This window comes from Desmodus rotundus, chromosome 4, assembly GCF_022682495.2.
Source record: "Desmodus rotundus isolate HL8 chromosome 4, HLdesRot8A.1, whole genome shotgun sequence".
NCBI classification, from domain to species: domain Eukaryota; kingdom Metazoa; phylum Chordata; class Mammalia; order Chiroptera; family Phyllostomidae; genus Desmodus; species Desmodus rotundus.
The window spans coordinates 96,796,391-96,940,569 of record NC_071390.1 but is presented as its reverse complement, the minus strand read 5'-3'; the positions used below and the strand labels follow the sequence as shown (position 1 = coordinate 96,940,569).

Below are 144,179 nucleotides of genomic sequence, written 5' to 3'. Positions count from 1 at the left end.
ACAATTTATCCCTGAGCAATAGTCTAGTCTCTTCCAGGACTGAACGCTTAGCATTTGGCTCTATAAACACAAAATAAATATGTATGGATAAATATGTATGTTCTTTTGTGTGTTCACAAAAAGAACACTTCTTTCTATTGGAAGCCAAAGGTTTTAATCTACAAAAAAGATATTTGCCAATTTATTTTTTATTTTACTTCAAATAATTCCAAAATAATTAAATTATTAAGTAATTAAACAACTAGTTAATTTAGACAACAAAAAGCTATGCATAAAACTTTTACTAAATTTAAGTATCTCAATTTTCTCTATTTCAAAGATAAGGTAAATGCCCCGAAACCATGAGCTCAATGCCTCCATTTCAGCACCCCATTTATGAATACATCACACTGCTCACGCACATCTAAAAACGCCACTGGAAGTTCACTGACAATGTCCAAGGTGCCTCACCCCATGTTTAGTATGACCATCTACTCTCTTCTCTTCACGACTGCCAAGCTTTACTGAGTTAGAAGTAAGTCCTGTGTCCCTTACAGTTTCTACATATATGTCACAACGCTTTCTCCATATTATTATACTATGTGAATTTCTGGGCTCAGACCAAGTGGACATCTGCATGTCTGTTTCCAAGATGTTTATTAAACAGATGATAAATGAAGGACCTACAATTATTTATTCACATCTGGAAGATACAAATAAAGATGAATTATGATTCAATATTGTAGGGGCTACAGTGCAAATAAAGGGTGTTACATTACCTGACTCCACAAAAGTAGAAAAGTATAAGCTTGAGTGTTTCACAAGCCGGCCAGGTTGTGTAAACAAGATGATGGTAAAATGTGGCGAGAAAATATTAAAAAAGTAGAAAGACAGGCTAGAATCTTTCCCAACGTAGCAAGACATTTGTATTTTAGTCAATTTACAAGGGAAGAGGGAACATTTTTACTCAGCAGGTGGGTGTAATTTTATTGCATTTTAAAGAAGATAACCGTAGTAGAAAACATGGATTTAGCTTCAAAAGATATAAAATACATCTTGTTCTATTGCCACATAGCTACCCAGACTTGTACCTAGATATCCATTCAAAATAAAGTTCTTCATCACGTAATAACATAAATTCAGTAAAAAGATATGAAAACCTACAGGTAATCAGTTGGTTTCTATGATCTATAGAACTTCAAAAAAGAAACACACCTTTTCTAGCAATAAAAAAGCTCTACCCACGGGTTGACAGATACACTGCAATGAGTGATTTTCTTTTACGGGGAATGACATGGAGGCAACTGAACGACTCAGATGCGCGTGGCTGGGGAGCGTATTTAGAAAGTTCAAGCACTGGAACTGGTGACTGGTTGACGAGAAGCCCAAGGAAGCTCCCATTACATCTAGTGAACTAGGTCATCGTGGGCGTACGAATCACTGAAACAGAAAACTCAGGATGTTTGTTTAGGAATGTGGGAGGTCATGTTGGAACGTGCTCGGTGTACTTGCTTGTAAGATACTCCTGTGTGGAAGAGAGCGCAGACACCAATCTGGAACTGAGGAGCAAGTTCAGGGCCGGGTTTGTCATGGCATAGCCAAAAGATGGACAGAGAACCTCAGCACGAGCAAATGAGGGCGTCAAAACTTAGAAGGTCAAAGAGAGAACAAAGGTACGCCGATTTTATGAAAGGGAAAAACGAAACAGAACAAAAAGAGAAGCCCACAAAGGACACAACACATGGCTATAGACGAGGATATGACCAATGTCCCGCAAAGGTAAGATAAGATGGTGGCCTTACTGTTCTTACTGGATCAGACTAAACAAACAGGAAAGTACCAAGACACCGTGAATGTCTTCCTAGAGATTTGGCAGTAGAGGAAAGGGAGAGATTTAGTTTCGTGGTAGCAGGCCCAGTTCTGCTCCTAATGTTGATGTTTGAGTTTGTTTTTCATTACTGGGCAATTCTCCTGCACTAACTTGGCATCCTACAATTTAACTCAATTCTGACACTGCCCACCTGGAGACAGCATTGGGTTTCAGGGGTAAGGGCCCCCACAAGACTCCCCACCTCAGCTGCCAGCAGCAAGGCCAGGTTGATAACCTGTGCTTCTGACTCACTGGCTATAAATCACAACCTCCTCTTCAGGTGCAATCAATTTGCTAGAAAGGCTCACAGAACCCAGAGAAACTTTTTATTTACTATATTGTTGTTATAAAAGGACATACTCAAAAACAGCCAGACAGAATCATGCCTAGCAAGTTACTGGGAAGGAGTGTTGAGCTTCCATGCTTGCTGAGTATGCCATTCTTTCTGAGTCTCCAAATGTGCAAAGAACCCAGCCTTTTGGGGGTTCTGTGGAAATCTCATTACATAGGTACAATAGATTAATCTTTAGTAAAATGAACCTATAAGTTTACTGGAATTCTACATTTCAAGTAGAGTGGTAATAAATAAATAAGTAGTGTGAAAATTTAAGTATGTATAATGTAATTTTTAGAGCAACCATTAAAAATTCAAAGAATAATAAAATGTAATAGACAAGTTAAAATGTAAGTCTGAAAATACATTAAAATAATATTAAAGAAAGCAAGAAAGGAAGAAGAGTTGGACAAAAAGCCAAGGGGACAAGCAGAAGCAATTTCATATAACGGTAGGCTTAAATCCAACAATTGACAAATTCATAAAACATTAATGCACAAACTACTCCAATTTAACGTTGGATATTTCTTTACATCACTGTTCAGTGAGCCAGAGCTTATCGCCAAAGTGGGAAGCACGGAGGTGAAGACGATATGTCATTTGAGTCGCAGGGCAAGGAGGGTGTGATGTGCAGAGCAAGTGTCAGGGTTCCTCACGAGGCTGGGACTTCAGATTATCTGCAGTCATGATGTCAACACCTTTTGTTGACACAAAATTACAAAATTGGGAAGTTTCAGAGATCTTGTGAATGACAAATCACATGAAGATTTGTGAGATTTAATAAAAAGTCCTTATATGAGCTAAAAATACATAGTTTTAAGATATTTTTATTAATTTGGTAGTCATTAACTATATATTATATAAAAGTTGAAGTTCAATTTCCCAAGTAAGTATGTTTTTCTACATCTCACATTCTCTCTCCTTCCTCTCTATTATATAACCATCTAACTATCCATCCATCTATTTATCAATCTGCTCAGGCTGCATAACTGAATATCACATTCTTGGCGATATAAAAAACAGAAATTTTTTTCTCAGAGTTCTGGAGGCAAAAAGTCCAAGATCAAGGTGCTCTCAGAGTTGATCTCTGGTGAGGTGTCTCCTCACCAGAGGAGACCAACTTACAGGTGGTCACCCTCTCACTGCGTGATCACACGGCTTTACCTCTGGACACACTCGTACGGAGTGAGAGCGCTGTCCAGTGTCACTCCTATTGAATGAAGACCCCACCCTTTTCATGTCACTTAACAGTGAGGGTTAGGGCTTCAACATATGAATGTGGGGGATACAATTCAGTCCCTAACATACATAGGCACAAATCGGACACAAATACACACACACTCATGTATAATGTTCCCTCTTTGATGTAGATAAATTCATAAAATTATTGATAATTATACACATTTAATGCAAGTTGGAGAAAACTGTCAGCATTAGAAAAGGTAATTTTAAAAGACACTCATAAATTAATAATAAAATTAAAATAAAATATAAACTTTTACTCTTATATTACTTTCACATTGTTTTGGTCCAAGCTTTACAAGATATTTTAAAAATCACCTTTGAAGGTGAACCAAGATGGCGGCGTAGGTAGACACACTGCGCCTCCTCGCACAGCCAGAACTGACAGAGAATCGAACAGCAAGGGGGACTGACACCAAGGAAACAGAAAATAATCATTCATCCAGACTGGTAGGAGGGGCGGAGACGGGCACCGGGGTGGAGAGGACTCGCGTGGCTGTGGCGGGACTGAGACTGGCGGAGTGTGGGACAAATGGCGCAGGCAGTCCGAGCACTGGCAGACCCTGCGGCCCCACATTTGCACAGATAAACCCAGAGGGCCAGACTCAGAGTGGCGGAGAGTGGGGCAGGCAGAGTGGCGGGTAGCACCCTGCGGCACCACATTCGCCCACAGATAAACCGGATGAACGGCGGGCAGCGAAGCAGACCACTGCGCAACCCAGGGCTCCAGCTCAGGGAAATAAAGCCTCAAACCTCTGATTGAAAGCGCCCCTGGGGGGTGGGGCGGCAGCAGGAGAGACTCCCAGCCTCACAGGAGAGGTTGTTGGAGAGACCCACAGGGGCCTAGAGTGTGCACAGGCCCACCCACTCAGGAATCAGCACCAGAGTGGCCCAGTTTGATTGTGGGTATCGGAGTGGAAGATTGAAATCCGGAGGAGAGTGAGGCGGGCGCCATTGCTCCCACTCGGCCCCTCCCCCACGTACAGCGTCACAGTGCAGCGACCAGCATTACCCCGCCCCGGTGAACACTTAAGGCTCCACCCCTTAAAGTAACAGACGCGCCAAGACAAACAAAAAAAATGGCCCAAATGACAGAACACTTCAAAGCTCCTGAAAAAATACAACTAAGCGACGAAGAGATAGCCAACCTATCGGATGCACAGTTCAAAGCACTGGTTATCAATATGCTCACAGACTTGGTTGAATCTATTCGAAAAACAGATGAAAAAATGAAGCCTATGCTAAGAGAAACAAAGGAAAATGTACAGGGAACCAATAGTGATGAGAAGGAAACTGGGACTCAAATCAATGGTGTGGACCAGAAGGAAGAAACAAACATCCAACCAGAAAAGAATGAAGAAACAAGAACTTGGAAAAATGAGGAGAGGCTTAGGAACCTCCAGGACACCTTGAAACGTTCCAACATCCGAATTATAGGGGTGCCAGAAGGAGAAGAGGAAGAACAAAAAATTGAAAACTTATTTGAAAAAATAATGAAGAACTTCCCTGATCTGGCAAAGGAAATAGACTTCCGGGAAGTCCAGGAAGCTCAGAGAGTCCCAAAGAAGCTGGACCCAAGGAGGAACACAACAAGGCACATCATAATTACATTACTCAAGATTAAACGCAAGGACCTACATCCAAGATTACTGTATCCAGCAAAGCTATCATTTAGAATGGAAGGGAAGATAAAGTGCTTCTCAGATAAGGTCAAGTTAAAGAAACTCATCATCACCAAGCCCTTATTATATGAAATGATAAAGGGAGTTACCTAAGAAAAAGAAGATAAAAAATTGGAACAGTAAAAATGACAGCAAACTCACAGTTATTAACAGCCACACGTAAAACAAAAATGAGAGCAAACTAGGCAGACAACTAGAACATGAGGGTTGTCAATAAGGGAGTGGGAGGGGGAGAGGGGGGTAAAGGTACAGAGAATAAGTAGCATAGATGATAGGTGGAAAATAGGGGGAGGGTAAAAATAGTGTAGGAAATGTAGAAGCCAAAGAACTTTTAAGTATGACCCATGGACATGAACTATGGGGGTGGAATGTGGGAGGGAGGGGGGTGGGCAGGATGGAGTGGATTGGGGGGGGAAATGGGACAACTGTAATAGCATAATCAATAAATATATTAAAAAAATAAAAAAAATTTAAAAAAAGAAAAAAAAAATCACCTTTGAAAAAAGTAGGCTTTGTAAAAAAATTTACATCATAAGTTTACATGGAATGTAAATTGACCTGATAATAGGCAACTAAAATAAAATAAGAAAGACAAAAAAAGAAACTGAGGAATCAATTATTGAACAATCAGTATACACTTGATATTTGTTAGGCTTCATAGATTAAAATTATTTAGAAACAAAACTTAAGAAAGACAAAAAAAGAAACTGAGGAATCAATTATTGAACAGTCAGTATACACTTGATATGTGTTGGGCTTTGTAGATTAAAAATTATTTAGAAACAAAACTTGACTTCTCCCTCTCTCCCCCTTGTTATTTGTTTTTGTTGTTTATTTCTCTCTCTCTCTCTCTCTCTCTCTCTGTAGGTATTAGTAGATTACCTACAAAAATTTCCAAACTTCCTTACTTACCTCTGATGACTATATTTACATTTACAAATAAGAAAGAACACTGTCAAAATATATAGTAATAACTTGTTTCAGAAAAACATCATGACAAGTTCTTTTGTATATTGACAAAATCAGGTACTGAAATGTCATAATATAAAATTTACATTTTGATAATAATTCAGTTGCCACAATAGTTTCATTCAGTGGTTATGCCTTTTTTATGGGTATAGTGAGTTACAAAGTATTTTGTGTATTATAGAATTAGGTAAATTAGAAAGTTTTTTAAATGTTTCTTGGGAACTAGATTTCTCACTCTGGGAAATAAATGCAAAATAAAATGGAAGAATACAAAGAAGAATCATTTGAAATTGGACTGCATTGGAAATATTAATATACGTGAATATATACATATATATTTATTCATATGTGACCATCTATCTGCTATCTATGTATCCATCATCATCATCCTCAGTTCAGTAAAAGAGTCAGGATGTAATGATCACCCTGTAGCAATGAGAACACCCAGTGTCTAGATCTTGATTTCTAAATACAATTCACCACCCAAAATAACATAAGCTCCATGGGGTCATAGGTGATTAAAATACTGGATAAGGAAAAATGTCAAATCAACCGGAAGCATCTTGTTGTGCCAGAAATGGTATAATAGACTCTTATAGGCCATGATAGAAAACACCATGGGGACTTTCAGTTCAGCAAGTAAGGAACCTGGAAGTTGGCGTTCTCGCCAAACTTTAAATAAAAAGCTGAACAGACTTAAAATTGTCAAGCATTCTTGGATCAATAGGAGAAGGGAGGACACAGGGCAAAGCAGTGCCTGCCACACTGGAAAGACAAGTGAATACAGGGACTGGAACAGAGAGAATCATGGGAATAAAATACCACGGGAACCAGCGCCAGGATAGGAGACCCAAACTTTAATTGACAGATCACTGGAGGCTCAATGCAGACACCTCAGAGTTGAAAAATAAAAAAAACCCAGGGCCACCAGTGGTAGGGGGAGCCCAACTATACAGTGAGGTTTACTTTCAGAAGTCCGACAAAATTCCTATAGTAACAATTGGAGAACAATATTGGACTTCCAGCAGGATGAAATCTCTTTGAAATACATGGGAGTACACTGTTTTTTAAAGGCCTGCCTTCAGGGGAAACTGTTTAACCAGAGCCTAACCTGTCAGGATGTTACCAGAGCCAAACTGACCTGGTGAGGGAGAATGAACAACTCCAGCGAACTCTAGCCTTCCTATCCCACTTCGAAGGAGAGAAAAAATTGGAACACTTGTGACGTTTGCCATTTGGAGGCATAAGCTCATGCTAAGAATGAACTCTAATCATAGGAACACTAAACATTTCCACTCTCCCACACATCACTACCACAACATTCAAGGCCTATTACAGCATTTGCCATTACCAAGTACATTATGTCCAGCTATCAAAAAAAAAAAAATTACAAAACACGCCAAGAGACAAAAACACATTTTAAAGAGACAGAGCAAGCATCAGAGCCAGACATGGCATGGACGTTGAATTACCAAAATAAGACTTTATATTAAATTATGTGATCAATATACTAAGGGCTTTAGAACAAATATAGACAACATGCAAGAACAGATGGGTGATATAATCAAAGATATTGCAATACTAAGAAAAAACAAAAAGAAATCTTACAAATCAAAAAAACTGTCAAAAATGAAGAATGTCTTTGATAGGTTTTTTTAAATATACTGGACACAGCTGATGAGAAAGAATCTCTAAACTAGAGGACTTATCAATTGAATCTTGAAAAGCAAAGAGAACAAATACTGAAAAAATGGCCCTGACTGGTGTGGCTCAGTGGATTGAATGCTGGCCTGTGAACCAAAGGCTAGTGCAGTTCGATTCCCAGTCAGGGCACATGCCTGGGTTGCAGGCCAGGTCTCCAGTAGGGGGCGTGCAAGAGGCAACCACACATTGATGTTTCTCTCCCTCTCTTTCTCCCTCCCTTCCCTTTTCTAAAAATATATAAATAAAATTTTTTAAAAAAAAAACAAAAAGTGCAGAATATCTAAGGACTCTGAGACAACTGAAAAAGTTGTTACATAAATAATATAAATATTGAAAAGGAGAAAGAAAGAAACAGCATTATTTGAAACAATAATGACTGAGAATTTCCTCAAATTAATGTCACACAACAAGTCACAGATCCAGGAAGCTCAGAGAACATAAAGCAGGATGAATTTTTTAAAACACCTACACCTCAGTATATCATTTTAAAATTACATAAAATCAAAGATAAAGAAAAAGATCCTAAAACAGTGGAGGAAAAACTTACATATATCTTACATATAGAGGAACACAAATAAGAATTAGATCTGACTTCACTTCAGAAACAATGGAAGCAAGAAGAGAGTGGAGTGAAATATTTAAAGTGCTGAGACAAAATCCACCAGCTTAGGATACTGTATTCTGAAAAATTATCCTTCAAAAGTAAAGGAGAAGTATGACTGTCAAACACAATTTGTGGAGATTTGTTGCCAGTACACCTGCATTGCAAGGAATATTTTATAAAGTCCTTTGGAGAGAAGGAAAGTAGCATAGGTCAGAAACTGAAATCTACATACAGAAAGGAAGAGCATAAAGCAAGGATTAAGTAAAAGTAAACTAAACACTTTCGGTTATTCTTAATTGATCTAACACATAACAGTTTTTTCAAAATAATAATGGTAAAATACATGTATACATATGACGGTATGTGGTCATATAAGGGAAATGGAGGAGAGAAAGAATACAAGACACAGGAAGGAGACATTAGGATTCTTTGTCATTAAAGGTACTCATACTACTTGTACAGTGGTATAGTGCTATTTGAGTAAGAGCGTGAATTAGCTATAAATGTGCATTGCAAACCCTAGATAAATGACTAAAAAAGATTTTTTAAACATAGTATACCTAATATGCTAGAAAGAAGAGAAAACAGAATATAAAATGCTCAATTAAATCACAAAAAGTAAAAAATAAAGTGGAAGACAAAAACAGGAACAAAGAATAAGAGCAACAAATAAGACACAGGAATGAATTGGTAGATATTAATTCAACAACATCAATAGCCACTTTGAATGTCAATGCTGTAAGTGTATCAATTAAAACACAGAGATTGTCAGAATAGATCAAAACCAAGATCTAATTATATGTTTTCTGTAAGAAATGAGAAAATCGACTTTAAATATAGAGGCACATATAGAGTAAACATAAATGTATGGAGGGAAAAGTAAATAAATGAAGAAAACAGAAAGTTAAACTATGTAAGGTAAAAATTGATTGAACTGAAGGAAAGATAGATGAATCCACTGTCATAGTCGGTTACTTCCATATCCCTCTCTCAAAAATGAACACATTTAGCACACAGAAAGTCAGAAATGGCATGCTTGAACTCAACAACATCCATTAACTGGATATAATTGACATCTGTAGACCTGTTCGTTCATCAGTAGCAGAATACCTATTTTTCTCAAGCCCACACACCACATTCACCAAGGTAGCTCACATTCTGGGCCATGAAGTACACCATAGCAAATTTAAGAGTAGAAACACAGTATTTGCTCTCAGACCAAAATAGAACTAAACTAGAAATCAATAACAGAAAGGGAACCAGGAAATACCAAAACACAGAGATTTAACAACACACTCAGAAATAATAATGGAGTAAAAATAAAAGGAAATCTCAAGAATTTTAAAATACTTTGAACTAAGTCAAAATGAAAACACACAACTTATCAAAATACTTGGGATAAAGTGAAAGCAGTGCTCAGAAGAGACATTTATAGCACTGAATGGATGTATTAGAGAAGTAAAATCTAAAATCAGTCATCGGGGGTTCTACCCTAGGGAACCAGAAAAAGAGGAGTAAATTAAATCCATAAGTAGAAGAAAAGGAAATACAATAACGAGAGCAGAAATCAAAGAAATTGAAAAAAGAAATCAATAGATAAACCAATGACTATTTTTTTGAAATGATCAGTAAAATGAATAAGCTTCTTGACAGCCTAAGATAGAGGACACAAATTACTAATATTAATGAAGAGAGGACATCACTACAGATGCTATAAACATTAAAACAAGTCCCTGGGCCTCCTGGAGCTTTACAGACTAAAACTACATGGTTACATGTAGTATGCTGTATGACCCATGCTGTATGGTTACATTTTTCTTCAAAAACAAACCAATGTAATGATGTTAGAAGTTAGCATAGTGGTTATCCTTGAAGGGTGTCATTACTGGAGAGTGGTAACAGGGGTGTGACTTCTGGGGTACAAATAATGTTTTTTATTATTATTCTGGATCCCGATTTTTTAAAAAATTAATCAACCTGTATACTTATGTGCACTTTCTGTGTGTGTTATATTTCAGTAAACCTTTTTTCAAGTAACAAATGAATCAGTTATTTAGTTGACTTCTATTGATTTTTTTTTTAATTTCTAGAGCATGCATATAACAGTAAAATCAAATCACATTTTAAAAGCTTATATTCCAAAGAAAGAGCCCCTCACAATTCAAAAGCCAGAAATAAATTTTTTTGCCTCCTTTTTTCGCCTGTCATTTACTTTTGGGGGGGTCTATATGAAATAATTCTAGTCAAAATTGTTAAGAACCATTTATTACCATTGCTATATTTCATCCAATTTTGTGAGTATATCACAATTATTTATTCACTATAAATTGATGAAATTTGGCTATTAATATTTCTGCCTTGAAGTATATAGTACATTTCTTCTGACAAACACATGTATATATTTTTGTTAGTATATATCTATTAAATCTTATAATATTTAATGTGTCATCAATCTCACTAATTCTAGAAAAGTATTTTTTAAGAAATGAATACAACTTTTTAAAAAAATGAACTCTGAATGCAAAATTCTACTGAATTTTTACATATCCACTTAGGGTCCCCAAAACCTCCTCAAACTCTCCATGTGTAGAAGCTAACTCATCATTTTTCCTCCTCTTTTAAAACTGAGTTCTTTTCCATGCACCATTGTTCAGGGAACAATACCAACATTTCTACAATGGTCAAAATAAGAAATTTAAGCATTGGCCATTGATGCTTCCCTTTCCTTCCTCTCACATGCAAGCCATTACCAATTCCAGTTGATTTTACATCATAAATATTTCTAAAAATTTTTCCCTCCTCTTAATCACCTCTAACACCTCTTAACAAAAAAGCACTTTTACTACATTTTTTACTAAATAATATACTCTTCTTTTTTTTTCTAGCTCCAGTCTATTCATCCAACAGAAGATAATGGAGGCAAGGAGAATCATTTGAAATACAAATATGACCATATTTACATACAAATACATACACTTTAAATGCCTTCCTCTCCTTCTTTTACATAAAAAATCTTAACAGTCAACAAAAGCTGCATAATTTGACCTCTTCTTTCTCCTTTTTTCAAAAGACTCCTCTCCCACCTCTTTCTTTTCCCCAACACACTTTGAGCTTCTTTCATTCCATCATGACCACCTTGCTTCCTTCGGTGAGAGGAGTAATTGTTTTTTCTCATTCCTGGAAGATACTCTTCTAGTTTACTCCTAAAGTTGATGGTTGCTTACCCCTAAATTTCAACTCAGGAGCATCTACACTGCAATATTTTCCTGACAATACGCCATGTCGTAGTGTAACAGGGTACAGACTATGGGTCCCCTGATAATAGGGGAACAACCCCCACAATCTTGCCTTCAGGGAGGGGTGCCCACAGAGTGGAAGGTATGGTGTTTAAGATGCATTGCATAGCAAAGGCAACTTAATAGCCATGCCTCCCTGAAGGGAAGAAGGCTGCCACCCAAGGCAAATTGTGTAAGTGACTGTGAGAATGGCAGATGCCTACCCCAATTCCCGTGTCACTGGGGACTCCTGCCCTGACTGAAGGTGGCATACAGGAGAGGGTAACAGACGCTGGGAAACTGACAATAATGGCAGACACTAGCCCACCATAGGAAGGGTGGGTATAAGATCACATAGGAAATTCTAGGCCAAGCATTTAAATTAAGGCCTACTGAAGATCAAGGGAAGCCACAAGTTCTGCCAAAGAAAAAGAAGAAAAAGAAAAAGCCACAAGGTCTGCAGAGAAATAAAGAGTGAGAGAGAGAGAAAGAACACGCTCCACAAGGTCTTCAGGGAGAAAAAGAGAGAAAGAAAGGAAGTCACGGGTCTGCACTGAGAGAGAAGGTCTGCCTGGAGAAGATGGCAGCAAAGTTATTGCAGCTGTGGGGACCTGCAGAGCCACCCACACTTATGAGACACTTGGAGCTGAACTGTGACTGGAAATGCTGAATTGCAGGCTTCTGTTTCCTTGAAGTAGCAGGGGTGTCCAACCCATGGCTCATGGGCTGCATGCGTGCCAGGATGGCTATGAATGTGGCTGAACACAAAATCATAAATTTACTTAAAACTTTTTTTGCTCATCGGTTTTCATGTTTGTGTATTTCATGTGTGGCCTAGGACAACTTTTCTTCTTCCAGTGTGGCCGAGAGACACCAAAAGTTTGGACACCCCTGACATAGGGAGAAGCCACTCACTTAGGATGTGTGCCTCCCCAGACTCCCCCATGATCCACTGTAATGCGGCACGTTTTCCTGAATCACTACATGGAGCCTGAGAAGAGCACACCCCAGATCCTGAAGGAGAGAGCTGCAGTGAGAGGATGGCGACTCTGAAACCCACCACTGCACTGTCCAAAAAGGATGGAAATCTGTCTGCATGACCAGCTGACAAACAGATAAGGAGATGTTGAACTTCCTGGCCTGGTTTTGGCTTGCAGCCTTTTGGGAAGCAAGGGAAGCTCTGGTGGGCGAGGAGGGCTCTGAGAAAAAGTGCTCTCAGCCCTCCCAAGGTTGAGACGCTCTTAATAAAAACCTGTTTCCTTGAACACTGTTGTTGGGTCAAGGCACCCTATTGTATGTAAACACTACAACACTACCATACGCAAAGGCACCACGTGGCCAAGCCTTGGTTTGCTCGGTAACAATAAGTAAGAGGTATTCAATAATGATTCAGAAGACTTTATTTCAGAACTATCTGTTCAGTGCTTACTATATGACAGATGCTGATTTGACTTTTCAGGTACAGATTATTTTAATCTTCATGACAGTCCTGTAAAGTAATCAGTTTTCCTCCACCACCACCCCCAACACAAAATGAAAAGTGTTCGTATGTCCCACTACACTCTTGTTTTAACAATGTGCTTTTGAGTACAAAATAACTTGTTGAAATGAATATTGCCTGTTAGCTGGTTGGTCATAGCTTGTGCTGAAGTCAAATATATTTATTTGCACATTGAAAATCACTAAGTAAACCACAAGACAATAGTTTTGGAGTTTCTTCCCAGACATATTTGCAATTCAAATAACTCAAAAGTAGAAGAAAATTGCAAGTACTATAATATTGTGTGCTAAAGTTGTAAAGAACTTTGTACTGAATTCAAAATTTCACTAAGAGAATACAAAAAAAATTCACTCAGAGTTGCTAATAAAGAAGAATGTATTTAGTTTTGTTATGCTAATGTAATCTGTGTCTTAATAGTGGGTGGAGAAGGAGAAAAGAAGTCACTGGTGATAGCTAATTAAATCCCCGTGGCCTTTGTTGTTTAGTTGAATCTCATTTCTGCTGCATATGAATCATGGATTTGAGAGAAAAAGATTTACTGGGAGTCCTATATCCCAAAGGATTGTCCCGAAGAAAGAAGAAACCTTCAATTCATTAAAGTAAGCAATTAAACAATCCAAAAAAATACAGTTGACCTGGTATTTGGGATATTTTTCTTTAATTACTGCTTCAGTGGAAATTGAAGTAAAATTTGTTAACGAGTTTAAATAGTTAGAATTGTCAATGTAAGAAATGCCTAAACCTTTACATGTTTTGGAGATCAAACCCTTGTCCGAGGTATCATTGACAAATATGTTTTCCCATATGGTTCATTCCCTTTCCATTTGGTTGATGTTTTCTTTAGCCATGCAAAAGCTTTTTAGTTTGATGCAGTCCCATTTGTTTATTCTTTCCTTTATATCCCTTACCCTAGGAGCTATATCAGTGAAAATATTGCTGCGTGGGATATATGAGATTTTCTTGCCTATGTTCTCCTCTAGGACTTTTATGGTATCACGACTTATATTTAATTCTTTTATCCATCTTGAGTATTCTGGTGTATGGTGTAAATTGATGGTCTAACTTCATTTTTGTTGCATGTACTTGTCCAGATCTCCCAATACCATTTACTGAAGAGGCTATTTTTACTCCACTTTATGTTCCTGCTCCCTTTGTCAAATATTAACTGACAGCATTGACATGAGTTTATTTCTGAGCTCTCTATTCTTTTCCACCAATTTATGTGTCTGTTCTTATGCCACTGCCAAACTGTTTTGATTACAGGGGCCTTGTAATACAGTTTGATATCAGGTATTGTGATCCTTCCTACTTTGTTCTTCTTTCTCAAAATTGCTGAGACTATTTGGGGTCATTTATGGTCCCATATAAAGTTTTGAAATGTTTGTTCTATATCTGTGAAACATATCATTGGTATTTCAATAGGGATTGCATTGAATCTATAGATGGTTTTGGGTAATATGTACAATTTAATGATGTTAATTCTTCCAATTCATGAACACCACATATGCGACCATTTATTTTTGTCTTCCTTAATTTCTTTCTACAAAATATATAAAGAACTCACATGACTCTACACCAGGAAGACAAACAATCCAATTAAAAAATGGTCAAAGAACCTGAACAGACACTTTACCAAGGAGAACATATGGAGGGCCCATAGACACATGAAAAAAAATGCTCAAAATCACTAGCCATTAGAGAAATGCAAATTAAAATCACAATGAGATACCACTTCATACCGTTCAGAATGGCCATGATTAATAAATCAACAAAAAAACAGGTGCTGACGAGGTTGTGGAGAAAAGGGAACCTTAGTACACTGTTGGTGGGGATGCAGACTGGTGCAACCACTATGGAAAACAGTTTGGAATTTCCTCAAAAAACTAAAGATGGAACTGCCTTTTGATCTAGAGATTCCACTGCTTGGATGGCTCCCTAAGAACCCTGAAACACCAAATCAAAAAACCTATGCACCCCAATGTTCATAGCAGCACAAGTTACAATAGCCAAGTGCTGGAAGCAAGCTAGGTGCCCATCAGTAAATGAGTGGACCAAAAAACTGTGGTACATTTACATGGTGGAATACTACTCAACAGAAAGAAAGAAGGAGCTCCTACCCTTCACAACAGCATGGACGGAACTGGAGAGCATTATGCCAAGTGAAATAAGCCAGGTGGTGAAAGACATATACCATATGATCTCACTTTTAAGTGGAACCTAATCAACAAAACAAGCAAGCAAGCAAAATATTACCAGAGACACTGAAATAAAGAACAAACTGACAGTAACAAAATGGGGAAGGGAAGGGGGATAATAGGGGAAAGAAGGGGAAGGGTCATCAAGGAACATGTATAAAGGGTCCATAGACAAAGCAAAAGATGGAGTAGGATTGAAGGTGGGAGGTAGGGATGGCTGGGGCGGGGGAGAGTGGTGGGGGAAAATGGAGGCAACTGTGCTTGAACAACAATAGAAAGAAAAGGAAGAAAGGAAGGAAGGGAGGGAGGGAGGGAGGGAAGAAGGAAGGGGGAAAGAAAGAAGAAAGAAAGAAAGAAAGCCAACCTTAAAAAAACTTTTTTAAAAAGTATTCTCTTTTTAAGTATATAGACATCAGAATGCCCTGCTGAAATTTCTCCATTAGGATTCTGGCTTATTTATCTAAAGCTACCCTTACTCATTGAAACCGTATACAAAAACTATATAAGTTTACAAATAAATAGTATTATTCATGATAGAGACTAGGTTGCTATAACAATCTCAAACACAGAATACCCTTTAAAGTAGGAGGGTTGTTTGTCTGTTTGTTTATTTGTTCTGTAACGATAAGGGCATAAGTAGTCCAGGCTGCTTTGCTAACTCCCTGAGATCAGACACTCAAGCTTTCTCTATCATGTTCCCATCAGCCCTTGGTGTGGTTCCTATCTGCATTTTTTAAGATGGCTTATAACCATAGGCACATTTCAGCCAATGCAAAAAAAAAAAAATGCTCGGAGAAGGGAACATGCCCACCTTCTCTGCAAGGGCACAAGTCTTACATGTATCACCTGTGTTCACACCTCACTGGCCTCATGACCGTTATATCAGCACACCTAGCAGCAAAGGAAGACTGAAAAATCTAGCTTTTAGTTTTACAGTCATGTACTCAGCTAGAAATTTGATTACTAAGGAAAAAAAGAAGAGTATGTATTAGTGGGCAAGTAGTAGTCTCTACCACCCTTCAAGAATAGGATAGCTAAATGATGCGGGAAGAAAATTAATCCTTTCCTTTATAGGCTCATAAAAAAGAGAACCATTAGCTTCTACTATGATGTTGATGTGGCAACTGATATTTGTTTTATTAAAATGAAAAAGCACTATCCTATTACATCTACAAGCATTGTGCTAGATGCTAAAATGTTCACAAGATATATAAGGTACAGTTACACCTCTTGGGAATTTATAATAATGGCAAATGTGGCTTGAAAGGCAGAAAACAGATACTAGTATTGACATAATTAAGTCAGAAGGTTGAATAAGGTAAGCGCCATCAAGAATGAGCAGCAATGCCAGGGGGTGGGAAGTGTCAGAGAAATCAAAATTTGCATTTAGTTTAGAATTCAACAATGGTTAAAATAACACTTGAAGAATGGGTTGCGCATCTTAAGGCAGTGGTGTGAAGCAATACCTATATATAAAGTGGCTCAGCTGGTTAGAGCATCATCTCCACATATCAAGATTCCAGGTTCAATCCCCAGTCAGGGCACATACAAGAATCAACCAACGAATGCATAAAGAGGTGGAACAACAAATCAGTGTTTCTCTCTCTGTAAAAAAATAAACAAATAAAATATTTTTAAAGGGTGGGAAAGATTTAAGATCCTTTAGTTACAATATGTAACTCAATTTGACTGTCTCAGAGGAATAGTGGTAAAACATGAGGTCAAATTGCCAGTTAATATGTATATAGAGGATAACTTTAAATATGAGAGTTTTAAAATTATTTTCAAAGACAATTAGGGGTTAGTAAAACTTTTTAAAATGAGAGACAGGTTGTAAGCCACTGAACAGAACACTACCTTATTTATCTCTCTGCTCCCAGCATCTGGAGCAATGGCTCATATGAATGCCTGTGAGGTAAAACGTTTCTGAAGCAGTGAATGTGGGTCAAGACATGGACTTCAGGAAAATGAATCTATGAGTAGTGGGTTGGACAAATGTGAAAATTATAATATTACTTGCATCTTCATATTATTGTTAACAAAACATGCTGTTAGTTAACACTTCATAAGAACTTTATTCTGTGCCCAGTTCTTGTTAAGAACTTTACAAGCCTATCTTAACTAATATTCATATTAATTCTATGAGGTAAAATACAATTTTAATCCCATTTCATAGAAATAGAAACTAAAATTAAAAGCATTAGTAATGTATCTACTAGGAGCCTAGAAATGGGGGAAATTGATGTGAAATCAAATTTTCAGAGAGAGAAGGTTTTAAAAAGTCTTGATTTGATTCTGTGAGAATTCAACAAAAGCAAATTAAAAACTGTTGTACATTTGTTCCAAATGATGAAAAAGAGTGTAGATCTTAATGGTCATCGTGCAGTTATTTAAACTTTTAACATCTACATTTTCTAAAGAAACTGAAAGAAGGAGCTTATATCCTTTACAACAGCATGGATGGAACTGGAGAGCATTATGCTAAGTGAAATAAGCCAGGTGGTGAGGGACAAATACTATATGATCTCACCTTTAACTGGAACATAATCAACAAAAGAAAAAAGCAAACAAAATATAACCAGAGCTTTCAGTCCACAGGCCGGAGCTCAAGCCACTGAGCCACACCAGCCAGGGCTAAGGAAATATTTTTAATGTTCAATCTAATTTAAGTCATTAAGTCTAATAATTTTAATATTCCCTTTAGGTATTAGTCAGTATAATTTAAAAATGCTTAGTCTCTCCTCTATCCTGTCCTTCCCCTTGTTTATTTCTGTCTGATATTTTGCAGGTGGGAGTTGTGGGGTAGGGAATGGTAAAGAGGTGCAAGTGACCTACATAAACTTAGGGCACTTGGTAAAGGAGAAAGTCCTCAAGCATACTGTCTCTTTTTAGGGTGATTTCTCATGTCCATTTGGGTGTTGCTGCCCTTTCACCTGAATATTATATGTTGCGGCTAACTTTATATCTTTTAACTTAGACAAAGAATAGTAACATCTTTTTGATGTTACTGCTAAATCTTCCTGATGTTAATTGTACAGGGAACAATCAAATATGTCTTCTATTTGGCCCAGCCAGATTGTTCTATAAGACTGTTACCCTATTACCTTATATATTAGGCCCCAAATATGGAGACGACTTTAAAAAAAATCTCTTCGGTGCTGTGTCTATACCTTGTGGAAACCAAGATGCCTGAGGAAGACAACTTCACCCTCTCCCTTTTTCTGCTCAACTCATGCTGTTCCACCCAATTTACTTTGATGTAACTGCATGTCTGTTGGGGCAGGACAGCCAGTGGGAAGCCCCACAGCCCAAATGGGAACTATAAGTGAGATGGGTCTGCTCCAACCCTCAATTACTCTCACTTACACAACATACTCCACAGTTCGGGCAAGGCTCAGGGAAGGGCGAGCCAGGACACAATTCGGAAACTGTTTCTCTTCTTCCTGTTTATTCCATTCTCACATTTTCCTTACAAATTGAAAAAATAATAATTTCTTCATTTATCATCCCATCTGGATTTCTGTACATAATGTCATTTACCCAGAAACATTAAAAGAAGTTATTTAGAGAGAAACAAAATAATACAGGTGAGAAACTGGGATCTACATAAGGAAAAGAAAAAGAATAAAAATGAATTAAGTAAAGGTAAAATAAAAGTTTTTATTTTATTATTCTTAAGTAACATAAAAGAGAATGGTTTATTCAAAATAATAATACCAACAAAGTAACTGATTTGTGTGCACGTATGCTGAATAACAGCAAGGATACAAGGTACCACACAGAGGACATAGAAATATTTTGTTATTGTAAGGTACTCAAGTTACTTGTGAAATGTCATAGTGTTGTTTGGAAGTGAACATAAATTAGCTGTAAATTTATATTGCAAACTCAAAAGCAATCACAAAAAGTAGGAAAAAATGTAGTGTTAACAATGTGCTAAGCAAGAAGAGAACTTAATTACTTAATTAAAATTGCATAAATATATCTGATTAAATACTTAATTAAAACAACAAAAGGCAGAAAAGAAGTGGAAGACAGAAATAAGACCAAAGAACAAGGGCAACAAATACAAAACAGGAACAAATACAACAGATATTAATCCAAATGTATCAATAATATATTTGGATTTGAACATCAATAATCTAAACCAATTAAAAGACAGAGAGTTTCAGGATAAAGTAAAAACAACACCCAACTATTTCTTGTCTACAAGAAACCTACTTTAAATATAAAGACACACAGATCTCAAGTAAATAGATGGAGGGAAATATGTCATGCTAACACTAATCAAAAGGAAGAGGTGGAACTGTATTAATTTCAGACACAGCAGCATCCAAAGGAAGCAGAGTTATTATGAATGAAGAAGGGCATTACCATAATGATTGAAGGGCCTACTCTGTAGGAAGACATAGCAATCAACATGTGTGCACCTAACAGTCAGTGTCAAACTATGTGAGGCAAACACTAATAAAAGTGCAAAGAGAAGTAGAATATACACAATCATAGTTGGAGACTTTAACACCTCTCTTTCTGAAGTGGACAGACCAGCAGGCAGAAAATCAGTAAAGACATATAGTTGAACTCAACAACATCATCAATCAACTGAATACAATGGAAACCTAAAGGCTACGTCATCCAACAACAGCAGAATACACATAAGCAATATCAAGAGAACCAGAAGACAATACCCAGACTGTGAGAAAACAATTGCAAAAGTTACAACGGATAAAGGAATGTTATCTTAAATATATAAAAAAGGATTAAAACCCAGCATTAAGAAACAACCCAATTAAATTACATGCCAAGACATTAACAGACACCTCACCAATGATGATATATAAATGCCAGCTAAGCATATGAAAAGCTGTCCCACATCATATGTCACCAGGGAAATGCAAATTAAACAAGGAGATACCACCACATAGGTATTGGAATGACAAAATTTAGAACACTGACAACACCAAATGCTGGTCAGGATTTGGAGCAACAAGAACTCTCTTCCATTGCTGGCAGGAACTCAAAATAGTATAGCTACCTCGAAAGATAGTTTGGCTATTTATTACAAAACTACACACATTCCTACAGTATGCTCCAGAAATTGTCCTCCTTAGGATTTACCCAAAGGAGCTGAAAACTTATATCCATACAAACACCTGCCCATGGCTGTTTACCATAGCTTTAGTCATAATTGACAAAACTCGGAAGTAGCCAGGATGCCCTTCGGTAGGTGAACAGATAAACTATGGTGCATCCAGACAATGCAGTGTTATTCAGTGCTAAAAAATGCGCTATCAAGTCATGAAAAGACACGAATGAATGTTAAGTGCATATTGCTAAGCAAAAGAAGCTAAATATGAAAAAGGATACATATTCTGATTCCAACTGTATGATATGATATTCTGAAAAAGGCAAAACAATGCAAACTTGAAAAAGAATAGTGGTTGATGCGGGTGGTGGGGAGGGAGGGGTGGGCAGAGCACAGGATTTTGAGGGCAGTGAAAGTATTCTGTAGGATACAATAATGATGAATATATGTTGTTATACGTGTCCAAACCATAGACTGTACCACACCACAGTGAACCCTAAGGTAAACTGTGGACTTAGGATGAGTATGTGTTACTACAGCTTCATCAGCTGTACCAAATGTGCCAGTCTCGAGGGGATGTTGATAACTGAGCCAGCTATACAAGTATGGAGGTTAGGGGTCCAGGGGAAATCTCCACACCTTTCCCTCGATTCTGCTGTGACCCTAAAACCGCTCTAAAAATAGTCAATATAAAACAATTATTCTCAAATAAAATATAATCCTCCCAGATTGCCAAAGGGGTCCATAGCACAAGAAAAGTTCCAAAATACCTGACATAAAATTTTTAATTGTTACAAAAAATAATTTTCCTGGCAAAAAAATAAAAACTTCCTTTCAGAAGCAATAATTTGAAGATAAATAAAAATATAAAGTATTACCAAGGAGGTAGGAATCTAAAGAGAAGTGTGGACAAATCTAATTTTCAGGACCACAAGGAGCCAGGACAGCGTGTTTTTGTAGGAGTAACAAGGATGAAAGATTGTTTTAACAGTGACAGGTTAGGCGGGACTGGGAGGTGTGGTGATCTCGGGGAGGTTTAGGAAAAACAGGATTGGCCGAAGATTACGGGAAAAGAAAAGTGTCTTTTTTGGCTTAGTTTTCAGTTCTGACATCAATTGTGTTTCTTTGTAAAGCTTAGTTCACGTAATGGTGTTATTTATTTTTGAAGAGTCGCCACAAAAAATTTCTCTGTTTTAAAAGAATATTGAAATTAAAATGTTATAGTGCTTGGAATACCAGTAACTTTTTCAAAAGATCTAAGATACAGAAAAAAGTTCCTAACTGCCAGTTTGTTAGTTCCAGAGGGCAGGGGGAGGGGGATAAAGGGGGAAAGAAGGGGAAGGATCAAGTCAAGGAACATGTATAAAGGACCCAAGGACAAAGACAACAGCGGGGTGGGGGGTGATATTGAGCGAGGGAGGTGGGGGTGGGTAGGGTAGGGGAGAGTAATGGAGGGAAAATAGGGACAACTGTAACTGAACAACAATAACATTTTTAAATAAATAACAGTACGCAAAGTGTAACACTAGTAAATTTTAGCTGTCTTCTAAAGCTTACAATGAGAGCTGACCCTGCCAGCACCTTTGTGTGTCTATTTACACTCTCCTGTGTGCAACTAACCAGAATTTTAACTTCCAATCCATTCGCAATCCTAACTCTACCATTGAAGAAGCTTAAATAAAAGGCTTTACAAAAAAACAAAGAAAAAGAAAAAAATTGTCCCTAACCGCATACTCCCTAGGCATTTAATGTTTTAGCCTCTCTAATCCTTGCTTTTATTAGTCCACATTCTTACCATGGAAATAACAGTCAGTGTCTCATTATTGATGGAGCACATGGAACCCCGTGGCTAATTGTTTTACAAAGTTTGCCTGAATAGTACCTATGTCTTAGTGTTCACTGAAAGAGCGTTCTCCTGGTGCTGCTAATTTAACTGCTAAATTATGTATATTAGTATTTGTTATATTTCTTGAGTAAAAGTAATCTAAAAGGAAGTTATTGTTTCACAAGTAGAAGTTTAATAACGAAGAGCATTTAATAAACAATAAGGAGTAGGATTGGAACTCACTTTTTTAAAGCTATGATATCTCTGAGGATAGAATATGAGTGACTTAGTCTACTTCTATGGGCAAATGTCCTTCCAAAGTAATTGAGTCCTAAATGTCAAGCCAAAACAGTTTGCCATAGCCTCACTGAAAACGTTCTGTTCCAAAGGATATTCTGACTGATAGTGAATTTAATAAAGTTTAGAAATGTCAAGTTGAGTATAAAATAAGATTTGTAGGTAGCATATACTTGGGTCTTGATTTTTCATCCTGACAGTTTATACCTTTGAATTGTGTTGCTTAATGTTCAACATAATTATTGACATTGTTGGGTTAAATTTGCAATGTTGTTATTTTATTTTTATCTCATGTTTACTTTATACTTTTTTCCTGCCCACTTTTGAAATTTAGTATTTTATTCATTTTTATCTCTTGTATTGACTCAGTTATAACTGCATTTTGTTATTTTGATGGTTGAAATACAGATTATAGTATGCACCTTTAAATAATCTAAATAATATTGTATGTGATATCATTTAAGGGCCCCAAACCAAAATAGTGTATTTTTTTGTCTCCTCCAGGCTTTATGCTATTCTTAACATTCACTTTACTTTTTCATATTTTTTTTCTGGAGCATTGATATAGACAATTGTGAAAAGTCTTTTTTCTACAGCAAAAAGACTTTTATTCCTAAAGAAAAAGAAATAACCTTACAACACAATTATCTTAAATAGAAATTACCCAATTGTTAAATACGGTTTTGAGCTTAGCCAAATTTTAATATACTTTCTCTTATTAGTTACCTTTGTGATGGAAAGGAAGTATACTTCTTATAGTAAGAAGTGCTTATTTGACTTTCCTGGCTCTTTTCCTACCAGGAAAATTTTTGTCTCTCTGCTGGAGGCTCCCAGTTAAATGTCAGTTTTTGCAGCATTGGCTTTTCCTTGGGATATAAGTGTAGAAGCTCTTGAACTCTATACTATGTATCATTTTTTTCACTTTCTGATGAAGTCTTCTTTTTGCAAATGGAGGAATGCTACCTTGAATTGTCTATACCAACATAAAAGAAAATTATATTTTGAGTCAGTCGGTTCATTCAAATGCCTATTTTAGTGGAGAAAAAAAGCTATGTGATATTCATTGGATATGTGTTTTATATAAGAATATTCACAAAAGTATAAATTTCTGCCTTGACAAAACAAACTTTTGATTACCATTTTGATATGATTCCTTTCCTTAAATTCTCCTGAAAAATATTTAATATATATTACAAACTTGAATTACAAGATATCAGAAAACAGTATAATTTCCTGTGAAATTATTAATTCTTTGAATAGAAATTCTTAAGTGTAATGAAACTTATTAAACTCAGCCCATGAGGAAGGATACTGCTTTCTCCCTCCAAGATTAATTATGCTAATGTCTCCATAATCCATTGGGAATAAGTTTTTATTAAATTCTCTACTTTCTACAGGAAGGAAAAATTGTTCTTGATTTCTTATAGATACTAAAACAGAGGTTGTCTCATTCATTTAAGGGTACTTTTCCTTCCAAGTTGAGCTATTCCAGAGCTCTAGAAAGCGTGAATGCATTTTCAAGTGCACAGACGCAAATGGCAGAACTGAAATTCACATGAAATGTGTTCGAATCCAAAGTCTCATGCATTTGCCATTAGTACATGTTTCCATATTTTATAGAATGTTTTATATACATATAACTATTAAAATAATAAAAACAGGTTTCTATCAAAATGTATATTTCTTCATTTAAAATCACCCATATCTCACTAATAAGACATTATGGAGGAAATGTAACTAAATAAAAAAAGGCAAATGCCATAACCATTTATAGTTTACCTTTTGTTTTCAAAAGGAGATAAAATAATGAACACAGTATATTACTATAAAAAGTAAATAAATTCTTACATATCTCATTTAATAGGAATCATTATGGTTTTTTCTACATACCTATTTGGTAGATCTGAGACCTTACATATGCTTGGCCTTGAGCCACAGAACAAAGCGAGAGGGCCAGACGAGAATGCTGGCCGGTCCATTTTAATGTCTTGATCTCAAATCTCCAAAGGACTTTTAATATTGCCTAATAAATGGTTCTCAGGTCCACCTACTCTCCCACTCTTCTGAACTAATGTTTAATTCTCTCTTTCCTCACAACTAAAACATCTACTCCAGTCTTCTCTCTAATCCAATGATTGTAATTTTAACAAGAAAATTGAAACAATCAGAAGAGAACTTCTACCAGCTCCCACTTCTGCAACTACCCACCTGCCAGTAGTTGTTAACTATACTATAATTGACTTCTCTCCTGTTATTATAGTTCTAGCAAAGGCCAACCTCTCACTTATGAACTAGATTATATTCCTATTTTCCAAATCAAAGGCACTTTGCCAGCATCTCTACATTCTGTCTCTTGTCTGTCTAAAATTTACTTATTGGATCATACACATTAACGTGTAATCATGCTCATATTTACTCACAGTAAAAAATTTCTTGCCCCATTTCCCCTCCCACCATCACTACACTTCTTTGATCCCCTTGGAAGGGTAACATTCTTTGTGAGAATTGCCTGTATTCCATCACCAATTCCACTTCTCCACATAAATTTAAGTTTAATTAATATTTTGCTCACATCATTACATTGAGTTTCTTATGAAGTACAGTGTATTTGTACTGTGTCAAATTAGTTAAAGTGAAATTACCTACCTGCACGTTTCTGAGTTATGGGTCATGCTAAACAGCTTATTCAAGATTTTGAAAATTCAAACGAAAGAGCAGACGAATTTGTTTTATATAGTAGAAAGGCCAGAACAAGGCATGAGGCACTGTGGTAATTAAAATACATGTTGTCAATTTCCTGCTGGTTCAGTTTGTTAGCTTTCTTTTTTTTAAAAGATTTTATTTATGCGTTTTTAGACAGAGGGGCAGGGAGGGAGGTAGAAAGTGAGGGAAAGAAACATCAATGTGTGGTTGCCTCTCGCACTCCCTCTATTGGGCACCTGGTCTGCAACCCAGGCATGTGCCCTGACTGGGAATCGAACTGGTGACTCTTTGGTTCGCAGGCCAGCACTCAATCCACTGAACCATGCCAACCAGGGCATGTTAATTTTCTTTAAGCAACTCCAGTTCCCTCTGAATCTTCCTTCAGTCTCCCTGATTCCATGGTGAAGTACTTGCTTAATGCTGTGAGATGCCTGCTTTTCTCATAGTACACCTATAGCATTAAAGTTGGCGGCTAGAAGCAAGAAAGGCAGCATGAGGTTTAGTGGACCTTAATGAGTTCTGTTTAGATTTGTAGTTTCTAGTTTGCATTTTTTTTCTCAGATTCACATTCATCCTCTCCCAACTGCCCGCCCACTCAGCTACCATAAGGATAAATTCCTATATAAAGCTATTCATTTACGTGCTATCTACCTGTATACCTATCTTTTATCTATCTATATTTATATATGGTCTATTTTATACATCTATCTATATATCTATCATCTATCTATGTTTTTTCCTGTGTTTTATTCTTTAATTTTCTCTTTTATTGTTAGCTTTAGTCATTTATTTGCATTGAACTTACAGGGGTGACTGTGGTTATAAAATCACACAGGGTTCAGTGTACAATTCTATACCACCTCATCATCTGTATATTGGTGACTCAGTTGATTATTTTTCATCCTTTATACACATTACATGGCATCTGGAAAACTGCAGTATTTATGATTTTTTATTGCTTACTCTCAGTTTCATTTGATAATTTCCCTTTTCTCCTTCATATCTTAATGTTAGAATGCCTCAAAATACAGGTCTGGCATGGTTTCTATGTACAGTCACTCCCTTTGTCATACTCAATCCCAAAATCTTAAATATAATCTACATATGCTTAAAACCCTCAAATGTATAGGTCTAAACTTTTTTCTCTCCTTTACCTCAGACTCCAATACTCAAAGGCGTACTTGTGATCTACACTTAGATGTCTAGAATGCACTTCAAAAGCAATTCTCCTGAAACTAAACTGCTGATCTAAGCTCCTCAAGCCCACTCCCCTGCGGGTTCCCCCATCACTTAATGATGATTTGATAACTTTGATTGCTCTGACCCAAAACTTGAAGTCATCTTTCACTTCTCTTACTATAACACTGCACATGTATTCAAATAGGAAATCCTGTTGCTCTACCTGTTGTGTCTAGAGTTTAACCACTCACCACCACCCTCCTCCTCTGCTGCATTCTGGTTGAAGCCACTACTATGTTTTGCCTGGATTGTTGGCAAACAATCTGACTACCCCTCCTGATCCCGTCCTTGTCATCCTTTAGTCTATTAACAACACAGCAGCCAGAGTGGTGGAGAAATGTGGCAGATCACGTGGTCTGCCTGATGCAATCCCTTATCCATCCAAATTCCAGAAAATGGAAAATGAGTTAATTTTATTCCTAATAGTCCATAAAAGATACAAATTGGACTTATAGAAATCACAAAATTTCCACCTAATTTTATATAAAATATAATTTTTGTTTTTTATAAAATAGAAAAAATAAATAGGTATAAGAGAAGCAATTTTAACATGTTACATACTTATATACTTCTTAGTTCACTTGTTACACCTGTACCTTCTTCCAAAATTGTTTATGGTTTTAAAGATGCAATATTCCAAAAATAGCATCTATTAAGGTTTAAATAATTAAAAAAGTGAGCAAAGGAAGAGGCATAAGTATCCCCAAATGAGATATAGAACTGTATAACATAAAGATTTAGGTAAATCTTTTAAATAAGTGGTTCACAGATTTGTCTCTTAGTCTTTTGAAAGTTACAAGAAATGAGAAAGTTGATCACAACTCACAGAGTCCAAAACATAGGCTATGAAAAGAAAAAAAGAGGAAGAGTAAAAGGAGGAGGAGAAGGAGCAAGAATAGGAACAGTAGAAGCATTAAGTGACAATGAACAGTGATCCCTGAGAGATGGAAAACAAAGGAGATGAGCTTTAATATTGACCCCTCTCCCTGCCTGGAAGAAGTTTATAAGCCACAGTGCAAGAAGGGGCACGGCAGGCAATGTTTAGCAGTCTCCCTAGGCTGAAGAGACAAAACTAAAGCACGGGAAGCCAAAGTGGCCAGACTTTCCAGATACAAGAGGGGAGAGAAACACATAGAGATAAAATTGTAGCAATCTGCAAAGTGTCACCATAAATTTATCAGTTGAGTACTGATTGATACATGTGTGTAAAGAAGTGGAAAAATTACCCCTAGAATAAACATACTTTTAGTTCTGCCTAATAATACTTATAATGAAGAGTCAAAAGAATCAAATTATTTTTAAGTAACATTGCTATATACCAGAACAAAGCTCTAACAATATTTACAAAATTTGAAGACATTCAGCACCCAAGAAAGTAAAGTTCAGAATGTGTAGCCTCCAATAAAAATTACCAGGGACATAAAAAAGAAGAGCTGGTTATGTTTTGCTTGCTTGTTTGTTCTATTGATTAGGTTCCACTTATAGGTGAGATCATATAGTATTTATCTTTCACCACCTGGCTTATTTCACTTACCATAATGCTCTCCAGTTCCATCCACGATGATGGGAAGGGTATAAGCTCCTTCTTCCTTTCTGCTGCATAGTATTCCATTGTGTAAATGTACCATGGTTTTTAGACCCACTCATTTACTGATGGGCTTCCAGCACTTGACTATTGTGAATTATACTGCCATGAACATTGGAGTTCATAGGTTCTTTTGAATTGGTGTTTCAGGATTCTTAAGGTATAATCCCAGCAGTGGAATTGCCAGGGCAAAAGGCAGTTCTATTTTTAGGGATTTTTTTCACATTTTTTTATTATTGTTCAAGTACAGTTGTCTCTATTTCCCTTCCACCACTCCCCTTCACCCCAGCTATCCCCACCTCCCACCCTCAATCCTAACCCCCTTTGGTTTTGTCCATTTGTCCATGTGTCCTTTGTACATGTTCCTGACAACCCTTCCCCCTTTTCCTCCCATTATCCCCTCCTACCTCCCTCTGGTTACTGTCAGTTTGTTCTTAATTTCAATGTCTCTGGTTATATTTTTCTTCCTTGTTTGTTCTGTTGATTTGGTTCCACTTATAGGCGAGATCATATGGTATTTATCTAAATTCCATACTGTTTTCCACAGTGGCTGCACAGTCTACATTCCCACCAACAATGCACTATGGTTCCACTTTCTCCACAATCTCACCAGCACTTACTGTTTGTTGACTTGTTTATGATGGCCATTCTTGTCGGTGTGAGATGGTATCTCACTGTGCTTTTAATTTGCATCTCTCTGATGGCTAGCGATGCTGAGCATCCTTTCAACATGTTTTAACTCAACCAGCAACTTACACCACACACAAAAATAAACTCAATGTAGATAAAAGACTTAAATATGAGTTGTGACACCATAGAAGTCCTAGAAGAGAACATAGGCAGGAAAATCTCAGATATTCTACACAGCAATGTTTTCACTGATATGTCCCCTAGAGCAAGGGATATAAAGGAAATATTAAACAAATAAGACTTCATAAAATTAAAAAGCTTCTGCATGGCTAAAGAAAACATCAGCAAAATGAAAAGGGAACCAACCCTATGGGAACATACATTTGCCAGTGATACCATGGACAAGGATTTGATCTCCAAAATATAAAGAACACACATGACTCCACACCAGGAAGACAGACAATCCAATTAAAAAATGGGCAAAGTACTTGAATAGACACTTCTCCAAGGAGTGCATATTAATATTTTATATAGAAGTAACAGATATGTTTAATAGTCTAGTTCAGAGAATTACTATTATAAATATTATTATAATGAACATTATTACATACTCCTGTTTTTTATGAAATTTGTGATAATTTCCTTGTAATAAACTCCTAAAACTACAATTATTGGATTAATAAAACTGCCATTTCAGGCTCTTTCTGTGATGCCCACATGAACACTCTCAGGGTCACAGTGAGAGGCCCAATGTTCACTCTCTATGACAAGAGCATCTTCCTTTCCCCCCATTGTGCAAGTAGTAAATAAGTGTCATCACCGTTTCACTTTACATTTACCAGATTACTAGTGATAAAGTTTTAACATAGAAGAAAAACTGACATTTGTTTAAATTGATTACAATTTTGCTTATTCTTTCTACATGCCAAAGAGTCAATCCCACATAGGGCCCTCGTTGCATCCACAATTCTATCTGTGTTCACGTTGAAAAGAACTAATGATAAGCCCCCAACTTTATAAGGTTTGTAGTCTCACTGTGAATCACAAACTTGTTGTTATTTAATAAACCACTTATAGGTCCTATAATGAAATAATTTTATATGTATTTTTTCATTGAAACCTTATAGCAATTTTATGAAGTTATTATCTGTTTTATAAATGACAAAATCAAGATTTACAGAGCTTAGAAGTAAGACTTACACCATTTGGCTGATATGTACAGTACTGTGTTAGGGACAGAAAACACTTAATGGGGTAAAATATAAATAAACTTCAGTATAATGTGAACTTATCATTGATTGGTAGTGTAGGGAATGTAATAAACTTGTGTTTAGGCTTATTTGACTAATATTTGATCTTTTCCTAATTCTATATCATTGTCTAAGTCATCTTATTTCCTGTCTCATTTTTTCTTTTTTTTTTTTAATAAAAGGGAGAAGTAATAATATATTACAATTTGGCCTTGATTATATATTATGCATATAAATTTCTAAAACAGAGCTACTCCTTTATTCATATTCTGAACAATAAACTACAAGAGAGTAGGCATTATGTTTATATTGCTGGAGATTTTATTCACTCTGCCCAGGATACTGCCTGTCAAATAGAAGACACCCCGGATATTTGTTCAAATTCCCCTTGTTTTCGTTATTGCTTAGCATTAGAAGAGTTTCATCAATATCCACTAAAATCTACTTATGTATGTGCTTTTTATTTTATCCTTCATATGATTCTTAGTATTCTTAATAGATAGAAATATTTCCCGGCTTCAATGGTGAATCATAACTGAGAGGAACAAACTATGGAAATTGTGTACTAATATGTGGTTCATGATGGCCCATGCTGCTTCCACATTTAGAAATATGTTTTTAAATAAACATATGATCCTTTCTGTGATCCTTTGCAAAATGTCATAAAGCTCTCTGTGTGTAGTTGCTTGACCTACGAAGAATACAGGTATATTTAAAATAATGAAAATAAATATCATTTGTGATAATAAACCATAAGTCAATGCCCATTTATTTTAGCTCATTTCCTTTCAGGTTTGTTTGGCTGGAAATGTGGAGTGGTTGAACCAAAAAATAGGGGTGGTGGGGCAAAAGTAAGTTTACAGTTGTGAATATGCAAAACACAGAGTTTATCTTTGTATTATTATTAATTAATTCTTGTGTTATTTTCCATACAAACTACTGTAAAACTACTTTGGCCTGACCCTGAGTTTTAAAACTCCTTAACCCCCTTTATTCTTCCCTGTCTCTTTTATAAGGTTAACAGAGCTAAAACTCATTTCTCAGTCTTTTTTCAAACCTAAGATTCTCTTTGCACAAGGAAGATTCCAAAGAGAAGGTTATTACTTTCACGATAAAAAATATACAGACACTGTGGGAAGTGCCCCTGATTTTGTTTTATTTCCTACCTTCCTTCCTTCCTTCCTTCCTTCCGTTCTTTCTTTACTTCTTTCTTTCTTTCTTCTCTCTCTCTCTCTCTCTCTCTTCTGTTTTTTTGGTGGTGGCACTATTTTTGCTTTCAATGAGAATAAGAATCAATAAGCTACAGCAATAACCTTGCTACTGAATAGAGATAATCAACAGTGGCAGAGCGTAACAATGGAGATAATCAAGGTCTCCCTTGGAGTTAATAAGCAGAGCAACTAACATTAGCAAGTGTCCACCTCTAAGTTCCTCTCATGTAAAAATGTAACAGGAACTATTGTTCGGGGTTTCCTGTTAGTTGAAGCTATATTCCTAACTTATAAACTTGACTTTCCTGCAAGCAGAGTACAACACTTACTGTTTATTTTTAGAGTTAACATAATATTTAGAATTTTTAGATGTGTAGGTAGTATTATAAATATAGGAAATGAAACCAGAAATAGTTAATAGTCAGATAGAAACTGTCAAATGTAGAGAAGTTTGGACAAAGTTGGCTTAGTCCTTATCTTCAAACTCTCAAAGTAATATAAGCTTATATTGGTCTAATTCCTCAGGTAGGTGAAGTGCTTCGTATGTCAATATATCAACTCACATAGTCATTAAACACTCCTGTTAGGGTAAATATTTTCATTCTATTTTTAATAGAAGAAAAAATAATAGGCTTTTAAATTCAAGCTAATCACATAAAGAAGAAAGTTTTCTTTTAGCTTTTCTGATTCCACAAACCTAAAATTACAAAAATGCAAGGAATAGACTTACCAAAAATGTTAAGGTCAAATAACATTCAAAAAACAATACTATAATGTTTCTTTTTTCTTTTTTTCTTTTTGTTCAAGTACAGTTGTCTCCATTTTCCCCTCACCACCACCCCCACCCCAGCCATCCCCACCTCCCACCCTTGATCTTACCCTCCCTTGGCTTTGTCCATGTGTCCTTTATACATGTTCTTTGATGATCCTTCCCCTTTCCCCCCATTATCCCCTCCTTAAGACATAACAAGAGTTACAAATAAATGTAGAGATTTCTTATATTTTTCTATGGACAAATTTAATATTTTAATTATATTATGCCCTCCAAAAACAGTCTATGAATTCAAAGTAATCCCAAACAAAACCTGAAAGGATTCCTCATGAAATTTGAAAAATAACTCTAAAGTAATTTTAGGGAAAAAATTTCAAAAAGAGCTAATTTAAAAATTAAGCATAACAAGGCAGTGAAAAAACTAAGAGGTTATTAAAAACATATACATGTGGTTTTTATATAGAACTACAAACAGCATTAGTGGATCAGAATGATGAACACAGATACAAATTTTTGTTAATGAGAGAATTTAATATAAGATAAATGGGGTATTTATTTCAACATGGGTAAAAATCGACACTATTTCACAGACGATTATGGGACAAATGGTTGTTCACTTAGGAAAACAATATTAGGTTTCTACCTTAAACTATTTATTGTATGTCAGGCTACAAATGCACATTAAACACAGACACACGAGTATAACAGCATTCAAGAAAAAAGCCTTAAAGCAGAAATATTTTTCTAAGGACAAAATTCAACATCATTGAAATATAGACTGTCAAATTTGGCTAACATTAAAATTGCTTTTTTAACAAATAGAGCACAAAGTTAAAGGACAAATGAGCACTTGGGAAAACATTTGTAGCAGAAATTAATATTTATATTTTAGAAATTCTCATATGTATAAATTAAATTATAAATGCCTAAATACATAAATTTATAAACATCTATAGATAAATACATAAAGATTATGAATCAGGTAATTGATAGTAGAAGAGATACAAATGGCTAATAAAAGATAAGAGTTCAACTTCACTATTTATCAAGAAGACACAAATTTAAGACCACTACAAAGACACTACAAAGAAAGAAAATTATAGGGCAATATCCCTAATGAACACAGATACAAAAATTCTCAACAAATACTGGCAAACTGGCTCCAGCAATAAATTAATAAGGTTATACACTATGATTAACTGTGATTTATTCCTGTGATGCAAGGTTGGTACACTATCCACAAATAAATTAGCATGATACAAACAGAAACAAAATGAAGGATAAAAACCACATGACCACATCAATAGATGCAGAAAACACATTTGATAAAATCTCACACTCATGTATGATTTATAAAACTCTCAGCAAAGTAGGAATAGAAGAAACGTATCTCACTGTAATAAAGGCCATGTATGACAAACCCATAGCTAACATTTTGCTCAATGGGGAAAAACAAGAAGCTTTCCCCTTAATACCAGGAACAAGACAAGGACGCCCACCCTCACCACTCTGATTCAACGTAGTACTGAAAGTCCCAGCCCAGCGACAGCTATCAGAACAAGAGGAAGAAATAAGAGGCATCCAAATTGGAAAGAAAAAAATTAAGCTTTTACTATTTGTATATAACATAACACTGTATATAGAGAACCTTGAGGACTTCCACAAAACACTACTAGAACTAATAAATAAATTCAGTAAAGTAGCAGGATACAAAATTTATATTCAGAAATTGGTGACATTTTTATATACCAATAATGAACTATCAAAAAGAGAAACTAAGAAAACAATCCCATTTGCAATAGCACCAAATAAATAAATAAATAAATAAATAAATAAATAAATAAAATTCCTAGGAATAAATTTAACCAAAGAGGTAAAAGGCCTGTAGTAAGAAAACTATAAGGCACTAAAGAGAGGAATCAAAGAAGATGTAAATAAATGGAAGCACATGCTGTGTTCATGGATAGGAAGAATTAACATCACTAACACACCCACACTTAACAAAGCAATCCACAGATTCAATGCAATCTCTGTCACAATACCCATGGAATATGTTGCAGAAGTAGAACAAATAACCCCAAAATTTATATGGAACCACAAAAAGAGCCTAAATAGCTTCAGCAATATTGAAAAAGAAAAACAAAGTTGGGGTAAAATGCTATCTGATACCAAACTATTCTAACAAGGCCATAGTAATCAAATGGCGTGGTAGTGGCATAAAAACACACGTGGATCCACGGAACAGAATAGAGAGCCCAGAAATACCCCCATGTCTATCTGGTCAGTTAATGTTTGACAAATGAGGCAAGAACATACAGTGGGGTAAAGACAGTCTTTTCAATAAATGGTGCTGAGAATATTGGACAGATACATTCAAAATAATAAAACAAGACCTCCTTACACCCCATATAAGAAAAAAACTCAAAATGGTTAGACTTAAGTGTAAAACTCAAAACCATGAAAATCCTAGAAGAGAACATAGGCAGCAAAATCTCTGACACTTCTCTTGGCAATATTTTTCTGATATATCTCTTCAAGAAGGGAAACAAAAAAAATTAAAAAATGACATCACATCAAACTAAATGTTTTTTGCGCAACAAAGGAAGCCATCCAAAAAACAAAGAGACAGCCTACTAAATGGGAGAACAAATTCACTAGTGATACATTAGCTAGGGGGTTAATGTCTAAAATTTACAAAGGACTTATATCGTACCACTGAGCACCAAAAATAAATAAACAAACAAAATAAAAAAAATAAGTGGAGAACCTGAGTAGACAATTCTCCAAACACACAGATGGCCAATAAACATATTAGAAAATGTTCAACGACACTAATTGTCAGAGAAAAGCAAATTAAAACCACAATGAGGTAACACCTCACACTTGTCAGAAAGGCTGTCATCAGTAAATCCACAAACGACAAGTGTTGGCGAGGATGTGGAGAAAAAAGGAAACCTTTGTGCACTGTTGGGAATGTAGTCTTTGCAACCACAATTGGAAATAGTGTGAAGATTCCTCAAAATTTAAAATTGGAGCTGCCTTATGACCCAGTGATTCCACTTCTGGGGATTTATTTAAAGAATTTCAAAACACTGCCGTATTTTGCCATGTATAATGCGCAACCATGTTTTTGGCCCAAACTTTCAGGAAAACAATCTTTCATTTTAATTTTTTAATTTACTTTTTTTTACTTATTTATATTTAGACACTTGTTTTTTTTATATTATAAAGGAATTTTAGCATTTATTTTAACATATTATGGTACAAGAGATTTTATGTAACAAATAATTACAGAACACAAGAAACAAGGTTTTACAAGTACTATTGATGTATAACACACATCCTTATTGTACCCTCAAAAATTTCAGCAAAAAAGGGTGTACTATACATGGCAAAATATGGTAATTCAAAAGAACATATGCACACCTATGTTCATTGAAGCATTATTCATAATAGCCAAGTTACAGAATCAACCCAAGTGTTCATCAACAGACAAGGGGATAAAAAAAACCCTGGTGCATATATACAATGGAATATTACTTGGTCATAAAAAGAATGAAATCCAAATATTTGTGACAGCACGGATGGACTATGTTCAGTGAAATAAGTTTCAGAGAAAGACAATACCACATGATTTCACTTTTATGTGGAGCTCTAAGAACAAAATAAACAAAAAATCAAAACATTTTTGCTGAGTTCAGGGCCTAACGCCTTTCATCCAGAATTACAGTAGCTTATCATCAGCCCTTCCCCACTCACCTCAGCCTCCTTAAAACAAACAATTTGAGTTTATAAATATGATAAAAATACTTTCATGAATTATTTAATTTTTGATCTGTTAAGTATAATGTCCCTCAAAATTTCTTTCACTGCAACAATAACAATGTAAAGAATAAACTATAGCTTTCAATTTTTTAATAACTTAATGATCAGTTAGCTTGGTTACTAGCTCACATATTAAATAGTGTGTATGGTGTAAAAGGGACTCAAGGCGATTGACTAACAACCACATTATTCATGTAAACATAACCATTTGTTCTACAAAATGTCTTAACTGTCGTTCTGCTTCATAAATTGGGTTCTGTCTGAAGCTGCTTCCTTTGGAAATAAAATGAAATGCAATATCATTGTCACATTTCTTTTTTTATTTACTTTTAGGTTTACTGTTTTTTATTTATAAACTCATGTTTCTTTGAAAATTATTCAGGGTAATTTTTTTCTTTATCTTCTTATTGTTGTTCAAGTACAGTTGTCTCCATTTTCACCCCGCCACAGCCTCTGCCCCATCCATCTCTGCCTCCCACCCTCCAACCTACCCCTTTTGGCTTTGTCCATGTGTCCTTTATACGTGTTCCTTGTTGGCCCTTCCCCAATTTTCCCCCATTATCCCTTTCCTCCCTTCCCTCTGGTTACTGTCAGTTTGTTCTTAATTTCAATGACCCTCGTTATATTTTGCTTGCTCATTTGCTTTGTTGATTAGATTCCACTTACAGGTGAGATCATATGTTATTTGTCTTTCACCACCTGGCTTATTTCTCTTAGAATCATTGTCTCATTGTCACATTGCATTAGCATTAAGCAATTTGGCAATAGTCCTTTTGTGGGGTTTTTTGAGGCTGAGTAGACCTATTGTCCTGGTTTGCCACACCTCTCCACAAAAGCTGAACTGTCGTTAAATAACACCTCTCTCAGGTCATGTAGCTCATAAGGAATGGATTTTATAATAAAGTAAACTGAAAATTCTCTGAACATAAGAATTATTATGTTTTAAACAATGTGGTTTTGAAAGACTAACAACATGTGAATACAGACATTAAACAATATGTACATTTTGCTCTTTGTGTGCATCTGAATATCATTTGACAATGGTTGCCTAAATTAACTTTTACTTTGTGACTAGAAAATGCTGATTTTTTAAACTATGTTATTCCTTATAATATATGTTGTTGGCATTTTTCTATAAAGAAAATTCTTCTGTTCCCCCACACTTTTCTTAATATTAACATGGACTCATGATTCAATATATTATGTATTATTATCATTATTTTTTTTTGATGCTGACTTGGTCCAATTTGACCCCTTGAAGCTAGCTCTCCGCCCTTTGCTATGATTCTATAATCTTTGAACACCTTTCTCTCGTACCTTCTATTTTATCTATCCCAGTTTTGCAAGTTGTTAATTCTTTATTAACTTCTGTTTGTTGTTTTGTCTTTCTTTTTAGTGGAGAGCAGTCTTTAGAAACTAATATTTGACCTCTATTTTTTCACATTGATAGCGGAATATCGTTTCTAGGCTCCTTAAGTAAGAAGGAAATTAAGTCACGAGTTCATACTGATACCAGCAATTCAAACCCAACATTCTGAGTCTACCCTAGTTTTCTGTCCTTTAATATTTGTACTTCCTGTCTCCATTATGAGAACCCTAGTTCTACATATACTCCACCTCACAGTTCTCTTAAAATATAGTTTCATAATTACACAACTAATGCCACTACTAACAAGCCTACTATGTAAAGTTTGAAATTTCTTTGCAGTTCTTTCAGTCCTTGTAGTTTATCTTACAAGAGTTTACAGAGTCCAGCACCTTGGAATTTATTGATATCGATACAAAGTTATTGAAGTAATGCAAGGAGAAGAATTGATGGGGTGTATTTATTATAGCAGCAAAATGTGGAACATCTGGGGCGGCTCTGATGTTCATTTATGAGTCTTATTCTCAAGCTATTCTATTGAAGTTGTGAAGCAAATAGGCTTCCAAAACAAACCAATAAAGCAAAACAAAGCAAAAACCTTGCTTAAGTTAGCAAGAATCGGCTTTGTTGCAACCAAAGAATCTAAGTCAAGTTGATACAAACCAAGCACCCTTAGCAGGACCAGTTAGTTTTCCCTAGTTACATGCTTTTTATCGTCCTACTCACACATGCTGTTTTCACCGTTGGAAATTTCTTTCTCCCCACGTACCAAGTTAAATGCATGCTTGCTGAAGACACACTGCTGAGTTTGAACTCTTCATCCACTTAAATAGCTGTGAGTTATGTCGCTTAACCTTTTTTAGCCTGAATTTTCTCATCTATAAAAAAATGATAATAAAGGTATCTAACTTACAAGGTTATTATGAAGATAATAAGGTAATAAAGGTAAAGTCTTGGAATAGTATTTGACACACAATAAATACTTCATACGTGTCACAAAGTGTACTGTAAGCAACGCAAATGCATGAGATTTCCCATTTCCCTGCTTCCCATTGAGACCTCTCTTGGTAGTATGATACATTTGGCCTTTTAATATTATATTTCCTAACATAGTGCCACACAATGTAGATGCTCCAAAAATATATATATATATCATAGAAATGAATTAATTGTGTAATTGTTGGCACAATATTTAATTTTTACTTCCCCTAAGGATTCTGTGTAATACGAATAATTATGTTCAAATAACATTGTTAAATTTAGTGTAATTAAAACCAGAGACACAAAAGTGCTATACATGGCTCTGGTGTTAGCCATTAAAACTTTGCATCCTTGTAAACAGAAAAAGGTCTCATTTTGACAAAAATATGGACATAAATTGCTCACATCATTTAATCCATTCAAGGCCTGAAAATTTTGGCTCGAATAATCAGGTAGGTTTCACCCAGTTCAATATCTGAAAGATGCTTTTTATGGAGAGGATTATAAATAACTCATACAGCCTGGGTTGTGGGCCAGGTCCCCAGCTGGGGGAGCTTGAGAGGCAACCACACACTGATATTTCTCTCCTTCTCTTTCTCCCTTCCTCCCCTCCCTAAAAATAAACAAAATCTTTAAAAAAAATAACTCATAGACACAGACAACAGTGTGGTGATGGCCAGAGGCAAGGGATAGGCAGGGTCTGGATGGAGGCGAGCAAAGGGGAAAAATGGGGACATCTGTAATAGTGTCAACAACAAAAGCACAGAAAAAAAGTAAAGATAGCAGAATATTTGTTGAAAATGACTGAACCAAATTCTACTGTTTGAGTTACACAGTTTCTTATGTGTGCATAAAAATTAGTTATGAGTGGGCTTTACATATCCTTTTTCTAGTCCCATAGATTATAATCCATTACCAATCTGTCCTTACTATTTCTATAGGTAATCAATATAAAATTATCAATGAGATATTTTTATTTCCTTTCTCATAGTAAGTGTTTGAGGTCTAGTGTGTATTTATTTACACTCACTGCACATCTCAGTTCGGACTGACCACCTTTCAGGGGCTCACTAGCCACGTGCGAGGAGAGGTTACTATGTTAGACGATGCAGACTCAGTGTCCTCACAGTTGCCTAACCTCTTGTTTTCTTGTTCTGCCTGTTTATAGCTACTTAAGTTTTGTTTTAGACTAAGAAACTCTCCAGTTCAAGATGGTCAACTACTTGGCAGTTAATGAAATCACTTTTGTTTTGCTGAAGCTCTCCGCCTTTCTGTATCTGAGAGTTGTCTTATATCTGTGCTAGTCTTCAGTGGATGTTGTATTCTATGTAATTTTATCTACATGCTTTGTAAAGAAATGATTTAAGTCATTTTTAGTGGAAAAACTACTGACTCAATCTTATAATGATCCTAAGAAGCACTTCGAAATGACACTATTAAATATTCTCCTAGAAGAAGGAGTTAATTGGTATTATCTTGTAATGATTTCCTAGGAAGAATAAATTTGATTCAATTTGAGCTCATGAAACTTTGAAATGCAAATTAATAATTTAGCTTCACAGTCTATTCAGACAAATTAATGTGTACTGGAAGTGGTTATCATGACCTCCCTCAGCTGAGACCATCAGGCCCTTCTGAGCTGTTGTTGTTTTTACACTTTTTAATAATGAATTTTTTCTTTAAATAAAATCTCTAAATACAAAGTCAAATTTTAATGAAGAGAGAAAAAAAACCTCAATTCACTGTCTCCTACTTTTGCCCCCTGAGGTTTCAGAGAAGTTCTCTATGGCATCGCTCTGGGGGTTGAACAGCACAGTGAGAAAACAAAGTGTTTAGGGCAATCAAGAATATAATTATGCTGAAAATATGAGTTATGTTTCTCTCTTCATCAATTTTAGAAATTCATGTATGCAAAGAGAGAAATCCATCTTCTCCCAAATCCTCCAACAGCATTTGTAGCCCCATAAGGTATCCAAAATCGGATCTTAGCCAATTAAATATAAGTATAATCTGCAAAGCTGTACTTATGCTTCATCATGTAATATAGCCACAAACATTTACACTGAAAATCCTGAGCCTTTAGAGAAATACAAGAAGTCCACATGGCATTACAAGTTTCTTTCTTCTTGCTAGCTTACTTTTTGTGGTATAGTCTTGTTATATGCTTTTCTGTGGTGTGCTTCTGAAAACTGATGAGAAAATACCTCTCCACTATAAGCAAGCTATATTCAGACTCTTTGGTGGGTGCCAACTACAATAGGAACCATCACACACACATAGTTATTAAAATATTATACAAAACAGGGAGATACAGTTGACTATAACTAGTGCCAAGGATAGCACACATTCTGAGATCATAGACTCTAGCTTCAAGGACATTTATGACTATTTCTTTTCTCCTCTATTTGACAGAGGACTTCCTTTAGTAGAGCCATTCTAGTAAGTTAGCAGAAATATGATTTTGTTCAAAATATTGTTTAGTTCCAATTCTGTGGATCAAAAATATCTTTGTAGAAACATCAGATATTTAAAAATTCATTCAAATTAGTAAAATATTTTTACATATTCATTTCATTTTCCTAAGAAAATACTGAGGACCATTTCTTTTTATTTACTTTATGGTACAAATTTAAACACAAAAAATACATTTAAAATACATCTTTCATGTACTTTGTTATGTTTTGAAGTAAAAAATAAGAATACAAATATTCTATGTATAAATGATTGTTTATATGTACAAGTTTCTTTAAAATTGTTAATCTCTCATAAAAAAGAAAAACAAAATTAAAAGGATATACATTATATTAGAACAAAATTTATATGAGGTAGCAGAGGCTTAATAAACAAATTTTTAAATGATATAACAAAGAATGATGTTTTGAAATGCTGGCCATTACACTCAATTGAATATTTAGCTCTTACATTCTACACCGTGTATCTTCTGCATTTGTTGCTGAAGAGATTTAAAATTCCACAAAGTTTATTCTCTGCCCTCTGGAATATTATAAGCATATTCTCAAATTTCTATTTTACATTAACTGATAATCATACAAGTTTACAAACAGAAATAAAAAGCTTATCTATAAAATATCAACTCTTTGTTAGAGTTCTTTATAATACTGTCAGCAAAAAAACCCCACAATAGAATAGTATCTACATACATTTATTCAATACTGTGAGCCATATTTTTAGTTGTTTATTACTTTTCAATATACTAAGCAGCTGTTTTAATTGCCCATTTAGAATTTTAATTTTTCACTATTTTGTGGGTGGTAAGATATATGTTTTTCAGTGTGTTGTTTTACTGCACCTGCAATAAAATAGGTGCCTTGATCAAATGCTATGTAAGCAGAAAGTCAAAGTTAAACTATTTCCTGCTTTAGACATTAAACAATGTTGCAGGTGTTTTAGTAAGTTAATGGATAAATAAATCTGAATTTGGAATAAGTGTCTAACCTGATCAAGGCTTTTTGGTAACCATCCAGTGTCATGGGTAATGAGCCAATGTAATCTATACATTATGGGTCTGCTTGGATCTGCTCAATATTCAGCCCATGGGTTCTTTTAGCTTTTGATGTTTGTTTTGACAAACAAGCAAATATTATAAGATTTAAGACAGTAGGGTCATAGTTTTCCTCCGTCAATCAGTGCATCGTTTCATGCTCCCATGCCCACTCATCTCACGTACCCAAAAGATCACTTTAGAGAATCCATCAAAGTATCTACTGGTTGATTCCAGTCCCCTTCCAAATTTGGATGGCATTTCTGATGGGCATCAATATACCGCACCTTGATTTTCCCCTTCTAAATCTATAGCATTTTCTCTAACACAGCACCACTGAGATTCTTTTTATCTTCCAGTTATCTCTGGCTCATATATTATCAGTTCATTGGCTATCGCTTTATAAATGTTAAAAATCTATACCATAAAATATCTATAGTATCCAGTTTAAGAGTCAACCACCCACTCTTGAGACATCTGTAAGCCATGTTCCTTTTTTAGCATCATCATTTATCTGATTATTGGGAAAAGCTAGTTTAGCCAGAATGTTAGATAATTCTTCAGAAAGATGCGTGGGACCTAAAGGATGGCAGCCACATGTTGGTACCCACAGTGGTTTCTCATGTTGCATGTTCTTGAATAAACCTTTTCCACTTACTGAGGAAAGTCTCTGAGTATTTCCCTCCCTGTTCAAATGATGAGCTGATATAACACAGATCATAATAGGTATTTAAGGTCTCATAATAACTGTATGCTAATCAACAATAGAAGTTTCAGTTAAAGCCCAATAACTAGTTAGTACCTGCTAACTAAGTATGAAAGTACATTAAGCATCCGTGTCCAGCAATACTAATAGTTTTTTCACAACCCCCAATCCATATTACCTATTCAACCATAAAAGACTTGTCAACTCCTGATGACTTCATTGCTCCATCTCTAAGGAATTGAATTAATGGATCTCTACAGTCCTTCCAAAATAAGAGACTCCTGAATACCTGGAGTTAGTTTTTCTCTCCCTTAATTTTATTTCTTCAGCTATCCTAGGAAATTCCTTATGCAAATGAAGCAATCAGGTTTTTTTCTAAGATCAGGGAGAACAATTGGAGCTACAAAGTTTTGTCTGAAGAGTTAGTTCTACAGGTAGACTGCATTGTTTTATAAGTTCATAAGATTTCAGAAACACAGTCCTATTTACAGCTCAGCAGACAACATTTTTATTACCAAATAATAAATTATAGCAATCAAAAAAGAGCAGTGGTAATCATTGCAAATGCTAGGATCAGAACTTTTCCATTTTAAAAATAATTTATTGAGGACCCCACCTTTCCCCAAAATATTACTCCTGATCTCTCCTAACATAATAAGCTAGAAAAATATCAATAAGTCTATTAATCTAGTGTTTCTAGAAAAATACTTTTAAATCTCTGGATAAAAGATTAATATCTGCTGAATAGAATGCAAAACATCAGGGTTGGATTAAGAGTCTGCCATGGAGAGTGGAAATTATAAATATAATCTCCTCAGGTTAGAACAAATCCATATGTCACCCCACTTTTCACATTTCTGCTGGGACCATGAGGAAGGCAAAAACAAGAGTAAGTGTGGTTTTCTGCTACCCCAGCATCCTTCTAGCCCTTCCAGTTTAAGCCAATGTGTCAGAAAGGGGGCATCTACCAGGATCAGAAAACAATGCACCTTCTCTGTGACCGGGGAATGTGGTGGCAGTGGGAGAAAAGAACAGGTGCTAAACTAAAAATAAAAAGGTCTTTCAACATAGAGACAGCAAGCATTTATTCGGTAAGAATAGGTATTCAGGAAAGCAGTGGATCAGGCAGAAGCCCAAACAGTGTTCTGATTAGGAGACAAAGGCAATGGACACTTATGAGAAAGGAAAGGGGGACAATTGTATCAATAGAAGGAAAGCATTTCTATTGGTGCACATAAGCTAACAAAGTGATGCTAATTCTAAACAACATTTTTAATTCTTAGTCCAGTACTTAGTCATCAGTCCAGTAGTCATAATGTCTGCTTTCTTGTTATTTTAGCAAACAGTTCTTTGGATCACAGGTTGCTTTAGTCCCAGTCCAAAGGTATTTTGCCCTATTTTTAACATTCCAAAGATTTGAGCTTAAGACGTGCAAAGGCAGGTCTTCTGCACAGCGTTTAAAGTGGCTCTGTTTATTATTTTTGACACATGGACGGGAAGCATTGCATAGCATAAAGATCTCCACCAACTGAAAAAATTGTGGCACACACACATATATACTTTATATCTTTATTCTAATTTAATAATATGTAAATTTTTAAATAAGCACCAATAATATAAAGCATTTAAAGAACAAGATAAAAATACAAATAATAATTTTTAATATGTCTTCCCACATCCCGGCGAACCATCTCTTGCGCCGCATGGCATATATGCACCTCACGTGGAGACCAGTGTGGTGCAGGGAGAGAGGCTAGGGTCAGACCCAAGGTAAAATGATGCCCTCTTTCTATTGTTTTATAAATGTTATTATTCCTAGAGGTTTAAATATTATTTTCTTCAGCATTGTCATATTTTCACACTGCTTTATTTTATATAAACTTAATACATTTTCAAAACCCTGCAAGAATTTTGAATCTAAAGATTCAACTACCCTGGGCCTTTTTTTCTTGCCATAGAAAACACAAAAATAGTGAGACTATAAGGGCTATCCCAAAACGAATATGATTCTCCCATATCTAAGCATTCAGTTAAAATCAATTTACTCCATAGGTTAAAAGTGGATTTTTTCTTTAAATATACCTATAAAATTAAGATTGGAGTTCCTGTTAATAAAAAAGAAAGAAGAAAGGAAGGAAGAAAGGAAGGGAAGTAAAAGGAGAGAAGAAAAGGGAGGGGAGGGAAGGAGCAGGGAGGGGGAATTAGAGGGGAGGGAGGGAGAGGGGAGTGAAGGAGAGGGGAGGGGAGAGAAAGAGATACTCCATGCCCTTGATCACAGAGCTGTGTAAATCATAGACTCCATCACCATTAGATACTGGGCCATAGTTTACTAGAAATCCCTGATATTTTCTCGCAAGTAAATTGATCTTATCAGGAATCTATAAATGTTCAGATGAATAATGAAACCATCAAGGAAAATACCTTAGTGGGTGCTTTGTTTCTGGGGGAAATTGATACAAACTCATTTTCATTCAAAATATCTAACTGGCATGTTAATATAAATTAAATATAAATTGAAACACAAATAATTTTAAAACATGTTCCCCTTTACTTTCTCGGCTTTGAAGGAATGCTGGAATATTGTTTGTTTTACCTTGTTTTCTACTCTCTGTGTGATAATCTGACATAGAAAAGCCACATTAGCCTCTTCCAATGACTTGTCAATTAAAATGAGGCCAGAAAGTGTGTGATTAAGACTGTGGCCTTTGCTCTTGAAGCACTTGGATTTGAGTCCTGGTCCTTTGTTAGTTTTCTCACCCATAAAATGTAGATATTAATAATCATAGCCCAGGCATGCCTGCAATAATGTCATTATATATATTCCTGAAAGACTTCCATTCAAGAAAAATATATATATTTAAAAAAAAAAAACAACAACAGTGAACATGGCCCTGGCTGGTGTGGCTCAGTGGATTGAGTGCAGGCCTGAGAACCAAACAGTTGTCGTTTGATTCCCAGTCAGGGCACATGTGTGGGTTGAGGGCCAGGAACCCAATGGGGGGTGGGGTGCAAGAGGCAACCACACACTGATGTTTCTCTCCCTCTCTTTCTCCCTCCCTTCCCCTCTCTCTAAAAATAAATAAATAAAATCTTTTTTAAAAAGCAGTGAAAAGGATTGAGGACACCTCACAAAATGTATGTTCAGTTACAAAATGAGCACTAACGGAAGTCACAGTCAGTGCCGGGAGAAACCTGGGGCCGCTGAAGCAGCAGACAGCCTCACCAGATACTAAGAATGCATCACCTGTCAGTCACAGAGTCATCACTCTCTGATTTGCCAGTCACATGCAGACTATCCCCTGCAATAACGTCCCTATAAAGTGTTATCTCTTTAGTTGGGATACTGAGGAACTCCCAAAGCTCACAGAAAAAAGAATAGGACATTACGGGAAAAAATGGAAAATGTCTGTATTTGGATCAACGTGTCAATACTGTCAAAGCTAACAGAGCCATTTCCGTACACACCTGCAGACTCCCAGCTGTGCGGGCGGCCGTGGAAGTAGCGGGTTGGTAACAGTCTGTCGAGGTCGTGTGTGGGACATGCCTACGTAGCATCATTAAACTCATTTTTTAAAAATTATGGAAGGAAGGAGAATTTTCATATTCATGACCAGAGCTACTTTGTGTAAATGCAGACTACATACTGAGATTTATGTTTATTCCTAAGATTATTTTCAATGGTCTCATATTTTCTTTTAATTTTTGAATGTTTTAAATGTATGTAAGATATTAGTACAAGCATGCAATAATATAATTTGTAAATAAGATGCGTACATTGATAGTGCACACTTTCTTTTCAGCTTTTGATCAATAACTTTGTAATGTAATTTGTCCCTCAGAGAGTTAACTATATTTGACTTTTTAATTTAGTTCATGTTTATATTAAACCATGGCAAATGCTGATTTGATTATAGATTATGTTCTTAGACATCATCTTAGAAGATTAAGAACATTTGGGAATAAACATATATCCACAAAATTTTATGCACAGTTATGAGCAAATTTACCCTAAAAATTATATTACTCTGTAATATACTTTCATTCTTGTGGATCTTATGAGGTGATCATATTTCAAATAAAAAAGTATGTCAACCATAAATAAAGCATATGTAAAGACATCAGCACCACCTGTACACACTAATTTCTAATTCCTCCTTTACATGATAGCAAATGAATGTGTAGCACAGAAATGATATACAAATCATGAATCCTATAAATGCACTGATTAACCCTGATTCAATTAAGAGATAAGAGCTCCCCCAGGATCTCTTCCTTTGAAGACTAGGAAGAGCTAACTATCTAACTACTGCCCCTTCCACCCCAACACAGTATCACAGTTTTTAAATTTAGAGTAGTAGGTATTTTCATGAATTTGGAAAGATTAATTTTTCTCTTAATTATGTCACCTGTATCTCTTGAATCGACCTGAGCAATCCTGGTATTTGCAGAAAATCAGCAGATGTCTGACCTGCCACTCCATATCTAATTGAATAGGATCCCTTCTCCTCTTATGCAAAATGGTAAACAAATATTATTACTAAAATTATTTTATTGTATTAGTATAAATATGTTTTTGTTTCTATTGACAATTGTCTCCAAAGTACTTGAGGGTAAAAATGCAGGTGATAACATTAGCATCACTATATAATTTATAGAATTACATTATATAATTTTCTAAAATTTTAATAAGTATAGTTGGGAAATGAAGGGAAGAAAAAGAATGAGAGGTGGGGAGAAGGGAAAAACGTAGGAAGAGAAATAATTTACACTTTTTGGATAATATACTTCTCATGTTTTTCATTTAACAAAGCTCCAGAGGAAGAGGAGATGGGAGGCATGAATCCTCAATACGGTCATTCCCAGCTCTTATGAAAAGGTTTTGCACAAATAAATGACGCTAGCATTTAAATGTTCATTTTATACAATCTGGACTCTGAATATAATTTAACACTTATCTTGTGCTAAACTGAAGAAGCAGCAACGTATTCCATTTTAAAGACTAGCTATTTAGTGCCTTGGGAAATACAGTGTGTGTGCATTACACTTTATATGTGATATAGAAGATTCTCAAGGGCAACTTTGATCATCTATTCTCTTACATAAGACTGTAGTAGCTGATCCACTTAGAATCTGTGACTTTGTTGGCATGTGCATGTTTAGAAACATCGCTAGTGAGGTTATTGATCAGCTCTGAGTCATCACTGTGGTTCCCACCCAGCTCTAGTCCATGACCTCAATCTCTAAACCATAGCTATTCCAATCGGCCTTTGCTGGATGGGTTTTAATTTCAAAGAGATTATTTGTTTATTTGTTGGTTTGCTTGCTTACTTGTTTGCTTGTCTGTTAGTTTGTTGAAATACTGTCTTCTACAAAACACTCATCAGTACTATAATAGCTGAGTCCCCACATGTTTAAAAAAGTATTTCTGTTATCCTTATACTTGAAAATGAGTTTACTCAATGGGAAGAATTTATTAGAACACATTTTTTCTTCCCAAAAAATTTGTAAGAATTCCTCAACTTTCTACCAGCATGTAACGTTGTTGTGTAAAATTCTAAGACAAGATTGATTTATTAGGTGAGCTGATGTTTTACACCTATTGCATATAACACTATTTCCACATCCAGAGGTCCAGTGGCCTAGTAACTTACTTGAATACATCTTGACTTGATTCATTTTTTAATTTAAACTTTACTGTATTTTTCCATTACCATTTAGCCCCCTTATACCTCCATTACCCAGCAATATACTTACCCCCGCCACCAGCGATCACCACATGTCCATGTCCATGAGTCCTTTTTCCCTTTTGCTCAATCCTTCCACCACCTAACCTCCCCCCACCTACAAGGTGTCATCCTGCTCTCCATCTATGAGTCGGTCCCCGTTTTCTTTGTTAGTTCAGTTTGTTCATTAGATTCCTCACGAGTAAAATCATATGATATTTGTCCCTCCCTGACTGACTTATTTCACTTAGCATAACATTTTCCAGGTCCATTCCTACCATGCCATAGGGTAAAATTTTCTTCTTTTTTATGGCCAAGACGTATCCATTGTGTAAATGTCCCATGGTTGTTTTATCCACTTATCTACTGTTGGACACTTAGGCTGCTTCCGTATCTTGGTGATTATAAATAATGCTGTGATGGACATAGGGATGCTTGTATTCTTTTAAATTAGTATTTTGGGGTCCTTTGGATGTATTCCCAGATGAGATCACTGGGTCAAAGCTAGATACATTTTTAATTTTTTGATGTATCCCCACACTGCTTCCCACAGTGGTTGTACCAGTCTGCATTCCCACTGACTCTGCAAAAGGGTTCCCCTTTCTCCACATCCTCACCAGCACTTTTTGTTTGGTGATTTATTGATGATAGCCATTATGACAGGTATAAGATAGTATCTCATTGTGGTTTTAATTTGCATTTCTCTGATGATTAGAGACATTGAGAATCTTTTCACATTGTCTATTGGCCTTCTGTATGTCCTGTTTGCTGAAGTGTCTATTCAGGTCATTTGCCCATTTTTTAATTGGGTTGTTTGTTTGTTTTGGTGTTGAATTTCATAAATTCTTTATAAATTTTGCATATTAACCCCTGATCATATGTATTGACAAATATGTTCTCCCATTCTGTGGGTTGTCTTTTTATTTTGTTGACGAAGGATAAAAATCACAAGGTCTTATCAACAGATTCAGAAAAAGCATTTGGTAAAACCCAGTACACATATATGATAAAAGCTCTCAGCAAAGTGAGATTAAAGGGAACAGACCTAAACATAATAAAAGCCATATATGGCAAACCCACTGGCAACAACATACTCAATGGGCAAAAACTATAATCATTCCCCTTAAGATCAGGAGCAAAACAAGGATGTCAGCTTTCACCTCTCTTATTCAACTGGAATTCAACTCTTATAGTACTGGAAGTTTTAGCCACAGCAATCACACAAGAGGAAGAAATAAAAGGATCCAAATTAGAAAGGTAGAAGTAACACTGTCATTATTTGCAGATGACCTGACACTGTACATAGAGAACCCTAAAGATGTCACCAAGAAACTACTAGAACTGATAAATGAATTCAGCAAAGTAGCAGGACACAAAATTAATATCCACAAACCAGTTGCATTTTACATGCCACTAATGAACTAACAGAAAGGGAAATTAATAAAATAATCCTATTCACAATTGCTACAAAAAGAAAAAAATACCTAGGAATAAATCTAACTAAGGATGTAAAAGACCTATATTTGGAAAATTATAAGACACTGAAGAAAGAAATTCAGGAAGATACAAATAAGTGGAAGCACATACCATGTTCATAGAATGAATAAACTTCTTTAAAATGTCCATACTACCCAAAGCAATCTATAGATTCAGTGCAATTCCTATCAAGATTCCAATGATGTATTTTACAGGACTAGAACAAACACTTCAAAAATGTATATGGAACCACAAAAGGCCCTGAATAGCAATGGCAATCCTGAGAAAGAAGGACAAAGTTGGGGGAATCACACTTCCTTATATGAAACTATACTATAAGGTCATAGTAATCAAAACAGCAGCGTATTGGCCTAAAAATGGACACATAGATCAATGGGATGGAATAGAGAGTACAGAAATAAACCCACACTTTTATAGTCAATTACTATTTAACAGAAGAAGCAGGCGCACACAATGGGCTAAAGATGGTTTATTCAAAAAATGGTGTTGGGAAAATTGGACTGATAATGTCCAATAGGGTGTTACTAGCAAAACTGATAATGTGCAGAAAATTGAAACTAGATCACTTTCTTACACCACACACAAGAATAAATTCAAAATGTATCAAAGACTTAAATATTAGACCTGAAACCATAAAAATTCTATAAGAAAACATAGGCAGCAAAATCTCATAAATTGCTCATAGCAATATTTTATTGCATATATCTCCCCAGGCAAGGGAAACAAAAAAAGAAAGAAAGAAATTGGACTACATCAAACTAAAAAGTTTTTGACTCGATTCTTTCGAGTAAATTTTGATTGTGACATGATGAATGTTTCTAAACATTTTTTAAGGAAGTTTTCTTATTTTAGGTAAAATTCATATAACATAAAATTTCATGTTTTAAAATTTTATATAAAATTCAAATAACAAAAAATCCACCATTTTAATTGTTTAAAATGTACAATTTGTTGGTTTTTACTACACTCACAATGTTTGCAACCATCACCTCTAGCTAATTTGAGAACATTTAAAATATGTTCTTCAAAGGGTAAGATAAAAGCCTATTTTGAAGATAGCAGGATCCACTTTTGACCTCCCCAACTCATTTAATTTTATGCCTTTTACATTTTTTACCTCTTAAATATAGCTACAATATACATCTTTGCACACAAATTTTGGTTTGAATTTCTGATTACTTCCTTAAATCAAATCACTAGGAGTAAAATTGCTGGATTCCAAGAGTGAGATCATTATTAAAATTCTGGATATATATTGTCACGTACCATAGCTATTTCTAATTCCTTAGTAATTACACAGCAGCATTGAGGGCTATTATTTTAAGCATGTTTACTATTTCAAAGTGGGGAGGGATTGGTGGTATCTTTACTAATAGTCTCTTTACTCATTGCTTCCCACCCAGTGCTTGATTTGTAATGTCTATATACAACAGATTAGCTCTCATTTTCTAACTTAAAACCCTCCTTTAGTATTATTACCTCCAACATTGACATAGCCCAAATATAGCAAGTGATTTCATTTCTTGACACTGTGACGTTTCTTTCTTTACTTACTATCTCTGTGGTCTTAGAAAACTTAACCTCTTAAAGCCTCTGTTTTCTCATCTCTAAGATGGACACCTCAGGTACTCAAGTTTTGTTTAGGATGAATTAATATCTATGCCAGTATACTGCCTAGCAGAATAAATTTTTCATAAATACTAGTTATTTTCATTAAAATAAATGTAAAACCAATCTTTAAAAAGTAGTCAATGAAATATTTTCTTAGTATTTATCCCCAAGGAAAGGGTACAATATATATTTTTTAAAGTCTATACTAGGCTGCATCAAAGAATGAGTTCTCTATAACGTCTTATCCTAGAACAGCTCCTAATATATTAACAGGTGCTCAAGGAATATTTTCTGAGTCAATGTTGAGTACCTTTTCTTCACGCCACTGGAGGTCTCCCATTTTTAAAAGACCCCTCCAAAAAATCTCATCTTTTCGAATAAAGCCTATAAAAAAGGTCTGTTCATAAATATCCAAGCTTTTGAGTGTATGTTATGTTTTCTTTTTTAAGAAAGAAAAAATTACACCGAAGACATGAGTTACTTATTTAAAATACTTTTCCATTTTTTAAAGATGGCAGTTCTTTTTACCTAAGCTACAGGTCCTGTTTCCATAGAGGCATGGTGGGAAATCCGGTGCCTGTATGGGGGACAACTCACTGCATGTGATGTGAACATCAGAACTGAATCACAAGACGAAATGACAAAACAAACCAAAAGAGAAAGATTAATTTTAGGTTCTTTTTTTATTAAATTAGTACATTTTTTTTAGGAAAAGTTCACTGTAATATGAAATTAATCTATTTCTATGTATCATGTATCAGAAACCCCCTTAAAAACTTACTACAGTTTCCCTTCCACAAGTGATTCATTTGAAAAAGTGGGGAAACTGACTATACTTCCAAATGATTTAATTCCTCACACTCCCAGTCAATAGTAGAATTTTATAACTGTTCTTTAGTGAGATTTTACAAAACCCTTTACATTAATTGAATGTGGGAGCCTTTTTCAACATCACTGCTTAAAATGTAAACTATAAATATCTAAATAGCATCTATTTGCCTGATATTTATCAGAGAAAATATCTGTAAGAATAGGGTGTTACTAGAAAAACTGGTAAATAAGCCAATAATTTTGGACACATGTTATTTTTCCAATAATATGTAATTAGTGGGTGTAAGAGAAGCATTTCTATCAAAGTTACCCAGTAATAGAAAGAAATCACCATTCGCAATTATATACTTTATATAAAAGAGGAACTAAAGTTTTGTGGATATTTAATACGGTATTTTGTTATAAGAAATGAGTGTAGTATTCAAATATTCTGTGTGTGTGTGTAAATCTCACCAATACACACAATTCTGCCATTCTATTGTGCACATAAGAAGATTTAAGCACCTTTAGGCAACTACAAACCCACTCGCGAAATAAAATCTAACATGACCTTCTGTAAATCTAGTAATAATGGAGAGTATGAACCTCAAGTTCTCTGGGGTGAGACAAAAAGACCAGTGTATTATTTCTTATGTAAAACATACCAGTGTATTTTCCTACAAAAAAATTAAAGGATTTCTTTCTAACATGATTTAAAATACAAATTAACTTCAAAATTACCATTTGTAATACAACATAAATTATGAATAACAAACCCAATAAAATACATTTATTTCTTAAAGGTCATACTGTGTAAATCGAATGTACTCTTAAATAATTCAGTGTCCAATTTAGGGTCGTTAATTTAATCTTATATATAGAAAGAAAAGCTGGTCTGCTAAGCATCTAGTAATCACACTAACATGCAGTTGTTATAGGTTCCCAGCTAGTGGGCTGAATGAACCTCATAACCAGCTCTTAAATGTCTTATAGTTTAACTGGGGAGACACAGAAGTAAATCAATAATTACCAGACGGTATGAAACGTGCTAAGCTAACGACATAAGCAGGGTACTATAATGGACTGCCTCATCATAGAAAACTTCTCCAAAAAGAGAATGATTAAAATAAAATATTTTAAAAAACAGATAAAAAATATAAAGAACTGAGAAGGGAAAGGGGATTCCAGGAAGGGGGACCCAAACTGTGAAGACATGACGTATAATCAGAAGAATTGCCAGTAATTTCAGATAGTTAAAGAGACAGCCGTTCCGGGGAGAAGCAAAAGATAAAGAAGCCCAATATTGATGAACCTTGGTACTTTCCACTGAGGAATTTATGTTTAGAAAGGTCTCTCGAAAACATTGTAATGAATGGTTTAAGTACAGTGCTGCCGGAAATCAGTCATGATCTATTCGTCAGTGCGATTCACCATGAGTTTGTCACAGAAGCCACCGCAGAAGTAATAGGGATTTGATCTAAGGAAGTATTGGTAGGAATAGAAATAAAAACACTGATAGAAGAAATTCTAGTTTCTGATTTGGGTAACTAAATTTAACCAGATTTATTTTCTTATCAATAACAACTTAAGTAAAACAGAAATAATGAATTTAAGACATTGAAGATCAGTTCAGTTTAGGTCCTGCTGAGTCCGAAGGGACTGTAGAACATCAGAAGGGAAATGTCCAGTTGGTAGTGGAGCATACGAGCTGGGAGAAGTGAGTTTGGTAGATCTCAAGACGACTGGTAGCAAAGACGAATTTGCATGAGGTGAATATCTCAGGGAGAGTACATAGAGTAACAAAAGCAAAGGATAGAGAAAGAAATCTTTGGAAAACAATAGATATAAGTGGGATTCAGAAGAAGGGGGTCTCAAAATGCATTGTTTGTGTATAAGGAGGAAGGAGGAAGCAGCAGAGAGTTGCTCTATAGCCTCACAGAGAGATAGAAAGTTAATGATGAGGAAATAAATAATAATTGTGGGGTAAATTGTGGGGTAGTGGAGTGCTGCCATAACAATATTTAAAATGCGGAATTGGCTTTGGAATTGGGTAATGTATAGAAGCTGGAAGAATTTTGAGGGACATAATGGAAAAACCTAGATTGCCTTGAAGAGACTGTTAGAAATTTGATTGTTAAATGAGATTCTGGTGAGATCTCAAAAGAAATGGGTTATTGGACACTGGAAGAAAGGTTATCCTTCTTATAAACTTGGCTAACTAGTATTTTGCTTTTGGGTGGAAAGTAAAACTTGTAACTGATGAACTTGGGTATTTAGTTGAGGATATTTCTAAGCTAAGTATGGAAGATGAGGCCTAGTTTCTCCTTGGGGCTTGTAGTAGAATGCAAGAGGAAAGAGAGAACTTGAGGAAGGAACCATCAAGCAAATAGAAGCCAAAAAGTTTCAAAAGGCTTGTAAATTTCTCAAACAGTTCAAATTTCAGATGTTTTAGAGAGAATGCCAAGAGCATGGCTAACAAACTACTGTGGAAGAGATTGAGCATGTGATGCCTTCATCCAACATCCATTTCAGCAGAAACTCGGCCATCCTGCACTGAGGGCAAGAGAGGGGGAATAAAATGAAGACAGGCAGTCGGACTCCTGGAATTCTATAGGTAGGAAAAAGGAAATGAGATGCTGAGATGTAAATGTGTGTTCTTTCAAGAAAAGAACAGAACAGCTCTGAGGATGGCTCAGAGGTAAGCAGGGCGTCACCTCTTGGTTCTGGAGGATGGGACTCCTAGGGCTAGCAGGGTAAAACCACCTGGGACTAAGACAGAGAGACCACGGCAAAGGGCCCAGACAGAGGCAGGGACCAGTGGGCTCTTCCCAGACAGAGGGTAATTCTCAGGCACTAAAGAATTTTGTCCTGCTTGGCTGTGAACCTGCTTTAAACCAGTGACCCCTTTGTTTCTTTCGTTATCTCCCTTTTTGAATAGGACTTTCTGCTCTCTGTCAGTCCTACCTTTTATTCTGGAACCATAACGTATCTTCTAGTTTCAAAGGTCCATTGATGGAAAGGAAATTTGTGGTGGTTTGGGATATACCCTGAGTTACATACATAGCTGATTTAGATAATGAAATTTGGGGCTTTTTGAGTTGATATTTAAATAAGATTTTGGATTTAGAGTTGATGCTGGAATGGTTAAAACTTTTGGGCATGTTGTAATGAAGTGAATATTTTGCATGTAGGAAGGACATTAATTTTGGGGTGCCAGAGGGCAGGCATATTGTTGTGAGAGGAATTGTCCCCCTTCTCAAAATATATTCAAGCCTAAACCCCCAGGATCTTATTTGGAAATAAGATCATTGCGGATGTAGCAAGTCAAGACAAGTATACTGGTTTGGAGTTGGCCCTCATTTAAATGAAAACAACACTGAAGATTTCCAGCAACAAACTGAAACTATAAGAGAGACTTGAAACAGATTCTTCTTCGGAGCCTCCAGAAAGATCTAAGCTTGCCTACACTGATTTCAGACTTCCAGCCTCACAAACTATGAGCAAATAAATTTCTGTTGTTGTAAGCCACTTACCTTATGATCATTTTCTTATGAAAGCCCTAGGAAACTAACACAAGTGACAAAAGTTAATGCTGCAAAGAGGTGAAGCAAGTTAAGTACGGAAAGTGACGATTTGGCTTAACATGCAGGTAGTTGATAGGACAGTGCAGTAGAAGAGCATTAAATATTTAATACTTAAGGGTATATTGTGAGTAAAGAAATATACATATTGAATTTATATGTTTTATTGGAGAAGCTCATCTAGGAATAGAAGAAAGATAAAAGTGGTAACTAAAGGGGATGTGGTCAGGCAAGGGCTATTTTAATTTAGATTCTTAGATATGTTTCAACCCTAAAGAAAAAAGAATGAGATGCTGGAGAGAGATCAAAGAGGACTGGCTGAAAAACAACTAGCACAGATGAAAGTATGGCTCTTAGGAAAAGATAAATTTTAGCTGATGTTCTTTTTGTCAGATAATTGAGAGGGAAGATAGAAAAGGAGGAATATTGAGGAATAGTGGAAATTCTTAGAAATGGTAGCTGGTCGCAGACCCACATGACTAAGGTGTCTGGCAGAGAGCAAGAATGTCTAAGGAGCACCTATGTACACAATTCAGCGGAAATGTACTGACTGTGGAATGACTGACTGATGGGCAGCAATACTCCGTAGCCAATTGCAGACCACACGAAACTTCAAGGGTGGAACCGATACACTATATTGTAAAGCAAGTATGATGAAGTAATAAAAGGCAATAAAGTATAAAGAGTCACAGTGTAGACCAGGGGTTTCAAACACATTTTCACCTGGGGCCACATCAGCCTTGCGGTTGCCTTCAAAGGGCCAAATGCAATTCGGAGTAACACTAAGGAATAGTTACATTCATAGAGTCCTAAAATTATTTTGGCCCTTTGAAGGCAACCTCAAGGCTGATGTGGCCCCTGGTGAAAATGAGTTTGACACCCCTGGTAGACTATCAGGATATGAAATTAATAAGAAAGAAAGACTCTCAACACAGCGGGAAATAACAAACATACTAAAACTAAAACTGTGGGAGAACTGTGAAATTAAAGGTAGTTTACAGAGAAAGAAATCTGGAATTTTGACAGGCTCTTCTTTCCAAAAATAACTCCTCCACTAGCCAGCAACACTACCTGAAATTCTGCCTTATTATGCTTATTTTGAGGAAGCCTATTAAAATAAAATAAGAGTATAAAGTATGCCATACTGTTTCTTTGCGTTATCAAAGAAAATAATAAAGACACGATCAGTCTCCACTTTACTATTATAAGTTGTTACCACATTGCTGGGGCAAATTACTAGCATGTATTCTAAGCAAAGATATGGAGAACAAATAACATTTTGAAGAAATGTAATCTAGTATGCATAATAAAATAGGTAAACATCTCTTGGTCACTAGGAATAAGGAGCAAGCAGTTACATAAATGATTATAACTTATATTACACCTATGCAGTCAAACCAAGATTTAGTCATTATTATCTAAAACCCATTACTGTTTCCTAAGGTAGCATGCTTGGATTACTTCCCGGTATCCTTAGACACTTGCATAAGTATATGCTGTCACACACAGGTTTTATCTTTTTTATTGTTGTTCAAGTACAGTTGTCTGCATTTTCCTGCCACCACTTGCCCCCACCCCCCCACCCCCACCTCCCACCCTCAATTTGATCTCCAAAATATATTAAAAACTCACATGACTTCACTCCAGGAAGACAAACAATTCTATTAAACTGTAAAAGATCACCTCTCCAAGGAGGGCATACAGAGAGCCCAGAGACAAAGGAAAGGATGCTTAGCATCACTAACCATCAGAGAGATGCAAATTAAAGCCACAATAAGATACCATTTCACAAATTTTAAATGCAAGACTATAGGATCCTTTGCTAAGAGACACCTGATCTGTTACCATTCCCTCTGCCCCTCTCTTCTTCCCTCAGTTATCCATGATCAAGGCTTTGGAGTTCTTATGAGAAGAGAAAGACAATGAGGAAGGATAATTAAACCAGCAGAGTGGGCTTAGGCAGGAGCCACACTCAGATTCCAGAGCCAAAATGGGCAGACTTTTTCCCAAATTCTTTCAGTCAGGAACCCTTCTTCTTAGCCTCCCCTTAGCTCCTAAAGCTTCCCATTTTTAAGGTGTAAGCATCTGGTAAGTCTGCCTGTCTTTTCGGCACTTGGTTTTGTTCTCCCAGACATGTGTAAGAGAAGTTGGCAAAATCCAGAGTCCAGTGAGCACAGCATCCTTCCCCTCAGTCACACACCATTTTCCTCTGTACCGCTCTATTCTACTATTGCTTCAATGTCAAAGACACGGCTACACTGCAGCCTCCAGGAAAACAGGGTTCGAATCTGATTGTTTTATCGCCATATCCCCACTACGTGGCACAGCCCCTGGAAAGAAGTATGCCCAATTCCTACCCGAGGAAGGACTGAAGCAGTGAAGGAACAATGGCTCACCCTCACTACTACTTGGGGTGCAGGGAGAATCTCTCTTTGTAAGGCAGGTCTAGAAGGAAAGGCACGACTTAGATTCCTCTCTTCCTCTGAAAGGAAAGACCTCTTTAAGCCCCTTGCATTGCGACTAGTTCTAATTTCATCATCACCACTTACTTTGGTCATATCATCTCCACTCATGTGTAAGTCCAAGGAAAACAGAATCACAGACTTAGATACTCTGTGCAGATAAGTAAAGCAACAGTGTAAGCTGAATGAATTTCTACACAACTAAGTAATTCTGCAACTTAAAACACTTGATCAAAATATGCATAACTACCGAGGCACCCCAATGACCCATTTCATAACCTTGATAAGTGGTGTGTAACCTACAAAGGAAATTTTTTAAAATTCTCCCATGATTTCACTAACAAAGGAAGAGACTTTCATTTATAACTCAAGCAATTTCTAGGTGATGAATTGGCAGAAGTAATTTGCTTTTAAAAGAAAATGGTTTATTTAGAATTAATGAGAAGAAAATGTGAAACTGTACTTATGACTTACCATGTATTTTCACAGGCTTCTCTGGGAAATAATAACCCTTTATAAATTATCACTTTCAATATGCATTTACTTTGAAGGAGGGTTGTGCCAATGTAATTATCATATTGCCTCAAACTTATTCCTACACAATACTGTTTTCTTCATAAAAAAGGGAAACACTAGTCATTACCAGTCATCATACGTCCACCTGTGCAATAATCATTGCAGGGTTTTTTAGGAATATGTTCTGAACTGGGAAACTAAACAATACAGCATATTCACAAATCATAAGGTACCGTCTTTTGAGGTAAAGAAAACTTGCTGCGACTCATTTTACCTGAAAACATTTCAATGAAATGCACAACAGGGAAGTAGCTAACATTTATGGAGGTCTCCCTCTTGCTGGCATTGTTAAAGGAATTCTGTTGGAACTGCTCATGCTCATAATTACCCTGTAAATTAGATTTCTTTAAATATTCACTTTCAAATGAGGAAACTGAGGTTCAAAGATTTCAAGTGTTTTCAGGAGATTGCTAAATTATGTTTAACACGGAATCCCTGCGCACCTGCCCCCAGGAAATTAATAAAGGAGAGCATCGCCTCTGGAACATACTGATAAATTGCCTATAAAACCTGTCTAAGCACAGAGTACTTTCTGCAGCTTGCATTCCACAGTGCACTCAGGCTCCCTTGCTCCAGACAAAGCTCAGACAGAAGTCGGGCCTGCCCAGGAAACTAAGGGTATTGCTGCTCATCTTCATCAGCGTGTCCTCATGGTCAGACCCTAAAAACCAATGAGCCAAATGTGCAAAACTATATAACCAAGTGTATTATTTAGATTGCTTACAGGATATGTTTATCCCAGCAATGTAGTAAATCCAAGTCTTGTTGTTTTTCAAGAAAATGCACCTCGGATTTCTTGATTTACGCTCTGTACTTGTGCCATTCCAACCAGAGCAGAATCCTCCAGGAGAAACGGAGCGAGCAGAAAAGAGATCTGAGAAGTGATAACATAAACACACACGCAGAAAGTTGAGTGAGATTCCCAAAGCCAGTAACACCTAGCACCGGGCGCGAGGCTGGTTACGCCCACAGCCCGCAGCTGGCTGCATCCACACACGCTCAGAAAAATCCCCTGGGATGTTTTCGATTTACCGGTGAATGCTTTAATTGGTTCAGAAAAGAACAGCCCACCGTAAATGTCTGAGAGCAGGGACCTCAACAAAATATCTTGAAGTGCAAAGAGGAGAAACAATCTTGGAGAGATTTTGATTACACCTGAGACAATGCAGCCCTTCCTTAAGCAGGTCCATCCGCCAAGCTCCCGCTGCTGGGAGGCAGGTAGTGAATGAATGAACTTCGAAAGGAGGGCGGGAGGTGGAGGAAAGGAGCGCAATCGTAGCCTGCAAAGGGATTGGTCAGCTCTGCGGCCCCCATAACGTCACTAAAACTGGGAGCTATAAAGCGCGCTAAGTGCCGGAGCCGGGATGCTCTAGCCGGTGTGGGGAGCTCCGGCGGGACGAACCCCGAGATCCCCGCTGATGACAGCTCCTAGCATCTGTCTTTACAACGATCTCATCCCGCCAGCTTGCTGAAGTCTCAAACTCCTCGGAGGACGTGGTGCCGGTGCTCCGCATCACTTGCTGATTCGAAGCTTTCCTGCACCAGCTAGGGAAGTAGTACTTTCCCTGGGGCGCTTCCACGGGGTGCTGAGGGCCGCCCGCCCAGCAGCAAAGAGCCCAGGAGGCAAAGAACTTCAGGAGACTCGGCTGGCGCCGACAGCGGGTGAGTGGGCGTATCTGGGGCTGCAGACCCGGGGCGATGGCCTCTCTCCCTGCAGCCGCGAACTGGACCGCCGGCGCGGGAGGAGCGGGCGCTGACGCCGGGCCCCTGAGCGAGGCGCTCGCGGCTGGGGCCACCGTGGGGGCGGCTGAGGCCGAGTGGCTGCAACTGCTGGCCCCAGCCGGCAACCTCTCCGCCTCGCCCTCCGCGCTGGGACTGCCCGCGACCTCCCCCGCGCCCTCGCAGCCCCGGGCCAACCTCACCAACCAGTTCGTGCAGCCGTCCTGGCGCATCGCGCTCTGGTCCCTGGCGTACGGCGTGGTGGTGGCTGTGGCGGTCTTCGGGAACCTCGTGGTCATCTGGATCATCCTGGCCCACAAGCGCATGAGGACCGTCACCAACTACTTCCTCGTGAACCTGGCTTTCTCCGACGCCTCCATGGCCGCTTTCAACACCTTGGTCAACTTCATCTATGCTCTGCACAGCGAGTGGTACTTCGGCGCCAACTACTGTCGCTTCCAGAATTTCTTCCCGATCACAGCGGTGTTCGCCAGCATCTACTCCATGACGGCCATTGCGGTGGACAGGTGAGCTGAAAGCCGGGAAGGAGGAGGGAGAAGGGACAGAAAAGAGCCGGCAGGGGGATAAGGTTACAAAGGAAATGGTGACCAGACGGGTTTGATAAAAGGAAAGCTACTGGGAAGGCGTTCTCGGAGAAGGGAGGGCAGGGACCCATTTGTAGTCGTCCAAGGCCTGAACCAGCTTGCTTCTCTGGCCCCACCACGCCCATCCCGACCCCGTGACCCCCTTAAGAGCTTTCGAGGGATTGAATGAGGAATATGGGGAAATCTGTAATTCCAAGTTGAACAAAATCAGCTAGAAATACTTAATGCTAGCAAATTTCCCAAATGGCTTCAAACGACTCAGCAAAATTTATGTCTCTGTAAAATGTGGTTTTTTTTGCTCTCCATCTCTCTGTCAGAACCCATTCACTCAGAGGAATGGATGAAGTCACCTCCACCCTTCCTTCCGCTCTCTGGTTTGCGGGTCCTCATTCCCACCCAACACATTTCCTATCCTTAGCCCAGGGTCAACGCTGGTTTCGCTTCCTAGTCACGGAACATCCATCCAGCCGGGCAACGAACTCCCTCCCAAAGATTGCCACCAGCTAGCAGCTTCCACACCACCTCGGGTTGGAGTTCACTCCCAGTAATCTGCAGGGGCTGTGAGCTGGGTACATCCTGTGCCTCGAAGATTGCATCCAAATCTTTCAGATAAAGAGCAACAAAAACTCCGCGGAATAAATGGTTAGAGAACAGACTTGACAGCTGTCAGAGGGGAGAGGAGTTGAGAGGTTGGGTGAGAAAGGTGATGGGATTAAGTAAAGAAAAATTAAAACCTCATAGACACAAGTGACATTATGGTGATTACCACAGGGAAAGAGGGGAGGGGAGGGAGAAGAAGGTAAAGAGGGTGGGGTAAGGAGAGGGGCAGGGGGATAAGGTGACTTGGGGTGGTGAACACACAATACAAGATATAGAAGATGTATTGTAGAATTGCACACTTGAAACCTGTATAATTTTATTAACCAATATCACCTGACAAATCCAATACATTTTTTAAAAGAAAAGAAATTAGACACACTGATTTGTAGCTGTTTAACTTTTAGATGGTTTCCTCATCTACAGTGGAGATTCTGAGATGCTCACATAAAAAGCTGGATAGACCTCCAATGTATCTTCTCATGTTTAAGTTTTAAAATGTTCTGTGTGCATTTGCTTTCTCATATTGAACATTATGAAATATGCATGCTTGTGTTAAGACAGTGGTAAATCACCACATATTATTGAAGCTGCTTACACTTTAATTCAACACTACGCTTAAATCAACCACACCAGTTGATTGTAGCCTCGGTTTTGTGATTGGCAGCCACATGGGAGATACAGGGGATGATTTTACTGTAACTGCAAATCACAATATCTCACCCATGGAGAGAAAAGTACACTTTTTTGACATTAGCAAGCCTATTTCAAAATAAAATGAGTCTTAATATTAATTCTTACTACATTAAGCCACCATTATAAGGAAAACAATAAGGAAAAAAGTTATTTCCATAAGTCTATCCTTTTGTGTTTACTCTTTTGAAATAGTGAGCACGGAACTATTGATCACATCTTTAGAAACTGTTTTGAACGCCAGACTCAGAGCATTAAACTGAAGGGGCAGTGGTGAGTTGCCACTTCGTAGAAGAAATAAACACAAAATCACAGTTTTTTTGCCATCTCTGAAACTTTCAGTCATCCTTTTCCCCCTTATATCTGATTTTCCACATGTCTCAACCTTCATTTTTGTAGGGTAGAAATAAAAAGGAGCAATTAAATCAGCCCCAAGTTGGGCAACAGGTAACATTGCTTCTAACCTCGCCCTAACAAAATATAAATGAATGTTGCTTTGGTTTGCGTACCTTCCTTGTTTTGTCTGTTTCTTTTTTATTTTTTGTCTTTTTCATTTATTGTAAGCATATGGTTTTTAATGTTGTGATCAGGAGAGGAGGCACTAGCATATATTATGTTATGAAATTGGCCCAATATCCTTTACCTTTTAATGATGCATTATGAAATTTTATGAAAATTTAGTGTGTGTGAAATCGGTGGTGTTCCAAGTAAGAAATATTGTCTGCCGGCATTTATACAAAATCTGAAATGGGCTTGGAGTTATTTTAATGGCTAACATAATGCTATTTCATTACACTCACTGGTTTGAAATTAATAAATACTATGTGTTCTTTATTAGAGAACATTCAATTACTAACACTATATAAAATTTACGGAGCATACAATTTGCAACAAAATCTGAAGCATACTCAGTTTGGACACTAAAAATCTTTTTAAAAACTGTTATTTAAAATAGTATTCTTTAGCACACAATTGATAAAAAGAAATACAGAAATAAAGAAAAGACTTTAAGATAATTTTTAAAATCAAATATAATACAAATATAACAGTTCTTAGAACTCCCAATAGTTTACCAGTGCAAGAAATCTCCCTACATCAAGGGTGAAGTAGAAAAAAAACTTAAAAACTGGTATTTGCAGTTATTTTATAGATTTCAGTTCGCAGTGATGACCCTTCTGAGGAAATTCAGGTGAGTCATGGTCCTTTGTTTACGGTTGCCTGGACTCCTTGGCACATAGTATATGCTCACAGAAATTATATTTTTTATACAATTAATGTTGAAATAATCTTAAAGGTTGTTTAATCCCTAGTTAGTTTTTATTGCTAAAGGAATACATCATGCCTCAAAGGAATAATACATCATGCCTCAAAAATCTAAAGATGGAACTGCCTTTTGATCCAGTGATCCCACTGCTGGGATTACACCCTAAGAACCCTGAAACACCAATTCAAAAGAACCTATGCACCCTTATGTTCATAGCAGCATTATTTACAATAGCCAAGTGCTGGAAATAGCCTAAGTGCTCATCAGTAAATGAATGGATCAAAAAACTGTGGTACATTTACACAATGGAATACTATGCAGCAGAAAGGAAAAAGGAGCTCCTACCCTTTGCAACAGCACAGATGGACCTGGAGAGCATTATCCTAAGTGAAATAAATCAGGTAGCAAAAGACAAATACCATATGATCTCACCTATAAGTGGAGCCTAATCAATAAAACAAACAAATGAGCAAAATAGAACCAGAGACATGGAAATAAGGAACAAAATGACAGTGGCCAGAGGGGAGGGGGAGAGGGATAACAAGGGAAAGAAGGGAAAGGGTCTCATCAAAGAACATGTATAAAGGACCCAAGGACATGGGCAACAGGGTGGAGGCTGACTGGGGGAGTGGGGGCATGGGGAGCAGGGGAAGCAATGTAGTGGGGCGGCGGGGAGGGAATCGGGATAACTGTAATTAAACAAAAAGAAAAAAAGAAAAGAATCTTATACAATAAAAAAACTGATAGCAAGATAAATTGATTAACAGAGATAGACAAGAATTTCATATTAGTGTTTACACTCTTTTATTAAGTTGTGATCTCTGCTAGAGTACAACCCACCAATACAAGGCTGAAATTTTCCTGTTAATTAAAGGAGAAATTTATGGCAAAAAAAAAAAGGAATACATCATTGAGACTGCAGGGTGAACACTTGACTTATTTAATTGAGAGTGTTTTCTGTCCCATTTAATATAAACTCAGTTGTATCCCACTAGAAAACTCAATTCACTCTATCCCACAGCCTAAAGTTAAAAGGCCCTCTGAGCTTGAAAACTACTTTCTCTTTTACTCAGGCACATCTGACTCCTCTTCAGCTGCAGCAAAATGCTTGCAAGTGCCTATGACCTTAGAAATTTTAGACCTGAGAAGGATTGTAGATACCACCTTCATGAATACCTGTATTTTGCCAATGGAGAACCTCAAGCCAGTGGTTACACATTTTGTTGAGAAAAAGGCATTGAGTCTTCCTTGAAGTGCTTGACCCTTCATTCTGCGCTGGAAGAGTTGCTCACTTTCTACTTCCACTTTCTAAAATACAATATTGGTAACTCTACTAAAGATTTCAACGTGAGGATACAGGTTCTGGTCTTATCCTGAAATGTGTTCCCTTCTACTTTGTTGGAGATTCCTGAAAAACTGTGTCTTTATTGACCAAGAAACCACCTTTCGTTCTGCACAGTTCCTTCTTGCCCAGAAGGCTACTTCACCAGCCCTACACACACACACACACACACACACACACACACAGTGGAATTATTTGCCAATAAAGAGTCACTTTTTCTTTCTAGTACCTTACCCAAATTTGCCATTTTGTAATGTAAATTTAAATATAACATCTAAAAGATGCTAAGCTTCCCCAGGATCATGCAGTAGAGCCAAGATTCAAATCACTGCAGCCTACTCCCAGGCCCATGCTCTCCTGAACTTCCACACTGTTACAGCTCCTGAGAAGCTGTGAGGACTGCAGGGTTTAACTAGACAAAGTTCTTCCTTCAATTAGATTAGAAGTTAGGGCTTGTTTATACTATACATCATATAGCATATATGTATATGTATGTATGTGTGTGTGTATATCACATCTTTTATATTACCTATATCTTAATTGAGAATGTATATGTTAGACAGTTATTAATAGAACAGATAATATGATAAAATATTGTCATTTTTATTCATTTATGATGTACCAATCAATATGTGGGGATATTAGAAAACAGAAAATATTTTCTAAACACATTTTTGAGATACAGTTAGAAACTCTAGGAAGGCTTATTCACACAGGGTAAAGGAAAATTTTAGAGCACATGGTCCAGTATTGATTGGAACATTTCATTAAAGAATTTTTAAGATGATATTCACTATTTCTTACCTGAGAACCTTAAGTAATTCAATATTAATGTTTTATTTGATAGTTCAAAATATTAACAAAGATAGAAAAAATACTTTACATTCTTTAAACACAGCAACACACCTGGCATGAATAATTAAAAGAAATATTTCATCTAACTGAACTAGGTTATATTTTTTATTCACATAGATAAAAATTGATCTTATATACTACTATTTGTTTTTAAATTTCTTTAAGAAGTTTCTTTTTCATAAGGCTGTTATGCAAAGTATCCATAGAACCTCTAATTCTTTTAAAATTAATTATGGGCAAATAAAAAATACAGTCATAAATAAAATTGTGAAGCCTCACTCTTTCCACACAATCTCATCCAAATTCATGGCTTCATTTTCCATATTTGAATGAAGAGCTCCAATTTTTTCTCTTATCTAATTGGTTTTCTTCTGGATTATAAAGACATAATTTATACAATACAGTAGACAAATATAAATGAATGAAATTACTTAAATGTATTGTGGTAAATGTTACAACATTGCTATAAATATTATTGGATATAAACACTTTAGTTAATTTTTGAAACTACTGTATCAGTCTTTAATTCTAGCTCCCTGAACTAACCTCCGTATTCCTTTCTACTTCAGAGAAAGCCATTGCCCATGCAGTTAATAGTCGACATGTTGCAGTAAGACTTAGCTCATATTTTTTCCCTTAGCCCAGATGATGAACTTGATGAGTTTAACCTAAGATCAATTACTTTGCCTTTGGGTTCTTTGAGAAACAGTAACTAAAACTATGTTTTAAAAAAGATTACTTTTAGGAAATTCATTATAAGTCATTGGCATTCTATAATTTGTAGTTCTTATTCAAGAACCAAAAAAACACATATTTGAATATAACATCAATTTTCCCACATCTCCTGATACATGCATATAAATGTGGTAACTAGGTGGTAATGGATATGTGAATATCCATTATTTTTAGTTTATGACCATTATTTATAAACCATATCTTGCTATTTTCCCAATTATTTCAAAGAGTTTCTAGGGAGGTCTGATAAGAGCTTATCAGTAGTTGTCTTTAGCACTTTCACTCTCTCCACCACACCCTGGACAGAGAGAGAGAGAGAGAGAGAGAGAGAGAAGAGAAAAAGAAGGAGGAGGAGGAGGGGGAAAAGGAAGAGGAGAGGGAGAGAGGTGGGGAGAGAGGGAAGGAGAGAGGAAATGAGGGAGGGAGAGAGAGAGAGAGGGGAAGGAAGGAAGGGAGGGGAGGGAGGGAAGGAGCGTGGAAGAAAGGAAGACAATGTCAACACTTTGGTACAGAGCTTAACAGTTTCTCAGGAGGAAGAAGCCATGTTCTTCTCCATATTGTTGTTTTGGGCACATTGCATCCAAATTTGAAAAACTCGTAAGTTGCAAAACTTGCTCTTTGCCTGAAATATTTGAGATGTCTATTTTTGTTCCAAGTAGAATTTGAAAAAATGATCTTGTCCCTTACTTTTTTTTTTTTGCTCCATTAACAATTTCTTAATGGCGAGTGTCCTTTCATCTTCTACTTTCAAGTACTGGCTCCCTGGGGCTCAGCTCGAAAGTGTGTGTCCAGGATGATGAACTGTCCATACATCTTCTTCCCTGCGCCTCATCCCTCTGAGCATAAATCATTTTTATTAATGCACGCTCAATGATACATTAAATAAATGCTGCAAACAGGCAACAGCTCCACCACCTCATTAGACACAGTCAGAGACTGAATGCCATTTGAGACTCAGAAGGACCTGAAACACATGAGGAATTTTTAGACCATGAACTTAACAGTCTGATATAATTCTATATGTGCAATAAGACTGATTGAGATTTGATTTGCCCAATAATGAGACTTTGGTTAATTTTATTTTCTTTTATATATTTTATGATTATATACATATTTAATTGAAATATACATATTTGTATATACCTATTTATATCATAATTATAATCATATTTTTATGATTATAAAATATATAAACAAAATGCACATTTTTACATGAAACAAAATATATTTTTGAAGTTCTGACAATGTATGGTGATGATGATTGCACAATGTGAATGTACTTTATAGCACCAAACTCCACTCTTAAAAATGGTTAAATGGTAAATCTTACATTATATCTGTTTTACCACTGTAAAAATTATTAATATTAACTAATTGATTAATTAATTAATTAATTAGATACCTTAAAAAAACTCAGTAATAGCTCTGACCAGTGCTGCTCAGTTGTTTGGGTATTGACCCACAAAGCGAAAGGCCACTGGTTCGATTCCCGGTCAGGGCACATGCCTAGGTTCCAAGTTTCGTCCTTGGTTGGGGCATGTACCAGAGGCAACCTATCAATGTTTCTCTCTCATATGGATGTATCTTTCCCTCTCATTCTCCTTTCCTTCCCCCTGCTCTAAAAATAAATAAATACAATCTTTCTTTAAAAAAACTCAATAATGACTCTGAAATACATGCCAAACAGTTTGGACTCAAAAAGAGAACTACTTGATTACAATTTATGTAGCTATTTTTGTGGTAGATGTTTTGTAGCAACGTCTTAAACACAATTTGTAGGCTGAATTAGAAATCATGAAGACAACTCTGACAACAGAGTACTGTTAACATTATCATAAGCTATTTTATAAGCCGTGAAATCTTTTTCCCAGGAATTATGTAAAGATAATTCACCTCTGTGGAGTAATTTAGAAGCCTGCCTACTAGCACAGGGATAAACAGCTCAGGGTTTCTCTTAGTTTTGTATGTGACATAGGGTTTTTAATATTCACTTAAGTCTCCTATTTTCACCTTGTATTATCATCCATAAGACTTTTTTAAACTTCACCTCAGTCCACATATCAAGATTATTTAAAATCCTCTTTCACGTACACCTGTAAGTAAGGAAAATATGTGTTGATCATATTACTAAACAATAGTGAACTCAATTGCGCTTTGGAGCTGTTTTTTACTGGCTACAAGGAATCAACTGTGCACATTTCTTCCCAACTTTGCACCCAGTGATGTTACTTTGATAGCTTGAAATTATAGTAGTATTTATACCACAGAAATTTTCAAACACTAAAAATCAGGGGTTTGTTTTGTTTGGGTTTGGTTTTTGGTTTTTTTCCCTCAGACTGTTTGTGGTTAAAACATTTACCAGCACATGACTCACTATATTTGTTGTCACTTACTCAACAGATATTTATTACCTTTTATGTACAAAACTTTGAAGCACACTGGGATAAACAAAATAGATACCGCCCATGCCCTGGTGGTACTGTAATGAATGTCTCTAGCTCGAACCCCTCAGCTGTATTTCAGAGTCTAAATCCAACCACCTCCATGACTTCACCCTTTGGAAATCTATCAGGCATCTCAGACTTTACATGTCTCAAACTGAGTTCCTGATATTCCCGAAAACTCGGTCCTCCTGCAGTCTTCTGGGGTCAAAATCTCAGCCTCAGGTCAAAATTCTTGGAAGTATTCTTAACTCATCTCTTCTTTCATATTCCATACCCAATCCATCAGCAAATCTAATCATCTCTACTTTCAAAGTATGTGTAGTATCTAATCACTTTTTAAGATGCCTACTGCTGCTTCTCCAGTCCAAGTCAACATCATTTCTCACCTAACTGGTTACCCTACTCCTACCCTTGTCCCTCTTTAGTATGTTCTCAGTCAACAACCAGAGCGATCCTATTACTGAATCAGATCCTATATCCCCTCCACAAATCTTCTAACGGCTCCTCAGTTCTGTCAGGGTAAAAATCAAAGTCCTTACAATAGTCTATAAGAATGTATAGTAACGGGCCACTGGTTACTCTCTGACCTTACCACCACTCTGCTCCACCATCACTGGCCCCCTCTATTCCGTCAGTGCACTAGGCATGTTGGATCTTACTCGCTGAAACTCTCGCCCTCCAGATGGCCCGTTACTCATTCTCTGAGCTGTCCCCAGACCCTGACTCCTTTATTTTAAATCACTTTATTTTTTTCTTTGTCACATGCATCGCCATCTAAAATACAAGATAGTTTGTTCAGTTGTAGTGTTTATTGTTTTTTTGTCTGTCTGCCCTACTGAGTTGAAAAGTCCATGAGAATAAAAAAGAAAGACTATAAAAATAAAATTATTTTACATTTGCAGGTTCAGAGAAGCTACTTTTACAAGAAATAACTTTTCATTGCTCAGTGTATCTCATGTTTGAACTGATTACTGTCTGAAACAGTAGCTTCATGCCATTTTCTATATACTTATGCTGTTTTATTTTTCTTCATTCTATTTACTAATATCTATTTTGTTTACTACTATATTCATAGCTTTTAGGATAATGACTGCAAATATTTGGCACTCAATACAAATTGTTTTCCTATCATTTTCTATCATTGAATAATTTGTGCTCAAATTACCTTATTAAGGTAATTTGATAAAATATGTTAACACATCATAAAATATGTTAAAATTAAATAAATCATAAAATATGTTAAAATTAAAACTTAGATATGAAAATAACCTGCATTTCCCATCTTTATTTTCCAAGTTTAGAGGTTATCTATTACCTGCTTTCTTCCATTAGCACAGTTAAATAAACATTTACACTATCACAACTTAAATACCCAATGCTTTGGCCCTGCCCAGTGTGGTTCAGTTGGTTGGAGCATTGTGTCATATATCAAAAGGTTGGGGGTTCAATTCCTGGTCAGGGCACATGCCTCGTTTGTGGGTTTGATCCCTAGCTGGGGTGAGGTCGGGGTGCATATGAGAGACAACCAACTGAGGTTTCTCTCTTACATTGATGTTTCTCTCTCTCTTTCTCTCCCTCATTCTCCCTCCCTCCCTCCATACCTCCCTCCCTTCCTCTCTCTCTAAAATCAATAAACATTTTTTTAAAGAATTCAAATACCAAAAGATTTGGATAGCCTCAGTTTGATTGGCACCGTCATCTCTATGAGTTTGAGGATAATGTAGTGGAACTGCTACATGCCATTATTTACTTCGGAAAGGAGTTCGATATTGTCAGATCCAGTTTAGAAAAATTGAAAGGAATTCATTCCTAGTGTACCCAAAGAACTTACAAACTTACAAAGTTTCCAAGTATAACATTAAATATTTTTATTTAATCACTGAATCACAAGTTGCCCTCATTGAAGTTGCATAGATCTCATTAATTACTTTCATACAGGAAATTGGTTTAAAAGGAGAGATTTAGAAAAAAAAAAAACCCTATACCCTAGTACCCTGATAGAACAAATTCCTGTTGAAGAGCTAGAGACAATATTAAAATAATCGAATACTAGAAATATTTAGGTGAATTTGAACTTTAAGTAGATGTTGATGAAGTCATTGTTTCTACAAATATAATCTGCTAAGAGTTCAAAAATATTTACATAGGTAATTAAAAGTTAACAAAATTGTTTAATATATGACTGATAACATAAAAGTGACTTTGTGAGAGAAGTGCTTTTGAAGTGATATGTGCAAGGTTATATAATATGTCTTGCCATTAGTTTCCTTTGAAAATATAGAAATGACACAGTAGTAAACTAAATTTCAAAAAAGTCATTTATAATTTTATAATATCTCATGAATGAAATCTATTATGTTCTGATTTTTAAGTTATTACCATCAGAAATAGTAGAAGTAACAGAAATAATCTTTAGCAGTAAGTTTTATATTGTCAGTATAGAAAACCACTTTTAAGCTTGTGTCTGAAATTTTGGGGAGAAATTGTTTCATCTATTGTTCACCAATAAGGTAGAATTTTTATATAAATCATTTTATAGTTACTATAAATAATTAGAATTTAAAGACATTGATTTGTATATAAAGGTCTTAGAAGAGTGTCTGGTACATAGGAACATTTAATATGTTAGCAATTACTGCTTTTATTGTTAAAAAAGAAAATCTTAGTTTATATTGAATATATTATATCAGTGAAGTCATGCTCAGTCTCCAGCTCATTTGATATTTCTTTTTCTCCCTCACCTCTGTGCTGTATAGGCTCTGTGCCTTCTTTAGCTCTTCAAATGCCTCACACTTTCTCCAACCCCGGACTTGCTCGTCCACTTTCCCTTCCAATCCCACCTTCATTCTAATTAATTCTGGGAGGCTACTTCCCATTACTTCTCCCATTACTTCAGTATTAGGTCAAATTCTCTATTTTATGCTTTATATTTAATAGTATATTTCTTCATAACATCACAATGCACACAATGAGGACAATTTCATTCAGGAGAATTCCCAGTAGGGCTAGACAGACTAGCCTAATGAGGAAACAGGAGACTAGGCTAAACCTCTCAAGGGACTGTAAGTGACAGGATCACTCATGGTGCATGTAGGGTTTTAGAAAATGACAGACTATAAGGTGAGTATAACAAAGGGAAGGAAGCCAAGTTTGGGACCATCACGATCACAACTAATGGTGTATTCTTTCCTTCCTTAAATGTGCAAATCCAATAAAATTTTGAAATTTGAAATGCTTTCTATAAGTGACTTTCTTGTGGAAATCAGGTGACAGTACACATTTGCACCAAGGTTCACACTGGGTGAGATAAATGTATTTTATAGGTTCAAGAATGAAAAAGGCAGCAAATAGTTCAGGTAGAAATATTTAGCAATCACCAGGAAGTGTGCTTAACTCACAAAGACCATTACACTAAAGCTCCAAGGAAAGTTTAATCTAACATTCAAGAGGCAATGTTGCCCCAAGTGACATTTGGGTAATAATTTCTTATGTGTTTTCAGAAAATTCTAATAAAGTATTTCTTCTGCATTCTCTGACTCCACAAGACTAGGAACAACATCTATTGTGTTTATCAATATAGCCAAAGAATGTCACAGAGTCCTGGAAAATAGCTGACATTTAAGAAATGTTTGAAAATAAATACTTGATATTTAATAAATAAGTAAATGAATAGATAACCCTAATTGCTAAATTTAAATTGAAAGCATATACAGAGTTCCAGCCAAGATGGAGGCATAGGTAGAAATGCTTCACTTCCATGCACAACCAAAAGAAGGCTAACAACAAATTTAAAAACAGAAAACAACCAGAACTGCCAGAAAGTCAAACTGCATGGAACTCTGAGAACCAAGGAGTTAAAGAAACATCCAGACCAGTAGGAGGGGCAGAGATGGGCAGCCTGGCACAGAGGACCCACAGCACAGTGGCAGACCATGGGGGCAAGGTGATGGACCATAAGGGCAAGGCGGGAGGTGGCTGACCAGGAAACTAAAGACTCAAAACCTCTAGCTGTAAAATCCTGTGGGGGTTGCGACAGCAGGAGGACCTCCCAGTCTCACAGAAGAGTTCACTGGAGAAGCCCAGGGGATACTAGAATGTACCCAAACCCACCCACCTGGGAATCTGCACCTGAAAGGACACAGTCCACTTGTGGGAAGAGAGGGAAGTGACGGAAAGTGTGGCTAGAGCAGAGCAAGTGAGCAGCATTGTTCTCTCTCTGACCTCTCCCCCACAGACACAGCCACAAAGCAGAAAAGAGGGTTGCCCCACCCTGGCAAGTACCTAAGGCTCTGCCCCCTTACTACACAAGTGCACTGAGACAAAGTATATGGCCCAAATGAAAGAACAGATCAAAACTCTAGGAAAAGAGCTAAGCAACAAGGAGGTAGACAACCTATCTGATGCAGAGTTCAAAACACTGGTAATCAGGATGCTCACAGAATTAGTTAACCTTGGTCACAAAGTGAAGGCTATATGAAGTGAAATAAAGGAAAATATACAGGGAACCAACAGTGAAGGGAAGGAAACCGGGACTCAAATCAACAATTTGGAACAAAAGGAAGAAATAAACATCCAACTGTAACAGAAGGAAGAAACAAGAATTCAAAAAAAAATGAGGGGAGGCTTAGGAACCTCTAGGACAACTTTAAGTGCTCTGACATCCAAATCATAGGGGTGCCAGAAGGAGAAGAGGAAGAGCAACAAATTGAAAACTTATTTGACAACATAATGAAGAAAAACTTTCCCACTCTGGCAAAAGAAATAGACTTCCAGGACGTCCAGGAAGCCTAGAGAGTCCCAAAGAAATTGGACCCAAAGAGGAACACAACAAGGCACATCATAATTAAGTTACCCAAGATTAAAGATAAGGAGAGAATCCTAAAAGCAGCAAGAGGAAAGGAGAGTTACCTACAAAGGAGTTCCCATAAGACTGTCAGCTGATTTCTCAAAAGAAACTTTACAGGCAAGAAGCTGGAAAGAAGTATCTAAAGTTATGAAAGGCAAGGACCTACATTCAACATTATTCTATTCAGCAAAGCTATCATTTAGAATGGAAGGGCAGATAAAGTGCTTCCCAGATAAGATCAAGTTAAAGGAGTTCTTCATTACCAAGCCCTTTCTATATGAAATGTTAAAGAGACTTATCTAAGAAATAGAAGAAGATCAAAAATTATGAATGGTAAAATGACAACAAACTCACAACTATCAACAACTGAACCTAGAAAACAAAAACAAATACTAAGCAAACAACTAGGACAGGAACAAAATTACAGAAATGGAGATCATATGGAGGGTTATCAGTGGGGAGGGAGAGAGGGAGAATGGGTGTGGGAATGTACAGGGAATTCGAAGTATAACTGGTAGGCATAAAACAGACAGGTGAGGTTAGGAATAGTATAGGAAATAGAGAAGCCAAAGAACTTATATGTAAAACTCATGGACATGAACTAAGGGCAAGGGAGTGCTAGAGGGGAAGGGGGTGCAGGGGAGGGGGCAGATAAATGGGGAGAAAAAGACAAGTGTAATAGCATAATCAATAAAATATACTTAAGAAAACATCAAATTGTACACTTTGAATATATACAATTTGTCCATTTTTCTTCAATAAAGTTGGGAAAATAAAATAAAAGATAAAGATAAAAAGAGAAAGCATATACAGTGAAGTCAAATACTTTCACTATTCTGATACTTTATTATTTAAATATAATTTTCCTCAAATTACAAGACAATACTTGTAATTAATTAATCAGTTAATAGAGTCATTGTTAAGTTCATTTAAAAGTTATGAAAAAGTACACAATAAAATTTGTCTAAAAATTGAAGTTTCAAGAAAGGTTGTATTTCTAGGGATTTGTCAAAGCAAAAAATGCCCTAGCGCCATAGGCCAGAAGTTGAAATTTTATGGATCAAGAGCACCTACAACAACTAATGTTTATTTACATAAACAATAGCCAGGCAGCATTCTATACTTGTGATTTATAGACTAAAACGTTGTCTACTACGGCCAGAATCAAACTAGAAAACGGTAAACTCATATAATTTCAGACAAATAGTCTTTGCACGGTTAATATAATGAAGCCAACGTTGGAAGACTGCACTCTGTCTTCATTTTGAAAGAAGCATGTAAAGATTGAGAAACAGAGCTTAATAAAAATGTTATCCAAAAAGGAACTAAACCAGATACCAAGAACAATTGCAAAATGGAAAAGGCTCACTTATTGAGAGTGAGTAATGTTATATCAAAAATAGTATTGTGCCAAAGGCATCAGGGTAAAGAAAAAAGACCTCTTCAATTGTATGAGAGAAACAGTAAGTGGTAAAGCAACGTGATCTGATATTAAAGCGAAAAGGAAAACTGACTTTAAAATTGTTATTAAAAACATGAGCTTCCAATGGATGCTTCTGGGAATTCCAGCCTCTATAAAGAAAATTAAAAGCAACTTTAAAACTTTTTCAGGTGATGCCCTAATTGGTACGGTAAGAATCCATCAAATCTTAGCTGCCATTCATGAAATAATCATATTCGAGAGACTCTAACATATTTGAGAATCTGTTTAGTGAGGGAAGAATGGTAGTGAGAAGCTCAGAAAAAACCCTAGGGAAAGCTAATGTGACCCATCAAAGATACACATTTCTTTAAAGGAAGAATAAAGTACTGGCGTTTGAATGAGTTTATATCTGAGATTCAGTCACTTCTTCTCAAGGTCCTGAGGATGTTTATCTGGACAAGCTTAATCAGCATCGTCTTCATGCCTACTGTTGAGCAAGTTATTATTGCTGAAGAGAGTCACAGAATAGGAAATATTAATGCCACAATGGATTCCTAATCACCTATTTCAAACTGGTCTTCAGCAATGCCTGGAAATTCTACCCACTTCTTTGGCCAACTGGCTCACCCTTTTTGCAGTATTTCAACAATTCTTACTTTTCTCAGACTATTACCATAATTCAATCTCCTGTAGCAACACTCTGTTTTAAGCACCAATCATCTCCTACCCAAACCAGAACAACAGCCAAGTAACTTATTTCCCTACTTCCATTCTTTCCATCCTTCAGTCCACTCCCCAAACTAAAATTTGATCGAATCACCTCAATTACCTTCCATAAGACAAAAATCTTTAACCTGCATTAGAACTCTGTCTCAAACCACTTTCCCCCTTCACTTTCTGTGTTTTAATTACACTGGCCCTTAATTACTCAAGTTTATAATGCTTGTCTCACCCTGATTCATACCAGTTTCCTAGGCCTGCTATAACAAAGTACCACAAATTGAGTGAGTGACTTAGAACAGAAATATTTGTCTCACAGTTCTGGAAGCTAGAAATCTGAAATGAAGGTACTAGTAAGGGTCAAGCTCCTTCTGAAAGCTGAAGGAAAATCCTTCCTTTCTTCCTATCTTCTGGGGGTTTACTGGCAGTTTGGCATTCCTTAGTATGTAATGCGTCGCTCAATCCTTCATCTTCACACGGCATTCCCCTTGTATTTTTCTCTGTTTCCAAATTTCTCCTTTGTACCAACTCATTGGATTAGGACTCACCCGGATGACTTCATTTTAACTTGATTACCTTTATAAAGGCTCTATTTCTAAATAAAGTCACATTCCCTGATACTGGGAGCTATGGCTTCAACATTTCTTTTTTTATTAAATATGTTATTGTTGTTCTATTACAGTTGTCTCAATTTCCCCCCCTTGCTCTCCTCTGCCCAGCCCATCTCCCACTCCCACAGTCAGTCCCCACCCTGTTGTCCATGTCCATGGGTCATTCATACATGTTCCTTGACTAATCCACGTCACTTTTTTAAGGGGACACAAGTCAGCCTGTAAAAACCTACCATTAACACAGGAGTTTTTCATGTGCTTGTTCTCTGAGAAATCTTTGCAAACTTCCCCGTTCTGCCCCCTGCCTTGTCATCCTTCCAATTTTCAACCCAGAATGACTTTTCTTAGGGAAGACTGATTCACAATCTAAATATGTTTTCCCAGGAAATGCATTCACATGACCACATGTATCTTTCTTTTGTACCATTACCATATCTGTAATCTTACATTTATTGGTGAGATTACTTGATTAATATCTATCTACTTCACTAGACCGTGAGCTCTGTGAAGTCTTTTCTTACTGTTGTACCACTACAGTCTCTGGAATACCACAGTAGGTATTCCATAGCTGTTTGGCTGAAAGAACAAATGATAGATCAGACCAGAAATAACAAAACTGTCAGCTTGGAGTTTTAAAATGTCTACTTTTATGAAAGTGTTAGTGAGAATATACTGGTAAATTATTCCCATATAATATCCTACCTGTCAGTGAAAAATTTCTCTATCAATAGACTAATTGACTAAAAAACATCTATAAGAAGTTTGCAGATTATTTTGAATTATCCATGCTAGAGTGGCTGTACAGGACTCCAACCCTGCTCATGTCACTCAATTTCTGTTTTTAATCTCAAAAAAAATCAATAGTCTAAACATCCAAATGTGTTCTTAAATGCCAGAGCAAGCAAAAAAGCAAAAGATTACAACAGAGTTTGAGAAATAGTGAGTTCAGGAAAAGAAAATGAGAAAATATATTGGTAAGTGCTGTGGTTGACTCTGGAAACACCCAAAAAACAACAGTTCGATACAATGAGAAACATTATGGTGACTTATAATCAGCTGCAGTGGAAACAGACGTGCCCAACTACAATTATTATCTTTATATGTTTGACTTCTGGTTTTCTGTGTTGTACATAAGTGCTTTTGAATTCATAAGGCAAAATGCAACTTCTGATTCTTTGCAAGGCATCTACCTTAAATATTTTTCCTCTCACAATTCCTTACATAAATGGTTATATTCAGAGCCATAATCTATATATACATATGAACTTGGAAGACTGAAAGAATTGGTTTAGAATCCTAGCTCTTACCATGTGAGCCATTTTTGAACAATTTACTTAATTTCTTTTCTTTTTTTTATCTTCACCCAAGGACATTTTTTTTCATTGCTTTTAGAGAGAGAGGAAGGGGAGAGAAAGAGAGGTCAATGACAGAGAGAAATATCAATCATTTGCCTTTTCATAGATGTGCCTGACAAGGGATAGGACTGAAACCTGGGTATGCGCCTGACCAGGAATCAAACCTGCAACCTGTCAATTTATGGGATGATGTTCCAACCAACTGAGCCACACCAGCCAGGGCTTAATTTCTTTAAGTCTCAGTTTTCTTTCTGCAAAATAAAGCTATTATTGGATTGATTGGATTATTCTGGATATCAAATGAACATAATGTATGTAATAAATTTCTTGGTAATGATTAGCAAATAAATATTGCTATTATTTTCATCAACACAAGCATGAGAGGTGAATTTTAAACAGTTTTCATTTTATATTCCTTCTATGGTTCACCTTATTTTCTTAAACCAATGTACTGGGTTTTTTTGTTTGTTTCTTCGTACTACTAAAAGTCTTCAGAGTTTTTCATTTTTTACCAAGGTACTGTTTTTATCATTGTTTTTATACCCAACATTCACTTTTACCTATTAACTGTCAGACATTATAAATTAAGAATATTCTCTTTAAGTAAATTACAACTGAAGTTATTATTATGAACAGTATATAGATAAGTTCCAATACACTTACTGAAGATCTAATTCTGCCTAATAATTATAAAATCACAAAGCAATAAACAAATTAATGAATTATCCCTATTATGAAAGGTTTATTCTTAACATTAAAATGTTTTTGGTTTAAGTAATATTCATTCTTTGATAAAAGTGTTGCTGCTGAAAATTTTGCATAAATCAATATATACTTGCAAACACAAAATGGCCAATAGTAAAAATAAAGCATAATGTAATTTATTAATAGAAATGTAAAAATATAATTAATTTTTCACATTATTTTCTGCACTATTATTCAGAGATTAACAATTTCCCAAAATAACTGCACTCTTAAAAATCATAGGTAAGTGTGTTTCTTAGAGCCTCAAATATATTTTTATAAAAATTATATATATTTATATATATAGGTACTATGCAGATTTTCATGATGTAGTATGTATCCAATTTTGGGATTAAAGGGAAGGCATAGCCTCAGTTACACTTGATTTATTCATCTTTATCTGAACACTGAACTCCATGCTTTTATTTTTTTTAGTTTATATTTTATTGTTTATGCTATTACAGTTGTCCCAACTTTTCCCCCTTTGGCCCCCTGCACCCAGACCCGCTCCTTCAGGCAATCTCCACACCTTTGTCCACATCCATGAGTCATGCATATATCTGCTTTGGCTGCTCCATTTCCTATGCTGTGCTTTACATCTCCATGACTATCCTGTAATAACCAATTTGTACTTCTTAATCCCTTCACCTTTTTCGCCGATCCCTCCATACCTCTCTCAGCTGGCAACCATCAAAATATTCTCTGTATCTACAATTCTGTTACTGTTCTGCTCGTTCATTTATTTTGTTTTTTAGATTCAATTATTGATAGATATGTATTTTATTGCCATTCTCTTATTCATATTTTTTATCTTCTTCAAGACCCTTTAACATTTCATATAATACTGGCTTGGTTGTGATGAGCTCCTTTAGCTTTTTCTTGTCTCAGAAGCTCTTTATCTGTCCTTCCATTCTAAATGAGAGCTTTGCTGGATAGAGTAATCTTGGTTGTAGGCTCTTGATTTTCATCACTTTAAATACTTCTTGCCAGTCCCTTCTTGATGCGAATCCCAGCCAGCAGGATCCATGTGCTGCGGCATCAATAGACAAATGCACACAGACTACAGAAATCCTGTGGAGGAAAAAGGACAGCATGGCCACTCTCTAAGTGAAAGAGGGCAAGAGGGCCAGAGAGTGCCCAAGAGAGCCTGTCCCCTGCCTGGATAGGCTTATATTGCTTTTCTGGGCACATTACATTGAGGATGGTCCTCATTTACTATGTACAGTTTCACTGTAGGTGATTACCTTTTAAGGACAACAAAGGACAGAATGCTGCTAATTACTTCAAAGAGAAGGATGTTACAGATCAAGGGGGAAAGTGGTTGAACTGGTTACACTCCACACTTGGGAGGTTTAGCACAGACTTTAGGAAGTTAAAGATACTCAGTAGACATTTGCTGCCTCAATTCAGGGTGAGGGAGTTTTAGCAAAAGCAAGTCTCATAGCAGCCTAGGTACAATGCAGGCCTGATTCCCCCTGGGCGAACCTGTCCATGGGCGTGGGTCCTGCCTGCCAAACCTCACACCACTGGCTTTTCCAAGTGGGAGCTGGGCTACATTTCCCACGCGTGGAACAGTTCCCTATACCTTCAAACCTGCAAAGTTTCTTTTTTGAGCTTCATACTTTTCGATGGAAATGTTGATGATATCCTTCACAGATTGACAAAGTTTAAAAACTAGTTTCCTCTTTGTCAACCATGTAGTTATTATCCATATTATCTAGAATTTTCTTTTAACAACTGAACATATAGAGAAAAAATGGAGGTCTTGAAAGTACTAAATTCATATTTTAAGCACTTATTTCTCATCTTTCCAATTCCATTCAGCATATATTCGTGAATTCTGATAAATTCATAAATATGTGAGGCACCATATCAAATAATACCTTTCATTTACATTATTGTTTTTGATCTTGGCTTCATCCCTAAGTGGTGGATGTTCTTATTTCTATCATTAAAATAATGAAGCTGAAGATTAAAGAGGTTTTAAAAGGTGGCAGAATGGGATTTGAACCTCAATTTATCTGATTCCAAAGACTATATTATAATTGTCACTTTGGGTTGCCTCTACACAAGCAAAGTCCTTATCAACTTATTTACCAGAAGAGAGAGAATCCTGGCCACTAAAATGCCTTTGAAACTACTTTTTAAACTTCAATAACAAGAGACTGACAGAGTGTTTTGTTTTGTTTTTTATCGTATAGGTACATGGCCATTATTGATCCCTTGAAGCCCAGACTGTCTGCCACAGCAACCAAGATTGTCATTGGCAGTATTTGGACTCTAGCGTTTCTCCTTGCCTTCCCTCAGTGTCTGTACTCCAAGATCAAAGTCATGCCAGGGCGTACTCTCTGCTACGTGCAGTGGCCAGAAGGTCCCAAACAACATTTCACGTAAGTTAATTCTCTATTGTGATTTTCAATTTAATTTATTGAATACTTAAGGAGCTGTAGGTTGGGAGCAACAATTATACAAATAAGACATAGTCATTTCTCTCAATATCTCACACATTATTGGGAAAAAAGATGTGTTAAAATATTGTAATACAGTATGATATAGTCAATAAGTTGGTATAAATTACAAAGATTTATAACTGGAAAAATGTAATGATTTATATATGGAGCAGCTCTGGAGAATTTCCTAGAGGAGGTGATGATTAGCTCATTGGAAACGAAATCAATACCCAAAAAGGGTAGGGTTGTTATTGATTGAAAAATGAGTGAGAAGGAACTAAAGCCCAAATGTGTGGATTGCTCTTTTAAGAGGGCTGGCCAAAAAGAAGGAGAGTCCTGGTAGTTTCTTGGTTTTGTTATTTTAACATTAAAGAAACTTCTACACTAGGTTGGAAAGAAAACAGGAGTGTTACAATATATGATAGAATCTCGCATTTCATATTTTGGGCCCACCTTCAAAAAAAATAAAATGCTGCCATTTGCAACAACTAGATGGATTTTGAGAATACCATGGTAAGTGAAATAACTCATACAGGAAAAAATCAAGAACAATATGATTTAACTCACGTGTGAGATATAAAACTGAAAGCAACAAATGAAAAAACAAGACAAAGAAACAAACAAAAATTCAGACCCAGACAACAGTATGGTGGTTACCAGAGGGAAAGGAGGTAGGATGAGGTGATAAGGGATAAAAGGAGTCAAATATACAGTCGTGAAAGGAGATTGAACTTTGGGTAGTAAGCAACGAAGCGGTATACAGACGATGCATTATGGAATTGTACACTTGAAACCTGTATAATTTTATTAACTAATAAAATTAGTTAATAGTAATAACCTTAGTAAATCTCATTAAAAATTTCTCAAAAAGAAAAGCAAATAGAAAAAGTATAATTTATTTGTATTTTTAATTATATTTACATAAATTTTATTTCAATATAATTTTCATATAATGACCCATTGTTTTCTTAAAAATAACAAATAATACAAATATAATGGTCATCTTTTAAAGCAGTCATTTTATCAAACTTTGTTCTACCAAGGGTCCAGTTTTTAAGGAACTTTAGAAGTTTTTATTGAAAGAAAAGCAACCAGCAGTCTTAAACTGTTTTCTATCCATTGTTATTAATAAATCTTAGTTGTATGATAAAATAAATTAATAATAAAATTTCATTTTTTGTTGACTGAATCACTTCCCCATTAAAATTATGTTGATACTTAATAAGTTATCAAGAAATGAAGAAACTAGGAGGTTTGATTCCCTTTACAAAAAAGAAAAAAATCAGGCATTGAGATTAGCCTACCAAACCCTTGAATTACTTTAAAGTCTTACTAAGACAGTGGAAGCCACACAGAAGTTTATACAAACTATGATTGTGCTATTGTATTATGGGTTACCTCTATTCCTTCTTAACTGCTTCTTTATAATTCTGATTGAAAGCTATGAAATCCTAGAATTTACTTTGATAATTTATAGTGTCGTGACTTTGCAGTGACCGACATGTCTGTATATTATTTACCAAATTAGTCACGTAATCAAATGTGCCATGACTTTGGAGAAATACACATTAATGTCTTTTTCTGATTTTAAAATCACAGTCAAACAGCTTGTGAATTCAATGTGGCTCATGGTATCTGGTAACATTTATTTCATTTGGGTGAAAAACAATTTATTTCAAATACAAATAATGTCACAGAGATACATAGAATAGCTGTGCATAGGAGAAAATATCTATTAGTTGATTAGTTTATTCTGTCCCCTCTCTTTCCTCTAGTGATATATTTAATTAGGTTAGTTCAACAATTACCAAGCAGAGAAAAGGCATTTATTCTGAACCTCTGGGCAAGGTGGGGGCAGGTGTGGTTTAAATGAACACTACAGCTCAGCTGCGGTTTTCAGGTACAACGTAAAGATTGACAAAGATCAGCTGGTAGCAATTGGACAACTGCAGGTGACAGAAGCACGGTGTGTTGATGGATTTGTGAAATGAATACTTAAAGAAAAAGTGGAAATATTCTTTGGCATTTTCAATCATGATTCAAAATGGAATGAATTCAAAGCCCCACTATTTCATCCCAATATGATCATCAGCATGTTTTGTTTTGTTTTTTTATTTCAGTTACCATATCATCGTCATTATACTGGTGTACTGCTTCCCATTGCTCGTCATGGGCATCACATACACCATCGTTGGAATCACTCTCTGGGGAGGAGAGATCCCGGGAGATACCTGTGACAAGTATCATGAGCAGCTAAAGGCTAAAAGAAAGGTACTGTTCCATATAATTTACCTACCATTCGTGTAAATTGTGGCATATCAGAGAAGGAGAAAACCTATTTATGGAATTTTAACTCTGTATAATATAATTTGATGCTTTGCTCCTACTTTTGTTTTCTTTTTTTTATCCAATTTTTCTTTTACTTGTTTTTGTCTCCTATAAGCCTCTCATCATGTGCAGTATCACCTGAACAGTATAGTCATTTCCCTACAGAAAGACTTTTTATTACCTCGTTCGGAGTATTCTCAGTTACTCCACACGCAACCTCTGACATTTCCTTTGTGGAGTCCCAGTTGACTGTATTTCTGCAGTTCTAGCTATCGTTGTCCTTTATGGAAAAGAACGTCTCTGATGTACTCTGTAATCTTCCAGAAGCTTCTTTGTTCCCAACAATGGCATCTATCTTAATATGTGCAATAATTTCCTAATATCCATTCATCTACCCCTCCTTTCCCCCCTCCCTGACACTTCTCATCTCCTCCCTTTCCCCTCATCCAGTTTCTGCACAGCCATCCCACATGTCTGATTAAGAGATAAGGGTTGCATTAGTACTCTTCTACAACTTATTGGGTAACAGTATAAAGCCTATTTCTGAACATTCACATTAAACAAGAAACCCTCTAAAATTACTATACAGACATTTTACTATGATTTTCCATTAAGAATTTTTCAGACTACCATTATGTGACTCAGTAAGTGGATGAGGTTTTTGATAAATTTGTAGAGTTCAAAAGAATCGAGGTCATCTGTTCTATCTTCCTCTGTCCAATTGACACATACCTAATGCAAATCTAAGAGGTTTTTCCAAGGATAAGAGTCATACGTATAATGCCAATTATTATTTATTCTATTTATGGTTCATTTATTTATATAGATCCAACTACACAGACACTTCCCTTACAAAACAGTCAACAATTTTAAGACCCCTCACCTGCAAATACTCATTTAACAAGTCAATCAGGTCATAAAAATATAATATAGAAAATGTATTCTATTTTAATACAAATATGTTTTTCTTCTGTTATTGACAAATAATGGTAGATAAGACTTATGTTTGGTTCACAATTTATCATGATCTCTAGTATTTGAAAACACGTGATCTTCTCCACATCAATTTATTCATTTCAGCCTGCAGTATTCCTCTTTCAAAAAACACCTTATAATTTGTTTCTTTTTCAAAAAAACACCTTAAAAATGAAGTGCACAAACAACCAAATTATGCTTTTAGCACCTAAGAATTCTTAAACTAGGAGAACTGCAATAACTTGGTTGTCTTAAGTGAACAGTTTCTTTTTCTCTTCTTAATTTCAGCACTCGTTTTGTAACATCTTGTTTATATTGAAAGATGCTCTTTGGGGGATATTTTCTTATAGCTATGGTTTAGGCATCACCGCATTAACTAACTGATGTGGTGTTCTATGTATTTCAGAATAATTTTTGTCTATTACCAACTTAGTTTCTTCTCTTTTGTTTCTTATTGGTTTAGGCATCTTTTTTTCTTAAACAGTTTTCCTCTGTTCACTCCTACACAAATTAAAATGAGTTCAGTAATTGTAGATTATAGCTCTTTTTCTTCATACACTGCACTATTTTTCTAGCAAGGAATAAAAATTTAATAATTTTTTTTTATTTTTGCATTGACTCCAGGGAGAACAAAAACAAGAGGGAGTATTTCTGCTTTTGCCTCTGTACAACTGATGGAAGTAAAGCATAAATAGTCCCTCCTGATTTCATTATTCTACAATTTTAAAGTATAATATCAATATAAATTGAGAGTGTGGCCCTTCTAGAATATTTCAAAAGAGTAAGACATTTAAATTTTTCACTTCATATGTCTTTCTCTCAGATTTCGTTCCAGACTGAAATAATGCAAAATGACATTCATGCCACGGACTTATAATAAGTTATTTTCCCCTTCCAGTTCCGTTTCCATCACTTACTGGTATAAACACCAGTATCTTGAAAGTAGCACTCATTTTTTTTCCAAAAATTTAATTTTTTAAGTATAATTAGCTTTTCTCTTAATTTCTTTTTTTATTTGAAATTAAAATATTTTTGGTGTGGTTTGGAACAGATTTATTTCTAGTAATTATGCTACATTTATGTTTTAATAGGTCCACTTAGGTCAAAGATACAAATCCTACCCTGGATGGGCCACTTAATTATATCCTGTCTCCTAGAAAATATATCTTTGAAATTACAGATTTGACTTCAGAGATAAAAATAAGAGAGTATTGATTAAAATAGTGCAAATTTATTCTGACTGTTGGGAAAAACAACAACTAGTAATAACATAGTGAATGTTGACTGAACTCCCAAGTGCACACAAACTAAATAAATAAAAATGTAAGTCAAGTCACTGAAAAGAGCTTTGTAACTATTGAGAAGCATTGTTTTCATTTCTTTCTCTCACAATCTTTAGACATTGTGCTTAATTTCAAAACTTGTAGATTAAATTCTTTGAAGGACAGCCAATAGAAATAAATTACCTAAGTTGTACAGAACCTAGCATCTAAAAAGTAAACTAATATGAAACTTTCAGATCATTAATCATCCCCACTTGATTTTTACATATGTCCTGCCTAAGTATATACTCAGTTTGAAAATAACACTAGTCATTCTAGCCAAGCACTAAATATTAAAAAGACTAAATATTAGTCTGGAGAAATAAATCAATACCTCTAGAAATACTTTTATTATGAGAGAACCAAGATGGCGGCGTAGGTAGACACACTGCACCTCCTCACACAACCAGAACTGACAGAAAATCAAATGGCAAGGAAGTCCGACACCAAGTAGATAAAAAAGAAACATACATCCAGACTGGTAGGAGGGGTGGAGACGGGCACCAGGGTGGAGAGGACTCAAGTGGCTGTGGTGGGACTGAGACTGGCGGACTTATATAAGAAAAAGAAGATCAAAAATATGAACAGTAAGAATGACAGCAAACTTACAGTTATTAACAACCACACCTAAAACAAGAACAAAAGCAAACTAAGCAAACAACTAGAACAGGAACAGAACCATAGAGATGGAGATCACATGGAGGGTTGTCAATAGGGGAGGGGGGGAAGGTACAGAGAATAAGTAGCATAGATGATAGGTGGAAAATAGACAGGGGAAGGGTAAGAATAGTGTAGGAAATGTAGAAGCCAAAGAACTTACATGTATGACCCATGGACATGAACTATAGGGGGAGAATATGGGAGGGAGTGCGTGGACAGGATGGAGTAGAGTGAAGGGGGGGAAATGGGACAACTGTAATAGCATAATCAATAAATATATTTTAAAAAGAAATACTTTTATTATAAATATTAGACTTTTGAACCTGAAAATCAGTATTGAAATTCTGCGGTTCCACCTTGACAGCTGTGGCTACAAAGTGAAAGGTCACGTGCTCTGTTCCCAGGCAGGGTGCATACCTAGTTTCAGGTTCAGTCCTTGGTTGGAGCACATGTGAGAGGCAACCAATCAATGCTTCTCTTTCATAGAGATGTTTCCCTCTCTCTCTTTCTCCTTCCCGTCCCCTTTCTCTAAAAACAAATAAGGAAAATGGAGACAACTGCACATGAACAACAATAAAAGATGCAAAAAAATGAGAAAGAAAAATGCTTCTTGGAGTTTGAAGTGGAATATGACTGACTTTGCAATAAGTCAGTTGAAAAAAATTGTAAGATTTTTAAAAAATAAATAAAAATAAATAAGGTCTTTTAAAATAAAATTTAATCTAATATTTAAAAATTTTATAGTTCCATATAGCTTACTAAGCTCTAGGAGGCAATCTGTAGCATCAACTAACATTTGATTCACATGTATAAAACTAGATTTTTAAAAATATGTTAGCAAGCTCATTAATGAACTCTTTCTTATGTCATGTACTTTATAATTTTAAAGCACTTTGAATACATCACGACACAACCAAAGTTATCCTCCATTTACAGCAATCTTCTAGGTCTTAAATTCCTGTAAGTTATGCACCCATTAGCTTTAAATGTTTATTTCAATATGTATATTGAGCCCTCCATATGTCCTCCTTGGAGAAGTGTCTGTTCAGGTCCTTTTATAATTGGATTGTTTTCCTGGGGTGGGGTTGTGTGAGTTCTTTACATATTTTGGAGATCAAACCCTTGTCGGAGGTATCGTTTGCAATTATATTTTTCCATCTGGTTGGTTCCTTTTTCATTTTGCTAATATTTTCTTTAGCCGCACCGAAGCTATTTACTTTGATGAAGTCCCATTTGTTTATTCTTTCCTTTATGTCTGTTGCTCTAGGGGACATATCAGTGAAAACATTGGTGGGTGGAATATCTGAGATTTTCCTGCCTATGTTCTCCTCCAGGACTTTTATGGTGTTACAACTTATATTTAAATCTTTTATCCATCTTGAGTTTATTTTTGTGTAGGGTATAAGTTGGTAGTCAAGTTGTATTTTTTTTTTTTTGCATGCAGCTGTCCAGATCTCCCAACTCCATTTGTTAAGGAGGTTATTTTTACTCCATTTTGTTTCTGCCCCCTTTGTCGAATACTAACTGACCACAGGGACTTGGTTTTGTTTTGGGCTCTCTATTCTGGTGCATTGATCTGTGTATTTGTTCTTATGCCAGTGCCAGACTGTTTGATTACAGTGGCCTTGTAATACAGTTTGATATCAGGTATTGTGATCCCTCCTGCTTTGTTCTCCTTTCTCAAAATTGCTGTGGCTATTGGGGGTCATTTATGGTTTCATATAAATTTTTTAAATGTTTGTTCTATATCTGTGAAATATGTCATCAGTACTTTAATAAGAGTTGCATTGAATCTGTAAATTGCTTTGGATATTTTGGACATTTTGATGATGTTAATTCTTCCAATCCATGAGCATGGTACATGCTTCCATTTGTTTGTATCTCCCTTAATTTCTTTCTTCAGTGTTGTGCAGTTTTCTGAGTACAGGTCTTTTACCTCCTTGGTTAGGTTTATTCCTAGCTACTTTATTTTTCTTGTTGCTATATCAAAAGGGATTTTTTTTCCTGATTTTTGTTTCTGATATTTCATTGTTGCTGTAAAAAAATGCCTTCAATTTCTCAATATTGACTTTATATCCTACTGTTTTGCCAAATTCACTTATTAGGTCAAGTAGTTTTTTTGTGGAATCTAGAGGATTTTCTATGTACACTATCATGTCATCTGCAAACAATGACACACATATGAAAGGATGCTCAGCATCACTAGCCATCACAGAGATGCAAATTAAAATCACAATGAAATCCCACTTCACACCAGTCAGAGTGGCCATCATAAACAAAGCAACAAACAAGTGCTGGCGAGGATGTGGAGAAAAGGGAACCCTAGTGCACTGTTGGTGGGAATGCAGCCTGGTGCAGCCACTGTGGAAAACAGTATGGAATTTCCTCAGAAAACTAAAAATGGAGCTGCCTTTTGACCAGGCAATTCCATTGTTGGGACTATACCCTAAGAATCCTGAAACACCAATTTTTTTTTATTTAATTTTATTTTTATTATTATTTTTTATTTTCTTATTGTTCCGTTATAGTTGTCTGCATTTTCTCCCCACCCCTCTACAAAGACATTGAAGTTAATAACAATCTAACAATAGCCAGAGGGGAGGGGGAAGGGATAGTGAGGCGAAGGGTTTTCAGGAACTAGTATAAAGGACACATGGACAAAACCAAGGGGGATGGTGGAAGCTGGGGAGGGAGGTGGGTTTGGCTGGGCTGAAACACCAATTTAAAAGAACCTATGCACCCCAATGTTCATAGCAGCACAATTTACAACAGCCAAGTCTGGGAGCAACCTAAGTGCCCATCAGTAAATGAGTGGGTCAAAAAACTGGTACATTTACATGATGGAATACTATGCAGCAGAAAGAAAGAAGCAACTCCTACCCTTTACAACAGCATGGTTGGATCTGGAGAGCATTATGCTAAGTGAAATAAGCCAGGTGGTGAAAGACAAATACCATATGATCTCACCTATAAGTGGAACCTAATCAACAAAACAAACAAGCAAACAAAATATAACCACAGACATTGAAATAAAGAACAAACTGACAGCAACCAGAGAGAAGGTGGGAGGGGGTAATCAGGGGAAAAGGGGGAAAGGTTGTTGGAAACATGTGTAAAGGACCCATGGACAAAGCAAAAGGCAGGTAAGATTGAGGGGTAGGAGGTGGGGATGGATGGGGTGGGGGGAAAATGGAGACAACTGTACTTGAATAACAAGAAAAAAAGAAAAAAGTAAATATATATGTTGAATTAATAGTGTTTCATTAATATAACAAAGTGGTTAACTTAAGAATCCCTGTACTTTAAAGAAGAATACCTTCAGACAGTAGCAAAATATAAAATATCAATTAATATCACACAATTTCCAAGACCTTGACTAAACACCCTCCTTCAGGAAATGTGTACAGAATATTATAGGACTGGTTTAAGATCCATCTGCAATTCAAAAACAAATGGTAATAAAAAAATAAAGTTTAAATTAAAAAATGCATCTGCAGTTCAAAAACTCTAGTCTAGAATGACAGGCCTTATCTGAACCTAAAATTTCATGAATTGCTTGTCTTACTGCTATTCTGGATTAAAATCAAATGCAGTGTAAGGAAGAAATAAGTAAAGGGTGCTAAAAATCTCATATTTAGGATGTTTTGGTAAAATAAATCAAATATGATCTTTATTTTTCTTCAATCTTAATAATACCATCCTGTTTTCTTAAACAGCTCGAAGTAGTAAACCAAAGATATTGACTCATAAGCCACTGAATGTTTACCTGAGTTAGAGTCTTACCTGTAACTAAGTCCATAGGATGCAATTTGAATTCATACACTTTGGAAACAAAAAAGATTTGCCATCTATCTCTCCTAGTGTTCTCCTAAGTTAAGGCGACTTTCTTGGCAACTTGGGTGAAAAAAAGGACTGACATTCTCCTACAAATGATATTAAATTTCTTAACAATGACAAAATATATCTGTGAGTCTGTTGGCATCTTAGAATAACTATCTAGAACAAAAATGCTAGACGTCCAGTGATTAGTGGAATGGCAAGAAACTAAATTAATTACACGAGTTGGCAGAAAACACAGCAAACAGGTAAATGATTAAATTATTATTTTTTCCTTTTATAACTTTATTTTTATTGTTGACACTATTATGTCCCGCTTCTTCCCCCTTTGCCCTCTTTCACCCAGCCCTGCCCTCCCCTCCCCTCTGGCCATCACCACACTGCTGTGTGTGTCTATGGCTTATGCATGTATGTTCTGGCTAATCCCTCCCCCTTCTTTCATCCACTCTCCCCCTTCCCTGTCAGTCTGTTCCATGTATCCATGCTTTTGTTTCTATTTTGTTCATCAGTTTTTGTTTATTAGATTCCACATTCAAGTGAGATCACATGGTATTTGTCTTTCTCTGCCTGGTTTACTTCAGTTAGCATAACAATCTATATAAAAATAAATTGTGTCTAGACAGATAATAAAAATAGTTATATCAGATCAATTTCAATTCATTTATCAAAGGTTATTTATTAAGAGTTTCTATTGTGAAAGTACCATAGACAAAATTTTTCTGATATCAGAAAAAAAATTGTAGCCTTGTGATATCCTTATAGATTAGGTAAAGAAAAATGGACAGTTGTAAGTTGTGTTAATATTGGTTGAATGTGGACCCTCGATATGTGCTGATAAAGAAAATGATGTCGATCTAGATGGAGCATTTGAGGGACATGCTACAGAGATTTTATCTCTGTGTTAACTTGTTCCAACTGATCAACAAGAATGTTAATTATGTGGTCATGATAAATAATCTATAGATACAGACAGAATACTGGATGTCTGAATGAGGGATGGGAAAGCCCAGAGCACTGTGCCTCATGCATGGTCCATGGTCCAGATGTGTACAGGGTCCAGACCTCATGGCTGACCACAAATAACGGGGTCTTGGATGTCAAGGATCTGTGTTCTAGTTTTGCCCTATCTAGGTGTGATCTGAGACACATCTCTTGAGCTTTCTTAGGCCCTGTTTGCTGAAAATTGGGTAGGTTTGAAGAAGGACCTTTTGGAATTAAAATTCTATGTGTCTAATGCCCAATAGAATGCCTTTTACATAGCAGACACTTAACCTGCTGGTATTTCCTCTTTCTCCTGCCATTTTCTACCTTTTTCAATATGGAGAACCTGAAATTAAATGCAGAACTCATGTCCATATATTTATATGTGAAGTTAACCAAGAATTTGTATTTAAGAAGGTTGCAGATTTTATCATTATTTATAGTCAAGATAAATTACATTAAGGATAAAACCAGTTACAAGGGGCCTGAAGTTGCTTGTTTTCTTCTATGTATTAGTTTAACAAGAAAATATAAATGATAAATTTACAGTGACTGTATTTAACCAAAGTAACAGCAGCTCAAAGAAAAAAGGAAAAAAAAGTTGTTTTCAAGTTTTCAGATTTAGCCTACAAAATATTAACTAAAACAAGGCAAATCAAGAATTTGATTATACCATATTTATGCTATTAATCTGAATGTTTTGCTTCACAGTTATCTTTTTAGCTGCCCAGCTATAGAAAATAGATTAATAAAATATGTAAGCATTTTTCTAAAAGAGATCTCACTGTGCAATGTCAGCAGTGGTAAATGTTCGGAGTAACTGAGAATCTGCTGAAATGCTGGCTTTGTGAACGAAGTAGAATTTTTCTGTCTGACATATTCCCCATAATCAATTTGCTTTATCTTTATGCACTTGACTTACTTTATTGTAATTTAAAAAACCCTTTTATTATCCATAGGACTTAGATTTTAAATATTAGTACATATGTCGGTATACAAGCTTGTACACGATGAGATGTGATTTACTAATCTCTGTGCCCTTCCTCACTTCCATGCCTTTATGACAATATCCACTTATTTCCATGCATCTCCCCCCAGTAATTTGTCATAATGTCATTATTATTTACATCATTAATCATAAAAATACCTATCCCTTAAAATACCTTCTTATTTAAAAAATACATCTCTCATATATTCTCTTTTCTTTAAAAACATGTATTGTTATCCAGATGTAATACCAACATTTTAGTAGTAGATTTCCTAGGGAAATGAATATCAAGAACCATGAAATATGTGTGTAATTTCTGTCATGTATCACAACCTATCTTTTCAATAAAGAAAAAATATTTAGGCACTTTTATATAGAAGTTTATGATTATTTTCCACCTATTTCATGCAGATATTTTGAGAAAAGTATGTATTTTTGCAGATAAATCAGTAAACACTGCTAGAACACATCTGCTTATTATTAAATATTTTTACCCATCAAGATATAATAAAAATTCATCCAGTTGGGTCTTGGAAAGCCTCCTTTTATTAAAGAAAAAGAACTAAAGCAAAACAAAGTCAAACAACACCTGAAATGTATGGTAAGTATGAATAGTATTACCTTGAAATACTTCCAATTGTAGCACTGACGCTTAAAGAAAACTAACAGTCATGTGTTCCTTCCCAGTAACTTCCGCCCTACGTGGGGCTTTGCCTGCAATCAGGAGTGCCTCCTACACCTGAGCTTTTCACCGATTGCAAATGCCACTTGCTTTAAACCCCTCGATTAAATCTTCTGCAAGCATCATGTATTTCTGGCAGGAAAATGAAGCTGAGCATGTGAAACATATAACAAGTACCACAATTCTCGGCACTTCAGGACACATGTACACACAAGTACACACAAATAGTATCAATTATTATAGATTTTATACAATTTCTAAATATATTAACAATTTCTAAATTAGATAAAATAATTTCTTAGTTATTTTTGTATTTGTTTAATTACCATTAGCACAATTGAATTATATTATTTATTAGCATTCTAAGTTTAAAGCCTTTTCTATATTAAACTAATGAAAATAGACAATGTTTGAAGGAAAAATTATTTTCCAGTACTAGCAATCCACTTAAAATTCATTCCCAGTACCAACAATGAACTTAAAAATTAATTCTTAAAAAATTTTCATCAGACCCTGGCTGGTGTGGCTCTGTGGATTGAGTGTCAGCCTGCGAACCAAAGGGTCACCAGTTCGATTCCCAGTCAGGGCACATGACTGGGTTGAGGGCCAGGTCCCCACTGCGGGGTGCGGGAGAGGCAACCACACATTGCTGTTTCTCTCCCTCTCTTTTTCCCTCCATCCCCCTCTCTCTAAAACTAAATAAATAAAATCTTTAAAAACAGTTTTTTTCATCAGGAAACTGGGACTGCATGTAATTACCAAAGTGAGAAAATATTCAGCTATGTAAAAATGTGCAGTAATATAAAAATCTGTTTTTGATTATTAAAAATTATAAATAAGCATAATAACTTGTTTTGTTCTGGTTCAAATGAGTTTTTTAACATAATAAAGCTCCCTTTAATACATACTAAATAAAAACAATACAATGCATACCGGATAAAAACTACACACAAAACCTCTTAACAAATTCTCCTTTAATATAATACCTACACATCGCTTCTCGGCCTTTTGGCTAAGATCAAGTGTAGTATCTGTTCTTATCAGTTTAATATAATACCTACACTTTAAAGTATATGGATATTAATTAATAGTTTTGCCACGACTAAAACAATTCTACAATAATTACATTGTCATTGCAAAATATCAGTAGATAAATATAAATGCAATTTTTTTTGTATTTAGAGAAAATCTAGACTTGTTAAGCCAAGTGAGCATAACATTTTGTGTGCGCCTGAGAGAGAGCATTATTTTGTTTTAATCACCGTGTTCCTCTGGATTCAGTCTTATTTGTAAAATGAGAAGATCGGGCTAGATTACCTCTAAATTCCATTCCGTATGCATAGCCATGATAGAGACCCAGCAAATGCTTATTCAATATCTAGTGTGTACCAGGCATGGTGCACAAGTGATTTTATTTAAATCTTATATAATCTTATAAAAGAAGACATATTTCAGGTCCGAAATATTAGTGGACCAAGCTCAGAGGAAATTTTCTAATGGGTTCTGTGCAGCTGGTTTTGTTTAGAGCCAAAGTTTTCCCTCACACCTTTGATCCCACACAAGTAACCAGTCACCCACATTGTACTGTTGTCTACAAGTGATGGATTGTGCAGAGGGGTAGGGATGGCAAGACCCACACTTAAGCTCAGTTCAGCATGGAACTCCCTCCACTCCAAAATGAAATTTATTCTTTTTCTAATATATGACTTCAGTTCCTATACTTCTCTCTGTCCAGTCTCTGACACCCCTCAACCTCCTTCTCCTACCCCTAGCCCTATTTAGTTGGGGTATCAGGAGGAGGAATTTGTCCCCTTAGCCCTTTTGAGTTCTTATAGCTAGACTAATAATAAAATTGACACAACACAAATTAACAGGAGAAAAAAACAATTAATTCCATGTGTATGGAAAATAATAAAATTAATACTCAGAGGATGTTCAAAAAGAAGAAATTTTATATTTTTTTACATAAAGAATCAATAATTTGTGAGGATTTGACAGGACAAAAAAAAAACAGGTTTGGGTGATTGTTAGTGAGGAATGTAAGCAGTTTGGGCTTGAGTAGCAAATTAGTGCCAAAGTGACAAGCTTTATTGACACGGCCCTCTTGGGGTTCAAAACTAGTTTAGAATCTGTGGTGAAAGAGTGTCTCAATTTTGTTATCTTTTATAGCACAAAGTCAACATATTATTTTATACTCACAATAATGCTCTCAGAGAAACAGGAAAGGTATTGCTGTACTTGAGAGATACGTAAGCAACAAAGTTGAAGTTAGAGAAGGTAAAGGTGAAAACAAGAGGTCGATGTGAAAAACTTTAAAAATAACCATCACTGTGCGGTGGCTGATTAGATAGAAACACTGAAGAGAAGACATGAAAAATTCTATTTAAAGACTCAATTGCTGAGACAATTAGGACACTGTGGACAGGAAATAGGGAGCCTGTGAGAAAATAAAGCAATGTTGATGAAGATAAATTCACTCTAGGAGAATACAGCCAGGTGGAAACGGCTTGTAGGCCGCGGGAGGTATGTTCCAGCAGAGGGGACGTCTACGTGTGCTGATGAAGATGACAGTTGATGTTGTTACTGCAGGAAACGTTTCCCACGTCCGTAATCTGTGCACACGGCTTTATGTCAACCATTCTGTACGCTGATTAGAAATTTTCATAGGAACATTCTGTCTCACCTTCTGAATGAGATACAGTGAATGTGGGCACACCGTCTACTGGGTAGCGTTAGCCCAAATTCCTCTGCTCAACTCTCAGTGTTCCTTCCTGGGAATCACACCCTCAACCTCCAGGAACCCAAGTCAGAGAGCAGAGAAAAATCCTTTTCCCAGAACTGCCAGGTTTTATTTCTATTTACTTCATTATTTCTATTTTTATTATTTCTAATTTTGCAATAAAATTTCAACCAATGCAGAAAAATACACCAATAGCATTGTTCCTCTCTAATGGGGGCTCCCAGCTAATAACAGGTTAATAGAGTGTCCTTTAAAAAAGATGAGTTGCTAAGGGACAACTCATGCAGCTATTTTTGTGCTCTCAAAAGAGAGTGGATACCACCTTCCTTCTATTTCTATTTCATTTTGTGTCTTAATTTATATGGCATCTATTCATAATAATGTATAGTCTTTTAGCTTCTAGCCATTTGTCAGCAGGAGATGCATTTGTAGCTGTTTATTCAGCATCGCGATTGATTGGTACCCACTCAATACTCTCTCCAGCTTCTATTTTGAAAGGCCCCATTTGTTCAAAACAAGCTAACTCGAGGAAATCTGTGGTCAAAAAAATAAAGCAAACACAATTAACCTAAACCCTAAGACAATGAGCTTTAAAACATCACAATTTTTTAATGATTCAACTAAAGACAGAAATTATCTCATTTAAATTCATTGTAAATTATCTCATTTAAATTCATTGTAAATTATCTCATTTAAATCCATAGCTACCATGGATCTCTGTTACTTTATTCACTTAAAAACAAGTGGCCACTTAGATTATAAAATCTGGATGTATTTTCCTTCAGATGCTCAATGTTTCTTTATTAATTAATTACTTTAATTATAATTAGGCCATATGCCTAAGCATTGTTAGTCACATCTGTGACCTCATGTAGTAGCCTTCTTAACACTCTGTGGCATTACTGTACTTGTCTAATAACTAATGATGTAACCAAGGCTTAGCGAGTTTAACTTGCTTGACATTATGTTTCAAGTAAGTAGAGGAATCTGGTTTGGATCCCAAGCTAACAATGAAGTCAAAGAAATAATCTACTGTCTTTTGATATCCCTTTATAGACTTGATAGTCAGTAAAAGAGGTGAAAAAAAGAGGGGGACTAGCTCATAATATCAGCATCCTAACAATTTTTTGCTTTTTCTACAACATCAACTCAATACATAAATTTTAAGAAAATAAGTTCCTTTTATAAACTAAATCCCTCTAATTCTAGTGTTCCTGTAACTCACAGTAAATCTCACCCCATTCTCTTTATCTATGAATGATCCATTCATAATGGGATAATCCATCTTTATATTTTTAGGTAATGCTAAAAAGATTCTATGCAGAATCTCTTATCTGGAAACAGATCAGTCTTTGTTCTTAAATATATTATCTTCTTTGTTCATGAGCTTTTAGTGCAGCTTTTAGAAAAGATTTTTGTTAGAATTTATTTCAATGTTCCCTACTGCTTATCTGGTAAATTGCCACAAACATTTTGTCCCCTCCCTGTCCTAAGACTCACACCCAGTTCTACATGTTCTCCATATCCTCCTATTTTACTTTGCTCGAGTAGTTTGTATTTTTGTTATTGTTGTTCAAATACAGTTGTCTCCATTTTCTCCCCACCATGCCCCCTGCCCCACCCAACCCCACCTCCCACTCTCAAACCTACTCCCTTCGGCTTTGTCCATGTGTCCTTTATATGTAAACTTAACTAATTTTAATTAAGCTATGTGTGAATACATGAAGTATTTGCTTATGTACACAATGATATATTGTCTAATAACCATTTACAATTCTTCAGTTTAAAATTAAATTTTATTTAATAATAACCTCAAGTTCTGTTAGAGTATGCAAACAAGGGAAACCAAAAAATAAGGTAGTGTCAATTGGATTAAAGTAAATGTCTATAAGAAATGTGGGGCATTTTATCACAGGTAAATCATTGACTCTACTGTAGAATAGTGAGCAAGAAACATGCTTTACTCAACATAGTGTCCTCAGTGCCCAGCATAATGCCTTCCGGGTGGATGGATGGATGGATGGATGGACACATGAACAGACAAATCGATAAATGAATGAAAGAATAAGGTTTATGAAGGTGGTATAAATACATGGGAAAATGTGAAGTTATGTGATGGATCTTGCTAAAAGTCAAAAATCATTGGAAGAGAGAGCCAGTTCTGAAATGTAAGCTTCCTGAGCTCTGACTGGTACTCTGCCCCCCGTCCCAGCACACGCAGGTAAGACCATAGTCCGAATCTTCAGGTCAAAGTGAATGTCTTCAAGAGTATGTTAATACTCTCAGGACTAAAAACAAAGTTTGCTTATCTATTGCTGAATTAATTAAACTGTTCTTGAAAGTTTTCTTTATTTCATTAAATAAAAATATGTTTTCACCCGCCATAAGAAAAATACATAAGATTTTCCTTATTATATAGATTCTTGATATAGCATTCTGTAAACAAAAAACATTCTGGCAAATAAAGAGTTTATCTTATGCATATATTATGCATACTCATTATAAAAATTTCCATAACATTAAATTATGCTGGAAAAAGATGCCTCCTTTCTTTCATAAAAGAGAAAACTACTTCTGTGTTGTGCAGGACAAACTGTATTCACACCAAATATAAACTGCCTGGCCAGGCATAACAGACAGCCAGATGATGGACAGCATCCAGTGTGCTCCATTGTATCCATAGTATACTCTCAGGCTTAAGTGTCGCGAATCTCCACAGCGTATTTCCCAGCCTAACACATATTTCCACCAACCTCCCATTCTGCCCAGCAAGGCCCTTAGCTGGTAACATCTGTTATAAATGATTTCCCTATAAATAAAAATCCTTTCCAAAACCCCAAAGAATACACAAGGGACAGGCTTTTCTTTCTCAGTGTCCCTTTAGTTGACAGCTAGGGCACAGGGATTGATAGTCGAGGACTCTCTCTGCTGGAAGTGACCAGCAAAATGTACCAGATTAAGTTAGCCATTCAGCCACAGGAGCTGCTATGTGAATTGCAATGTGTAAGTATGTGGTTTTCCATGGTTAAGTAGCAGAATATAAATGTCAGTATATGTCATCATATCTGCCACATGTGATTTAGAAGTGGAGGAGGTGATGAGGCGGGGGAAGGTGGAAAGAAGAGTCTGTTAGTTTGTTAGAGATGCTATAACAAAGTGCACAGACTAGGTGACCCCAAAACAGAAATTTATCTTCCTGCTGTTATGGAGGAGAGAAGGTCAAGGTGTTGGCAGGATTGGTTCTTCAAGGTCTCTTCTCCATACCTTTTATTTAGATGGCCATCTTCTTCCAGTGTCTTCCTGTGGTCTCTCTGTGTTTCTCTGCATCTTAATCTCATCTTCTTGTTAGGACACCAGTTATTAAATTAATGTCCACCCATCCTACCTCACTGTAACTTAATTAGCTCCTTAAACACCTATCTGCAGATACAGTCACATTCTGAAATACTTGAGGGCTAGGACTTTAATATATGAATTTTAGGAGACACAATTCAGCCTATAACGAGGTCATTATTTAAGGTTTTTAAAATAGATCCTTCCGATTAAGTCATCTCATGGATTCTGGGGGCTTCCTGGCACCAAGGAGGATTTCTGCTCTGTTTTGAAGACACCAGTTCCTTGGAAAGTGTGAGTGCTACTAATTAAGGGGCTAGGTTAGTGCTTCTCTCCACTCCGTTCTAATAGCTCATCTCTTAGCCAAAAGAAAATTGAGGAAACTGTTTCTCGGTTTGTCTGACTTAAACATTTTCCTTCTTTGTCTCATCCCTAGGTGGCAGTTATTATTGAGCCCTTTCACTTGACTTTCTTCATTCCTGTCTTAGAGGAAGTGGTTTCTGTTAAAATTATTTCACCTTTCCACTTTTACATAAGCTTTGCAACAATGGACAATGTGTTTCAAAGTCCCTGGCCTGACACCTGCCTCCCCCAACATGACACCTATATGTAACTCTTACTCCTTCAGTTTTTTTCCCGATAACCATTTCCCAGTAACTTACTGTTTTGATTTACCATTACTTATGTGACCAAGATTTTATTTTATCTTATTTTTAAAGACTTTATTTATTTATTTTTAGAGAGAGGGGAAGAGAGGCAGAAAGAGAGCAAGAGAACCGTCTTAGTGAGAGAGGAGTATCGATGGGTTGCCTGGCTTACGCACCCCTCTGGCGACCCAGCCCACAACCCAGGCATGTGCCTTGACCTGAATTGAACTGGTGACCTTTCTCTTTGCGGGACAAAGCCGAATCAACTGGGCTACCCCAGTCAGGGCTATGCGACCAAGATTTTAGTTAACTTCATGTATATCACTGTTTTTTATTTTTGTGTGTCTTGAATGAAAAATGTGAATTTTACTGAGGATTTTGTAGCTTAGTTCAAAGGGAGAATTTGCCTCTCAGAGCGTAAACCCTCTCTGGCATTTCCAATCAAGTCCCCTCCCAGGCGGTGGTGCGCGTGTCTCTCCCTCCTCATCTCCTTCTCCACCTTTCCTGCTTGCAGCCCTCTCCTTGATTCACTTCTTTGCTCCGGAAAGACCATTCACCCACAATTTTTAAAGACAAATTTAGCATTCTTCCTACAATTGAAACTTTAGCACTCTTCTTATCATTCAAACAATTCCAAACTTGCAAATCCCCATCTGCATCCATTACCTTTCCCTGCACACAAAGCATCTTTCATATACTCAGTTTCACTTTTCTTTAAGTCAAGAGAACTTAGAAATACAAAGTAGCATTGGTGTTTCCTGTCACACTATGTCACATAAGCCCTTTGTGTATGTGATTCCAATTACTTGTTCTAAGCCTTTTCAGGTGTCTTTCTGCTACTGTTTTCATATTTCATTTCTGAAAAAAAAATTCAGAGGCTTTTCTCTCCTACTTTGCTGAGTAGATCCCAAAAGGACTGTGAGTCTCTGTATTTTTATATGCTTTACTCAATATATTTACAAATCTATGGATTTTTCACATCATTTGCCATTCTCACAGACCTGTCTTTCATCTTTTTATTTGGAAATATTCAGAACTGGTGAAATAATACCTTGCAAATACTTCCTAACTTTTTATTCTCAGGTATTATCCTCAGATCATTTCTGCTTCATTATTTCATCATTCTTCGACATGATCTGGCAGCATTTCACAAATCTCTGAAATAGGAATTTCTAAATCCTTTCGCCACAGCCAGCTAAGCCCAGATGAGAATGATTGTCACTGACACGTTCAGGGAACACAGACATGCTTCATATGTTAAATCTGCAGAGGAAAAGAGCACCTGAAGGGACTGACAGTGATGAGCAGAATAGCAGTTGCATGCCAAAGAACTTAGGAACTTCAATGTTAGCGGGGAAAAACAGCAAGTCCTTCAAATACTACCATACTGATTGAAAGAGAACATCAAGTAGGAAATAATAATTCCCTTCCTGTATATTGCTTCACCGAAAACTGAACACTGATTATTAATGGCCATCAGCTTATATGCCAAGTTAAGATAAAGTATTTTATTTTATTTTATTTTATTTATTCTTAGAGAGGGGGGAAGGAAGAAGAGAGAGGGAGAGAAACATCAATGTGTGGTTTCCTCTTGTACACGCCCCAACTGGGGACCAGCCCACAACCCAGGCACGTGCCCTGACTGGGAATCGAACCAGCAACCTTTCACTTTATGGGATGATGCTCAACCAACTAGTCTATACTGGTTAGGGCTGGAGTGTTTTATTTTAAAACATAGTTTCATGGAGAACTAGAAGGCACTGTTTCATTCAGTTGACTGAGAATACGAGCCAGGTCTCCACCATCACAACACCAGTGTACCCTCAAGCCATAAAATTCCACAAGGCATCTCCCAGAACACTTCATTGCCAGACCGTGGACTTTTCACTAGGAAAGGCTGTGTAGTGAGTTCTGGCTGCAGTGCTTTGAGCAAATAAATGTCAGCTCACATTATTTAGGGGTCATCTGTAATATATTGAATAAGAATACCCTATACCTTACAACTAAGTTTCCATTGCTCTCCCATCTTCCTATAAGACATCTTAGAATTTAGGCAGCTTTGAGCACATGATTTAGACACGAAGGTTCTTATCTCCCTCAAGTCCCACAGCCTAAGAGGGGAAGCGGAGCTCAGGGATGAGTTCTGGGGGACAGTCACAGGGTTCCTGTCTTTGGGTGCTTTAATAGCGTGTGTCAGATTCTCTTCTCTGCAACATGTTGCTTTGTACACAATTATCCTTTTTCTGATTAACTAAAGTACCAGGTTATATCAGCTGAGTAGAAAAAAGTATACGGTAAAAAATTATTCATATAATTATTTTTTGTACAAGGAGAAAAGATTAATCTATTTAAGTTGAATCCTTTTTGTAAGAGAGTTATAGGTATACTCCAATTTGCCATTATCTTCAGGTACCAAATGCTGTTAAATTACTGATGATCATTTAAATTTGTGGAAGTTTGGTTTTGTACTCTTGTACTTTGTTCTATTTTAGTTTTGCTATTACTCTTGGAGGTAATCTCTTAATATTAGGCATAATATTTATCCCTAAGGCCCAGACCTTCTAGAAAAACCCAAGTTGTTTGCTGAGTGACACTTTCTAGTTTGGTGAGACGCGAGCCCTGACCTGTGTCCCCGATGAGCAATGGTTGCTAAGACCTCTCCACTCTTCGAGCCTCTCGGTGGCGCTTCACCTGCTGAGCTGCTCGCTCACAGCCTCCTCCTGCACGTGTGCAGTGCAGCAGCCGCAAAGAATTTAGAAGTTTGTGTATGTATGAAACGCACCCAGGCTGTGTAGCCTCCATTTTTAACCTACTTTTAGTTACTCTCCACTGCCATGAAACATTTGAGTTGTTGTTTATATTTTTTCCATAGCTTAAAGTTGCTCTTGAGGAAAAGGTATGCATGTATATATATGTATGTACATATGCAAAGTACTCTGCGTATACTATACACAACATAAAATACTCAGTATATATACTTGTATTGTTTTATGCAAACTCTATAACATATTGATGTTTCTGAGATAAGAAGGATCTTTATAATATAGCCTGTCCTTTTTCTTTAGTTGTATTTTTGTGCTGTATAGTGTCGCACAAACTCATACTAATGCTTCACTTATAATTTAGTATTTTCCAATATCCTGTCTAGGAGTTTCCTTTAGCACAAGTCACTAATTTCTGAAGTTACTGATTGAACTAAATCCCTAAAATTTAATTTTCTGGAACACTTTCAATTTTCCTGTCATATTATGGAGAGCACTTAGATTTGATGTTTTAAAATATATTACGGGAGTTGTTAGAGCAAAGAACCATTCTCTTTCCCAGAAGTTATTCACACATCTAAAGAAATAAACATATAAACAAGTTATTTTCTTTTTTTCCTCAGAAGAACTTCCCATTGAGACTTTTAAATACTAACAGAAAAAGATGCAGTGATTGCCAGAGGGAAGGGGAGACGGGAGCAGGTGAAAGACCGTAAAGAAGGGATAATGGGATAGAAGGCGGCCTGACTTGGGGTGGTGAACACACAGTGCACAGAAGATGTACTGCAGAATCATGTACCTGAAACCTGTATAATTTTATTAACCAGTGTCACCCCCAATAAATTCAATTTTAAAAGATACTGAGATTATATGTCTTGGATTAATGTTATTCTCTACCTGTTACAGTTCATAATTAAAAGACTATTGGAATGTAAGGATTGATATTTTTTAACTTTTAAAAATATTTATGGTCTTTCTATTGTTCAGTTAATATTTTATCCTCACCCAAAGACATTTTTTCATTGCTTTTGGAGACAGAGTGGGCGAGAAAGAAATGGAGAGAATATCGATGTGAGAGAGAAACATCAACCAGTTGACTCTTGTACATGCCCCAATGGGGACCAAACATGCAACCCAAGCATGTGCCCTGACTGGGAATTGAGCCATCGAACTTTCGGTCTATGGGATGATGCTCCATCCAACTGAGCCACACTGGCCTGGGCTGTTAAGTTAATTTTTTACTAAATAAGTTTCAGCCCCAGCTGATGTGGTTCAGTGGTTTGAGTGCAGGCCAAAAGGTTGTGGTTCGATTCCCAGTCAGGGCACATGCCTGGGTTGCAGGCCAGGTCCCCAGTAGGGGGAGAATGATAGGCAACCACACATTGATGTTTCCCTCCCTCTCTTTCTTCCTCCCTCTCCTCTCTCTAAAAATAAATAAATAAAATCTTTTAAAAAATCAAATAAAAGTTTCACATTGCTAATATGCTAGTTATAAAACTAAAATAAATATGAAAAACACATCATTGATTATTCTTTTTCTTCCTGTGGTAATCATCTTAATAGTTTTTTTCTATAGTAAAGCTTTTCAAGGAATACCTATTATCCTCTTATTTTATAGAAATATGCTATGTTGGGGAAGTGACAGAGCTATTGCAACTGTTAAGTAATTAACCTTGTTATTTTTTAAAGATTTTATTTTATTTATTTTTAGGGAGAGGGGTGGGAGCAGAAAGAGAGGCAGAGAAACATTGATGTGTAAGAGAAACATCTACTGGTTGCCCCTTGGACACCCCCAACTGGAGACCTTGCCCACAACCCAGGCATGTGACCTGACCAAGGATCAAACCAGCGACCTTTCGGTTCGTAGGCTGACATGCAGTCCACTGAGCCACAACATCTAGGGCTAACTTTGTTGCTTTTTTAAGCTGTAATAGAAACCATGAATTTGATGCTGCCTCCACCCCCTCTCATCGATCTCTATCACACACACGCACACACACACACACATTCACACAGAGTGTAGGGGTGCTGATAAAAAAAAAATAGCTGATTTTAAAACTTGTTATTTGCACACCTTCTGCCAGAGAACTTGACTTATTCATCTGACTTTCAAGTACCCAATCTTCATTTTACTCATCGTCCTCAGCCTACCACCATAGTCTCCCTTTGCCTTTACAAAGGTACATTTATAATCACTTTGGGTCATGGTGCCAATAACTGAAAATACACTCATAAATTAATCAGATCTTGGGAATGAAGTAAAAGAGAATACATCAGCATGTCCTGAGTGTTAATGAGCCTGGCATTCACATTCACATTTAATCCTCGGGATCCTCTGCATGATGAGCATTCTTACCACTTCTTTACTAATAATATGATTGATGTGCAGAAAGATTACGTCATTTTCTCAAGGTTACAGAGCTACTTACAAACAGGGCCCAGATTTAAATCAAAGTCTTTGAGTCCTAGTGCTCCTAACAGTGCGGTGTGCTACTGTGCAGTGAAGACCTCAAGGCTTGTTTGTAACTCTTCCATAAAGTCACGTGCCTGCACGTACAGGGTCGGTCATGTGACAAGCCATTTAAACTCTTTGCTTTAACACTAAACAGAACCAAGTTAGGAAAACCTATGCTTTAAAATATCAGGGAAAGAATTCTTCTCAGCAACTCTCTCGATAAGTTGTGTGTTTTATGTTTCTCTATATTTGGGAATCATTTTTCCATGGTCAAACAATGAATTATAGTATATTAATATATATTAAAATTAATTTCAAAAGAAATACATTTACTTTCTGGAAAATATCAATAGATAATAACTCAAATGGAAAGTCTAGAAAATAATAGAACTAAACACATTCATAAGTGAGAATTTGACATTGTATCTTACACTTATTTTTGTGGAGAACTGAATTATGTCATTCCAAAATTCATGTGTTGAAGCTGTAACCTCTAATATGACTATATTTTAAGATAGGGCCTATGCAGAGATAATTAAGGTTAAATTCTATCATAAGAATGGGGCCCCAATCCAACCGGAAAAAAGAGACACCAGAGAGCCCATTCGCTCCTCTCCAGGAGTGTATGAGGAAGAGATCATGTGGGCACACAGCAAGGTAGTGGCCACTTACAAACCAGGAGGCTACACCTCACCAGAAACCAACCTTACTGACACCCTGATCTAGGGCTTCCAGCCTCCATAACTGTAAGAAAATGAATGTCTGTTATTTAAGCCATCACTCTATGTTGTTATAACAGCCTGAGCTAAGATATTTATTATTATATTTTTAGCTATTAAAACACTATTACAATTTTGACAGTCTTTCTCAGATGTTTGAAAGCATTATTTTAAATAGTCTTTATAACAATGCTATGAGATTAGTCTCATTTTACATATGAAAAAGCTGAGGCTTAAAGAGATGAAATAATTGTACAAGATCTCACAGATAATTTGCTGGCAAAGTTGTATCTAGAATCCATAGCCCCTGGCCCTTCACCACACCACACGTTACCTGTGCGAAGACTATTATGATTATCTCTACCTATGACTGTTAAAAATATGGCCAATGTTATAGACCGTATTACTTAGTACCAGATTATCCATTTATTACTAATTAGTTTTGCAATATAGAGAGAATCTGAAGAGAAACTTGATAATGTTCTTTCAGTAGCCTGTATGAGGCTGAAGGTATATTTTATCCAAGATATTGTAGCCCTGTGCCAAGTAGGGGAATGTCAATCATTCCATTTCTAATTACCCATTACTATACCATTCAGGTATTTATTTATTCATTTATTCAAAGGAAGGCCATCATGGCTTGTGTATATTCTTCTAAACTCTAGAGATACAAGACAAACAAAGATGAAATATCCAAGGCCCTTAAAGGATTTGCATGCAAGGAGGGCACAGAGACCCTCTGGATGAACAAAATAAGGATCAATTGTGCTGGGAAAGCTGAAGGAAATAGAGTATGAAAAAAAAATGAGTGCAGTGAGAGTCACCTTTAAACAGGGTGGTAGGAAGTACCTTTTGGAGAAGATACCATTCTAGCTGAGCTTTTATCAGTAAGAACAAGTCAATAAAGAGCTGGAAAAAGAGTACCCAGGCAGGAAAGACCGCATGAGCAATGCCTGGAACAGGAAAGTGATTGATGTGTTGAAGGATCATAAACAAGTGGCTAGAGGAGAAAGAACCACATGGAGTGTGTAATGAGTGAGACCGGAGAATAGGACAGGAGAAGCAAAATACAGCAGAAGTTTTGAGCAACAGAAAGATTTGGTTTTATTCCAAAAAATCACTCTTAACTACTGTTTAGAAGCAAAGTCCAATTAGGTGGTTATTGCAATGGTCCAGGAAAAAGATAATGATGTTTTTTAGATGTTACAACTATAAAGATGACAAGCCATGAAAAGACTTAAGACATATTTTGATGACTTGGCCAACAGGATTTGCATGGGTATTGCAGTGGGCAATGAAAATGAGGAAATGCAGAGAAACAAGCATGACTTCTAAGCGTCTAGCTTCAGGTACTGGGTGGGTGTTGCCACTCTGACATGTTTTTCCACAGAAAGAATAGTTTTGGGGTGGGGGGATGAACAAGATAAGGAGCTTGTTTTAAACATGACATTTCAAGATGTCTTTGAGACATTCATAGTTATCACCTATCTGGGGAACAGCGATGGCCTAAAACAGTTCTTTTGAAATTTTGTCTTCTCATCTGCCACTTGGCTAATTCTCCGGAGTAAAGCAGCAGCTGTAATAGGCCAGTGGGCAGAGCTCAGAGGGGTCTGTGAAGCCCCGAAGGTGCTGCAATTCAGGAGAGAAAGACACAGTATTTTATCCATCTCATTACTCCTAAGACTATGAGCATTCCCATGCTCTGCCCTCCCCCAAGGACACAAAACTGGCCAATGGCAAAGACTGCTCTTCCTTTAAGATTTGTAGATTTGCAGGACTGAAAAGAACACTTTCAGTTTATCTATAATTGCAAGGATGAACAGAGTCTGGAGTTAGAAAAAAATAAAAACAAATCTTAAGGAAATCAGCTGCTAGGAACAAGAGAAAAAAGCAGAGAACCTAGAATAAGCTGTACTTTGTGCACCGAAAGCAAAAGCCCAGGTCACTTAATTATGGCATGAATATCATGGGACTAAATAAATGATTTTTAAAATTTAAAGCTCCAGTGGTTGAAAAAGAAGATGCCACTGCAGGAAGTGAAGAAATATATCAAAATGCAAATAAATATGTAAAAAACCTAAGGATCATGAGGTCTAGAGGAAAGACTTTACTACACAGGAAAATATTTTATGTACATTTACTTCCAGAATCAGCCTCTTCTACATATAAGTGAAATCACATGGTATTCGTCTTTCTGTGTCTGACTAATGTCACTGAGCATAATATCCTCTAGGCCCATCCACATTGTTGCAAACAGTAAGATTTTTTTACAGCTGAGTAATATTTTGCATATATGTACCACCTCTTCTTTATCCAATCATCTATTAGACACTTAAGTTGCTTCCATATCTTGCCTATTGTAAATAATACTGTGATGAGCATAGAAATGCACATATATTTTCAAATTAGTGTTTTGAATTTCTTCAGGTAAGTATTCAGTTAGCCAAAAAGTCCATTTAGTTTTTTTCATAAAATAAAAGACACATTTTTCATTTTCACCAATAATTTTGATTTAGATATTTTGAGTACATCAGTTATCTCCCATGTGATATAACATTGATTGTTCTCAATTAATGTCTCAATTTGATTACTATCAACTTCAACTGGTCCATCCAACCTGAATCATCTTCCAGAGAGAACTCTCCAGCATGAAACTGCAAACCACTTTCGACACATTGCATCAGTCACAGCACCTTCTCCACACACTGCACAAATCTCGTTTTGCCTTTCAGTTGCATTTTTACCTTTCTTGAAATAGTAAAGCATAACTAGCCAAAAATGTTCCTTACTTTCTTCCACCTTCCATATTAAAATGGCTACACAAAACATTCACCAATTTTGATATGTTTTTTAATAAATGCACGCTGCTATGACAGCTGTCACAAAACAATCTAACCAAATTGTTTCAAATGAAATTAAAGAAAACGAAGTGCTACTAGAGCCATTTTATGGAAAAACACAAATGAACTTTTTGGCCAACCCATACCGAGATATTGAATTGCTAGATCATGTGGTAGTTCCATTTTTAGTTTTTTGAGGAATCTACATACTGTTTTCCATGGTGGCTACACTAATTTACAATCCCACCAAAGGTGCAGGAGTGTTCTCTTTTCTCCACATCCTCACCAATACCCGTTTGTTGATTTATTGGTGACAGCTATTCAGACAAGTGTGAGTTCATACTTTACTGTGGTTTTAATTTGCATTTCTCTCATGACTAATAACATTGAGCACCTTTTTACATATCTGTTGGCCACTTTGGAGAAATATCTATTTAGGTCCTCTGCCCACTTTTTAATTAAATTATTTGATGTTTTGGTGATAAGTTGTGAGTTCTTTATAAATACTGGATATTAACCCCTTACGAAATGTATCATTGGCAAATACCTTCTCTCATTTGGTGGGTTGTGTGTTCATTTTGTTGGTAGTCTTTGTTGTGCAAACACTTTTTTGTTTGATGCAGTCCTGTTTTTTTCTATTGCCCAAGGAGCTATTATTTTTAAAATAGCACTAATAGCAATGTCAAAGAGTTTACTGCCCATGTTTTCATCTAGAAGTTTTAAGATTTTGAGTTTTTCATTTGAGTCTCTAATCCATTTTGAGATTATTTTTGTGTAAGAAAGTGGTCTTGTTTCATTTTTTTACATGTACTTGTCCTGTTTTTTCAACACCATTTATTGAAGGAACTGCCTTTACCCCGTTCTAGAGTCTTGGCTCCTTTGTCATAGATTCATTGACCATGTAGGTGTGGGTTTATTTCTGGACCCTATTCTGTTCCAATGATCTATGGGTCTGCTTTTATGCCACTACCCTGCTGTTTTATTAGTATGGCCACGTACTGTAGCTAGATGCCGGGCAGTGTGATACCTCCAGCTTTGTTTTTCTTTCTGAAGATTGCTGTAGCCTTTGGGGGTCTTTTGTGATTCTGTATAAATTTTTGGATTATTTATTCTAGTTCTATGAAAAATGCCTTTGGTATTTTGATAGGGACTTCATTGAATCTATCGATTTCTTTAGGTACTATGAATATTTTAACAATGTTAATTCTTCCTATCCATAAGCCCAGTAAGTATATGCTTCCATTTATTTGTATCTTCTTCAATTTCTTTTTTCAACATATTATAGTTTTTCAGGTATAGGTTTCTACCTCCTCGGTTCATTTTATTACTAGGTATGCTTTTTAATAAAATTGTAAATGGGATTCTCTACTTAATTTCTCTTTCTGACATTTCATTATTGGCATATAAAAATACAACTGATTTCTAATATTAATTTAATGTCTTGCTACTTTACTGAATTTACTTATCAGTTCTAATACTTTTTGAACTTCTCACTTAAGGAAAATATCCCATCTAACATAAAGGTCAAACAGGCTATTCCTTGGTGGAGTAAGATTCTTTTACTACCCTTTGCTCAAGTATTCCCTGGGCTTGCTAAATGAGAAAAGCAGCAAGGGCTTTTTCTAAGGATCTTGAGAAACAGAATGTATACAAAATGAACCCTGGCTCACTGAGAACTAAAATGTCCAGTAATTCTGGCTCCGAACTTGCCTTTGGGATTTTGAGAAATCACTGTACCTTTTTGGTTTTAAGTCTCTCATCCATAAAAATGGAGAAATATTGTGATCAAGGTTTGTCATGAAGATTAAATAAGTTCATATATATTCATAAAGTGTTTAATGAATATACAGCAATAAGCCTTTTACTAAAACCAAAAGTGGACACAACTTTGAATTCATCAGTGTTACTTTCAAAAGTTTCCACTGGCTTGGCCTTTCTCCGAGGACGCCTGCCGTTCCCACCAGTGTGCTGTTGACTCTCGGAGAGCGTGCTGAGACCCCTGGCTGGCGCTCGGAGCGCAGCGCTACCCGCAGAAACTAGCCATTGGACGGTAGTGGAGAAAAGATAAGGTAATGGAAGTGTGAAAGGTAGGATTAGAAAGTCCTTAAGTAGAACAGAGTGAGAATTTTGAAAACATTGCTCTACCTTCCCGAATTTATGAAAGTAATTTGAATGCCGAGTCAGGAGCGGGCTCCTCACCATTCCGTTCCAGTGGAACAACCCAGCCTCTCTCCACAGGAGGAGCAGCACGTTGTCAAAAAATGTCAAACTCCATTCGCATTGCCTCATTACCTTCCTGTAGTCCTCTATGAGTGCTCTTTTACATACTTTATCCACATTTGGTGAATAGTGTACTTTCATTACATTTTTGTGTTAATTATTAAAATGTATACCTTCAAAGCAGATTGTGTTTTAAAACCCTATTTTGACATTCCATCCTATTGTAATACAATGGGAGGCTCACAAACCTGACTTGGTCCCACTATTTATATGTGGCAGCTTCTTTCAAAATATTTTTGTTAAAATTTGTCTTGATTATTTGAATACCTAAAATGCTGGTAAATAAATCTACTTCTATTGTTTTTGTAAACCACAAAAGTTGTTCTCTGGTGGTTTTCTATTTTAATTCTCTTCCTCTAAAAACTACCAAGCCAGCTCTGCTCCTTCAAAGGTGAATATACCTAAGTGTGGTAACAAAGAAGGCTTTTACCCTAATCGAAGGGACCATTCTTCAGTCTAAGCCCAAGCAACAGAGTAAATTGGATTTTTGAGTTTTATAACAACCATGAAGCATCTATCACCTCACTCAAGCAAGCTTTCTATGAGTGTGTCATTATTTCTGTTACAAAGGAGTCAGAAGGGAAAACAGTGCTTATGAAGAAGACCATATGCAACCTAAGAGAGGCTCGACTGATGAAAACAGAGATCCCGGTCTATTCTCTACATCCCTGAAAGCAGTCCTATCGGCAATCTGTACCTCTCCAGAAATCTCCATTTTCTCTGGGACCTCGTATAGTGTTTTGTCCCCTACCTTGCTGGAATGCAGCGATATAATATGTTGTCGTCAGCATTTCAAACACTGTATCCGCCTTCTCTGGATGTCATAACACAATACCATAGAGTGGTGGTTTAAACAACACAGATGTATTTGCTCACAATGCTAGAGACCAGAAGTCTGAGTTCAAGGTGTTGTCAAGGTTAATTTCTTCTAAGTTCTCTCTGCTAGATTTTCGGATGTTTGCAACCCTCTCTCTTCACAGACAGGAGTCTGTCTGTCTCCTGATTTCCTCTTCTTCTAAGAACACTAGTCATACTGGCTTTGGCTCCAACCTAATGACCCAATTTCAACTTAATTACTAACTCATTAAAGACCCTATCTCCAAATACAGCCACATGCTGAGGTACTGGGGATTAGGACTTCAATTTATGAATTTGGGGGGAGACATCAGCAAGATGATGAATAAGATGTTTCCCTTCACCTCTCCACTCAACAACAACAATTTGGCATCCATCCACAGACAGAAGTGCCTTTATGGGAGCTAAGGGATCCGGGTAGGAGATTGTGAAACCACGGCTCAGGCCGAGAATGAGGAGACTCATTTTGAGAAGACAGGACCACTCCAGGAGGCTGACTCTCCAATGATCACCCTGGTTATAGACCGAGAAGCTGTTCCACACATCTGAGGACTTGGCTACAGCCCCCTTTGGTTTTGATTCTATCACCAGCACCACGTCAGGGGATTTGGAAGGAGTCTTCCCCACTGGGAGTCAGGTAATAAATATACAGACCTCAGGCCAACTGTGGACCCTAGAGTGGCCTGTGAGTGAGTCCTAGCCCCTCCAGGCCATGGCCCAGGAGCCCCCTGGAAAACACTGGTTCAGACAGTCATCCACATATCAGAGAGCCTGTGTGGAGTCTGGGTGTCCAACAAAGTCCCAGAACACCACTGGAGCAAAAACATTGAAACTGGATATGCTAAAGACACTAAAAGGAATAGCTTGGCTTTACCTAGGCCACCTCTCCCCCAGGGCAACACAGCTCAGTGCCAAGATTTTTCCCAGGGGTCCAGTTAGAGCAGCTGAGTGGGTGCCTGCCTGGCTTTCCCAGCTGCATGGGGCACTACCGAAGAGGGCCAGTCCACTCCCTCTCCATCCAGAGTACTGAGACCTGGGCTGTACAGTTAAGGGTTGGTGAGCAGCTGGGAGAACACCAGGCAGGGCTCTGAACAACACGTACCAAAGAACTCAATCAACCCTTGTTAACCTGTCATGGACTCCTTCTGGAAGCCAGCCAACAAGCCACTGGGGGCCTTGTCCGCAGACCCTCCAACGGTCCAGTTAGAAGATGAATACATTCTGGAGATCTAATGCACAGCATGATGACTATAATTAACAATATTTATTATATCCTTGAAAGTTACTAAGGGGGTAAATCTTACCTGTAGTCACCATAAAAAAATGTGCTGTGTTAGCCAAAAAGTTGTTTATTTGTTTTCCATAAAATGGCTCTAGCAGCACTTAGTTGTCTTAAACTTCATTCAAAACAATTTTGTTAGATTGTATTGTGACAGCTGTCATACCAGTGTGCACTTAAAAAAATATCAAAATTGGGGAATTTTTGTGTAGCCATTTTATCATGAAGATGGAATAAAATATACAACATTTTTGGCATATTATACTTTATTATTTCAAGGAAGGTAAAAACACAATTGAAATGCAAAAAACAATTCTGCAGTGTATGGAGAATGTGCTGCGACTTAACGAATGTGTCAAAAGTGGTTTGCAAAGTTTTGTGCTGGAGATTTCTCACTGCACGGTGCTCCACAGTCAGGTAGACCAGTTAGTGTTGAAAGCGATCAAATTGAGACGTTAATTGAGAACAATCAACGTTATACCATGTGGGAGGTAGTTGACACACTCAAAATACCCAAATCAATAAAGTTATTGGTGAAAATGAAAAATGTGTCTCTTATTTTATAGAAAAAAAACTACACAAACTTTGTGGCCAACCCAGTAATTAGGTGAGGTGATTGAACTGTTTGTTAACTAACCCGACTGTGATAATCACTCCACAAAATTGCCCATGTAACAAATCATCATATCGTACACTTCAAGCTTACGTAATGTTACATGCCAATTATATCTCAGTAAAGTGAGAAGTAAATAAATAAATAAATGGGCCTTGCAAACTTAAAAAAAAAGAATTTTGAGGGGACACAATTCAGTTCATAATAAGCCATAGCCTCTCTAAGTTTTTATCTCTCACCATAATCCTAGTTTTTATTCCCTTTGCCTTAATGTACTTCTTTTCTATTTCATCTTGTCTTGCTTTTCATGGCTGCATCCCTTTCTTCAGCTTCAGATTATTGTAAATCTAACATTTTACAATGCTCTCAAAATTGAAGTGTGCGATGGAAAAATGAAATTACCTTAAAAACGATACATGGTTAGTGGAGAGTCCAAACACCACCACATGCACACTTGCACACACACAGACACACTCATTGTCTGGCTTGACATATCACTTACAGTATTGCTCTACACTGATGGTAATTAGATGCGCATCCTGGATTCAGCGGCAAATTTCTTGGATAACACTAACACAATGTGCCTTTATGCGCACCACTTCTGAAGTTACTGGCAAAATTCAACTCATCTTCTGGAACATTGTGCACTTTTTTACAAGTGTTACTACTTAGTTCTTATTTTCTCACTGGAAATTAAATTTTGAAGCACAGTCTTTGAAATGAAGGAGCAAAATCCCAACCTAAAAAGCCCAGGAAGTAAGTGGTACTTTAGATTTTCATGATTTTCATTAAAGTTTTGTTAATATCTTATTCTTGAAAATATTTTAATTTGCTAATATATAGTTAAAATAAGCAGACCTATTATTTTGACTTAAAAAATATAACGGTCCATGAGAACATTGGGCTGACAAAGAGCATAGCGAAGTGATGGGGCATATGTGGTCGGTGGGATTGTTCTTCCAAACCTACACTCTGAGGACGTTCTAGTCAACGCAAGAAGTTTCTTGTCAGACAGAGCTGACTATTTTTCCAACTCAGACATTTAAAAGGAATAAATTCTGCCCTAAAGACTGTGACTCCTAGATTTTTTTTCTGTTTGGCAATATTTCATTTCATTCCCTAGACTGATTTTTCTTCTTTTAGAAGCCAGATCTCAAAATCATGTATTCTGCACTAATTTAATGTGGCAGATAAGCACAGCTGCAGGCATTCCACACTGACCTGTACAGAACACAAGAATCAAAGGGTGTATTTTTCCTTTTGATACATGAACAAAAGGTGCCTGAAGCTTCTTCTCACTAACTGATGACGTGCATTTTAATCTTGCCTATTTGATTAAAGGGGAGTCTTAACTACGAAAAGTAAGATATATTACTGTAAGTGCTACATCACTTGTCCCACCTCCCTTATTGCTCCTTCTAGTAAGTTCCTGTGCCAAGTACAATGGATGGTGGCAATGTCCATGTTACCATGGAAAATAAAGTCCATTGCTTCCAAACCTGGATAAGTCATTCAGTTTCATGAACATCCAATCAATCTTTAAAAGAACGTTTGGAACACTTTATTTAAAAGTCAAGTGGCAATAGAGAGGAGGGAATGAGGAGTTGTTATTTCATGGGTGCAGAGTTACGAAGATGGATGGTAGTAGTGACGGTCACTCAGTATAAATTATTTAATATCACTGAACTGTATGCTTAAAATGATTAAGATGATAAATTTTATATTATATGTTTTTATCACAATAAAAAATCTGGAAAAAAGTTGGGGCTGTTTTACTATACATCTTTGATAAAATAATTTGTACCTAATTAGATTCAAAGGAAAGTCCCAAAAGTTTAGTCTACTTTACTCTACCTGAAACTATGAAAGGCACCAAAAGCGTACTGGATATGAACCATAAAAAAAGAAATCTGAAGTTACAAAAAAGGATTTTTGCAGGTAATTCACCAGTGTGTCAACACCACTCTTTGTCATTCCCTTTGTTTGCACCTGTTTGCTCGAAATGAAAGCACAACCTTCTGAACCCCCTGATTAGCCCCCAGAAAAGTAAGGTTTTATGTCTCCCATTTAATCTGTATCTTAATTAAACCATTAGCTACTATCTCAGTGCATACAGAAATTAGTTTTGTCTTCTCTACCTCCTTTCATTCAAAGGTTTCTATCTGAATTTTTTTTTTAATTCCCATTTCCAAAAAGAGTCTGGTAAGTGAATAATAAATGCCAGTGTCTGGGATTTATAGATTAACCTTTTTCCTGAAATATGCCTTTTTTCATTTGGCTTATAAAGATTTTTTATTTAAGTATAGTTAGTATTCAATATTACATTAGTTACATTAGTTTCAGGTGTACAACATAGTGATTCAATATTTTTATATCTTGCAATGTGACCACCCACTAATTCTAGTAATTATCTGTCACTGTCAATCAATCTTCATATCAAGTTACAATAAAACGTGTCAAGATATAGTGACAGATTTGAATCATCTCTGTCACAGTCTCTTATCTTGCCTAAACATCTCAGGAGTTCCAGGAAGTCTACCAACTTTCCTGCTCAGTATTGATAGCCCTGTGCTGGGGCCATCGTCCAGCCGTGACCCACGCCGGGGAACTGCTCACAGCCTTTGCACATCTACTGTTGCTCAAGGTTGTGTTTCAACGTGCTCTTTCAGTAACATTTTATGAGGGACAGGATTACAATTTCAATGTATGATTACAGCACTTCACAAAGCAAGGCAATTTCATTCCCCCAGGAGCTTGCCTTAGCACTGACTGCAAACCGGGGGTCCTGAGTTTGATATCTAAAAACACTCCACAAGATTTTATGAGCAGAGCCCTAAAGTTTAAATATATTCTATAGAAATAAATAAATAAAATGTATCCATTGTTCCACTATTGATCCTTTTGCTGAGGATGTTTTAGATTTTTTAAACAAAATATTCTAATAAGTTAATGAATGTTTTGCAACAAGGTCCTTAAGAACATATATATGTGAGTAGCAAGTTGTCTGATACCTCTGTTCCAGTTGCATCTTAACTTAAGGAAATTCTGCCCGTGCACTTTAATTTCTCCGTGTCCCGGACTTCCACATGAATCGTTTGGAAGTTACTTTAAAAGACTCCAATAGCCTTTGTAGCTCTTCAGCTATTGTTGGAAAACAAGTTCATGCATAGGGAGTTTGTGGTCAGTCTGCAAAAAAACATTCAAATAACCTTTCATATCATTTGCTGACACTGTATTTAAATGGTAGCCTGAACAATGCGCACTGTCATAGATGTATTTTTTCTTCCCCTTAACAAGGGCAATTTCAGAATGAAAGTTCAAGCTTATGCTTTCATGAACCTGAATTAATATATCAATTACATTGTTTGTGCACTCATACTCTTTAACTGAATTTGTTTGTCTAAAAAAGGGAAATAGCAATAAACCTCAGACTCATTTTATATATGCATCCCTATTTAAATTAGGAGGGCAAATGACGCCAGTAACTAATATGATGGAGTAAAATCTTGGACATCACTTAACCAGCTATATGTCTTTTTCTATCTTTATTTTGTATTCCCTTTATTTGTTCAAAGAAATTTTGAGCACCCTTATGCATGAAGTCCAGTCTATAGGCCTAAAATACATCAGTAAAAAAGTAACAGCAGAAAATTCTTGTCCTTTTGTATTCTCGCATAGGGGACACAGGGTAAAGGGTAAACATAACAAATAAACTAAAGATCAAGCTAAGCGTTTGGGGGAGTGCTGAAGGGCAGATTGCAGTCTCAAATGAGTTGGTCATAGTGGGATTCACACAGAAAGTGAGAACTGTGCAAAGGCTTGAAGGAGAGGAGGGTGTTAGCCAGTGGGCACATTGGGGTAAGAGTGTTCTGGAGGGAGGAGCCAGGGGAAATAACTGTGGGCAGGAGTTTGCCTACTGTGTTCAAGGCATAGAATGTTGTTCACATATTAAGAAGGGAAATGTCGGTAAAAATTACTTCACTCAGTCTATTATCTGCTGAGCCTACAGTTAACATGTATTAAGTCATTCTTGATTATAATAAACTAGTAAGTTCTCCTAAATATTATTTTCAATTTTATTTACATGTTTGCATTTAGCACACTTTAATGCATTTTAGGTTTTTTCCTTTTTTTCTTTTTTTATTGTATTATTTTCATTGCCATTTAGCCCCCTTCAGCCCCGCTCCCCTCTGCAATCGCTATACTGTTGTCCATATCCATGAGTCCTTTTAACTTTTTGCTTGATCCCTCTGCCCACTAAACTCCCCCTCACAGCTGTCATCCTGCTCTCTATCTATTAGTCTGTCTCTGTTTTGCTTGGTAGTTCAGTTTGTTCATTAGATTTCACATATGACTGAAATCATGTGGTATTTGTGTTTCTCTGACTGGCTTATTTCACTTAGCATAATATTCTCCAGGTTCATCCATACTGTAGCAAAGGGTAAAATCTTATTCTTTTTTATGGCCCAGTAGTACTCCATTGTGTAAATGTCCTATGGTTGTTTTATCCACTCATCTACTGATGGACACTTGGGCTGCTTCCATACCTTGGTGATTATAAATAACAATGCAATGAACATAGGGGTGCTTATGTTCCTTCAAATTAGTGTTTTGGGTATCTTTGGGTAAATTCCCAGAAGTTGGATCATTGGGTCAAAAGGCAGATCCATTTTTAATTTTTTGAGTTATCTCCATACTTCTTTCCACAGTGACTGCACTAGTCTGCATTCCCACCAGCAGTGCAGAAAGGTTCCTTTTTCTCCACATCCTCACTAGCACTTGTTGTTTGTTGATTTTATTGGTGACAGCCATGCTGACAGGTGTGAGGTGATACCTCATTGTGGTTTTCATTTGCATTTCAATGATTAGGGAAATTGAGCATCTTTCCATATGTCTATTGGCCATCTGTATGTCCTCTTTGGAGAAGTATCTATTCAGGTCCTTTGCCCATTTTTAATTGGATTGTTTGGTTTTTGGCATTGAGTTTTATAAGTTCTTTATAAATTTTGGATATTAAATCCTTAGATGTATCGGCAAATCCTTAGATGTTCCATGGGTTGTCTTTCTATTTTATTGATGTTTTCCTTTGCAGTGAAAAAACTTTTTAGTTTGATATAGTTCCAATTGTTTATTTTTGTCTCCCTTGCCTTAGGAAATATAACAGTAAAAATATTACTACAAGCAGTGTTAGAGATTTTAGTGCCTAGGTTTTTTTCTAGGATTTTTATGGTTTCAGGTCTCATATTTAAGTCTTTAACCCATTTTTAATTTATTCTAGTGTGTGGTGTAAGAAGATGGTCTAGTTTCATTTTTTATTATATTGCAAACTTATTCAAGATGAAGAATTGGTCCTATATTCACTGTTGTACTCTGTATTGTTTTCTAGATATTTAGAGTCTGAGGCTTAAAGTCTCTAACTTTGTTTCATGAATCAAATCTTTTGTGAATCAAATCTTTGTTTCAGTGGTCAGAACTTTTGGTCTTTGCCTCAGTTTCCTAAAGTGCAATTGAAAACTAATTAATGTGAAGTATGTGAAACATTGTATAAGTGTAAATGATAGCATAATATGCCTCTTACTTGTATCACACAAACATATGCATAGGAAATAAGAGAGTTAAAATGCAGGGTTCTGAACACAGTTCTTTAGGAAAAAAATGCAATTTAAAGAGTCCGGAGAAAATCAAAAGCCTTTACATGGTTGACCCAATGATGACATTGTGAGAGCTGCTGACAGGGGGTTCTCAGCTCCAGTGGCCAGTTTCTATTAGCTCAGCACTGGTCACCTGGGCGGCACAGTTACTAGGCCCTTGGGAGAGTTTCACCTTCCACACGGCGCCATTTCATGCTTTTCTATTCCTAGAAGCTTGTTTCTTATGACCCTTGACCTTGTCAACTTTCATTTGACTCTCCAGCTCGCAGTCCAGTGACAAGGCCAGTCCATAAATAATGTGTTTTCATAGTTCTAAGGGGCTGCACGGGCCCTTTACGTTAAGACTGTCTAGTTTGTGTTCTGATCTGACTGTGGGTAAACCTCAAAATTATTTTGCTTGAGATTTTCTAAACATTTTACTAATTCTAAACTGCCCAAAGAAATGTGAACAATTTTAGTAGACAGACATATTAAATACATTTGTTTCAGTTTGATGCAGCGCCACCCCTTCAGTCAGGCTAAGTGAAGACAATAAGGTCACACAAGTATGTTTTCTTGAGACTCACCACAGGCATCGGCCCCTTCGTTACCTCCCATTTGTAAAAGTGTATTGACTATTCCGCAGGCATGCTATGGATTTAACTGTACTCTCAGGAGAATATGATTTGCAGCTATCGAAATAATATAGTTAAGACTTTTTCTCCTTTTCCTCTAGGTTGTAAAAATGATGATTATTGTCGTGGTGACATTCGCCATCTGCTGGCTGCCCTATCACATCTACTTCATCCTCACTGCGATCTACCAACAGCTAAACAGGTGGAAGTACATCCAGCAGGTCTACCTGGCCAGCTTTTGGCTGGCGATGAGCTCGACCATGTACAATCCCATCATCTACTGCTGTCTGAATAAGAGGTAAAAAAGTTACCAAATGCATGTTTCTTGTCACTCCTGGCTTCCCTGGAAGCATATCATGTGGCTCCGGCTTCCTAGTACAAATTTGAAGTGCAAAAGGAAGGGAAAATTGAGAAATTCACTAAGAGAAGCACAGAGCTCTGTATTTTTCTAGACTCTCCCCTACTTTATAAATTACCCCACTTTAACAGTTACATCCTCAAAACAATGTTCTTAGAGGTTCTAACTGGGCAGTTTTGGGGGGGCCCTGTTCTCCTTCCAAACCTTTCATCATTTTATCTGCCAAAGAGAAAGGAATGCCCTCAGGACTGAAGGGGGGGAGTTGACAATGTACGCAGGTCCCCAAAGAAATAAAGATACTTCACAGAAATGCACAGATGATGGCAGATGTGAGTGAACTCTACTGAAAAGGATGATTTGTAAATAAGCTACTAAATAGTTGTTGCTGCAAGTGTGATAAAAGTAACAATAAAAGCCAGGGGAATTCCAATCAGCCTTCCTGCCTAATGAGATCAGTGAACAAACGAATATGCAGCCCCACGGAAATGGGATGTGAAGAAGATGAGGTGGTCAGGGAAAACTATTTTTAAAGTGACGTTTTATAAAAATAGGAATATTTACAGTTAAATTTAAGGTTGGAAAAAAAAATGTAAAATGTGGTTTCCAGGTAAAAACCGCCTTAGTTGTAAGGTCAGCACATGGGTGAGTAGGGTTAATTTCACAGGGTTGCTAATTTCCTGACTGTGTTTTGAGCTACTCCGAGCACAAGTAGAAACTTCACGTAACTGCATGAGCTTTCTTTCCAATTGGGCCGGGCCTCCACCGCACTGTGCCTTGCACTTATTAAGTACTTATTTCTTACTTTTTTTATTAATTGCATAAGCCATATATCAATTCAAGCCACCTCCACAAGCAGTACATTTGTTTTTAATCAACTTCATTTAATGGTTTAGAAAGCCAAAGATTTTGCACTTTCTTATATGATTAAATAAAAAACATCAAGATTAGGGAGCATTTGTGATCTTGCTCCCTGACATATATTGTCAGTTTGGCTTAAATAAACTCTTACAAAAATTCTAAAAAAAAAAAAAAAACCCCATCAAGTTTAGCAATTAATTCTAACATTAATAAAAACTTAATTTATAAGTGTGTAATTATGCCTGAAAAGAAACTGTTTTGAAATGTGTAATTTTTAAGTGCCTTACCTGGCAAGACTAATTCAATTACACTTATGCAAATGTATAAAATTACTGAAGAAATGAACACTGTTCCTTTGGCAGATCGATTGCCTGATGCTATGCTTTTACTCTTTGATGACCTTCTTTTCATTAATGGGAAATTAAGATTCAAAGCAAATAAGAAAAACCTTAAAGACTAGTACAAATACTGTGGCATAAATTCTAAGCGTTTGACTTAGAAAGTCAGATTCAAAAACTAAGTTGGGTGAAATTCCTGAAATTAAGGGCTTTCTGTGGCAGTTGAAAGAAATTTCCTCTTGAAAACATAACTCTTTCTTCCTGTGGCCTACTTCTCAGATTTCGTGCTGGCTTCAAGAGAGCCTTTCGCTGGTGTCCTTTTGTTAAAGTTTCAAGCTATGATGAGCTGGAGCTCAAGACTGCCAGGTTTCACCCGACGCGGCAGAGCAGCCTGTACACTGTGACCAGAATGGAGTCCGTGACAGTGGTGGGTGACCCCAGCGATTCCGACAGCGCCCAGTCCAGTCGGAAGAAGAGAGCGAAGCCAAGAGAGCCCAGCTTCCACAGCTGCTCCCGCAGGAATTCCAAGTCTGCCTCCACCACTTCCAGTTTCATCAGCTCCCCCTATACCTCCGTGGACGAGTACTCCTAAATCCGTGTCCCGAGGTGACAGTGTAGCGCGAGGCCACCGGGGCGCCAGCCTGGGCCCTCACCCTCCCCACCACGTGTCAGCCCCATCCTGCGTGCTCTCCAGAAAGAGGAGGGCGACTTTTAGGCAGCTCCACTGCATTCCAGAAAGGTAGCATATACACAAAACAAAGACACTCTTAGGATATTTGCCTCCCTCAGAAATAAAATGGGCTTTAAATTGATTCCTTGAAAATTCTAAATCATCATACGTAACAAACTTTAAAATATATCTGAAAAAATACTTATAAAGTGTTTTGTTTTTCTCTTTAAAAAGTTGCAATATATATTGTGAAACTAAAGTAACATATGATTTTCCAAAATATTAAAGAAGCTTTAAAATACAATGTTGTGAATGAAAACAAAATCTATAGAAAATGAAACAACTTCATCTACAGCTATAAAAAAAAAATTTAAATCACTAATTTTCCCACTAGAATGATGGAAAAATAATCTCAAAGACTAAAAACTAATGAAAATTTTTGCTCGAGAACTCATTTTGTAGAATCATTTAAAATTTTTAATTTAAAATTTTAGTATTTAAAAATTGTCTCCTTGAAATGTAACTGAAAAGGAAATCTAGTGAAATTATTAAGCTGCTACATGTGGTTCTCCTTATTTTTTTTCTGAGAAGTGGATTCAAAAGAAAAAATAACAATCACTTACTCTTTGACCACTACATAAAGTGCCATGCTAAGAAATAGTCAAAGTTGGACCTTAAAAAGACAAAGCAAATTCCTATGACCTTTATTTTATTTTTCATAAATATTTTTTAATTTTTTTAAATACGTAGAGTTTAAAAACACTGAACATGCCTTCTAATGAAGAAGAGAAAAATCCCATTTGTCTCTGAAACTGGCTACCAATTTTTAGGGAAGAATTAAAAATACTATGCAGAGTTATGATGGCAAACAGGAGCATCTCCCCGCTCCAAAGGAAGATGTGTTTCTCCTCTATAACCCAAGGGAAAAGTCTAAGGTGGACATCAACCTCAAAAATTGTATGCAGACCTTTTCTTCTCCTCTCTCTCAATTGAACAAAAGAGTAAGGGCTAAGGGAAAATATCAGAAAATATATTTAAAACCAAGTCCTTAGGAACAAAAAGTCTAGGTACTGCCTATACGTACTAATATACATATAAGTGAATCAGGCAAGATGTAGGAAGGTGAATCAACTACAGTGGTACCTTGGTACTCGTTCATTCATTCCAGAACTCGTGATGAATGCCAAAACTGCCAGGTAACAAACGAATGTTTCAAGCAAGGAGTGATGAAGCATCTTCTCTTGAGGGGCCATGTAATGACTCATACAAGTTCTAGCAAGTGCCGTGAGTCCTGAGAAGGCCCCAAGTAACAAAACATTTTTTTCTCATCAAAGTGGGATGAGTACAGAGTTTGACGAGTTCCAAAGCCAGAGTACCAAGGTGTGACTGTATTACAATAGAAAGCTGGACAGTATTTTGGATACATGTTAGCTAATACACACCTGCCCACACAGAGAGATTTCTTCTTGTTTGGTTAGATGTTTCAGAAGTCCTCCCCCAATCCTCCCCCCCAAATGAGCTAATGGTCCTAAAGAAACATCTGTTTCAAAATAAACTGACACACTTCTGGGAGCCATAACGAAACAAGCTACGCCATTAAGTGTAGAATTTATCTTCCAGATAAATTAGTCCAGACATCAGTGCATATGAGTCATCTTTCCTTGAATTAGAGATACTGCCAATCCTGCTCAGAAAAGCAGAAACTTTCTGAAAATGCAGACATATAGCACAGACTTCTTTAAAATATTCCATTGGATTTTGAAAGCTACACAGCGGAACTAATTATCTGTAACATTTTACAGGATTGTTATTCCCCCACCAATATAGAACTATTTGTTTTTTGAAGAACAAGATAAAAGCAATTATTCAAGAACAAATCATGGTCTCTTGCTGCCAAGACATGAAATTTTCCAATCCTCCTCTTTATTTTGGACCCAAAGCCAGAAATATCTAATTGTTACAAAATGTTAAAAGTCTAAACAACCCCAACCTATGTGTTTAAGCTGAATTTCTTCTGATTACACCAATAAGCACATATTCAAAGAAGTAAATTCAAAATTGAATGCTGAAATAGTAAATAGTCATTACATATTTGCCATAATAGCTCAGTAAACTCTATGACATTTGTGTGCATGCTTTAGATAAACAAACGTATTATTATTTGGAACTAATTGTTGAATATAATGTTTTTAAATGTTCTCTCAAAAAATGTAAATGCTTGTCATACAATGTGAAAGTGTCAAGAAAAAGCCTAATATTTTAAAATAAATATTATCTTCTCAAATTTACAAATGACACTAATGAATCTTCCCGATACCTGGGACCCTATTCAGCTGTAGAATACAAATGTGAAGTGTGGCCCTCACGTTCCATGCAGTCAACCACCACCAAAATACATTTGAAAAGCTACTCTTGGCCTTCACACATGTTAAGGAAATTCAGTATAATTTCAGTATAATTTGCTAAGACATCTAAAGAAAAATTTGTTCCAATCAGCTGTTTTGTTTTGCTTTCTTTTCTTTCTTTTTCTTTTAAAGTAGATCTGTTGTTTTGCTAAGCATCATCTTTCTTGCATGAGAGAAATACCTGAGGCCAGACAGCGCCTTTTTAATATGTTTGAGGGAAAGCAGACATCACTCACTCAACACTCATGACTCTTAAACCAAGACTAATAAAACAGAATTTAAGTTCAGTATTTGAAAGATAGTAGCAATAAAATAAATGAATACAATATGAAAGAGATAAGATTTTATCCCTTTCGTATAAATTTTGTTACCGAGAATTATAGAATAATACACACAAAAAGTCAGCTTCAGTAGCTCTCACCTTAAATAAAGCTATGCCAGAGTTTTCATATTTGTCAGGGTTTAGAAAAATTTGCATCCAAAATTCATCCCACCCTCTGATGTTAATGTTCACTGTGAATCTTTTTTATTGTTCACAGGCAAACACTGGCTAGAAATACTAAGCAGATAGTTAAAATCTTCCAGGATTTTTTGGATTTAGATCAGCAGAAGAAAAATATACACAATTTTGAGAGAAATCTGAAAGAATCAAAAAGGCTTGCCTCATTTTAAACATTCTCTTTTTGAAAGACAAAAATGAATAAATAGTAAACATTGTTATTTTCGTTATCTTGTGTCTGGACAAAGTGTTTTCGAAATTACCGGCATGGGAACAAGCGCAAACGTAAGTATTGTAAAATCCAATCTAACACCACCTGGTTTTTAGCTAACTCACTGTGGTGCTGTGTTATTCATCCCTCAACTTCATGACGATGGTGACTTTTCTGAACCAGCAGCCACATTCACACTGTTCTCCAGACTCTGCCGATCCCATAGAAACAGAGACTCTCCCAAGTTCAAAGTGAACTTGACCCTTACAAAGCACACAGGAGAATGCTAAGAAGCTTAGTATCATACCTCAGACACACAAAATAAATGTGAAAAAGCAATGCTGGCCAGCTCATAATTTGATTTTGATTTTTCTTAATTCAAGCTTTCATCCCAACTTCTAATTAGTGTCTGTTGTTCTTCCATCAACTACAAAGGCAGGAGAGTTATAACAATTACTCACACTTTTAACAGTAACAATTTGAGCTCCCACTCATTGTTGATAACGTGCCAACAGTTAGGGAAATCAAGCACAACACTGACTATGTAGAATAATAAGGTTGTAATGATTTCCCCTAGGGCCACACAGGAATGTAGCATAACACCCAGTAGTTCTGTGCCATGGCAGGAATTATGTGTTGTAAAATAGCTTGGTGAAAGTTCTTTGTATATAAGAAATAAGTGTATATAAAGATCCTAGCTAGAGAATAAAATATTTTCAAGTTGTGGTAATTCTGAACAGGTTTAATGCATCCATACCCTTTGTTTATGTGATACATGTGACAGATTTCCTTTCTTTTTTTTCTTTAATAAAAGCATTAAAAATTGTATTAAAAGTAGAAGGATTTCTAGTATTTTCCTCCTGGCTAGCAAACCATATGTCACGGAGAGTCTGTTGCGTCTAGACGCACTCCCTCAGCCATCCCTCAAAATGATTGTGCTTTCTTCCTTATTTTTTTCTCATAAAGATGTCTAATTTTCTTAAATTACTTTGATTTGAAGAAAGCACCTATGTAAAACAAAGCTATCAAAATGTAGGAAAGTGTTTTGTGCAGAGAGCAGGAGCGGGTGAAATGGAAGGCAGACCAAGCGTGCTAGGAGTGGAGCGCGGAGCTGTGGCACCAGGGCCACGTTCACCCACAGACTTGAGTTTACATCCGAGCCCCACCACCTGCCAGCTGGGAGTCCTGGGGCAAGTGATTCTCTGCTCTGAGCCTCTTCTAACTTACCGGTAAAAAAGAGAAAATAATAGTTTCTTCAAAATGCTGATATAAGGAATGAATGTTCTAATGCATAAATGGGGCAGAACCAAACATTAAATAAATGTCCCAAAACATCACTAGTATCACTGTGACAACATTAGAGAAACCCTTCCCATTCTGCCCCCGTCCAAAGCTCTTTGAGGGGCACATGTAGCATTATAGCGTGTGATCACTGAGCTCTGGGCTGTTTTCGGAGGCCCCACCAGATCTCATGGATTGTGTATCAGTATTCTGGGAATTTGCCCTCTGGCCCTGGACCCTGAGTTAAAAAAGCTGTACAGGTGAAGCATTAGAAATAGCCAGTTCCTAGAAGGAGTGGCTGTAGACATGTGAAAGTAAGCATACTTCTTAAGAAAGATACAGCCATTTTAGGTTAAAAATAAGGAAATAACACATGAGGGTGGGAAAGCGGATTTTTTTTTTCTCTTCCGGTTCCGTCGGCAGCATCACTGACTGCAGTCTCAGTGCCTCCTCCCTGAGCTCAGTGATCCACACTGTCTATCCATTTCCAGCAAGGACATCTTTCTTCTTTTTTTTTTAAATTGATTTTAGAGAGAGAGAAGTGAAGATGGAGAGAGAGAGAGAGAGAGAGAGAGAGAGAGAGAGAGAGACTAATTTGTTGTTCCTCCTATCCATGCATTCATTGGTTGATTCTTGAATGTGTCCTGACTGGGGATCGGACCCACAACCTTGATGCATCCGGACAACATTCCAACCAGTTGAGCTACCCAGCCAGGGCCAGGGACATCTTTCTTGATCCAACCCCCCAACCCCACTCAGAGACAAGGCAAACAGCCCCTACCCTGCCACACCAACTCATCATAAAAGGGAAAAAGAAAAAGAAGCAGGATATCTTTACCAGCCCACCAAACATCCAGAACATCAGGAAATCCTTCAGGCTCTGAAAAGATATCCAATGTTCTGATTCACACTGTATCTACTGCTGCAATCCTAGTCCAAGTTACAATCATCGCCTGCCTGGATTGTTGCAATAGCCGTCACCCCATGCCCTCCCTAAAGTTGATTCTCAATAAAGCAACCACAGTGATTCTTTTAAAACAGCATGACATCATCTCACTCATCTGCTCCAAACCCTCTTACAGCATCATGATGTGGTCCTTCTTACTGTTTCTGCTGTTCTTCCCCATGCTCACTGGGATCCAGGGAGCCACCAACATCGCCTCTTTTCTTGGCACTCCGCAGCCTCAGGACTCGGGTACTATCTGCTCCTTTTGTTGTCCACGAAGATAGTTGCAGGATAGACTTTGCCAAATGAGCCTAATCCTGATTACGTTATCTCATATCACCAGTCCTCACCCCCGCCCCAAACTATTCCTCCTAATCCATTTTGCTCTTTTTCCAGAGCATTTCTCATTTTCTAGAATACCATATAATTAACTCATTCATTATATTTATTGCTTATTCCCCTGAATTGATATATAAACTATATTAAAGAATCGGGTTATTAAATAATTATTAAACTACTTAATGAATGAATAAATCAGTTTTTACATAAGGTATAGTAGAGATTGAATCTCTTCATATATTCATTATTTTTCAATGTCAGAGTATGTCAGATATTTTCAACTATGTCATTACCAAGCCCCCTTGTAAGGTACTCTTCTCCACGATACCAGGTCTGGGACTTCATGAAATACACTCTCCAGAATTCCTTGTTGCCTGGCTTTATTTTTTCACATTTTTTTTATTGTTGTTCAGGTACAGCTGTCTCCATTTTCATCCCACCACTCCCCCCACCCCAGCCATCCCCACTTCCCACCCTTGATCCTACCCACCTTTGATTTTGTCCATGTGTCCTTTATACATGTTCCTGAAAACCTTCCCCCCTTTTCCCCCTCATTATCCCCTCCCACCTCTGCTCTGGTTACTGTCAGTTTGTTCCTAATTTCAGTGTCTTTGGTTATATTTGCTTGCTTGTTTGTTTTGTTGATTAGGTTCCACATATAGGTGAGATCACGTGGTGTTTGTTGCCTGACTTTTTGTTAGGTTCTGTAATAGGAGTCACTAGAAGGAATTCAGATTTCAGATACAGAAGGAGAGAAATTCTGGTAAGTGAACATCCAGCAGCAGCAAACCATTGACACCTACCACTAGCTTCTCTCACACCCCAGCACTAGCTTTCCGTGCATCCTCCAAGATAATGGTCATAAATGTTCTGTTCCCCTTCAGCAATCAGATTACCAACCACACCACATTTCCACACCTGAAAGGCCTATGACATCTTCACAGAGATGTAATCACCAGCCCAGTGGGGCACCTCGTCTGAATTCTCAGGCTAACAAAATTTTCTCTTCCTTTTCTTTGTCCCGTAACTCCATATAATAACTGTTTTCTGCAAGTATGAATCTTTGGGTTATCTCAACATAATATTTTTTGCTTTTTCAGACTTCTTACATTAATAGAACCAAAATCTCTGCTTGCAATACCTAACATGATTTACCTGTTTCTAACTAGAACTCTGACTGTTACAGTACTTAATACCAGCAGTGGTCACAGGGGATTTTGGTTTAGTTTAATTATGTCTTTGTTCTTGAAGACCATCTGAACTAATCAATGGAAAATTAGGCATTAGTAATCAATAGCATGCTGTGTCATCATGATTAGTTAAATTGTCTACTGTAGTTACTTGGGATGAAAGTTCTACAAAAGCAAGACTTTGGGAAATTAAATTGTATCCATTTTTAATTACTACAAGGACTGGAAAAGAAGTAGTGGTATTCCTGTTAATATCTACACTCAAAAACTTACAAAATGCAAATTTAAACTAAATTTAAACCTAAAGAACACAGAGACAAAAAACATTAAGAATTAGCCTTCAGAAAACAAATCAGACACCATGAAGCACACCGACATAAACGTGAGAGTACCATTGGAAGAGAAGAGGGAAAAATAAGCCCAGAAATACTTTTGGAAAATGACTAAGAACTTCCCAAATTTACTGAAAAATAAATTAATTACAAACCAGTGAACTCTAAGTAATGTAAACAAAAGGAAATCCACATCTAGACACCTCAGAATGAAAATATTGAAAGCCAAAAATAGAGAAAAATCCTAATACGGTGAGAAATAACTCAATAAGGAAAAACATTTTATACGTATGGTAACCAAAATAGATTTTAAATAAAAAACTATTACAAAAGACAAAAATGGGCTTCATATACTGATAAGAGCTCAACTCATCAAGAAGATATACCAATTATAAACTTACAAGCACTTAAAAACAGCCACAAAGTATATGAATTAAAAAATGACAGAAATGAAGGGAAAAAGAAACAGTTCTGCAATGATAACTGGAAACTTCAATGCCCTACTTTCAATAATAGCCAGAACATCTAGAGAGATAGTTGAAAAAGAAATAGCAAACTTGAATAACACTATGAACCAAAGAGGCCTTTCATACGTGCATAAAATCCCCCACCCATCAAAAACAGAATACACATTCTCCAGAATAGGTTATATATTTTAACATCAAATAAGTCTCTAAATCAAAATTTGAAATTATACAGAATGAATATAGAAATAAGTAACAGGAGAAAAACTGGAAAATCTACAAATGTGTGGAAGTTAAACAATCAAAAGATCAAAGAACAAATCACAGGGAGAGTAGGAAATAATTGAGATGAATAAAAGAAAAATGCCTCCCCACACTTACAGGATGCAGGAAAGGGAGCGTTCAGAGAGAAATATATATCAATAAATGGTTATATTAAAAATAAAAAAACATATTTTAAATTAATTACCCAAATTTACTGAGGAACTAGGAAAAGAAGAGCAAACTAAACCCAAAACTACCAAGAAGAAGGAAATAATAAACATTAGAGTAAATAACTAAAATCAGAAGTGGAAGTGGGGGCATTAACACTGAGCTAACAGAGAAGTTGAATGTTTACCTCATACTATATACAAAACAACTCAAAATGCATCAATAACCTAAATATAAGCATTAAAAGTACAAAACTCTTAGAAGAAAGCATAGAGCTGAATCTTTATGACATTGGAATTAAGAATGGTTTCTTAGATATGACACCAAAAACATGAGCAACAAAGAAAAGAATAGATAAATGGACTTCAACAGAATTAAAAACTTTTATACGTCAAAGGATATTATAAAGAAAATGAAAAGACAACCTACAAAATGGGAGAAAATATTTGCAAATCAGGTCTAATAAGGGTTTAATATGAAACATATATGAATAAATCCTACAGCTTAACAACAAAAAGACAACCCAGTTTTAAAATGGACAGAGGGTTTGAAAATAAATTTATCTAAAAAAGATACAAAAATTTCCAAAAAATATGAGATAATGTTCACCATCATTAGTCATTAGGGAAATGTAAATCAAACCATGATGAGATACTACTTAACATCCACTAGGATGGAATTCAATGAACTGAATGTGGATAAATTGGAATTTAATTGATTATAAAGTGGTGCAGCTGCTGTGGAAAATAGTTTGGCAGTTCCTTAAAATGCTGAACATAGAGTCATCATAGGACCCAGCCATTCTACTTGTAGGTATCTATCCAAGAGAAATGAAAGCACATGCCCACACAAAACCTATACACAGATATTCATAGCAGCATTATTTATAATAGCCAAAAATGGAAACAACCCAAATGTCTACTGACTGATAAATGAGCAAACAAATCATGGTATTTCGATAAAATGAAATACTGTTTGGCAATCTATAAATGGAAGGGAGTACTAATAATGTGTGCTACAAACATGGATGGACACCGAAATCATTCCGCTAAGTGAGCAAAGCCAGTCACACAACACATTATGATTCCATTATATGAAAATAAACAGAATAGGTAAGTCTTTTGTGAAAGAAAATAAATTTGCAGCTGCCTGGTTGCCTAGTGCTGAACAGGGAGGGAGTGGGAAGAGGCAGTCACTGCTAATGGGTACAAGGTTTCTTCCCAGAATGATGAGAATTAGATTATTGTGTTGGCTACACAACTCTGTAAATATATAAAAAACCATTGAATTGTACATTTTTAACAGGGACAAATTATACATCAATAAAACTAAAAATCAAAAATTAGGGATTTTATGGAGCAAAAATGTAATAGGAATATCAATAACCTATAGTATTAAAAGAAACTTCAGAAAATGAACATTAAATCAGCAAGTAAAACAATTGGGGGAAAAGACCTCAGTAAAAATTTTTTAAATGGTGAAAGGATTTGGTTTCCCTTCTACAAATGCAACTGAATTTCTTCATAATGTTTTCCCTTATTATTAGCGTAACCCTGTGTGATATCGTGCTTATGGGCAAAGGTGGGGAAATAGGGATGGAACGAGAGTTTGCTTGGGGCGATGGCTCAGGGTTCAGTGTGCAGATGATGTTTTATTGAGTTGTGCACTTGAAACCTGTGTGGCTTTGTGAACCAATGTCACCCCAATAAATTCATATAAATTTATATTCATATTAATTATTATTGTTATAATTTATATAATTTATTTATATAAATTTATATATATATTTGATCTTTGTTCCCATTTCTGACACAAAGCACCTACAACCCTCAGTGGCTTTTGCTATCTTAATGATGTTGCTTTTGGACCCCATCTGAAGATAGGGACTGGTCACCAACCATGTGATTAGAAGGTTAGAACTATCAATCTCAACCTCTGACCTCAGGGGAGAGGAGAGGGGCCGGGGGTGGAATCAACTGCCAATGACCGATGGTTTAATCAGTTATGACTATGTAATGAAGCCTCCATAAAACCCAAAAGGATTGGGTTTGGAGAGCTTCTGGGCTGAGAGGGCATGAGAGGGCATGCAAGCTCCTTGCCCCTCCCCCATACCTTGCCCTTTGTATCTCTTCCATCTGGCTGTTCCTCAGCTGTAGCCTTTCATAAAGAAAACAGTGATCTAGTAAGTTCATTGTTTCTCTGAGCATTGTGAGCAACTCTGTCAAATTAATTGAACTCAAAGAGAGGAAGTCGTGGAAACCTCTGCTTTATAGCCAGTCAGTCGAGAGTATGGGTAACAACCTGGACTTGCCATTGGCATTGTGATAAAGGGGGTGAGTGGTCAGAATCTCCAACGTATAGCTGTTGGGTCAGAAGCACAGGTTACAAACTGGCTTTTCAACTGGTGTCTGAATTGTGATTGGAGATAGAGTGGCAGACTTGTAAGCGGAGGCCTTTACCTATAAATTCTGGTGCTACATCTGGGCAGATGATGTCAGATTTCGGTTGAATCAGTTGTGTGGGAAGCTCCCCACCTACTCTCCCAGATATACAACTGTTGGAATTGGGTCTTGGAATATAAAAGACCCTGAAATTGAACATAAGGATTTCCTTCAGAAAATCCTAGCCCATAGGTAGAATTTACCCCAGATTTAAAAGCATGTTGAAATATTATTCCACTCACATAGTTAAAAAAAAAAAAACCACTGATATAGCATTTTTAGTTGCAAGCCATAGAAACTAACTCAGGTATCTTAGTATAAAGGACCTTTACATAACATTTTAGGTAACACACTAACTCTCTTTGAGATATGGAAGAACAGGCCTGGGGCCACACAGTCACTGGCAACACACAAAAATAACACCGCAGAGCCATTAGAACAGCCACCCTGCCACCAGAACTGCGGGGCACAATCACTGTGACTGGCAAACCATTTACCACCAGAACTAGGCACCTCGTACTGCTGCTAGCTGCTGCTGCTACAGCCTCTGGCAATTGCTAGGGGTTCTCCAGCATCTCTGCGGCTTTGCTTCACTAGATTTCAATCTAGTCTTCAACTAGAATTCAAAGCCTTCATTTCTAAAGCACAGCTGAGGTCGGCTGCATCAGAATGGTGTGGTCTAGGCTGCATGCTTGCCCTTAGCTCCAAGGCCAGCTGAAACTAAGTACTGGATTTTGTGCTTCTGAAATAGGAGGCAGGACCTCATAAGGTAGAAATTCCCCAAACATGTGTGCTGGGTGTTCAGGAAGAAAGGCAGAGGTCTGTTTCAGGTGCTTTGAGTAAAGAAAATATATCTAATGTTATGACAATATCTTCGGTTGGTAGAAGCACAGTTTACAATTTTCTTTTTGTGTGTATATGTTAACCTATTTTTTATAATAAGAATGTACTGTGTAAGTAATACAAATTTTAAAGAGCTTTATTCTGAGGAAAAGAGGGAAGCTTTCTATCTTGCCTGAATTCACAGGAAATACTACTGTTTTTTGAAGGTTATTATTACCATGCCTTGCAAACATGAAAAACAATAACTGCAGGGTTTTATAGGTGAAAATGTTTGGCAGTTGTAGGTGGATGATATCGTAATTAGGAGAAATTAACATAATTGCTGTCTAGATATAATGTCATATTTATAAAGGCATTGTATAAATTAGACAGAAACTTCCTTGTCTGACAAGCAAACAAGCAATGATAAATGGCCTAATCTCCTAAAGAATTTGAACCTCTGCCCTGTCTGCAATTTCAGGAAAAGGTAAAGACCTCTTTTAGTTAACTTTATATTTTATTACTAATAAAATTTTTATTTTTCAGTGTATAACAAGATGCTCACAGTTCATTCTAAAACTGACCAAAAAGGCTTTTAAAAAGGATTTTAGTTTATCAATGAAAAGGCATCAGAACATTGTTTGTGTTCTAAATCAGAATTTTCATCTGTACCAGAGGTCTCAATTGTTGGATTCCCTCTTCTTCCAACCTCCAATTATCCTAACAGTGGATCTGTGTGGGCATCCTCGGTGGTATGAGAGGACAAGTGCATTTTAATGAATTTAACTCCTGAGTACGTGTTTATGCACCAGGCTAAGGAAAGCAGTGAAAACCTTCAACTTTGTGTTCCTAAAAGGCAGACCCAGAAAGTGTATGACTCTTTATTTAGTAGAGCAACATTAAGACTGAAAAATACAAGTATAATGAACAAAGACATTTCGCAGGGTGCTTGGTTAAATGAAGGGATTTCAACATATGCAGTCGTGCCCTGACCAGTGTGACTCGGTTGGGTGCCATCCTGCAAAGCAAATGGTCATCGGTTCAATTCCTGGTCAGGGCACATGTCTTGGGTGTGGGATTGTCCCCGGTCTGGGCACATACGAGAGGCAACCCATCTATGTTTCTCTCTCACAGTGATGTTTCTCTTCCTCTCTTTCTCCCTCCTTTTCCCTCTCTCTTAAAAATAAATGTAGTCATAATAGCAACAAATTGTGAGCACCCCAAAGCCACTGAAAACATAAACTAGACAAGGAGAAGCCAAGTAGAACACAGCTAGTGTAGGTCCAGTAGGGACCTAGAATCAGTGAGGAGTAGTTTGAGGGTTTTAAGCAAGATGAACTGACTCAGAAATGGTGGGTACTAGGAAAAGAACCACAAAAGGACTTGGCATTAAGAAGTACCTGTGTGATGTCTATCTTATATGTGCATTAGGTGTGGACGGTTGCCCAATAATAGGAGCAGACAGTTATCAGGAGTATGATTTCTTAAAAAGTCATGTGAGCAGACAACAGTATGGTGATTACCAGACGGAAGGGGGTTGGGGAAGGTAGAAGGTAAAAGGGGAATAAATGGTGATGGAAGGAGGCTTGATTTAGGGTGGTGAACACAGAACACAATCTACAGATGATGTATTATAGATTAGTACTCCTGTAACCTGTATAATTTTATTAACCAATGTCACCCCAATAAATTCAATTAAAAAATTAAATTGAATTAAATTTTTAAAAAGTCATGTGGAAAAAAAATAATGTAGCCCATTATATTGGTCTGGGTTCCACTGCAAAGGTAAAAGAAAAAAAAAAGCAAACTATTTCAACAAGTTTAAGCAAAAAGCAATTTAATTTCTTTTGCCTTCAAAATCATGGGAACACCTTCAGAACTGGGCCCTGGGCACGCCTCCGGCAGTGACTCCAGGAAGAGAATCACAGACCCCACCTTTCAGGATGCTGCCTGCTCTGTCTCTCAAACATCATGGCAGGCAGATCACTCTTTTCCAGTATGCAGCCAGAGATCAAGACTAGCTGGAATACCCTTCCTCTGGGAAGGCTTTGCAGAACCTGGAATCTGTATGATATTAGCCCAAGGCAAAGTCCATTTGCATTTATTATATTTCTTTGTTTCAATGTCTACCTCTCCGTAAAAACTCAGATCTTAAGGGTGTATTCTCTTTATAGCTATATCCCTAAATATCTGTCATAGTAGGTCCTCAATAAATTTTATTAAAACTTATTTTTTATCAGTCATAACTTCCCTATGAGGAAGGTCCGATTGGTATCCTCATTTGGACCTTGGCAGTCTGGATCCAGAGCTCACGTCCTAACCACTATGCTGCTTTTCCTCACTGTCAACGTAATGTCTCCCAAAGGAAGAAGCTTCGGGATATTAGAGAAAATGCCAAAAAATCCCACAATGGAATAGGAGGAAATAAAAGACAGACTGAAGTTCCAAAGATTCAATCAAACCATAGACTTTGGACTCATTTAATGAAACTTTATGGAAAAGGTTTTTTAGGGCTATGTATATTGAAATGAATAATCATCTATCACAGTTGATTACTTTTTACAATGAATTTTTAAAAAGCTATCCAATCATCTGTCAAAGGACACTTTGGCTGTTTCCAAGTCTTGGCCACTGTGAATAATGCTGCAATGAATATAGGGGAGCATATATCTTTGCAAATAAATGTTTTCAAATCTTTCAGGTAGATACCCCAAAGGGAGTTGCTGGGTCACATGGTAACTCTTAACATTGAAACTCATAGACACAGACAACAGTATGGCAGTTACCAGAGGGAAGGGTGGGGGAAATAGTAAAGGGTAAAGGGGGTCAAACATATGGTGACAGAAGACGATTTGCCTTTGGGTGGCGGACACACAATGCAATACACAGTGTATTACAGAAGTGCACACTTGAAACCTGTATAATCTTACCAACCAATGTGACCCCAATAAATTTAATAAAAAAGACTGAAACCTAAAAAAAAAGAAGCTTAAAAGAGCTGCAGCCTCTTTATAGGTGCTTTAAATGTGATATTCTGTGAAAGAATTTAGATATAATTGATTATGATTTAACCAATCATGGTTTATCCAACCTCTCGCTCATCAGTCCCTGACTCAAAGCCGAGCATGACCAAGTGCATGCAGATGGAGAGCCTTGTAAGTGGAGCTTTGGAGGAACGTGACTGGAAAACACTGTCTTTCAAGAGTATGGAAAGAAAGGGCAATTTTATTTTTAAAAAACACAACTATTTTTTCAGTAAATGTTGGACATTAAGTGGACTGGCTAAAGAAAAAAGCAACAATAGAATAAGCAGTTTTCTCTTTCTTCATCTGAAGTATTATTTCAGGAAGAAATGTCTGAAAAGATGCGCAGCATTAGAAAGAAGGCAATGTGAAGATCGTGTGCAACCCAGAAACTGGATATTCAGGACCATGGAGAACTATAAAACAGAAGCTACTGCTTTGCAATAATTTATACTAATTACACATTTCAATGGCCTTGGGGCGTAGTTCAACATCCCTGTATTCCATTCTTCAACAACTGAAGGACCAATGAGGCTCAAGCCTACTCAGCGCAAGGCGGCCGCAGCTTTGAGGCCGTTTCTCCATGCTGCGTGTCAGTCCTCTGCGTGTCCGCTGAGGACTCCTCCTCTCTCTCAGCAGCAATGACACCACACAGAGCAACCGCTCAGCATTCCGAAAGCCACGTGAAAGTACTGTGAAAAAGAGTACCTGCTCTCCAAGCACTTTTCTAAACCAACCCTTTACACCTCATGTCTTATAAATATTTTATTCTGTTGTTTCAAGATAATTGCATTGGTCTCCTGCCACTAGTAGAAAAAAAAGAGGTAAACGGTATTAAATCTTTTTTAATTAGACATCTCTGCCAACAAATACATCTTTGTAAAGATACAGTTTTAAATATCGTTCTTCATAATATAAAACTACCAATATTATTTGTGTCCAATACAACATATGTATATATAACCAAAATAATAATAACATATTAACACCAACAATTGTAAATTATGGGCTGAAGAGTATTCTCATACTTGAGTTTTTGTTTGCATAAGGCCATGTGCCTGTTCCGCATGTTGGGAATCTTTGTGAAATCTATTGGCAACATCAGAATGTGCTAATAGTAACCACATACAATTAGGACTACATAATGCTTTTAAATTCCATTTTGTACGGAATAGATTTAATTATGCCAAGTGAGGCAACCAAACTTTCAGCATTCAGATCTCATTACTGCTTAAACGCTGCCATTCATCCTAACAAATTCAGTAACTCTCAGGAATTTAAACTCCACTGAGTCGGGTGAGAAGTGCATAAGCTACTGCCGTAGTCACATATTTAGAAGCCCACCAGGCTCCCAGAACGTGTGTTTCAAAGATACAAGATGACCTTGTATTCCAGTTCCCCACTCAGCGTACTTCTCAGTAGCACCGCTTTCATTTTGGATGGGCTCTGTTTAGAAAACAGATTAAATGGTTTCCCTGCTTGCTGATGACGATATTCTACAGCATTACCAAATTTTGATAATAAACATTTATCAAAATGTTCATGGGTATATTGGTATAAATAAATAGTAAAGACATATAATGTAGCTTTGACTTTGTCTCTCCATTACTTGTCTCAATAAAGACTAAGATGCTTTTTACTTTGCTGTAAGTTCCACTACTAAGACAGCTAAGTATCTGGGCCTTTAGTTCCGCTTTCCTATACTCCTCCACCAGTCCAACCTTTTAGTGCCTGGTCACAGCTCAATAGAACAGTTTTCAATACATAACAGTAGGTATACAACTATTTTTATAATAAACTGAAACGCAATTTGCCATTTTTACTCACGTTCTTTCAGGAGTGTATGGTAAAGTTTTCCACAGGTCGAATGCTGCGTGATGACATCATCACTCTGATAGTGTGTTTGTGCATTCTGTTATGTTTTAGAATTTTCTAAAGAGAAGTTTAGGGTATGAAAGTGTGCATATTCACAGATCAACTCATTTTTTTCCTCAGCATCTCCACTGTGTGCTTACTAGGTTCTTTGGTTGTATATGCTATAATATCTGTGTAGTAATTCTCCCTTATCCATGGTTTCACTTTCCATGGCTTCGGTTACCTATGGTCAGCTACAGTCCAAGAATATTATAATAAATGGAAATTCCAGAAATCAACAATTCGTAAGTTTTAAGTTGCACACTGTTCTGAGGTAATGAAATCTCACACTACCCTGCTCCTTGCTGTGAATCATCCCTTGGTCCAGCGTACCCACGCTGTTCGTTGTCCCTGCCAATCAGTCACTTAGTAGCCATCTTCGTTATCAGATCACCTGTGAGGTATCACAGTGTTGGTGTTCAAGCCACCCTTTTTACTTAATGACAGCCCCAAAGCTTGCGGGTTGTGCTGCTGGCAATGCAGATATGCCAAAGAGAAGCCATAACGTGCTTCTTTTAGGTGAAAAGCTGATTACAGTACAATACGATACTTAGAAAGACACCACATACAAACAACTTTTATTACAATACATCGTTATAATTGTTCTATTTTATTATTAGTTCTTGTTAATCTCCTATCGTGCCTAATTTAGAAATTGAACTTTATCATATGTACATATAGGAAAAAACAGAGTATATATAGGGTTCAGTACCGTCCACAGTTGCAGGCATCTCCTGGAGGCCTTGGAACACATCCCCAAGAGATAAAGGGAGATTCCTGTAACTTATTATCATATAATAAATCATTATTTTAAAATACCAAAGTTTTTCTTATTTCTTATTTGGAGATAAACAATAAGAAAGTTTACTGCATAATCTTGTCTTGCAAAAATAGTTTTTAAATTTTTGTGAAAATTTTCTAAATTTTAAATTTTTTGTAGAGCTGTTATTATTTTAGGATTTAAAAATATTTATAAAATTAGAAAAGACATTTTTCTTATGGATCATTAGTTTAAAAAGAGAGAAGCCCACTCCTATGAAATTGGGTAAAACTGTAAATAATACACAAAACTATGATTAAAGTTACCTTTTCCTGAGCTTTATAGATTAATAATTTATCTTGCTATTATTATATCATGCAATAAAATATCATTGAATAATATTATATCAGCTAAGATGCAATATCATTTTGAGACTATGCACAGTTTAAAATAAAAGAAAATTTGACCTGTTTAAAAGTCAATATGTCAAATGCTGATATGAAGCACCAAGAACACTTTTTCATTATTGTGGACATGCGAACTGACACAGCCGCTTTGGAAATCTGTTTGACAGTTTCTTACGGCGGCAAACAAGCCTCTATAACACAACCTGAAATATCACTCCTCAGCATTTACTCAGGTGAATTGAATTTATGTCCACACAAAAACCTGTACACAAATGTTTATAGCTTCTTTATTTATTATAGCCCCGAAGTGAAAATAACCAAGATTCCCTTTAGCGGTGAAAAAGTAAAAAACAAATAAATCTGAAGTACACCAGCCAACCATACAGTGGCATTTTCTACTCAAAGTCGAAGCCAGACCCAATTATTAATTATTACATATTACATTATTCCCTTGATAAGACATCCTGGAAAAGGCGAAACTATAGGAATGGAAAACATATCAGTGATTGCCAAGGATTAGGGACATATTTCCACTACGAAACAGCAGGAGAGAAGGTTTGGAGTGACAGAAGTGTCCTGTGCGCTACTGTGGCAGTGACACATTTCCTTATGCACTTGTCAGAAGCCAAAGAACTGCATACCATGAAGAATAAACTCTAATATAGACAAATATTTAAAAATTATCTAGGTTGTTGCAGAATCTCAGGATTGACTCCAGAGGGTGAAAACTTAACTGCATCACAAATGTATGAAGGAAAATGAAGCTGATCCAAGTAACTTTGATAACAGTATATTGACCAGATACCGTAAGACCAAAGGCCCCCAAAAACTATACATTAACACTGTACTCTTGATGACAAACTTGGTTCTCACAGGAGTAATTCTGAAACTATGATGTATATTTATACATATAATATGTATATAAATAAGTAACCTTTAAATAAAATTTCAATAATAGGAGTCAGGGTTCCAAGCAGAAGCTCCCTAATGACCATCTCTGGTCTCACTGAGCACGCTTTTGGTAAGCTGTCTAATCTAACGTGCATTACTCCAACGTTTGCTCTGATGAACAAGGCAAAGGCTGTCACGGTCCAGCACTGTGCATCCTCAGTGGTGCCCTCCGGCAAACACAGCAGACGTCCTGCAAGACCCACTGGGGGAGGTTTAATCATCCCATTGGATGGTTCATTGAAAGGTGGGAGGTCAATGCTGGTGCTCCAAAGGCGAACTTTTATTTCTTTAGAGTTTGCAAATATTCTGTGGTATTCTAATATGCCCAGGAAAAAAAAAGGAATATTTGAATATATACTTCCCCTGTTTTTCTGTGAAAATAGCTTCCAGAAATTTTAGCAGGTTTGGAAACTATTCTCTGAATGATCAAATCTCCTAAGATATTTCCAGTCATTTTTCCCTTGCCCTCAGTTAGAAAATAGGCTGCTATGGAAAAGTCGGTCTTAGGGGAAATGACAGAAAGGACATAAAAGGTACTGTGAAAGCAAAAATTGCAGCCGACAAAGCTAAGCAGGTAAGGAAGACTGTACTCCAGTCTACTGCAATAGGGAGGAGAAACCAGAAGTCTGAAACCAAGGGCCGAACCAGCTGTAGTGTGTGGGTGAGACAGACAGAGAACACTGACCATTTGTATGTTAATTGGCCGATCCAAAGAAAAAGCAAACTGTCTATTCGTGACAGGAGATAGAGCCGAGTTCCCTCTGAAATTAGGCTTCTACCCTCCCACAGAGGCTGATAGACAGGGCCAGTATTCTCTGTGATGATTATATGTCGGAAAGATGGCTTCCAGGTCCTTGAAAAACGCAGTTCTAGACACTGTTAAAACTGGAAAGAGACATTTAAAAATACTTACATCTCAAAAGATCAAAGAAAGAATTTACAATTACAATGTTCTATTAAATGCTGTAAGCCAAGGGAAGGGAAGGACCTCTGGAGTTAGGCCCTGTGTGTTCTGTAAGGGCCAGTGTTGAGGAGGAGGGGTGGGTTGCCAACCTTCCAGGTCAGGCAGGTTCATGTTTTCATGCGGATGGAAAAATATTCACGGGCTGTTGCGTTGTCTGGCGCGCCTTTATTCACGGGTGGGCCAGCCACACATGCTGCAAGCTGCATGTCTATCTGCTGTCTCATGTCATGACCCTTGCTCCCCAGCATGGCACCCATTGTGTCCCCTGTCCCCTTGCGTGTCTCTCATCACCATCACCCCCAGCAGGGAGTCCCTAGCTGTTTAAGTACTGGAGGGGAACAAAGCGGACAAGATGCCAGAAATTACATAACATAACATAATTCTGCGCATGCAAGCCCACTTCATATTATGGGAACAGTTTATCGGACCCAGTCTCAAGGCTATGACAACACTGGTTATCAGGCCCCTCCGAGGCTATGGGAACACTGCTTCCCTTAGCTGCCTAGACACCTGGGTAAGGAAGCCAGACTGCCTCCACTTACCCTACAAGGCGCTTAGGCACAAGAAACCTGCCTGAAGTTTGGCCAGACTGAGGAGAATATTGAGACCATCCTAGTCACTAGAAAGTCAGTGAGTAACACAAAGGGTACATTTATAAAATAAAGAGGTTGTATTATTTCTCACATTTTCCCTTCAAAATTATCGTGCCCTTTTAAAGTGTATTCCACTTAAACTTTAATTGATATCATTATCCAAGTTTCTTCTAACTCCAGTAGCCCTTAATATTATTTTGCTTGGATCTGAATTTGCAGTAGCAACAAAACATCTTGCCGTCAAAGCCCCAGCGGGAACCCTGAGCCCGTTAGGTACTTTCAAGTACACACCATCTCCCTCCGTACTGCTTGCCTTTCTAGTGCCCTTGATCTATAATCTACATTGCAAATCTCCCATCAGATTTATTGCTCCTTCCCAAAGCTAGAAGTCTCTAATTAATTCTACTTCTACCTCTATTTACTGGAACTATGTAGAATCCCATCCTAGTTCAGAGAAACTTTTGTATGATACACAACATCTCAACTCTGCCCTCCACCTCCTGGACCTAATGAGAGCCTGGCTCTCCTCGAGTGACATCATTTTGCTCAGAAAGTTCTCAAAAGAAACTGTTATTGCTCCCTGTGTTTTATAGTGAGGACATGTGAAGAGTAAATATTTTTCCTCACTATTTACTCTCATTTCATTTGATACTCATTCAAAAATCGCTTCTCATTTGCGCCCCTAACGATTCAGAGTACAATTCAACTGTACCCTGTGCTCCTCATCTTCATCACTGCCATCAGCTGACCTCCACTCCCTTGTGCCACGATTATTGAGGACGTTGGTATCTGGTTCATAATCGTCGTTTTCACCGATTCCCGCCATCATTCCGGAAGACAGTGTGCACGTGGGCAGTCACCTAACAAACTTCACTGCAATTCTGTGACAAAACACTCTTAAGGTCTATATTCTGGACTTTGTCATTTTCCCAAATTCATTTTCTGATCTGAGATTTGAAAATATAATTCACAAACCTATGCTGATACCTCTAACCCTATCTCTCCCCACTAAACACCCATGAGACCTTAAACCTCCTTTATCAAACTAACCCTAGGGACCAGCCCTCCAAGGGCACTGTTAACTTCTCGTCGCATTGACCCACCCACCAGCCTGCTTTGTGAATCTCTGTCCTGGAAGTGTGAGACTTGGGTCCAAATCAAATCTCTTTTGATTGATAAGTGCATGTTCTTAAGCCCTTTACTTACATTTTCTGATCTTAGTTTCCTCATCTATAAAATAAGATATGGGTTGAAAATGTTACACAAAAAATTGCACGGAGAGTGCTATGCTCACTCTAAACCAATGCGTTGTAGCCATCATTAGCCGTTATCACCTTGGAAGTGCACTTTCTCTGAAACTAAACAGCGCTGAAGAGACTCATAGTGGCTAGTCACCTCTACAGAGCTGTGGTGCACAACAACTAAAAATGCAAAATTTTTACATATTAGTTTTCCTTTTCTCATTAATCTCCTTTCATCATTTTTCTTTGTAGTTACTCAAAATTGTATAAATCTGCTCAATTTTTTTCTGCAACCCCTTACTACTTTTGCAGATATTATTCATAGAGAAAACCAAAGGCATCACACTGTGGCTATATCAGCTTATTTCCTGTGTATCTCCAAACCTACCTATACTTGCATTCACTCCATGCATGCATTTAAGAAATATTTACTAAGCATCTGCCAAATGCCAGATACTGGGGATTTCATGGAGAACAAGGCTGAGAATTCCTTTACTCTTGAATCTTACACTCATAGTCATCATTGAACAAGCTATTGTAAGTTTTCCTAGTGTTACAAAGGAGACAACAACTTTCCCAGAAACAAAATATTCTTAGTTCTGAATAATTTTTCTGTAGTGAAGAGATGGCTGAAAGGCATGTGAAAGAGAGAGAGTGTCCTCCAAAACCCTCAGGGAAGGAAACGGCAGTAAAGAAACTAAACTCAGTGTCTCTGGACCATAGACAACAAAGGAGGAAAGAACAACAAATGGGCTGAAACTGCTAGTAATTCTCCAAAGCTCTTTCCATTTCTTCCATAGTCATTAGACATGCGAGTGCCAAACTACACTACATTTCCCAGCTTCCCTTGCAATTAAGTGTGGTACAATGGTCCCCCTTATCTGCAGGGGAGATATTCCAAGACCCCAATGATGCCTAAAATTGTGGATAATACCAAATCCTAGATATACTATGTTTTTTTCCTATACATGAATACCTATAGTAAACTTGAATTTATAAATTTGGCACAAAATAACTAATAATAAAATAAAAAAATGTTAACAATATATTGTGACAGCTATGTGAATGTGGTCTCTCAAAATATCTCACTGTACTGTATTCAGCCTTCTTCTCATGATGTGAGATGATATGATCCTACATGATGAGATGAAGTGAGGTGAGGCGGGTGATGCAGGTATTGAGC

General features: G+C 36.7%; 1 protein-coding gene and 1 pseudogene across 1 annotated transcript; both read left to right on the top strand.

Annotated features, from left to right (window-relative positions):
• The first annotated feature begins 59,861 nt into the window (after positions 1-59,861).
• TACR3 (tachykinin receptor 3) lies at positions 59,862-122,093 on the top strand. Its single transcript, XM_045183724.3, has 5 exons — positions 59,862-60,839; positions 80,748-80,936; positions 83,117-83,267; positions 119,659-119,855; positions 121,391-122,093. The coding sequence occupies exons 1-5, from the start codon at positions 60,292-60,294 to the stop codon at positions 121,701-121,703; spliced, it is 1,398 nt and encodes a 465-aa protein (XP_045039659.2). The 5' UTR covers positions 59,862-60,291; the 3' UTR covers positions 121,704-122,093.
• LOC128780779 (U2 spliceosomal RNA) lies at positions 93,762-93,882 on the top strand (annotated as a pseudogene).
• Positions 122,094-144,179: the final 22,086 nt, after the last annotated feature.

Bases quoted from the DNA above. Each gene is read 5' to 3' on its own strand.
- TACR3 (XM_045183724.3), top strand. From the start codon at position 60,292: ATGGCCTCTCTCCCTGCAGCCGCGAACTGGACCGCCGGCGCGGGAGGA. The intron at 80,937-83,116 runs GTAAGTTAATTC...TTTTTATTTCAG, and splicing joins GGTCCCAAACAACATTTCAC to TTACCATATCATCGTCATTA. The intron at 83,268-119,658 runs GTACTGTTCCAT...CTTTTCCTCTAG, and splicing joins AGCTAAAGGCTAAAAGAAAG to GTTGTAAAAATGATGATTAT.